Source organism: Pagrus pagrus (assembly GCF_965226575.1).
Source record: "Pagrus pagrus genome assembly, chromosome: 19".
Taxonomy (NCBI): domain Eukaryota; kingdom Metazoa; phylum Chordata; class Actinopteri; order Spariformes; family Sparidae; genus Pagrus; species Pagrus pagrus.
Window position 1 is genome coordinate 24,116,302 of NC_140203.1, and position 133,522 is coordinate 24,249,823.

The 133,522-nt window shown below is 41.5% G+C and overlaps 6 protein-coding genes across 12 annotated transcripts in view; 3 read left to right on the plus strand and 3 right to left on the minus strand.

Annotated features, from left to right (window-relative positions):
* Nucleotides 1-10,825, plus strand: part of taf1c (TATA-box binding protein associated factor, RNA polymerase I subunit C) — a 10,988-nt gene extending 163 nt beyond the window's left edge. Inside the window, exons 1-15 of one of the 3 annotated variants that reach the window (XM_084383561.1) lie at nt 1-293; nt 718-829; nt 3,323-3,372; nt 3,704-3,799; nt 4,302-4,369; nt 4,481-4,731; nt 5,057-5,188; nt 5,297-5,414; nt 5,500-5,571; nt 5,683-5,818; nt 5,951-6,079; nt 7,151-7,349; nt 7,519-7,656; nt 7,806-9,205; nt 9,476-10,825. The exon at nt 1-293 is cut by the window's left edge and continues 163 nt beyond it. In XM_084383561.1, the coding sequence (XP_084239687.1) occupies nt 177-293; nt 718-829; nt 3,323-3,372; nt 3,704-3,799; nt 4,302-4,369; nt 4,481-4,731; nt 5,057-5,188; nt 5,297-5,414; nt 5,500-5,571; nt 5,683-5,818; nt 5,951-6,079; nt 7,151-7,349; nt 7,519-7,656; nt 7,806-9,205; nt 9,476-9,724 (3,267 nt within the window). In that variant the 5' untranslated portion in view covers nt 1-176 and the 3' untranslated portion in view covers nt 9,725-10,825. The other 2 variants (XM_084383562.1, XM_084383563.1) reach the window with 2 other exon arrangements.
* A 336-nt stretch (nt 10,826-11,161) lies between these two features.
* On the minus strand, nt 11,162-19,036 carry ccng2 (cyclin G2). Its single transcript, XM_084383564.1, has 8 exons — nt 18,948-19,036; nt 17,256-17,410; nt 16,900-17,037; nt 16,332-16,582; nt 15,660-15,738; nt 15,378-15,476; nt 14,383-14,582; nt 11,162-12,416 (listed from the first exon to the last, which is right to left on the minus strand). The coding sequence occupies exons 2-8, from the start codon at nt 17,358-17,360 to the stop codon at nt 12,284-12,286; spliced, it is 1,005 nt and encodes a 334-aa protein (XP_084239690.1). The 5' UTR covers nt 17,361-17,410; nt 18,948-19,036; the 3' UTR covers nt 11,162-12,283.
* Nucleotides 19,037-20,953: 1,917 nt separating this feature from the next.
* ccni (cyclin I) lies at nt 20,954-43,916 on the plus strand. Its single transcript, XM_084383021.1, has 10 exons — nt 20,954-21,191; nt 22,725-22,884; nt 33,857-33,991; nt 36,258-36,332; nt 36,490-36,630; nt 37,990-38,118; nt 38,315-38,416; nt 40,923-41,079; nt 41,476-41,702; nt 42,013-43,916. The coding sequence occupies exons 2-10, from the start codon at nt 22,771-22,773 to the stop codon at nt 42,217-42,219; spliced, it is 1,287 nt and encodes a 428-aa protein (XP_084239147.1). The 5' UTR covers nt 20,954-21,191; nt 22,725-22,770; the 3' UTR covers nt 42,220-43,916.
* Nucleotides 43,917-47,418: 3,502 nt separating this feature from the next.
* Nucleotides 47,419-58,577, minus strand: ndor1 (NADPH dependent diflavin oxidoreductase 1). 3 transcript variants are annotated; one of them, XM_084382479.1, is made up of 15 exons: nt 58,355-58,577; nt 57,731-57,919; nt 57,571-57,648; nt 57,201-57,298; nt 57,010-57,108; nt 55,610-55,711; nt 55,273-55,476; nt 54,777-54,904; nt 54,309-54,520; nt 53,940-54,047; nt 53,704-53,818; nt 52,142-52,288; nt 51,927-52,045; nt 49,535-49,629; nt 47,419-49,204 (listed from the first exon to the last, which is right to left on the minus strand). In XM_084382479.1, the coding sequence occupies exons 2-15, from the start codon at nt 57,863-57,865 to the stop codon at nt 49,060-49,062; spliced, it is 1,785 nt and encodes a 594-aa protein (XP_084238605.1). In that variant the 5' UTR covers nt 57,866-57,919; nt 58,355-58,577; the 3' UTR covers nt 47,419-49,059. The 3 variants fall into 3 exon arrangements, with proteins under 3 accessions (XP_084238605.1, XP_084238604.1, XP_084238603.1); XM_084382478.1 differs by having other exon boundaries at nt 58,338-58,577; XM_084382477.1 differs by having other exon boundaries at nt 58,293-58,577.
* Nucleotides 58,578-62,858: 4,281 nt separating this feature from the next.
* lrsam1 (leucine rich repeat and sterile alpha motif containing 1) lies at nt 62,859-79,718 on the minus strand. Its single transcript, XM_084382342.1, has 25 exons — nt 79,612-79,718; nt 75,626-75,835; nt 75,339-75,395; nt 74,852-74,896; nt 74,532-74,609; nt 74,281-74,349; nt 74,102-74,186; nt 73,878-73,999; nt 73,697-73,787; nt 72,002-72,108; nt 71,848-71,877; nt 71,338-71,460; nt 70,714-70,853; nt 70,206-70,250; nt 69,582-69,652; nt 69,211-69,310; nt 69,019-69,106; nt 68,841-68,915; nt 67,810-67,890; nt 67,417-67,512; nt 66,789-66,887; nt 66,578-66,709; nt 66,095-66,161; nt 65,228-65,430; nt 62,859-63,902 (listed from the first exon to the last, which is right to left on the minus strand). Exons 2-25 carry the CDS (start codon nt 75,695-75,697, stop codon nt 63,780-63,782), a joined length of 2,199 nt encoding a protein of 732 aa, XP_084238468.1. The 5' UTR covers nt 75,698-75,835; nt 79,612-79,718; the 3' UTR covers nt 62,859-63,779.
* Nucleotides 79,612-108,311, plus strand: lmo4a (LIM domain only 4a). Of its 3 annotated transcripts, XM_084382343.1 has the most exons (6): nt 79,612-79,703; nt 84,409-84,588; nt 97,463-97,710; nt 103,725-103,821; nt 103,954-104,112; nt 105,417-108,311. In XM_084382343.1, the coding sequence occupies exons 3-6, from the start codon at nt 97,469-97,471 to the stop codon at nt 105,423-105,425; spliced, it is 507 nt and encodes a 168-aa protein (XP_084238469.1). In that variant the 5' UTR covers nt 79,612-79,703; nt 84,409-84,588; nt 97,463-97,468; the 3' UTR covers nt 105,426-108,311. The 3 variants fall into 3 exon arrangements, with proteins under 3 accessions (XP_084238469.1, XP_084238470.1, XP_084238471.1); XM_084382344.1 differs by lacking the exon at nt 84,409-84,588 and having other exon boundaries at nt 79,615-79,703; XM_084382345.1 differs by lacking the exons at nt 79,612-79,703; nt 84,409-84,588; nt 97,463-97,710 and adding an exon at nt 102,492-103,024.
* The last annotated feature ends 25,211 nt before the right edge of the window (nt 108,312-133,522 follow it).

Consider the following 133,522-nt stretch of genomic DNA (forward strand, 5'->3'; position numbering starts at 1 on the left):
AAGTAGAAACGTGTTCATTTGTTCCTGCTAACAGCGGCTGCTGGGGAGCTAAAGCTAGCTGAGCCGGAGAACAACATGTTCAGACTTGTCCCAGACAACTGAGAGAGTGCATGGACAACGACACATATACCAATAGAAAATAGGAGAGTTATTTTAATTTGTCAAAGACAGACAGAATGGATTACCAGTTTCCACGGCAGCTTTTCCCTTCGTTTTACAACTGCGGACCGCCGGACTCGGTCCTGAAACACTGCGCTGGAGACTGGGGCTGCTATGACCGAGTTAGACCTCAGGTGGGTGAGCTGGCACCGCAACACTACTGCCATATTGTAATCAATGAACAAACATGACTATCTATGTATATGCAAAAGATATGATAGATTATGAAAATACACATCGAAGGAAAATCTTATCGTCTTTCGTACAAGATTATTATTATTATTATTATTATTATTATTATTAGGACCATACTTCATTGGGTAAACAGAGGAACGTTAACAATTTATTTCTCATAACAAAGTTGGAAAATATCAGAAACCTAACATCAATCCTGCACACAGTAGTTGAGATTTTTTTTTTTTAAAAAGTGTATTGCTTTGACTGTAATCTTTTGGGTTTGTTAACTCTTAGCAGGACTGGATCAGCAGTTTAATCATGCCAGCTGTTCTGTGCCTGTGCTGTCAGACCCTTATTGTTTGGTTGTGTTTGTGGTTTCAGGGTGACTCTGGACCTCTCTCTAGATGGACATTTACATCCAGACATCAGGTCAGAGGAGAGAAGTGGCGTCACACTGAGCCAGTACCGGTTCCCCTCCTGTCCCCTAAAAACTGTGAGTCCCTGTCAGCTGGATTTACCTCACTGGAGGGTCATTCAGGTCTCAGACAACAGTCCCTGTTCACCCTTCAGTTCAGACCTGAGGTGCTGAGGCAAGTCTGACAATCTGTACCTAAAACCAGATATGTGTTGTGAAAATCAAACCAGCATATTAGAGGGTTTCTTTTCAGCAAATATTCTCACAGTTCGCAGTGTTAATAAATGCACAAAACTAGAATAGAATAGAAAAATAGAATCAGTCCCAATGAAAAAGTAGGCTGTTCTGTCAGGCTCAGCATATTTTAGTGTCTGGTCAAACCTTGATTTCCAAAATGGAGGTGGAAACAGTGCAAACTTTGAACTAGGTTATAGTATTGAAATGAAATTAGATATCACATAATTCTGTTGAATTTTTTATCAATTTTAACAAATCTTCTAGGAGCAATAGTAAAAAAAATGTAGATATGTGACATTTGTTATATTTTTGTTGAGTTGCAGACTTGTGTTATCCCAAATGTTTCTGACGTTGTTCAAACCTAGAAAAATCCCTAATTTTACTCAAGGTAACGCTGCATTTCCTTTGGCGGTCTGTTGCCATATGTTTTGGCAAAACAATAGATGAAAAGTTAGAGACTGAGAAAGGTAGTCAGCAAATTTGACAAAACATAATGTGAATGAAACTTTAAGACATTACCTCCTTCTTAAACTTTATGTGTGCCTGAGTGCCCTGGCACACCGGCCAGACTATGACAAGTGATTAGTGAGCATCTATGGCCCTAGTTTTTATACTGTGTACTAGTCGGGCCCTGCTGACTTATTCTTTTTTTTTTTTTGCCAATTGAGCATATTGAATCTCTGTGAGAGAAATCACTCTGATTGGCTTTGCAGCTAAACAAATTAGATACATTTCAACTACAACGCCCGTTACTCAACTACAACGCCCATTACCTGTGGTGTACCGCAAGGTTCTATCTTAGGTCCAATTTTATTTTCAATTTATATGCTCCCACTCGGCCAGATCATCGAACACCAAAATGTTTCGTTCCACCGCTATGCAGACGACACACAAATATACCTCCCGCTGAGGCACGGTGACCCAGGAAGCCTAGCTGCTGTCTTAGACTGTCTTACAGATATCAAACATTGGATGGCTCTAAATTTCTTACAACTCAATAGCTCAAAAACGGAAATCATACTGTTCAGCCCCCCAAACCTTACCAGCTTTCTTCAGCAAGCCCTTGGTCCCCTGTCCGCCAACATAAAACCCACTGCAAAAAAACTTGGTGTCCCATTTGATTAAGAGCTCACTTTCATCCGGCACGTATGCAAACTGGTCCAGTCCTGTTTTTACCAATTAAGATCCATTTCTAAAATCAAACATATGCTCTCACGCCCCGATCTGGAAAAAATCATTCATGCTTTCATCTTTTCCAGATTAGATTACTGTAACTCCCTTCCCTCCGGTATCAACCAAAAATCACTCTCTTGCCTCTAATTAGTACAGAATTCAGCAGCTAGGCTTCTAACTGGTTTTAACAGACGACACCACATTACCCCAGTCCTAGCTTCCCTTCATTGGCTCCCCGTCCGTTTTAGAATTGATTTTAAGATTTTACTGATCACTTTTAAAGCACTTGTGGGGCTGGCCCCAAGCTACATAACAGACATTTTAATTCCTTATGAGCCAGCGCACAGCCTTAGATCCTCAGGCGGGGCCCTTCTAACCGTTCCAAAGTCGAGGTTAAAAACCAAAGGTGATCGGGCCTTCGCCATCAGGGCCCCTCGGCTTTGGAACGCCCTGCCTGAGGAGATAAGGCTTGCAGGATCGGTAACTTCTTTTAAATCTCTTCTTAAAACCCATTTTTATAGACTTGCTTTTATGTGATGTCGTCCTTTTACTTTGCTCCTACCGTCTGAGTTGACTATTTTGATGTTTTTGTTTTGTTTATTTAACCCATTTCTTTTTCCTTCTTTTTCTTATTCTTTACTTATGTTCTTCTACTAATTCTCTCGAATCTGTTCTGTTTGTCGTCTACAATTTTGCTTCGTCTTTGTCAAAGCACTTTGTAAAACTCTGTTTTTAAAAAGTGCTATATAAATAAAGTTTATTATTATTATTATTATTATTATTATTATTATTATTATATATAAATATGAAAGGAGCCTCAGTGCCCCTTTTTTATGCCTCCGCTTCTTCATCAGTGCCATTTGCTACATGCTCTTGATTAGAAGCCTCTATATTAACAAGGGTGGTGTGAAAAATGCCTGATTGATCGTAACTCATTCACATGATGGGTCACATTGATAGATTTTCATCAGCAACAGTGGTTGCTTAATATGACCCCACCCTTTATGTCTTTTATGTTTTGTTGTTTCTCTTTATTTAGAGACCTAGCTGCAGAAATTACATGCTGCGCATTTAAGCCTGTTTAAGTGTCATGCAAATATTCTAAATTCAGTTCGACATTGTCTTACTTCATAATATATAATTTATAAACACCTTTTCCAGCTGTCCTGTGGCCTGCGACGCCTCCAGATCCACGAGACTTCACAGAACATGTGAGTGCAACAGTTCAACACATTAAAAACCCTCAAAATAATCTAACCAGTAGGACAGTAAAGTTCACATGTCTTATAACTTTTGCTTGCAGTCATACAAATGAAAGAAGTTTGATCTTAACTTGGAAAATAAGCAGTGTAATGTGTCATACATAATGTGCTTCATAATGAAATAAATGGAATGAATAGTAGTCCAAACCAATCAGATCGGATTCATAATAAACGTAATTGGTGTGAACAGAAACCAGGCTCTGCAGCTTTAGGTCCGTTGTTTGTCTCTTTGCCCTTTTTGTGTAGTGGTTCGAGGTCTATAAACAAGTTTTATATTTAGATGCAGAATTTCTTCATGGATAACTGCCAGGACTCCTTCGGGTGCATGAGTGAAATTCTGGGTGAAAACTTCAACTTCAACATTAGAGCGAGAGGGGTGAGGTTGTTTGAATTCTTATTTTATTTAAATGAATTACAGACATTAGTTTGGACACTGTTGGATTTATGACTTTTAAACTTTAGACTGAAATATGGAAAGATTATGCTTGACAGCCCTTTGATCTTATGTTTCTTTTCTTCTCTGGATCTGGTCTATGGATTTATATTTTATGCAGGTTACCTAATCAGTCATCCCATGTCATTAATCAATGATCATTGGATGCTTGTATAAAATACAGAGTTGACCTGGGCCATTGTAGCAGCACAAGCAAAGTACACAAGTGTAGCTGTTCCATCTGTTGTTATTTAACAAGTGGTGACGAATCACTTAATAATAAAGTAGCATTTTTTGTTAAATATTAAATGTAAATTGAAACAAAACACTTAATTGGAGGTTAAAGGGAGCCAGTGTTGGAGACGGTATACATTTAGATATATGAAAGATAAATAAAAGTGTTAATTTGTCATCAGAAAGTGCATAATTTTTTTTTGTATTGCAGAAATGTAAGAAGGATTCATTCCACCAGAAAGAGGTGAAAAAGTTCCTCGACATGCTGAAGTTCAAAATGTGAGTGGACCTGACTAATTGGTGTGTAAGTGTCTGTGGAACTTAAAATCAGTTAGTAGCTCCAGTTGTCTGATTGGTGTTTTATTTCATCAAGTTGTATCTTCTTTCCAGATGTCAGCAGTCATATACCTCCAAATCACTGAACGCGTACAGCACCCTGATGTCGGACGTGGTCCACGGCGTCCCTCCTGAGCTGCTGGGTTCCCTGCTGTACGAGGAGCTGACAGAGCAGAGGGACCGCATGCTGTTCTGTGAAGGAGCCACGGGGGGCGCTCTGGCCTTTATCCCATTCTCACAGAGCAACAGCAGCTCTCAGAGTGGCTGCCTCCTCTACCCTGGAAATCAGGGACTGGACAGCCTCAGTATCCTGAAGATCAGATGAAATGGAGAGACTGATAGTAGATTAATTATTTTCCTGTCAACAGACTAATAAATGAGTTGACTAATTGTTTCAGCTTCATATTACAGATGGTGCATCCCTGTTTCGTCACTCAAACAAAACAAAAGATCAGTCCCTTCTCAATAGTAGAGTTGATAATTTTTTTTAATTGAAGAATAGAAATGCATGTAGTGAAGTGGTACAAGTTTGTTTTTCTGATATAAAACAGTAACAGCTGAGGTAGAGGTGAAGAGGTGTGTTTCTGTACTGTGTTTCTGCTGGTTCTGGTACTTAATGCAGTTCCTCAGACTTCCACAGAGTGGAGCTGCAGCACCACAGAGGAGGTTCCTCCTGTGTGGACCCAGGCGGCAGTGACCCATTCCGCTTCCAGCTGAAAGGCCCCATCAGACAGATCAGCACTGCCTCCCTCTTCAATGATTGTAAGAACTAGAAAATGTTTAGAAATGTCATCAGGGGTGTGATGTGGTTTTATAGTTTCCTCAAGGATGTGCAGACATTCAAACCTGTGTGTTTGTTTGTTTTGATAGGTTGTGTTGGCGTGCGGTCGGATTACCTGTGTGGAGTCTGGAGGTTCAGTGAGAGAAACGAACCTCATCTGCTGCAAGTTGTCAACACCAGAGAGGTTGCAACCTGCATCAGCGTCAGGTAGGAGTCACCCTCGAGTAAAGTTCTGGAGTTCCAACTGACAAACAGTAGTTGAAGTACTGTCATTTCCAATGTGTGTTGTCAGTCCTCATGTTTTAGGTGAAGTTCTGGTGGTGAGTGAGAGTGGAGTAGCAAAGCTGTGGACTGTTGGCAGAGGGTGAGGATGTTTGTTGTTTAGAGGGAAAGCTGTCTACTGATTCCTCTAACAGATACTGGTATTATCTGTCAGAAGTCAAACTAAATGTAAAGTGACGCTCTCCCCCATCAGGATGCAGAAGGTTCGGGAAGAAGACCACAACATGTACTTCAATGCCAAGTCGTCATGGCGATGGTGCGAGTTCTCCGCCCACCCGAGGGTGATGCTGTACGCAGACAGAACGGGGGTGGAGCTCACAGACATCAGAGTGAGACACACTTGTAAAGTGTTGCACGTTGACTCTGACTTGGTGTTATGATAAAGTTCTTTTCCTTCCTGCATCTGTCCTTTACCCATCTGACACATCCTTTCTCTCCCCCCTCTCTCTCTCTCCATCCAGGTGAATCCTGCCCTCTGTCACACTCTGTTTCGTATCAGCAACACCTCAGGGTGTCGTAGTGGGGAGAGACTCCTTCTGTCCAAATATCTGGGAAATGTTCACTCCTTCCACCACCTCATCAGCACTCAGGTACAAGCAAACACACAGACAATCTACGGTTTGTCCAAACACACAAAAGCTTATTTTAAATTCTAGTACAGATCCTAAAGTTTCCAAAAATGGGAATGATGTCTAAATGATGCCTATGATAGGCAGAATATTTCCATTTGATGGACTGTTGCACTGCCTGCTACATAACATATTTCAGAGTGCTGGATTGGGAACTTGAAGGATATGGCGATGCTCTGTATCATAGTGCTGTCAATCTATATAACTGAAAGTGGTATCAGCCAATACTGATTACTGATCAAAAGGACGTTTCTTTAGTTTGTCATCATTAGTCGTCATTAGTGGAACAGTAATGCTAAATAGTGGGATGACCTCTGATTGGTCAGAGAGAATTTTGCCTAGAATTGTCACCTGTGTGACATGGACTTCACATTGATCGCAAATTGGGACATATTCTTATACGCTCAAGCCGCGACAACACGCTATGGCCAATTGAAGAACTGCACATGCTGTTTGTTTGCTGATGAAAGGACCTGCCTGCAGTACTTCACCTCTAATGCTGGAGGCTAAAAAGGTGCGCCGTCTGTTCATGGAGGAAACAAACAACGTGGAGTTTTCAGTGGCCGAGGGGAATGACTTGTTACCTTGCTCTTGAAAGAATCAGCTAATTTACGAAAAACAAAATTGCTAAGTTTTGGAGAATTTGTCTAAATGTCTTTTAGCAGTTCCTGTAACACAATGACATACAAAATGATATACCAAACGATGAACCGACCTAACCACTAATAGGGCTGCGACTTATTTATTATTATTTAATTTATTTCTCTTCCTTTTCTTTTCCTCTTTTTTCTCCCTTTTTTATTATGGGCATATGTATATATTTTGTTGTTGCTGTTTTCTTTGTGTGTTGATCACAATGCTGTGCATTGATTTTGTATTATTTACAATGTATTTTGTATAGGTGTATTAGGTTTTTCTTCCTTTAAAAAAGCCAAGAAAGTATTGAAGTGAAAAGAAAATGTGTATTTGACGACTTTTTAAATACTGAAGCTCACAACTCACAGCTATGACTTTGATCTTTCTCTTTGTCAGTACTCGGCCTACATCATGGACGAGCGTTTCCCCAGCGTGCCCATGCTCAAGTGCGATCACGTGATGCAGTCCCCACCCATGTTTTGTGACGTCATTCCTGGTTCTGTCTCTTCTGGCTCAGCAGAGTGCGGGGCTAAGACCACAAAGGTCTTGTTGGGCTCCCACAGTTCTCAGGAGATCACACTCCTGCAGTACTCCGGTAAGTTGATGGGGGAGGCGTGATGAGAGCACATCCAATGAAACCATGAGTTCATTTTGAATTAATTTATCGACCAATTACTGTTAAATCGCCAAAATATGTCAACGTATTGGTCTCTTTGCGATCTCAAGAGCAGTTGGGTTCTGTATTAAACTGCGTGTGTTTTCAGGAGGCAGAGCGGAGGCCTGTGTCAGTCGAGGTCCTCCTCAGGCTCTGCTCAGACCCAGAGACAGTCTGAAACACCTTCCTATCCAAATTCCTCACCGCCTGGACACTGCAACTAGCAGATTGTCCTCACCTGCCACAGGTATGGATAACATGTAACATTGTAACATTCAATGAGAAGTGGCTGCACGCACTATCTGAAAAGTCTGTCCTCATTGCGAGGTTTCCAGATTTGTTTGATTGTTTTTTTTTTTATGTGGCTGAACATTTTTTTTGTTTTGTTCTGACTAGGTCTGACTTCTATCCAGAAGGATAGAGAAGCAGGTGGAGAAGAGTGTATATGTATCCTGCAGCTGACAGAGGCAGGAGATATTTTCTATCAGATCCTTGAGCCTGAACAGTCAGACGTCTCTCGACCATCAGCTGTAGAGGACGAACCACTGCTTCAACAAGGAACCAAAAACCTGTCACAAACAACTGCAGAACGGCTTCAACCACAGCTTTTTGCATCGGACACATCAAGCGATGAAGACATAATCGGGCCAACTCAGGGTCTAACTGTGCAGAGACTTGTCCCTGAAACACAAGTGAAGGAAAGAGAGCTAAACGTTTTCTCTGACTCTTCCTCTGAGGATTCAGAGTCAGGGAGGAAGGGTCGAAACCTAAAGCGCATGTCGCTGCAGGTTGTCGTTAATGATCCCGAGCTGGATCCAGTGAGTGGACTAGACGTAGATACGAAAGATGAAAATGTGAGTAAAAATTACACTGATAATACAGAGGAACCCCGCAGTGTGGGGGAAATGAGCAGTGGCTCGAGTAGGAGCTTGAGTCACGTAGCTCAGGTAAAACTTAGCAACGGCACTCTTGTCACGTGGAAACATTGGCTTCAGAAATTGGTGCAGAGGAGTCGTGAGAAGGAGCCCTGTCCACACGGCCTGCAGCATTTCACGATCAATACTGGAGGTCTCCTCAACCTGTCTGATGATAAAGCAAGGGATTTTACAGAAGAGGAGCATGTACAGAGTCTGAGAAGTAATCTGAGGGCATGTATGTCCAAACGCTTGCTGCTGGTTCACAACAACATCTCAGCCTCCCTCGGAGCTCCAGATGTGGTACAGGTACCAAACCCAGTGGACACAGAAGCCTGGACAGACCAGCTCAGCCACCGCCTGACTGTCTCCTGGCAGGGGGAGGAGGTGTGGCGGGCATGGTGGGAGGACCAGCTGGGGCTGAACAGGGAGGTGAAGGTTGAAGCTCTGAGGAGGAGGAGGAGGAAGGAGAAAGAGGCGAAGAGAGCCACTGGCCGGCGCCTGGAGCTGTCCGGGAGCTTCACCTCGTCTGTCAGCTACCAGTCGGAGCTGAGTGATTTCTCTGATTCGACAGGCTGGTCCTCTGCAGCGAGCCAGGGGGCATTGTCAGAAAATGAATGTATGGGGTCCCAATCTGAGGGCCTTTGGGAGCGTGGCACACCAAGAGCTGCATCACCCTCCACAGTGCAAACAGACACTCCAGTTCCCACGCCGACCGCCACACCTCAACGTGTCAAAGAAAAGCAAGGTGACCAGCAGACTCGTAGCGGCTTCCACACCTTCTCCCTGTCCCAGACACCCAAACCTGACTCCACGCCGACCAGTCAGAGGAAGAACAAACGTCCAGCCAACAACTACCTCAGCTCTCTGTTTGCACCACAGGTAAGAGGAAGGTCATGCCTTCATTAAGAAGTAGTAGTAGTAGTAGTAGTAGTATGGCGCACTTTAAAACCCCTTTTTTGGGATCACTTTATTTTGACAATAGAGGTGGTTTGAATTGAGGGGAAGGAAAGTAGGGAGGACATGCAACATAGGTCTTCAGTAGGACTCAAACCGGTGATGTTGCGATTACATGGTCAGCTTTATAAAAAAATACATAAATTTCACCATTTGCCACTGTACTCACAGCAACTGTTTCCTTTCTGTTTCCAGGATGAACCCTCGCAGCATGACAGCTACTTCCTGGAAGAGGGGAGCACCATGCACCACCCACCTCCACTTGTGGCCTCCTCCTCATCTCAGCTCCGCAGCTCCCAGTCTGTCCCTCTGAGGTCCCAAAGGGTGGATCTGTCCCAGGACTCTTCCTTCTTGTCTAGTTTCTCCCAGTCGCTGTCCCAGAGTTCACAGGGTCGACTGGGGCTGTCGCAACCCAAGAAGAAGAAGTCTCGAATGGGATTTTAATTCATTGGCAGCTTGTCTGTCACGCTGAGGGGGGAGCGGTCATTTGGAGTGCCTGTTGTATTTGGTAACAACTCAGGAGAATGACACCATGGGGCTGGACGACCAGCCTTCAATTGAAAAGATGTTTTTTTTTTCTGGCTTCTTCAGTTGCCTCAGGATTTGTAAAATGGATCTATTTGGTATTATACACTGGGATTGTACTTTTGAAAAACATGCAAACTGGATCTAATCGAGGAGGATAAACTGACTGCATGTTAGGGAAGGAATCCATCACAGTTGTAGTGTTCCCCGAAGTTCTCTGGAGGCTGAAGAACAGACTGCACACTGCTTTGGTAGGACTGAGCTGCATTTATTATCTTCGTCTTTGTGTGTGTGTGTGTGTGTGAGTGAGAGAGCGTGCGCGCTTTTCATGACGCGTTCACACTGGAGGCGACAGCTGATGATTTCACAGACTTGTACTTTACTGGTTTGGTTTTTATTTCATAACAGTCATAGAGATGAGTTCTGCATGGACTCCAATGGAAGACAGAGTTGTTCTCCAGATGTTATTCGGACTTTTGTAACTGCACAGTCTAAGCCAAACCTGAGAAGAACTGAGGGGTTTACATAAATCTGAAGTGTAAGTATAGAGTAACACTTTTAAACAATGGATACATATTACATTATTACTAAACAAGCTGCTCTTATTTGTTTGAAATGAGAGGACTCTTTCATTCTGTTCCTGGCAGTGTGAAAACATCACTTAGTATTTTTCTGTGACTGTCTAAGTTGGTCAGGAGCCAAGTAGCCAAAACCAAAACTGAGAGAGGTCATGTTTTTCTATTATTATTAGTTATTATTATTATATTTCAACATTGATCTATCGTCTTGGAACAATTGTGACAGTGTGGGTAATATTTCTTTGTTGGTGAAACCAAAGTCTTATTTTTACAGAATATCTGGCTGTTATTTGATGTTTCTCTTTTCGGCTTATCAGTTGTTTCTTTACTGATAAATGAAAATGCACCATGCTCGCTGTGATTAATTATTTTTACAACTCATTTTTTACATCTGCTTTTCTAAACAAAACTGATTTTCTCAATAAAACCATGACTCAGAAGACTTGGGGCGCTCATTGAAAAACAACAAGAACATGTAAACCTTTACGTGCAGTATTCTCAGAGAACACTGGACTGGACACTGGAGAAATGCAGTTTACTGTACTGATCAGGACTGGGCATTAGTACTCAGTACTAAGTACCAAGTATAAAAACAACTCCAGCCCCAGTCCTTTCACTAATGAACTTAAAATCTCTCAGCTGTCAGAATCGTTAAGCAAAACGACTCTTCAGACTTTTGTAATAAATATGAATTGGTCGAAGAAGTTTCAGTTTCATATAGAAACTGAACCTAAGCAGCTCCTTGTTCTTTTCAGACAAGAAAAAGACAGACAATAGATAGAAAATAATATTTTTATAAGATTTTCTTTTTTCAGTACAGGTGACAAAAAGAGAATAAATAACTTAATATCTACAAAGAACTATTAACAGATTTTTTTTGTACATCATTTACAGTTTTACATGTTTTTGTATTAACATTTTTTTTACATTTTTGACATTTTTAGATGTTTTTTTTTGACACGGTCAGCATTATTTGTTCATACAACATCCTCTGAACTGTTTCAAAACACAAGACCTTTTTAAGCTACATCCTAAAATTGGCAACTTTGAATTCAAACCAGGGTCATACATACACACATCCACAAACACACACGCATTATGTCTTTATCCTAACACCCTTGACTCGAAAGGAAATGTCAGATTGTTTCAGAGCTGATTCAATCGTCTCTCCCTGCTGCTTTTGAGCAAGGCACTTCACCCCACTGTCCTGACATCAAGAGTGACTGAACATGAGCTTTGAACACTCGGCTAACCGTTTCCTTCCAGGCACAAACCTCCAGTCTGCCCATTAAATACTTGAAAAGAGATCAAAGAAAAATGTGCAAATGAAATTTCCACAGAAGGTGAGAGCAAACATGCTCGCTGTTGCAATGCAGTTATCTCAAGAAATTATTTTGCGTATTTATCTTGTAAGTCTCGATCACCCAGACAGCGAGCCCACAGCCACTCTCAGCTTTTGTACGTCAGGAAAACTCCTCCGTACTCTTAATAAAAACAGTCTTAGATTAATAACAGTCAATAAAACTTTCTATTAAATTAACATCACGTTAAGCACATTTTCTTCTTGTCAATAATGAGAACCTTTTCTGGTCTGAATTGATGTCTCAGCATTACATTTTTTTTTTATCCAACTGCAGTGTCGGCTAGCTCAGCACCATAATGACCAGACACTGCACATCACTTGTATATCCTTAAAATTTTTCATCCTGGAATGTGACATCTCTACATGCACCACCACATCTACAAACTAAAGTCTACCAAGTCTACCAGGAAGAGTACGGACTGCTCAGCTGCCAGTTATGCGATTCTCCACTAGCACCGGAGCTTATTAAACAATAAATTAAAGACGTCAGGTAAAGGGGTTGGGGGGGAGAAGATGAGGCACAAGGTGGCTGACGCATCAGGCATGGAGGTGTTGGCGGTGTTTTTGGCGGCGGAGGTGCAGAGGAAAGAAGGGCCCTTCAGCGTCACTGCCAAGAGAACTGCTGAGAGACTCTTCACCTGAACTCATCACGTCCTCACACGAGTCCTCACTGTGGAGACACACACAGGGATACACAGTTATAAAAACGTGAAAATGGCTGATTAAATCAGGTTCGGATGAAAGCAGGATTCTGTTTCGTAGCTTTTCTAATGCCTTTCTATTAATTTTTTCTGCATCTCTGATGAAAAACAACCACAAGAAAACTTCACGGATCCTTGACCCTTAATGTCCTCGTCTTGGTGACTTATTCTGAACTTTGAGCTCTGCAGTCAAGGAAAAATTATGTTTAAATAAGAGCAGGGTATGAGTTATAATCTTAGCAAACATGACTATTTAAACAGCTTTTTCATAATTACATACCAATACATACATATGTGCATATCAATACAGAAAAGTTCTGACAGTCAAATAATTGGTCAAAAAACAGAAAACTAATTGAACATTTTAATAATTGAATAGATGCATTTAAATGTAATAAATGTGCATTGAGTTATAAAGTTGTGGCAGTCATTGTTCATTATTATATAATAAAAGACTAAACAACAATAAGGATAGGACTAAATAAGAAGTAGGGATTAACATATTGCTCAGATGCCCTTTGAGGATTATATAATTCTGAGTTTCATAACATTTGTCACACTGGGAGAGAGGAAAGGGAGCTGACATGATTCAACTAGAAACCAGACGACAGAGTGGAACGAACTTCCATTTCAGACAGACTATCTGCTGCCATCTATCATCACCTGATACCATGTTCTGACTTGTGCTGGTTAAAGTGTGACCTCAGCTGACTGTCAGTGTGCTAACATCTGCTGATTATGAAATGTAAGCGCATTTTAAAAAATGTTAATAAAACAGATGTGTCTCAGCCTGACTGAGCTGCTCTCTGGGTTAAAGATCACCGTTTACAGCAGTCAGATGGAAAAGCCTTCGTCTTCAGTTCCTTCCTTATTTTGGTACACGCTGACTTAGAAAAAGTTCTCAAGTTCCGTGTTACATAAATGTGAGGCACTGTGGCCTTGCGTGACATCATGGAAACGTCTGTGTCAGTGGGACGTGACCAGTGGCACCCCTCCCACCATACAGTGCAGGAGATATGAGAGGCCCTGACAAGCTCAGACAGTAGGAGGGGCTGGGTTGTGTGACGTGTTGTTACAACACATCAGAAACTTGTGTGTTGCTGCACAGCTGGTTGCCTCAGGGGTGTTACTGTAGCCACTGTAAACAGTGTCCACCTCCAAACTCAAAGGCAATCATTTCATCTGCTAGTGACTCTTGCTAGAGTTCTCACCCTGCTGATACAAATCAACTACATTTTTTACAGTGTTTGTGTGTGTTACTATACAAACCGAAACATTTGGTGTGTGTGTGTGGTGACACACAGGGTGTGTCTGGTTCCTTTTAATGTTTAAAGCCGCTGTTGTTGTCCGTGGAGTTTGGTATTTTCCAGCAGATTATACCTGCTGAGGGCAGTCACATGATGTCACATGATGTCTGTCTAACATCGGCATCAGAATGAAAACTGAGCCTAACCCAACTCATTTTTTAAGTTAAGCAACTCTAAGTCTGATTTTTGAAGTTTGGTTTGAAATATAGTACTGTGAGTTCTGACTGAAGTGTATTTGTAGCACAAATTATCAATAAACTGTTAGCTTCTCAACAGTAGCAGTTTATTTGGGCTAAGTACTTTTAGTTTGATCAAGATTCTCAGTTGAAGTCTTTTTATTCTTAAATCCCCAGATCAACATTTGCATCTATTGTGTACACTTGCACTAAATCTTAGCGTTAGTATCTTGTTCAGGTGTGTTTTGGTATCTGACAGCGTTAGCATCTTGTTCAGGTGTGTTTTGGTATCTGACAGCGTTAGCATCTTGTTCAGGTGTGTTTTGGTATCTGACAGCGTTAGCATCTTGTCCAGGTGTGTTTTGATATCTGACAGCGTTAGTATCTTGTCCAGGTGTGTTTTGGTATCGGAAAGCGTTAGCATCTTATTCAGGTGTATTTGGGGCTCTGACCTCTCACTCTCATCCCAGCAGCCCTCAGGGATGGTGGGTAGCTCGGGGACACTGCGGTAGCTATGCAGGTTCTGGGCAGTCCGCCGCGACACAATCCACTGCAGCTTCCTGTGGTTGGGTTTGCTGCATTCAGGGGAGGCATAGTCGGACAGACACAGAGCGACACGCTCGCTCCATAGTAGGAGTTCACCATCTGCAATCTGAAACCAAGCAATACAGAAATTCAGTTTAGCCATTAGGCCCTCTGCCCTACTCACTGACTGACTGACATCAGTATATTTAACATTATCAAATTACTTGACACCTGACACTGTTGCTTTCAAACGGGTTCCTATGACCAGAAACCTGGCATCATTTTCCAGGTTAGGAGGTTAAGAGAAACCAGGTTAAAACACTTGTGTAGATTTGTGCTGAAACCTGATCAACTTTTCATGTAACACCTACATCTCAGGTGTCACGGTAGCACATTAATCCTAATATAAACCCAATTTAAGGTGAAAACACTGTTCTTTTTTCAGGTTTAAAATATAAAGTAAAATTGCAACAGTGAGACATTTTTTTTTTAAGTTTCTTAAATAACATACGGCAATGTATAACTATGACAGGGGAGGAAAAACAGGAATGTGACCCAAGGGCATGTGAACTGAAGGTCAATAGGTGAAGAAGAGTGGAAAAGCCCAAAAACATTATCAAACCTTTTTTCGTCATGCTAATGTTTGTAAAGTTAACATCTCTGTTACTCCCTAAAAGGTTTTCTGTTTGCATCTGATCCATGGAATTATGTACTGACAGCAACAGTTAATTTTATTTTTATGGTACCACTCAAATCCTGTGAGATTAAACCTTTAGACTCATTTACTCTGGAACTAATTTGCTCTGAGTTGCTGTTGTTAATGTTGTTGCCTGTTTGTTTTGCTTTCCACCTTACTGGTTTTGACAGGTGTTATTTTCCCCTCCCTGGGTGAGTTGTTGTTGACAAAAAAATTTGTGTTTACCTTCAAGTGTCTCTGGATGTGATAGGCTATCTCCAACATGTCGCCCGACTGAACGGCTTCAATCTCCTGCCTCAGGAGAGACAAGGCTAGGACTGATGGCTAGATGGACAGAAAGAGACATGAAGTGAATGAGAGACAAGGAATAACTGACAGAAACATGTCTAACATGTCACCTGAGTTTCAGTGTTGTCATCAAACTAACAGGGACAACAAAAAACTAATGAACATGTCCTTAGACTGCTGTAATCCAGTCTGACCATTGACCCTGCAGTGGATTCCTACCTTTGCTTTGGAGAAGGAGATCCTACACAGACAGGCTTTGAGCTGAGCCTCCAGCTTCTCCAGGTTTAGAGTCTCCTTCCTGTTTACACAGACACACACATAAAGCGGGGTTGAGGTGTGTTTTCAGGTCAGTAATGTTTCCCAGAGACGGAATCAACTTCCATCAACTCAATCAAAACATTTTACTACAAACAGAAAAAAGGCCAGAGATTTTGAGGTGACTAACACAGATCTCATGTAAAGTGTATGTTTTGGGCTTTGAACCAAGGCTGGGCATAATAAAAACAATACACTGTGCCAGAGTTATGCAAGTGTGAGGTGTTGGTGCCAACAAATCTTATCAGTGCACTCGGGTCAGACGTTGAAGTCGGCAGATAGCTGACTGCTGCCCTACTTCAGAAAGGAGCTGCTGTGACAAACAAGCAGTGGTGTGGAGAGGCTCCGCCAATCAAATCATAGCAAAGCTTGTGTGTTCACACGGATCATAGCTCTGTTATTTTCTGTTGACTGTCTGAGATGGGAAACTATTCCTGAATGTCTCAACAAACACTGCAAACATGTCATATTCAGAAGAAAAGTTGTGTTTGTAGCAGATGCAAAAGAAAAAATAAAGTTGACTAAGTGTTGACTGATTTCCTATCTGCAATAATTTCCTGTACATGATGGTCTCACCTGTCTGTGGAGTGTGAAAGTGCGATCTGGTGGTACAAATGCAGAAAAGTTAAGGCAGTGATGGCTTTGGACTTGAAGTTGAGCTTCTCAGCAACAATCTTCTCCATGCGCCCGAGGTCGGCCACGGAGAACCTGCACTGTCCGATGCGTATGAGCTCGTCGGTGGACGTCACGTTGCACTCCTCCTCAGTCACTTTGGCCGCCATGTGAAGGCAGCTGAGGCTGACGCAGGACAGGTGCTTCGGCTGGATCTGATGTGGACGACACGTGAGTAAGACACAGTTTGATTGATTTGTCAATAAAATCTTTACATTTGAAATGTTGCATTGATGAATCTTGTACTTGTTTTCTGTAAACATTTTAATGCACATAATGTATAATGTTCTATTTAAGATTAATCGTTTTAACAAATCAATTATTTGTTGTAACTTGTTTGCTTCTAAATCTGCTTTAGAATGACACTGAAGAGGCTTCAGGCTTTTACAAACCAATAAGCAGCCAAAATATTTCCCCAGGCGAAAGCTTAAGTGTCCTATGTGTACTCCTATCAAGTGTGAACGTCTCGTACCCTCATCATGGCCAGGAATCTGTCGAGCAGGTTAACAGCCAGGACAAAGGTCTGTGTGCTGTAACCAAAGAAGCTGGTCAGGCTCCACAGGTCCTCCACTTTGGCATCTCTGCACTTGGCTGAGATCCGGCTGTCATCCTGGAAAACACAGACATGCCGTTGATTAACCTGGTCTGTCAGTCACAACACTGATGATTAATTCAATTTTTGAAGAAAAGTCTTGAAGAGGCCTGTGAGTAATTCTTGCAAGGCAGGTCAGACCTGAAACTTACTTTTTCACTGTACACTTAATTAACAGGTCTATGCAAAGCGAAAATAAATGTGAGAAGATTTCCCATTGTATTATAGATTAATACCTGCATCGTTGATTCAATGAGGCTGAGCCCGGTCTCTTTAGGAAGATAATGAACCTCCTGCTCATAATTCATCCGCAGCTCCTTCATCAGCTTGAAGGCGTCCATGTCTCTGGCACTGGAGCAAGTGATCTCTTGTTTTCACCACAGTATTTTCACTGCAAAACATGAATACAACAAGATTCAGCTTCAAGTGTTATGTCAGAATTCTCTCTGACTCCTCACAATAATCACCACTGTAACCCCTCAATTCTTTAAGTAATTCATTTTTTAAGTACATGTTTGGTGTGTCTTGCATGTCCCTTCTTTGGCTTTGTTTGTGGTCAAGTGCTTATTTTCAGAGCTCTACACCAGTGTATTTCATCCAAACGAACAGAACAAAAGTACTTTTAAGTCATTTTTGTACTAAGAATATTTTTGGCTTTTCTCTGTTTTATAGTATGTCATGATAAGATTATTGTGTTTGGGATCTGGACTGTTCTGACAAAGCAAAACGCCAGAAGACATCACAGTGGTCTATAATGAAACTTATTTTTAGCCCACATCAAACACAACGACATTTTGTGTAAAGCATCTTAATATGATAGAAAATATGGAGCTATATCTTAAAAAAAAAAAAAAAACATACACACACACACTCTATATATATATATATATATATATATATATATATATATATATATATATATATATATATATATATATATATACATAGTGATATGTTTGTTGTATCAACACTACATACTGTAAATGACTGGCCTACATTTGCTCTGAGCCCTAACAGGGGTCACAACTCGAAGCCCAGCCCACTTCCCTCAGCTGGGCTTCGGTGTCAGATTTCCTGTGGTAGACGCCTTCTCTGTCCTCTCCACCGAAAAACAACTGCTTTTCCAAGGTTCTGTCTGTTAATTAACAACCTAAAATACACTAAAACATAACCCACAAGACTGAAAAGCCTGTTTATCGCTTTAGTTGATGGTAACTAGGAAAGCTAACGTTAACAGCAGCCAGCTAGCGTTTTAAATCCTCTCTGGTCAGAGCGGGGGAGGGGCTGATTTTTTTCATTCCTCAAGCGTTAAAAGGTCTATAATATTACACTGAACAACACGGTTTATCGATACAAAGACTATGGTTTTATAAATTACATCGTACTGAAGTGTACTAAACCTAGAAAATGTATTTTAAGGGGTTTCTTCTTATAATTTAACCGTGTTTTTTTTTTTTTTAAATAGCTCTGCTTTGAACAGGAGACGGATCCAGGGGATACCAATAACAACACACAAAAAACACATCTTTGCTGCACGAAGGAAATTGTACGTGCCAACTTATATAAAGCAGATATTTTGAATCTTAAACCACGACAAGATAAAGGAAACACTTGCTGTAAACGACACTATTTCCTTAACGTTACAGAAAATGAAACTACAAAATACCCAAACATTCCTGTCCGACTTCTGTCGAAATTGTGCGATTGAAAATTATTTAAAGAAGACAGACGGACACACTATTCATTTCGAGTAATCATTAGCTTTTGTTGATTGAGATTATAGCTAAATTAACGTCCCATTGTCGACCGTTCACTTTCATCAGCTTTTTTCCGTCTCTCCTCTTTCCGTGTTAAACGTAAGGCAATGGTTGTTCAGCAATACACGTAGTTTGAACACAAAGAGTATCATTTCTAAAGGTTTACTCTACCTGTTCCTTCAGATTAAATCCACATATCTGTTTCTCTTCTGCCGTAGCGTTTAGTCCTTCTCGTCTCCTCTCGTCTTTCTCCTTTCTCCTTCTCCTCTCTTTTGTTGATGTTCATAACGCTCACGCCCACATCGGACGTCACATGCCAGCAACCAATCAAAGGCCTACGTGCAAAGGCTAGAGAGAAATAGAAACCTTTACGTCCTAACTGTACCAGTTAAAGCCTTCACTTAATGTCTATTTCCACTAAATGTCTAACAAATGAACAAGATGTTTGTAATTGAGATCGATGATGAATGTTCAATCCACTTCTAAATACCACTGATGTTGCGACTGATGTCGACTGATGTTGACTGATGTCTCCATTAGCCAATCAGCGAGCCGCAGTTTGATATGTTCAAATAGTCCGCCCAAAATGGGATGCTTTGATTGGTTCATGGCTAAACAAAATCCTGACCGCAATCTTAGCATTACGTAGTGTCTTTTGACTGTTTTACTATTGTCTTTAACAATTTGTATGATAAATATCAGAAATAACGTCTGTGAATGTTGAAAGAGTTTCTTTATCGGACTGTGGGCTTGATTCATGCAAACATTATAGGGAAACACATACATAAATATAAATGCAAGGCTAATTGTCAAAGTGATTAGACAACACTTTGCATCCTGTATATGTTCGTTATATAAAATAAAACAGATGTTCTAAGAAAACCTTTTATGTAGATATTGTCATAATCCCGCAAAGTTAATTCTTCAAGCCTTAAAATCAGCAAATATGTCTTTAGTTGAGTTCAGCTTAATTGAGGAACCACCAGGGTTACATCATAGTCATAATTACAAAAAACTTCCCCATACATTTGACATTTTGGTAAACTAATTGTGACTCATCTGGTGACGCTGGCCTTACCAGGAAATACGCAAATATGTCTTCCTCCAACCATAAAATTGTCATTCCTTGAACACAAGCTTACATGCTCCCACAGCTTTGCCCACAGTAAGATCCAGAAGGATGTTTTTCGTTACACTGGTCCTGTTCTGTGGAACAAACTGCCTGATAACCCAATATCTGTCACAACAGTCAAAACTTTATTTTTTTATTTTCTCAGGCTTATAATTACTGTCTTTGTGTCAATGCAGTAATGTTTCATTTTGAATAATTAAATTAAATTTCAATTTTTTTAAAAAGTTCTCTTTAAAACAAGTAATGGCCAGTACTCTATTTACAAGCTTCAGATCAGTCATGCATTCAATGCCTTTCATACTCACTGTATTTGAAGGCTCTAGACATAGCTGCATCTGTCGTGTTGTTATTTACCTTCCTCCAAATGCCTCTTCTACCTGTAACACAATACAGTACAACACTGAGAACTACATGACTAAAAGGTGAGTAAAAGAGCTGGAATGAAAGCTACATGGAGGGAAATTCATAGGTGCCATCTGGTGACTGTGTCTATCCTTAAAGGATCAAATGAAAATTCAGTCATTATCCACTATGCAGATGCAGGTATACAGCCAGGTAGCGTACTGTAGGCCATAAAACATTTCTGGAGCTTCACAGCAAAACAGCGTTGCAGCATTCTCCTAAACAACTGAAGTAGATGGGGACTTGTAGACTACAAAACTTCACTCAACTTTACATCTGCATGGGAGTGAGCAGATAATGAATGCATTTTCATTTTAGGGTAAACTAATACTGTGAGGAAAATAGCTTGAATTCTCAATATAAATGTTAATATAACATATAAATTGAAATGATGTAATATTTAGCCTATCCTGCTTAGTTAACTAGGGAACTAGGAACTAAACCACAGCTTGTACCTGGTTAAATCTCATGTGTAATGATACAGTAAATATAAACTAATATGCTACACTGACCAAACCATTGACTACATAATACTGTCAATGCAGCCGGCTGAAACAAATAAATGTTGGCTGTGAATTGTCTGGAGTGTGGCCTGGCTCTTTGTTGGGCCTTCTGCTCTGGTCCTGCTGGAGGTGGGCGGAGCCTATGGCTCTTCTCTCTTCCCCCAGTCCCCTCCTCGGAAGTAGACGCACCAGTCTATATTCCGTTTTTATTTTTATACATTTTTTACAACAACCCCTTTTCCCCAACACTTAGCACCATGGACGCCAAGATGGACGACTAAACAGAAAAACGGGTCCCCGATTTCACCCCTTTATTTATCCTTGAACTGAGAGGACCGGATGAAATCCAACTGTGGTTTTCTCCGCTTCGCAGGGGAGGTAAGGCTTCGGGCTACGACTACTTACTGGACCTGAGTCACCCATTTAAATGTCCCTACTTCATGTTAGCGCAGGCTTCGCTGTAAACGCGCTCCAAATAATTTTACATGTCTGAGGGGAGCTTAGTGGCCAAGGTTTTCAACATTTATTTACAACCAAATACCAGTTTAAGCGTACTAGTTTGTGCGCGACGTCACGTCGGCTAGCCAGTTGCTAGCGACTGCAGCTTGTCAAATTAGCTCCGTTCACAGTAATAGTCGTATTCAGGATAATAATGGAAGGAAACGCTAGGCTATGCACCTGCTTCGGGAGGCCCGGTGGTTCCCAATGAGACCTCCCGAAGGAGGTTCAAGCTTGGTCCAAATAAATAAGAAGTAGTTGGATTTCATTCTGTCAGACTTCAGTGAGCTGGGCTATTATGTAACTTAATGCTGAATAAGGTTACAGCATGCACAAAGGTTATTCTCAAAGAAATGGGCAACGTTACATTACAACCTTGTGTTTAGGGTCTGTTTGAATCAAGTGCGAACTGTTAACATGACTGATGCAATCTCCAGCATCTTCAATGCCCTGAATAAATAAACATTACCTCAAACATTTCTCTGATAATGTCTTCAGTCAGCTTTACAGTCTGATCGATCATTAACAGAATAGGAGAGCAGAACAAATTATCTTTCAGCCACAAATTACTGTTTATTATTTTAATTTTTTGCTCTAGGGATGGAGGGTATCGATTTTATATTCAAGTATATGGAATTCCCAGTGTCCATAAATAATCCATATATATTCTGATATACACAATGTCTGTGAAATCTAATGAGAACTGTTAAAGGTTAAAACAAGAATGTCTGGTTTTGATTAAAATATCTGACAAATCAAAGAACTTCATCACATTACTGCAAAAATATTGTAAAATCCAACTTTGCTGTAAGGCAGAGCTTCTTAGTGGTTTGTGGCATAGTCCATAACGACCCAATATACCTAGAGATAGAAAAGGCAAAGTAACCGCAATACAAACAAAATAACTCACTGACAGTTGACAAATTTCTGTTGTCATGTTGTCATATATCTTCATACCGCTTATTACTACTTCTCTCATTTTTATTTTTATTTTTTTAAATAGTTAATGACTGAGATGAGGGCTGGCAAATACATACTGCCTCGTCATAAGCCAAAAAGGCCACCTCCATTAAATGTTGTCCATCCTGCACATCCTACAACATCCTACACTACACTCATGCACACCTCTGTATGTTCGCAACGCCCCGTGTTGTAATAGCATACAAACTTTGCTATATTGCAAAAAGTGAGAACATGCAACCCGTTTGTTCCCTTGGGCACCAAACTGTGAGCACAAAAGATTAAGATTTAAGAGAAAATGTCATTTATTCATCTTATGTAGTCATCAAGTTATGTCAACCTACACTGTCACATTACATTCATTTTGTGTAATATAAATCAAACCCGCCTATTTTTTGATGGATTACGTGAGTTGCAATATGCAATGTTCTGATGTGCTGTTTCCATGTGCAGGTAGCTGTATCCAGTGGGGAGGTAGGCTCAACCAGGGGAAGAAAGAATGAAGTTCTACGAACCCTGGGGAAGCCAGAGGCTGTCTTTTCTTCTAGAAAAGGCAGCTTCTAGGGAAGCCAAGATGTGGAGGAACTACGTGCCAAAGAAGCCCTCCTCACAGGTAAGAACTTAATTCTGGTGTCTTCATTTCATTGGAAAAATACATGTCAGCACTGAGAAAAAAAATGTTGAAGCGCTACAGTTTGGGGTGCTGAAGTCTAGGCTCAAATAATTGCATTCATACTGCAGCGGTCTCAGGTTTTTCAAAACTTTAACACTCAATAACTTGCTTCATTCAGAAGTTTGGTGTTGTTGCCCACAGTGTGATGTCACAGCCAGATGTTTCCAGCAGCTCTAACATCTGTAAAAGTTTCAGTGACATTTTATAGAAAACCATAGAGGACGAGTTAGTCTGTACAGAATTGTGTAACGATCATGACATAGCAGGCTTGTTTAATGATCACAAAGTAATTATTTCACTGTTAGGAGAAAACAAATTTCATCTTTCTTCCAACCAAGTGCAAGAATTCCACTAAGGCTGCTAGTTGAATATTTAATGATTTTTACTAATTGCAGGATGATTTTGTTTTATTTTGTCCATTAGCTGATAAAAAACTTTTTCTGTAACAAATAGAAAAGGGCAAATGTGCTTGCTGCTGAAAATTTGCAGTTGAAACAAGAGTTCCAGTCACTTTATAGGTCAAGTCTTTGTAGCGTTTGAAAAGTTTTTGTATGGCAAAAGCTGAAGTTGAAGCAGTGAAGATGTGGCTTTTGAAACAGAATTTCTAAAATAAGTTGCAATAGTACAGTATCCGCTGCCGTACGGAGTAGGTTAATTCATTCCCAGGTCCTCAATTCATCATCAGCACTCCATTTTCCAAATAATTTTTTTGTAATTCAAATTTTTATTTGTAAATATGACAAACAATGGCTCATATGGTACAGCTTACAGAAATCAAATAAGAAGCCAAATAAGAAGAGAAGGTCAGATCATAAAATGATTTCAGTTAAAGCATGGGTTGTCCTGGTCACAGGTCATGTGAAAATTGAAAAATGTACAAGCTGAGCAAAAAAAAAGTACAGTAGAAACAGTTAATTATAATAATTAAACAGATAAATAAAAGTAATAAACAAATATGGTATGAAAATCTGATTACAATGTCATAATAAGGCTACTAATTGGAAGTCAGATGGACCATAAAGTAATCCCAAATCCCCAGTGTCCCAGGTTCTTTGCCCCTTATCCTGGCCAACATGACCTCATATGATGTTGTCTCACTCATTAGAAGTTTCCACTCCTGCATTGTTGGGTGTATGGGTGATTTCCAGTGTCTTAATATAATTCTGGCAGCAGAGGCTATCCCAACCATTAGAACTGAATATGCACTCTTTGTCAGGTCTGGTGGTTCTGTTTTATCTCCCAAAAGACGTAGTCTTGGAGATATTGGCAGGGTTACTCCCGCCCATGTCCCTAAATATTCCAGTATGTTATTCCAAAATGGTTTGAACATAGAGCAATCCCATATTAGATGCAAAAAGGTGCCCATCTCTTTTTTACATTTCCAACATTGGTACTTATTATTGGTACTTATTAGTCCTGTCCTAAAAAGCCTAGTTGGTGTCCAATAGTAGCAGTGTAAAATTTTATACTGAATACATTTCCCTCTGGCTTCCTTGATATATTTACCATTATTTGCCATGATCTGTTTCCATGTTTCAATGTCAATTTCACAGTCAAGGTCTCTCTGCCAGATTATTCTCAAAGTGTCTCATTCACTACTAGTTAAATAAATTGAGTTGTTGTAAAATGTTGACGCCTTATGGTTAAGTGAATTGTTAATATATTCCACTATTGGGTTCGTTTTCCAAATTAGATGTAGCAGGACTCAAATATTGCTTTGTTTTTTAAGTCCTTATGATTTAAAAGATCACAATAAATCTACCTTTACCCTTACCAATAACAATTAAAATGGAATGAGCTACAGTTTTAGTCGAGTGTTAAATGAATTGATCAGTCTAAAGCCCCTTTCACATATGAACTCCGGACAATATCCACAGAGTCATATCAGGATATTGTCTACATTTGGTTGTTCAAAAATGCACTACACAACAGGAGATTACGTGTTTCACATGTGTTCACACATGTTAGAAATATTCCATACAGTTTGTGCAAGGGGTGACAACTTGGTAGGAGGCTACAGGCTACTCCGTATTGATGACTGTTTTTGCGTCATTATAAATACTTTGTGTATTTGGACTAGGGATGCAACGGTAGAGTTTTCCCACAGTTCGGTATGCATCACAGTTTTTGGGCTACGGTAACGGTACGGTTTCGCTATCTTAATATAAAACTACTCACACTAGCAAAGGCAATATTGCATGTAAAAATAATTAAAAGGAGATTTAGTCAAACCACAAACCTTATTATAAAAATTTAACACTTATCTTAATTGCCTTCCATAAAAAACATATGCAGTATCCAATCAAGAGCAAACATTATTGTGTATTGTGTAACAGGGTGTATTGAACGGTTCGATAAAATATTGAATATTGTTGCATCCCTAATTGGACTTATGCACAATATCATCAAAAGAATGGAAATTAATATACAATCAAGCAGAGGAGAGTACGAAGCAGCTTCTCTTCCTGTATGAAAATCCCACCGTACAAGGAAAGCTGCAGCATTCTGGATCTGTTTTCAACAGCAGTGTGAATGAGCCATATGGAAATGCTAGACACCCAGCAGAACAATTTTCTGGGCAGATGTTTTGTAGAATGATGAGCACTTTTAACGCCTTTTTCGCATGTCTTGCTGTGTGTTTGAGTAAGTGTTACAGCTAATTTGACCAGCACTAACATGGAAGATTACATGTCATCAACATGCTCATTGCTCACTGTGAATTCACTCTGGACAATTGTCTGCTCTATTCACACATGTGGCTCCCCTGGACTTAGGACTGTAGAGCTTGCAGGGTAAAGTCCAGAACAAGTAATGCAGACATTTGTATTCACAAAAACAGCTCTTTTGGGTAAACTTTGGATAAATCCAGAGTTACAATGCATGTGGGAAAGGGGCTTCAGTGTAACTGCTGGATGAAGTTGAAGCCTCTGTTTAAGTGTAAACCCTAACTTATTTTTTATATACATCCATTTATGCAGCTACCCTTTGTGTGGACAGAATTGCATCAGTTCTTGGACAATATCCACACTCTAGGTGCCAAATGATGTTCAAGAGTCAGTTTAAGTGTAAGTGATTAAAGGAGCTTGAAGTTTTAGGAATTAATACAAATTTTAGAAAATTAATGACACAAATTGACTTGTTCTTGGAAACAGGTGATGCAGTTTCACCAGCTTGCAGAGCTTCTTTTAAGATTTATTAAGAAAATATTATGAGACTCAACTTGTAATGTAGATTTTCTTTGCAGTAAGTAGTCTGTTCCCAGCTGTGATGCATCAGACACGACAGTAGATTGCATATCATCATGAAGGAGTGATGTGTTGGAAACATGTTGAGTCACTGAACAAAGACTCAGCTAACACAGGCGTTTTGTTTCGTCACATCACCAGACTCAGCTGGTCTCACCCAGTCTGCCCATCTCAGCTCACGTACTTGAATGATGTCACTAATGGTTAGTTTTATCACACCCTAAGCTGGTCTCACCCAGTTTGAGGGCGCGTCCTGACATGATGTCAGATACCTGTGAAGTTACTTCAAACCCTGAATCATTCAGCACTTCTTTAGCACATGAGTAATTTTAATCAGTTTGGTGTTGAAGAACTTGACTGACCTCAACCCCACACAACAGCTTTTGAAATTAACTGGGACCCCAGCTGTGTGCCAGACCTGAACACCTCAATAACATCAGTGGACCTCACTAATAGTGTTGTGGCTGAATTGGATTAAATCCTTGCAGCCAGGTATGAGCATCAAGTGGATAGTAAGAAATCAGAAGAGTGGAGGCTGTTTTAGCAACACATCAACTACCATGGTTTTTGAGTGTAATGTTCATGTACTCATACAGTTGGTTAGATGAAGTAACAGCAATCATGTGGCAAGGGATTATCATTAAACCTTAAAAACTCAACACACATTATATTCATAGTTTTACATGTACATCAACAGGGCTTTCATTCAGTTTAATAAAGGCAATAATAGTCAATCAAGTTAATTTGTCACATACAATCATATAATGTGTAATCACAGTAAAATGAAATCCTGCCATTTCCTTCAATGTAGGCTGTGACTTCAAGATCCTAGTGGCCTAAGAAGAAGTAAATAGAAGTTCTTCTTGTACAGTAAAGCCCTTCCCTATAGTGGACATCTAGATAGCTAAATCAAATCAAAATGCTACATCTTTACATATAAGCATATTATTACATTACTTTGTATTCAAACACTAATTTGTTAATTATCCCATTTGTCCTTCTTCAACATTATCATAAGTCTTTATTTATTGAGGAAAATTATAATACTTTTTGTAATAGTTTCCATTTTTTAAAAGTTACTTTTATTTGGTTTCTGTCTCAATTTTGCCATGGAACAAATATTTTTGTTACAATTTTAGAAGAAATATAATGTTATCTACCATCTTGCATTAGTGCTGTCAGTGGTTGACAATAATTAAGTTGTCCTCCATCCTGCATCTCCCCTCATTAGTACTGTAGTATTTACCTGCATATTTTTCTGCGGGGGACTTGCTGCAGTGGCCTCCGTAACGCCCCATGAAGTAGTGATTGTGGTCTCATCTAATCAAGCTAATCATGCCAATTGAGCTAATGGCATCTACAGTGTTGTATCCCTATCCGCTGATCTGTATATAGGAAGCCTGCAGTGCTGCAGTTACAACAATGGATAAACCGAAACGCATAGAATTTCAAGAAAAATAAACTGCAATAGTTTGTCACCCCAACATTGAATTATGGTCAAGAAATGTGTGTTAGATGTTACTGACTGTGGTTTGTGCTTGAATTCGTTTTTACTTTTTCAGTCATGTTATTTAACAAATCGGACATACAGCATGTGTCGAATTTGTGCTTTTTACTTTCTCCTCCTCTATTCTGTTTCTGTTGGTGCCACTGTTGCAGCTACCTGTACGTTATTTACAGATGAACAGGTGATCTAAATGTGTGCTATTCAAGTTAAATCGAATTAGCAGTGGGATAATCTCTGATTGCTAATCCAGATCTGTTGCTGCTGAGTCACTGCCACATGTTCATGTCTCTGCTAGTTAAATCTGACCATTGCATCGCAATCAGCCTCCTGTTGTCCATCTGTGGTTGTTTGGTTTTTCATCGTCTTCACATTAGCTAATCAGGGAAACCTCGGTTCTCCATCCAATAACTACTTTTTGTTATTTTTAAATGGTAATTCAATTCACTTCCTCATGAAATTAGCAGAGGGCTAATCTCTAGGAAAATATCTTCAAATTGAAACATATCATGGAGGAACAGTAGAGGAGTAAACTGAACAAACAGGTTGACGTGGCTTGGAAACCACCATCGATGTGGGAGAAAAAGCCTAATGAGACACTGGATATATTCTTCTCAAAATTACTAAGGGATATTGGGATATGGGCATGTGCATGAATAAGCAATGAAAGTCGATTGAACTGTGTCGCATTATTTTTGGGGACCAAAAATATTCACAAAGCACAAAATACAAATTCTCTGTTTTGTGAACAAATTAAACAATCAAGTGAAACACTAATATATCTCGATATCCCTAACCAATTCTGAGTAGTGTATATACAAATAAACCCAGCTTCTTTGTTAAAATAGCAAAAGTGATATTGTTCAGACCCTAACATTTGTTATTTGCATGCGCTTCACAACTATAGAGTGGTTGTACCATGTCAGTAACCTTTCTTTGTATGTTGTCTGACTTAGGAGTTATGAAAATCTACATTTTTTGCCACTCGCATCATTTCAAGATGGTAGCCAAATGAACCCCATGGCCCACTGTTGGCTGACATCAATATGAAGAATTCTTAACTAGACACCACAAGGGTCCTAAAACTAACAAAAATGTCATGTGGGTATATGGAAACCTATTCTTCCTGCTAGGTTATGTCTAGTCCCTGGATCTGCCTATTTACACCTTTTGTGCTGATAATGAAGAGGCCAATAAAAGGCTGTAAATGACGGCATTGAGACAGTTCTGACACTTATCAGTGCCTTTGGCCAAGTTAACAGCATGTAAACTATTGAGGTCAAGGAGGCAGTCGGTCCCCACAGAGACATATAAACAATGGTAGTGTTGCTGGGTAAAATACACTCCAGACAAATCGGAACTCAAAAATTTCCAACCTCTTATTCCTTTGGCTGATAGACCTAAACAACAGCATACCACTTTTTGACAGATATAACTTTATAAAAAAGTATCTGGATTACCTTCTTTGAGTTTCTTGGTGGCTGCATGTGGAGAATGTTGCATAAGGGACTCAATCTTTTTCCTGACAAACTTCCACAACAGAGACAGTCCTAGTTCTTCCAAAATAGCGTTTTGATATGTTCATCTGAAAAATTGTTTTATTTGCATGCCTCATGCATTCATACTGGGCATGAAAACATTTGGCCTAGCAGATGGTGCCCTGGACACATGGGCCATGTATTCACACCATTTGGCTAATCAAATGCAGCCCCAGGTAGCCATCAGCTACCATCAAATTACCATACCATCAGAAGTGTTGACTGTGGGGTTAGCAAACACAGTTATCAGTGAACCTATTAAAGCTGAAAGACATAGAAACTGTATAGCAAATATGCAGACTTCAATATTAGTTTATTTATCCCAAGTTCTATCGCCCTTGCAGTATCGAACAATGTTGTTACACATTGCAGCTTTTGCCTATATTGTGCAGGCCTTCTAGACTGTTATTGGCTTACACACCTCTCTTCTGTGTCGTGTGGAGGTCTGGGAAAGTGACGGTGGTTGTGCCCAAGGCAAGTGTTGTCTATGCTCCAATTACCCTTAACTGCCAGGACTAGATGTCTCTTTAGGATCCCCCCAAAATGAGCTGAAGGAAGTTTCTTAGGAATGTCTGGACTACTTTGCTTAGCCTCCTGTCGCTCTGACTTAGAGAAGCAGTAGAAAGTGGAAGTCACTGACAGATTTTGGCTTTTTTGTCCAGTAGTGGAAATGGGCTGGATGTAGGCCAGTTGTTTTTAGTTTGGCCAGCTAAGACCTGAGAGCCTGAACGGTGTCAAATTGCAGATTGGTTGGCTCACAGGGTCAGTTGCACTGTGACCTTTGACTCCTGCTGCTAGTCCAGTATTACGCATTCCACTCACTAAGCCAGGGGGCTTTAGCTCCAAGACAAATCAGAAATAGAAAAAAATAAGAATTTAAGTGTTGAAGTTGAAATTTCAAAAAATCATGATTTAACATGATCTTCCTGTATGGCCAGGAAACTGACACCATCATTGGTCAGTTTTACCAGTGGTTGTGAGTTTTCCTGTGTCAGCATAAATTCTGACATGTAACCAGCAATTATATGGAGGGTCTGTGGTTTAGTAAAGCTATAGTTGGTTGGCAGAATAGTAAAAGCATCTTGTAATTTGGTGTTACAGCTGTTTCGGGGAATACTAACTATCATCTATATGAAACCACTTTCACCCACAAATGAACGTATTCAAGCCATAGTTGACCCATTCATACCAGACTGCTAATCCGTTGACAGTGACTTGTGGGTATTACAACCCTTCTGGAAACGTGCTATTGTTGAGCTCTGCAAATGTCATTTGCTTTAAACACCACATATGAAATTCCCACTCACCTCAGTTATATTGAGAATGATGTCTTTGCACAGAGATTCCAAAACAAGATCTATCTGTGAGGCACGCAACGATTCATTGATTGATATTTTGACAGAAAATCAAAAACTATTTTGTAATCAGTTAATAATTTAAGTCAATTCAAAGCAAAAATGCCCAGCATTTGATGGTTCCAGCCCTTCAAAGGTGTGAACTTCCTGTTCTCTTTTTCTTGTCTTACATTGTAGTCGATTGAATATTTTGGGCTTTTTGGCCGTTATTGTAGAAAACAAGACGGCTGCTCACATCACCCTGGGCTTTAGGAATTTTTTTAGTTAATTAAATTAGATTTTTTTTTAATTAATGATTGATTTTTCTTTTTATTACTAATCAAGAAAATGTATGGTAGGTTAATCAATAATGAATAAGTCCTTGGTTGTAGCCCTACTACCTGCATGGCTAGATACCACAAAGAGGAGGCAGGAAAATATGTATTTTGTTGTCAGGGTGAACAGACGTTTAAAAAGTAGCCACCGTGTCAGTGTTTACTCTTAACAATAGCTATGAGTAATAAACTGAAACTGTACTAACATTAGGAGGCACCACCCAACCTCATGTGGGGAATGTAGGTAGTATTTGGTAACTTGTATGTCCAGATGCTTTTGAATATTGTCTTTCAAAGTAATTACAACACCCAGGCCTCTATCTTCTTTCAAAACCAACAAGCATGTACCATGAGTGCTACTGAGTGAGTGCTACTCATGTTAACAACTGAGTAGTTTTGCAGGACATAGATTTTCAACACATAATGTTTTTTTCTCAGGGAGCCCAGATTGGTAGTAATTTTCTAACTTTTCTAACTTTTCTTTGACCTTTTGAGGTGAATGAAATTATATTGGATGTGGTTGCATCATCCAGCCCTTGTGCCGATGGTCTGGTATAACCTCAGAGATTTTTTTTTAAAGTTTATTTGCTCTCCTTATCAAGGTTTATGCAACAGCTCACACTACAATCTGATTAGTCTCTGTTGATTGAGCAGACCACAGTTTATGACTGAAAAACTGCTACAATATATACCATAGGGTTATTTTACCGTAGTATTTCTAATGTAACTCTATATAAAGTCTGCATATCTTGTAGAAACCTGTGTTTAAACTTTCATCACAAAGCTGAATTGTATCTGTGGTATGTTAAACGCAGATCTGATTACACATGGTGCAGATGCAGGGTTTTCCCTGCTCCTGGCTGTAGTTTAAAAAATCAGCCCAACACACCGAGTATACAAACTAAAAGGTTGTGCATGTTATGAAACACCCTTCATACAGTATAACATGGATATTGAAAAGGTTACATCAGCAGGTGAATTATTTCCATGTTCAGATGGTAACAGATGGAATTCCTGTAATGTTTTTGGATCAGGTTTTGTCAAGTTGTCAGGCTGGTAGGGGTGTGACGATACTCTCGGCTCACGAGACGAGACGAGACACGATATTGTGTTCACGAGAACGAGACGAGACGAGATTTTAAGAAAACTACAATGACAAAATATATGACTGGACCAACAGACTTTTATTTAATCGAGTTGCACATGCATTTTGAAATGTTTTGGCCTGTTAGTGTTTTCTTTTAATTCTTAGTGTTTTCTTCACAGGTGCAGTTGTTGATTTGAGTACCGAGCTGTGGTGGTGCTGTATATGTCTCTGCATCGTGCAGTTAGCCTACTTGTAAAGGACACCAACATAGTGCATGTTGGTTTTTATTTACTGTGTATTATTTTAGATATTTTAGTTTGACACTTCCTGTTAAACGGATGTATTTTATTTTGAAAGGGTTTGGTAAACGGAAAAGGAGCGAATGGACAGTAAATTGATTGAGAAAGGTAAACAAGCATCACATGGATAACCGAATAAAGGAAAATAACTACGGTGTTGAACTAAACTACAAGAGTGATTTATTAGCCCAGCCCATACTTCAGACCACCTCCAGTAAAAGCTTCATTCATTTTAACTGGCGCTACACTACTATTTGCAACACACACACAGTAACTTTGACGAGTGGTTAACAACACCGTCGGGGAAACTCGCGATTAGCAGTGACAGCAAGCGGGCGAAGAGGGATCGGTTATCCGGCCACCCTGGCTTGCTTGAGGCACTGAATTAAATTGAACGTGTGACTCATTTGGCTCGGAGGGGCAGGTGGGCGAGGGTGTTAAAATGTAGCGCTCTGACTGGCCAAAAGCTTTTCACTCCACTTACACGCAGATTGTTGTGGCTCAGCGGCAGAATCAACTTCATATATTGAACTTGCATAGAAACTGAAACCGGCAAACTGCGAGATGCAACAAAATGCAGGTCAAAAATAGAAGTTTGGATAGCTCACAAATCTCGCGAGAAAGATTTTTAATGCGACGAGAAATATCGTCGAGTTTAATCTCGCGAGATCTCGTCACACCCCTACAGGCTGGTTTATGTAGATCCTGTTTGTGCTTTTAATGTAAGTATGTCAGTTACAAAGGCCTCCCCATGGTCCTCACTAAATATCTCAAACTAGGTGATTCAGTAGGATAAATAAATTGCATCAAAATGTTCAAATGTTGTTGGCCCTGTAGTGGAAACCAGGCCAAGTGTTGCCCCTAGATAACCTTGCTGTATTAAAGAGAGAAGAGAAACTCCTGAGGACTCCGGGCCTCTTTGTTTGTTTCCTCGTATGTTTGACTAGGAATAGTTCCCATTGTGTACATTGTAAACCTGAGTTTTTCTGTGGAATTGGCTTTTGGATCATTATGTATCAATAGAAATGGCAACAAGTAGTTTGAGACAGATTTTTTACATTTATTTATTGCAACTTTTATTTTTTATTTTCAGGCAAAAAATATGGGTTGACAGGCAAAAAGATCGATCGAAAGGACAAGAATTTCCAACTGTTTCATTAATTATTAATCATTTCATTTATTTTTCAAGCAAAAATAGTGGGGGGAAAAAGGCAAACATTCTTTGATTTTAGCTTTTCAAAATAGAGGACATGCTGCTTTTCTTGTCATATATCATAGGAAACTGCTGCAAAAAGATACATGCAAAAGATAAATATCTAATCAATACCTGGGATGTTTCTGGTTTAGGGATGAAATATCTTGAGATAACAAACATTTTGTCTTGATCATGAGAAAAGATTCTTTCCTCAACATAACAAATAACTACTCTGTGATCTTGCCACAGCTGGCCAGTTATCTTCCTCTTCAGGAAAACATGGACAAGATCAAATGTTTCAGTAGTCAGTACAAACAACCCCATTGCAGTTGACATTGTTGTTAACATTGTTGTTAACATTGTTGTTTGTTGTAGGATACAGACATCACCCCTGCCCAGCGGGACGAGGCTGTGCGCTGGTTGATGGAGCTCCATGGCAGACTGCAGCTGTACCCAGAGACCCTGGTGTTAGCTGTTAGTATCCTGGACCGCTTTCTCGCTCCCATCAAGGTAAAAATACGAGTACCACCAGTACTGCTTTAATACTGAGGTTTCTTTGAGCAGAATTACCAAATAGAGCTGCTTATACAGTATTCACTTTCAAAACAATAGAAAATAGTACCTCTGTCTCTGCTTTTAATTCAAATCAGAACCCCTCAGACTAGACTTTAGTTTGCTTTTGGTTTGTTGCAGGAGGTGATTGCTTGATAGCTTTGTCTTGATTTTCACTACTTCACAACAATGATGACAAGGCTTTTCCTACCAGGTGACGGTCTGCGTTTACACAGGAACGGGAAGTGTCAGTTGTCAATGTCCTGTAAGATTAGCACCCCACAGACAGGAAGTTAATGTTTTTAGCTAAGGAACAAAATCTTCCAGGACTCTGTGTATTTCTGATAAGTGTGTGTGTGTGTGTGTGTGTGTGTGTGTGTGTGTGTGTGTGTGTGTGTGTGTGTGTGAGCGGTTTCAAACCTAAGTTTTGTGATCTTTGCTACCTCATAAATTAACTGCCGATGTTGAAATAGAGAACAGACTGCTGACGCATGTTTTCTGCTTCCTTTTTTCCCCCTCCATCTATTACCACTGAAACGCTGATTCATGTTTTCAGTAGTCTGAAACAAATAGCGCTGTAGGCATTATTGATAACCAGTGCTGTTGAAGTGGATATTGATCAGTGCTGCTTGATACAAACAAAGCTCAAAGAACTAATTAGAACTACCTTTATGACTTTAATTAAGTTATCTTTATCTGAACCCATTAACTGTTCTTTCTCGTTTCTGCAACATGACCCAGTAACTTCCATAAGTATGTCTCAATTTAGTGTTCAACAGCAGGACAGATACCAAAAATCACATGTATGGATGCAAACCCTGCTTAGGTGTTTACTTGCATTGCACTGGATGTAGAGACTTGTCCAAATCTATACAAGTTCAGGTTCCCACATAATGGAGCCTTCACACTGCACCTTGCCCGGGGCTAAAAGCATTCTTAGAACCTTCTTAGCTGTTTGCCCCAAGAAGATAGCTAAGAAAGCATTCCCACTTGGACAATGCTGGCCCATTCCAAATTGGGCTAACCCCTACTTTAACCTAGGACTTGCTGGCCCTGCTGCAGAGTAGGGTTGGCCCTGAGTTTGTGGGGTTGTCCCTTAAAAATTGACTTGACACAGGGCTAAATGGTGCTAGTGTGAAACAGGGTTAAAGTAAACACAGTAATCACCCGGCATCTAGAATCTTGAGATCTGATTGTTCCATCGGACATTTAACCCAGGATGGCTAGTGTACATGCAGTGTGAACCATATAGCATTGAGCTTAAGTCAGCCCTGGGTTAACAATTTGTGTGTGAATAGGGGCTAAGTTATCCCAGAGAGTGAAAGAGTGTGAAAAGCCCTAATGAGTCCTCAGTTTCTGTTACCAATTTACGGCAAACACTGCATTCTGCTACAGGCTTCATGTGAAAATAATCTACTAATTAAAAGGTGGGAATTGTCTGTTTGCTAATCTCCACCCCCTTAGCTTATCACTAGCCCCATTCACATTGCCCTTTCAATGCGGGAATCATGCGGCGATACTCAGCCTCGCCATGTATGAAAGATGCGGACAGTTTGGCTGCTCTGATCCGCACCCGGAGGAGGTATCAGAGCTGCAGCAGAGGCAAGGCAGCGTCTATGTGAATGGAAAAGCCGGCAGCGTGGAACTGGAGTGTGTCGGTCTGATGGTGTTCACAGTCTGACAGCTAAACGGATCCTTCACTCATCAAATAAAAGTGTCCCACACTTCAACCCGCAAAGCAACATTACAGGTCCAAACAACAGTGATGTTGTAGCAGGTCGTGTCTTCAGCATCTTATATGCGAAAAAAAGAATACTGCATCCATACGTGGAAAAGTGTCTGTCATCCTGTCTGTCTTACCAACTCTTCATCACATTTAGGGTTTGTTGAATTGCGGTGATAATTTGCGGTGATACAGTTTGTAGAAGAAGAAGAATCTTTATCACATACATTCATACAATGTACAACATAGTGAAACTGGTGTACATGGCCAAAGCCCTGAGAAGAGCTCTAATCAGGTCACATAAGTAAACACACCTGTATGGGTGCACAGGGGCATTAAGGAGACAGAGTGGTCTGCCTTTTCATCTGCCAGCCATAGTGGAAATGTTCTACCCAAAACAATAACATAATACATATTTTGTCCACCAAACTGGAAGTACAGCACTCTGCTGTAAAGTAAATATTTATTGATTTACTGATTGATGGGCTTGTCTGTCTTCAGGCCCGTCCAAAGTACCTGCGCTGCATCGCCATTGCCTGCTTCTTCCTGGCTGCTAAGACCTGTGAGGAGGACGAGGTGAACACAAACAACACATCACACACATACCACTAATAAATATTAATCTGCAACAAAGAGTATTCAATGTTAAATCAGATATGTGGAGTTCACAGCACTGGGACAGCTCAGTTAAGTGTGTGTGTTAAGTGTCTCTCTCTCTCTCTCTCTCTATCAGCGTGTGCCCTCTCTGAAGGAGCTGGCTGTCTCCAGCAGCTGTGGCTGTTCTCCATCAGAGATCCTGAGGATGGAGAAGATCATCCTGGACAAACTGAACTGGGATCTGCACACCGCCACAGCACTGGACTTCCTGCACATCGTAAGTCCGTCTAATGTACACACACACCGTCAATGTGTCTGACAAGATCTACACTACATTTCAGGGCCCTGCAAAGTTTTAAGTTTGTTAAATGGCTTATTTGTTGAATACTCAAACAGTTTCCATGTTCTAAGGCCTGTCATCATTAAATTGCTGATACTGGAAATATGTATCCAAACAGTCTAGTGGCCTGTTTGAGTTTGTCGATCGCTAATCAGTGATACCTGGTGGCAATAAGCGTTACTGCCTGTCCTCCTACAGTTTGTTTTCTTTATGGGTCATTCTCACAGACAATGCTCAGTTCATATCATGGATTTTTATGGACCATGGATGGATAATTGAATCTTTTTTGCTGTATCATTTTATTTGTACTTGTGATAACAGCAGACCAGTAATAACCAAGGACTTTATCATCTCCTAGAAAAATAAAATGATAAGGAAAAAAACAATCTGCAGCTTCACAGCTTTGATCAGCTGCTTTCAGTCTGGTTTGTCTGGTTTGGTTCAGGATTTCATTCTGCTTTGATTCTGAAATTTAAAAAAAATGGAACAAAACATGTATTACTTTTAAATGTATAAATTTTACTTAAAGGATAACTACCGTTTTTTACAACCTGGACCTTATTTCTAGCATAAAATACGATCATTTACTCACCCAGATAACTTTGGTGTCATTTGGCGTCGTTCGGACGAAATTAGATCCAGTGGAGCGCCGATATATCCATATAATGCGAGTGATCCGGGCACCGAAGCGCAGCCTCTATGAGCATTATCTGCCACGAAACTAGTTCATTTCACCAATATTTTGTTACGATATGCTAGTGCTATTCCCCTCTGAGTCCGGGCTCGTCTATTGTCAACATCCGGGGTCTGTAGGTTGATCTACTACCTCTGACCTGGAAGATGTCATCTCTGAGCTGCGCGTGCACCTGCGACAGCCTGGCTTGTTTACCTGTAGCTGCTACTGCTAGTTTGACCCCGGATGTTGATAACAGACGAGCCCGGACTCAGAGGGGAATAGCACTAGCATATCGTAACAAAATATTGGTGAAATGAACTAGTTTCGTGGCAGATAATGCGTTATATAGAGGCTGTGTTTCAGTGCCCCGTCACTCGCATTATATGGATATACCTACATATATGCTACACTGGATCTAATTTCGTCCGAACGACTTCAAATGACACCAAAGTTATCTGGGTGAGTAAATGATCATATTTTATGCTAGAAATAAGGTCCAGGTTGTAAAAAACGGTAGTTATCCTTTAAGAATGTAATTCTTTACCAGCCATCTTAATGTTTGAATTGGTGACTCATAATGATTATTTTTCTCCCCTCTTCTTCTTCTCACTCTCCCATAGTTCCATGCGATGGTGTTGTCGTGTCGTTCTGGGTTTTTGGACTCCATGTTGGGACTGAACCGCTCTCAGCACCTTGCCCTGCTCACACGCCGACTCTACAACTGTCTGGCCGACCACACACTCATACAGGTAGAGAGACACACACATACACGATTTACTCTGCACCATAAATATCTCTGCTCTTTTGTGGTTATGTAACAGTGGTCAATTAAAGCATATTCTGTTTTTTTAACACCAAGGCAAGTCACCCTCTGAGTCGCAGATTTTATTTAATATATCTTGACTCGTCACATGTCTGAAGTTTGTTCTTTATGTGTCCCTGTAGCTCAGAGGATCCATGCTGGCCTTGGCCCTCATCACCCTGGAGCTGGAGACCTGCTGTCCTGACTGGCTGGCTCTTACCATCGACCTGCTTAGGAAGGCACAGGTACTAGATGGACCCTGTTTTATTATTAGTGGCAACTTGTGGCTGGTCAGAAGCTCTGAATGCTCAGTGTGGATGGTGTAACCAAAGCAAACAGAGGACAGTGTTGATGGAAGTGCAACAGAAAGCCCAGATTGAGCTTCTATGAAAACCAGAGCAAAGAGGAAACTCCAGACAAGTTTAACTTAGTTCCCCAAAATGGATCAACAGCTGTTACCTGTAGACACTTTTTTTTTTTTTTTTAAATGGAAGAACAACAACATATTGTACCAAATATTTCCTTAAGTTGAAGCTGACGGTCTGAGAAAACACACAACTTGAACAGGGTGAACAAGGATGTTGAGAAAGGACAAACAGAAAACAGAAGGCAAGGGAAGTAAAGCAGAAATTGCTAAACATGAGGTCTCAGTGCAGCAGAGGGGAAAGATGAGATTTGGAGAAATTGTCGGAGAGCACGAGGAGAAATTAATTCAACAATTTTTTTATTGGAGAGCAAAAATACAGAAACCTCAAGTTTCCCTTTTTGGTGTCTTACCCCGGACCTGAAGGCAACGGTTGATTCTCTCTGCAGCTGCTGCTCCCCCCCTCTCTGTCTGCTTTCACAGTTTTATGACATTGCCGAAAGACAATAACTTGTGCTTCCATGTTTGTCCTCAAGTTTATTGTCTCTCACTTTGGCTTTGAGCGAGACATTGAGTGTGTTGACCCTCAGGATGGCACTGCTGTGAAATAGTTTGGTTATGACCACACTGAGATATTATCAGTCATAGAGCATATTAGACTGCATGTAGACCAAACAATATGCTGTCAAACTCATTCAGACACCTTCTGCACATTAAACACAGCGACTTATGGGCTGCTTTTGTTTTATTTTGGAGGACATTTTAAAACACACTTTAATCATAAGGAAATACAAAGGGAAGGTTAAGTGGCTTTAGTTGCCTCTCATTATCATTTTCAATGTTTTCATTTTGTTCCATGTTACATAACTGTCATTGATTTGTTCTTTTCTGTAAATAACTTGATGAACAGCAATTTACAATTAATGCGATTATTTATCATTTTGACTATAAAAGGCCTACTATTGGTGGTGCCCATTTGTCTGTCCAAAGTAACACATATCAACAAATTGGAGGTAGCAGGTAAATTATGTCATTACAGGCAAAATATAGATTAAAAAGAAAAGAAAAAGAAAGCATGATTGTATAAGAATTCAGTTTGCTGCATATTTGTTAAACAATTGCTTTATTATAAATGTTGGTACGTTTCATTTTATCGGCCAGGTATGGGTGATATGGGTGGTTAAGGTTCATTATTCCTGTTGCCTTTAATTTAAAATAAGAGCACACCTGTTTTGGCTGGACTGAAACAGTGGAGCCGGCACCACTAACGCATTTGTCCATGACTGAGTGAGTGAGCAGGAAGTCGAGTCTTTGTGTTTCGTTGGCCAGTGCCTTTTCAAATAATCGGTGCAAATTGTAATTACATCACCAGGGGGCGTACCTGCCAACATTCCGCTTGCTCCTCTCTCTATTTGTAACTCTTTTTCCTGCTGTGCTCCCCTTTTATAATTTCTCCAGCTAACCTCCTGATTTCATAGTGATACAAATCAAATGGCTGTTTCTAAGTTTCTGTATGGGATATGTGTTGTGGTACCTGGCATCCCAAACCAGAGGGATAGTGGAGCATGCCAGACAACCCTGGCTGTCTGACGTTTGTCACTCACCCTTGCGTTCGCTCAGGCCCTCCGATCCCCTCAGTTTACCCCTGAAAATGGTATAAAGTGATGCCCAAAAAAAAAGAAATAAGGCTCCAAACTTTACTTAACTTGTTGTGAGACTTTCCCCTTTATTGACATTATTATTTGTCTCCTGTCTCACTTGCGTGGGACACACAGGAGGCGGTAGCTCCGGGGAGCACTGCCTGCTTCCTTTCGGTGCATAACCGGGCTGTCCAGACAGAGCGCCCCGCAGTGTGGTGCTCCGTACCTGGCTCATGATCAGTTTTACTGTTTTTGATTGAAGACTAATGTAACGTCTTTTTACTCACTCCGACATGTGCGTTAGTCCTTTTTGGACTAAATGCATTATAAATTGTGATCTGCTACTTCAGTGAACGTTGACACAAAATATTACTGTGACCACTACTGAAAATTGCACATGAGCATTATATATCCAGAAATTCAAATAATAAACTCTACCACTGACTACCTCACTAATGAATTGGCCACATCCACTCAATGATCAGACACAGTCTAGCCATATACTAGGTTTTAGCTTGATAACATAATGTTAGCCATGTTAAGTTAGATTAGGAGAATGGGGCACTGGTGAGGCTCAAAGAATAGTTAAATCATCTGTATGTTGTTTAGTCTTCCAGCATTTTCTTTCTGTGGCTGTAATGCTGTAGCTGCCAGACGATATATGTCTTGCTCACATGCTGTCTCCATCTTCTGTCTCCTGTGTTTTTCTCCCTCGTCCTTCTTTCCTCCTCTGCCTCTCTCTCTCAGATCGACAGCTCTGAGTTGATTCGGAGTCGAGAGCTAGTGGCTCGTAGTCTGTCCACACTGAGAGCTTCCCTGCCTCCAAACACTGTCTACATCTACCAACCCCTGCAGAGCCAAACCACTGTTCAGCAGGACCCCACGCTCCCTTCCTGCACACTGGGTATGTTCAAAGGGGAAGTCAGGGAGTTCTACTGCATCTGTGAAAATCATTGTATGAAGCCTTTTGTGGCTCCAGAGGGATGTGAAGTTCGAAAGAAGTGAGCTTACCAGACCCCTGTAGCCCCCTCCTCATCTCTTCTCGAGGCTACATTAACCGCTGCTAGCATAAAACACCAGAATCTCTGACCGAACTCTCAGCAGTCGAGCTGCATTGTGGGGAATGTAGGCATAAGGTTTTGTTGAAGAAGAAGAATGTATGGAATAAAAAAGACAATATCCCTGGTTCTGCTGCATCTGTATTGTTTGTTTACTGTTTGCATATTGACTTTTACTTGAGAACTTTCAGTAAGTAGTATTCGTGGTGGTAGTAAAGTTTCTGTAATTCCTTTCTTTCCAGGGATCATCACTTCTACCACCGAGTCTTCCAGGGACCACACCTTCGTCACCGCCAGCCCTGCCCAGCTACAGACAACTGCTGGAGGGGAGGAGGGGAGCCAACAGCCCTGGAGCTCCGTCTCTACCAACAGCAACATCCCAGCTCTACTCTCTCCACCAAGACACCTCCGCCATCTTAACCACCTGCAGAAGGTCACACTGCGTTGCAAGGCCTCCACCAAACGCAAGGTAACACTATCTCTCTCTTTAAAAAAAACGGCAAAAACTTTGTGTAGTAATCAATTAAATGATTAGTCAATCAACACAAAATTGATCTGCAACAATTTTGATTGATTTGATTTTGATTTAAGCAAAAACTTTCTGCTTTTGAAATGTAAATGTGTGCTGTTTTTTTCACTGTTTCTTGAGCTGTTATCGACCAAATGATTGACTGATTAGTCATGAAAGTATTCTGGAGACTGAGTGATAAAGAAAACAGTTGTTAGTTTCAGCTCTAGCCCGGAGTCACAATATACAGTAAGACTGCCTGTGTGTTCAGGTGGAGGAGATGGAGGTGGATGACTTCTATGATGACATCAAACGCCTCTACAATGAAGACGTCACCACCATCGCTGTCCAGGAGGGGGCAGCAGGTGGAGGAGGAGGAGGAGGAGTAGGAGGTCTGGGTGCCTGCAGTGTCCTGTTATCCCGGCAGGAAGGCAGCTCACCCCCCTGCCCGCCTCTGCAGCCAGTCAGTGCCTCCTAGAGACCAAACAGCAACCTGTTTACCAAAACCATCTTTACACTGACCCCATCTTCCTGTTTCACTGTCAAAATAAGCTCCTCAAATCAAAGTATTCAAACTACATTCAGTCTTTTTGATCAAATGGTGACATTTAGGCTGTTCTTTTGGTAAAAGTGATGGGCACCTCCCTCAGCAATAGGCAACAGAGTACGAGAAAGAGAGATTTAATTCAGTGTTCCCATCTGCATAAAGAAGCAATATAAAGGCAGCTCCTCAGGAAACGTTGCCCATCAGAGTTGCCAGAAAAAATTCTGTTACATCACTGATTTTGGTGAAAAACAAGAAAATATTGATGTAAGGAAACGGATAAAGCAGTGACACGGATGGTTTCAGTGGTTAAGATGGTTTTGGTTTCAGAACAAATGACCCCAGCGTGACCCTGAACTGTTCAGCTGGCCTGAGTCAGCTCCCATCATCCCCTGCAGCTGGAAAACAGAGCCCAAAAAAAATTAAAACATTCAAAAAATAAAAAACCTGCTGCTGCTACTACGATCTTATTAATTATTATATTTGTTGAACACAAATACAGTATTACAAAAGTAAAAAAAAAAATTATAAATAGAAAAGTTACCTTGAAAAAAAACCTAGAATTGACTTCTCTAGCCCTGTGTCTCGCTCTCTGTCCTGCTGTGGAAGAGTTTTGAAACTGTCATCGTTTGTCAACTTTTATTTGTTGTTCACATCTTTTACTCTTTTCTTTCATTTCATATATTTATGTTGTCATTCCGTCTGTTCCCTTTTCCTTCCTCACTCTGCATGTTTTCATCTCTATTTATAACATCTTCATGGAGTCTAAATCAAATGTATGAATGTTTCTGCATAGACGATTCTCTGTATTACTCGCCCAGATAGAAAAAAGTTGTTTTTTTTAGTGAAGTGCAATTTGATTGTTAATGAGATGCTGATTTAAAGATCCCTCCTATGAATCCCTGTTTCCCCTTTTTCCTCTCAGCTTGTTGTGATGGCTTGACTGAATGAAAGTTTCTCAGGTTGTTCTATTTGCCCACAAACTACAAGAGGTCTCTTTGATGCTACCAGAGACATCTGGTTTCCCTCTGCAGGCGTCTTGGCTGTCAAATGATCATTTTATTGATTGTTTTGGAGCTCAGGTCCTCTTGAGACAATAAATTATTGGTTACAAAAGCAGCTCTCAATGGGTGAAGTTAACCACAGTCTGTTACCGTAATCCCACCCACTCTCTGAAGGACCCACAGTAATTGTTGTCCAATCAGGGTGCTGCAATTCAACATGATGTAACTTGGTTCATTGAATGTAACTTATATGCCCTCATCTAAAACCTTGAAAAGTCTTGGTCATGAGGACTCTTTGCTATGACAACAGCTAGAGGGACCTAAAACTGTAGTTTACAGGCTCAAATCTAATAAAGCAAAACAACAACCTTGAGTTAATAAAAGCATTTTAATATAAAGCTAAGAGACAGAAATGTGGTTTTTGGCGTCTGAGCTTCCGAAGGAGACAAGTGACAATCTTCACTTTGAAATCTAAAACAACATGTTCTGTTTTTATCTCTTGAAGTTCTGTTTAATATGTTTTTATTCCTGCAAAAAGCTCTGTTATTCCAGCTGTGGGAGCTGCTGGTGACTGCTCCATGTCCCTGAACACACCGCGGCACCAATAAATAAAGAGTATGAAAACTGTGCAAGCTTATTGTCTTCATTTTATCATACAGAAACATTCATGTTATACATTTGAATCTTATCCAACAGAATACAATTTTTGTTTCTAGATAAAAGTTACAACTCAAGAGTGTTGAGGGGTGAAAGTCACAACATGAACGTAACACAATGGGACAAAACTTATCAAGTGGGAGTCCCTGGTCTAATTTGTTTAATTTGAGATCCTTAACATGGAAAAGCTTGAGAACCACTGACTTACAGAATAAAGATGTAACTAGGGTATAAAGGAGTGTGAATACTGAACTTGGACTCGTCAGGTGGACACAAACCTCTCCAAAGGGGTGCAGAAGCAGGCAGCTGTTCGCTTACATGTGAGCCAGAACATTATTGCAAGTCTATAACACTGGATGTCAGAAGTTGTGTTATTTAGGTTTAAGCCTGGGCTGAAACAGTCAGTCCATCCAAATTGCGAGAAAATGTTTTGGCTCTAGCATCCGTTCATGTGTGTTTCTGAGATTTCTGCCTCTATGGAGGTTAATAGATCTAAAAAAAATACATTTAGAAGTTCAACTGGAGAAACAGTATCCCCCTTAATCTGGACCTCACAGTTTAGTAATAAATGACTCTTTCCATCAATTTAGAAATTGTACTACCTTGTAAATAACGAAAAGTCTGCATTCCAATACCCATACTACCATATTATTAAGAGTGCTAGGGAATGATTTAGCTAGCCCCAATACATAGTATGTCAAATGTAGTCTGCCAAAAATACCAGGATGTCCGTCTGAAACCGGTCACATATTGTAGTATGCAAGACAGCATGCGTTTCTAGCTATTCTTCTATTCTGCCCTGATGAAAAGTCAAAGGATTATCGAGTCATTGCAGCTCATCCTGAGGGAAACGTGGCAATCGGTCCAATAGACACTCAAAACCACAAATGTGAACCTCATGATGGAGCAAGAAGAAAAGTCAGGGGATCACCAGAGTTGTCAGCATGCATGATCTGAGGAAAATGGATGTCTGCAAAATTCCACAAATACCATCCTATAGATTGTAAAATTTCAGTCTGGACCAAAGTGGTGGACTGACAGACTGATGAGTCCACCCCTCCTGCAAAGCCAAAAGTCATACACATTTCTTTGTCAATGGAATGATCTGTTTTGGAGCATGTACAAACATCAATCTCACTGACCACATATTGAGACTTTAGCTTTTCTGTGCAATAACAACTCACTGCAGCAGACCAAGGTCTTCTTCAAGTTGGTCATTTGACGGAGGACAAACACACCATGGCTCCTTTTAGTTCACTCTCAATGTGACAGAAAAACAGTGATCCCCAGGCTGAAGGTTCCTAAATACACACAATAGTATATGGAAAATATTATTGTCCCACACTGCAGTGGCTGTGAGTTTTACTTATCACTTCCAGTATGTCAACAGACAGGTGACCACAACCAGTGAACACTTCTTAGTTCGCTGCAGTGTCCCAACCAGAGGCTGGGCTTCGTCGTTGCATTCTACAGACTGGACGTTTGTCACATTAAAGGCTGGGGCAATGTGGTGGCCGACGCACTGTCTCAGGCCCCCTGTCTGCAGCGTCTCCTGTGTGTTATTTGTTTGCTGCTGCTTAGCTGCCATCTTACTGTTCTCTTTCTTTTTCTTAAATCAGCTTCCAGGATGTAGTTGCTAACGATAGAGGGGGTAGGACCCCAGCCCCCTTGGCTGCGTGGAGCTGAGGTGAAATTGTGTTACCTGGATCACCTGACCAGTGTTCCTGGAAGCAGTGTGCTAATCTGTTCGCCAGATCTGTACTTTAATGTCTGCTTAGTTTTTGTTTTCTTTTGAAAATGTAATATTCAACAATAAGTATTTACATTTTGAATAATGTAATATTTCATTCCAACATAGCTCATTATTTGATATGACAGAGAGACGTTAGAGTATTATGTAACTTGGAATACACCACAGGTCTAACCGGTGCTTCAGAATGTACACACTGGACCAGCTGAGCCTGTTCAATTCAATTCACTGAGAATTCAATAATACAATCCCTAATATACCTGATTCTAACCCTAACCTAAAACATAGTCTTACCCTCAAACAGCCAATGGAAGAAGAAATGAAGAACCACAGTTTCTTTACTCTCAAAGTCTAAAACTGTTGCTGGCAGTTACAATTACAAGGGCGCACACACACACACACACACGCACACAGAGAGTCATAAGCAAACATGTCCTTCAGCCTGCAGTGTTTCTCCACATAGACTGAACTTGCTGTTACGAGACTCAAAGCCACCGTTAACAAGACAGTGACATACAGTGACTGCTGGGTGGACCCACTGAATACAACACAACGTCCTACCCAGCCCCCAGGTTTCTGTGCATGGTCTACATTTTGACATGAAGCTGACGGCACTAGGAGTGAAGTATACTGATCAAAAGATGAATTTATTACCCATGTAACTGCAGACGTATCTGCATTGATCAAGTGTTTCCGTTCATCTGAAAAGCTCATGAAGCTTCTTTTGAGCGTCAGGGCTTCACATGACTGTTATCACTGGCATGGAAGAATCCAAGAGAGAAGTCCAAGACTTAAAAAAGGAAATCTCAGTACTGACAGACGATAACACAAGAATTCTGTAGAGGCCAAAAGCTGACAGTTCAGGTATCTAAGTGACTACATCGGTAGACATACCAGTTGATAAATAATTCAAGTTGAGAGCAAAACACCCTAACTTCCAATTAGCTGGCAGTAAACAACAGGAACACTAAGGAGTTGAAAAAATCTAATTATATAGCAAAGTGAAAGATAAATAGAAAAGCAAAAGTTGCTTTTACAACACTGGTATGTTACAGTTTGAGTAAGCCAATGACACATCACACAAATGCTCTTCTTATCAGCTCAGGCTAAACACAATATACAGTCCATTTAAAGTTATTTGTATGCAAATAAGTCTTCCCCAACTTTCTGCATGAACCCACCATCCAGTTAGAAATGTCTTCCTGAAGTGAAAACACATTTTGTGCAAGTTCAGCCATGGTATCATAAGCAGGCAAGCTAAAAAACCTAATTCTTATTTTAATCTTCAAAAGGTGAGACTGATGTAAAGATCTTTCCTCTGGCCGTCCATCATCAGGTCTCTTGACCTGAACTTCTACCAAAAGGTTCCTGATCAAAACAGAAAATGTATATTTTATTATTCATGGTAGCCCTTTATTTGTCTGAGCGGATGTTGAAAGGTGGGACGTCCTGCTCCACCTCAGGGGCCACTATCATACAAGTTACTGTCCTATATAACACTCCCACAGTAGAATAGTTTCACACCCACTTACAGTACATTTTTGCACATTATTAGAGCTACTCTGCAGCACACAACCAACTACACAGACTCACTTACAGTCTCTGCTGGCACTTAGAAACACCCCTTTGGTCACTTTCTACAATAGCATTATTAATATACGTCTCACTGTAACAGTCAACCCTCCACACAGCTCTTACATGAAACAAATGTGCTTCAGCGTATCATGTGAAAAGGTGTCTTTATTAGCAAAAAGACAGATTTCAGTTCTTCTTAAAACCACAACAATCAGTACAAATCAATGAGTCAATCTGAGTTGTGAGAAGAAGCGTGTTGCTTTGGCAGGCTGGGAGAGAACCATGTGAATATGTACGATACTGATCATCAGTCTGTTTATATAAGGCAGAATTTAAAGCTTTACTTTGTGCATGAACAAAACTCTGTTGATGTTTTTTGTAACAAAATCCTCCCAGCTCATGCGTCACTCCTGAGCTGGTAATGTGACAGCAGGAGGTCGAGGACAGAGAGGAGATGGTGCTTCGGTTTAAAGACGGTGTTGCTGTTGGATGGACCGGTTCTACTTAAAGCTGCTGTAGGCATTGTTGTCGTTTAAGTTAACTTCCTGTCTGTTTTTCAGTTAGCAGTCTCCTCCCTCCTCTCTACGTCACCACACTTGCACGACTCCGTCCTTTTTTTCGAGGCAGCTCTCTTTGCCTTTCTTCAAGTGTTTTTCATCGCTGGGCCTGTTTGCTGGTGTAAGCCATCACCACAGGAGGACAGGACTGCTCTCAGACAGGACCGCTTCTTTAGTTTGAGTTCTCTGTCCTGACCGGACAAAGTGGGCAGGGATACCAGAAATGTCTTTTGTCTTTTTCTGGTCGGTTGCTTAGTAACAGAAAATACAATGAACGAGGCAGAGAAACGTGACGACTCTTCACAGAATCGTTTATCTCTTTTTTCTGTCATGGTATTATCAGTGTCTGTATTTTCACAAATATGAACAATATAACATCCATTCTTTTAACTTAACAATAACACATACTCCAAGTTCACATTTGCCAACGATGCTACAAACGCTCATAAACTTGTGCGTCTGCATCATCGTTTACAAAAATCTCCATTTCTGCCTGTTCAGTGACATCAGAGGTCTGAACATCTTCACCCTGGAGGAAGTTTTCCAAAAGCTCTGTTTTCAATGAGCGTACAGAAGGCCAAAATGAAGAGAAAAGGCTTTGTTTTTTAAAATACATGTGCACGTGTGGAATATTGGACCAGGATTGGTTTAGAAACTATGTATGATGTCACAGATCATAGAAAGTGAGCTCTGAGAAACTGGCAGGCTGTTTTCACATTCATTGCTCAAACTCTGCGCACACAGCATCCTACACATTGTGCTTTAGGAACACGGCGGTGCAACATGTCGGACTCAGTGGAAGAGGAGCCGCTCATTCTAAGGTAATAAAAACACAACCATTCGTCGCCCCCTGGTTTGTACTGTTTCAAATAGCAGTGAGAAATGATATATGAGGTCCAGCTGGAGGAACAGATCCATGTGTTTAAAGGCTGATTAGACACCAGGCTGCGTTTATTAGGCAGGGCTGAAGTCAGTGTGAAGGTGGTGTAGAGGCTGTGATGTTAACTGCACCTCAGTACCACCAGCTGCTGATCTCAGTATGGAGCTTCAGTCATGTGATGACAGCTGAGCCTGATCCAGTAAGGTAGTGAGGGAGCTTTGAGCTCATTTTGTCACACTGATGTTGACTGATTGATGCTGACTGATCTCCCACAGCAGGGTCGTATCACAGTTAACATGACAGCAGCAGGTTCATGTAAACCGTGAGGAGGAGAGGGCTGGGGTCATGTGATCAGGACCAGGTCTCACTCTGGAATTGGCCCGTCCTCTCCATGGCTGTCAGCATCTGCTCAGCGTCCTCGGCGGAAACGCCCCCCTCCTGCTGGAACACCTCCTTCAGAGCGTCACACACGCTGGCTGGCATCTGTTTGGCGTTGCTGCACAGAGAGACACTCAGTGTTTGTACTGTCTGCTGTTTAACACAGCAAATACAAAACTTAAGTTACATGCCAACATGAAACACATCAATTGGTGGATTTATTTCAGTTTTGTTAAGTAAAATGTGAGCAGGCGTAGTGTCATCTTCCAAACGTGCAGCATTGGATTTGTGGTCTGTCTCTTCCATGGGAAGCTCTTCATGAAGGGATTCTTTGAGTCCAGTATGAAGACTTCACTGCACCACACTGTTGTTGAAGATGACTCAAAAATATGAACCTATCCTGAACACCCAGATGTAAACAAAGGAGAAGTTTTCTCCGTGGACTCACCCAGCGATGTAAAAGCAGGCACCTCGATTGGCTATCAGGTCCCACAGGAGCTCAGCGTTCTCTCTCACTCGCTGCTGCACATACACTTTCTCCTCCTGAGATACACACACATTAATGTCAAGATTAACACACACAGACACAGAGACACACATACACACAGACAGACACAGTGCACGTAGACACTGCAGGGAAGTTAAGAACAGTGTTGAGACTAACGCCGTTAGAATAAACGCGATTACGTAACGCCGTTACATTCCTCTGTAATTTGTAATCTAATTAATTACTTTATCCAGCGTTACTAACGCCGTTTCCGTTACTAACATGACTTGTGTTGCCGTTACTAAAATCGGGGCCCCAGCGCAATCATGGTAAAAAAAAAAAAGCCTGCAGCCAGCATGAGTTCTAGGCTATTGTTTTTTCTTTTCTTCCTTTCCTCCTCCTCACTTCATAAGCGGGCTGCAGAGTAGAGAGCACACTAGTACAACACGGTTTCGATAAATACCAAGGATAAGACAGGTCATGTTTTGCGGATATGGAACAAGGAAGTAACTGACTTGACGATGTATAGCTGCGTGACATCATTGACGAATCCTTGTAGGAGTTTATTTTACACACAAACCGACGTAGCTTCTGTGCGGCGCACACACACAACTTTCGACCGGTAAAACCAAAGTGATAGACAGAGAAGAAATGGCGAGTACAGAAAAGGAGGATAAAGTGGGAAAGTCGGCGTTTAGCAAGTGGAAATATAAACACTCTACTCTATGAAACTGGCGTGTGAAACATGCTTCTAAAAAGCCGAATTCTTTGACATATTACTTTGTTTTAGTAACGCAAAAATTACTTTTCCTAGTAATTAGTTACTTTTATAATAGAGTAATTGAGTTACTAACTCAATTACTTTTTTAAGAAGTAATTTGTAATTGTAATTAGTTACTTTTTCAAAGTAATTTGCCCATCACTGGTTAAGAAACAGTTAACTCTGAGCTGAAAAAGGTCTTTTTTCATTTTATTTCTAGGGCAGGAGTTTGCAAACTTTCTTTTTATACCTGGAGACATTTAAAGGGCCACACACACCGAACTGACATCAAAGAATTTGCGGCAATGAACGCAGTCTGTTGTGTCGCCTTACATCTGCTGTATCTCAGCCAAAGAGCTGCACTTGAACACACCACAGAGACGACAGCTGACGGCCAACTAGCTTGAACATTCTGCACCTGTGTGAGAGGAAATACCTCTCATTACCACCAGGTGGCAGTAGTCTGTATCTGTCATTCAAAATGGGAAACTGAAGACCGTGGATAATCACATTTTTGTTATGATATGATGAAATCATTGTTACTACAGTGACAGGCTCAGGAGTCTTCCCTTCTTTCCTTTCTTCTGTTTTAGTTCACAGATTTGCGTAGCTGAACAGCCAATCAGAGTGATTCCTCTCACCATCAGGCTCTGCGGCTGATTCTCCACCAACTAGTGCCAATGATGCAGGACACACCGCAACAACAAGGGCCACAGACGCTCAGCGATGGCTGCGACACTGGCTGACAGCCGGCTGTTGACCTCGTGTGTCAGGCCCTAACCCGGGAATTCCACTGGTTGCATGTACGTTGCAGCTCTGCTATGATTTTGCTCCGTCGTTCGTCATCCCCCACCAGTCTTGAGAGCATCACAGCACAGCACTGCCGGACAGCTGGAGTTGCGAGACCGAGGAGTTCCCGCAATAATTACAGAATCACACGCGACCGCAGAAGTGCTTGGATTTGTCTCTTTTTTGAGGTTTTTGTGCTGGCGTCAACACCGAGTGTTTTATTATGAAAATTAACCAGATGTTATGATGTTGTTTTGGTGTCTGACTTCCTGTCAGCTCTGTGCTGAATTTGGCTGAATTGATACGCCATGCTCCGGCATCCGGCAGAAGTAGAATAGAAGCCTGCTACGGAAGGGAACGGACTGCAGGAGCTATGGAGCAGATACGCAACGCAGTGGAGCCAGTGGAAGTGCACACATAGACTAGATTTAAACCTATCAGCTCTGCTGCTGTGGCTGAGCGGAGATGGACCGAACACGGATCTGGTGGAATTCAGGGGTAACAGTTATGATGAAACGGCACCATGTTGAGCTTGATAATGGCTGACTTTTGCACCAAAGTGTGGTGATATAAAAAAGACTGAGGAAGATACAGACAGTCTGAGGGCAGACATCATGCTAATGATGGGCTGATGACTATTTTCACCAGGACTGTTTCATTTTTCTACAAACTAATACTACAATCACATCATGTGTAGTTCTTTGGTATTCGTTGTGTTGCTATTAAGTTAACCTTGAGTGTGTGTGTGTGTGTGTGTGTGTGTGTGTGTGTGTGTGTGTGTGTGTGTGTGTGTGTGCGTGAGACCTGGTCTCGTGAGAAGGCAGTGAAGAGGCGCAGGTGTCCAGCCTTCATCATCTCCTCCCAATCTGACCTGAAGAAGAAGTCTTTGGACTCGGAGCGACAGCCGAAGAACAGGACATTGGCTGCAGAGCAGGAGGACGAGGAGGAGGACAGGTGTATTGTCAGAGCTGTGAGATGTGATGAAGTGAGCGAATACATCGGAGAGGTAAAGATCTCACCGTTTTTCCCCTCAGCGGTCCTCTCCTGTAGGGCCGACCTGAAGGGGGCCACTCCTGTTCCGGGTCCAACCATTATCACAGGGGTGTCCTTCTCTTTAGGGAACCTCATAGTTCCCTTCTTCACCCACAGAGGCACATACACGTCCCCTGCAACAGCGTCCAGTCCAACACAATAAATCATTTTTGCATCAGGAGTATTTTTCTTTCAGTTGTGTGTTTGTTTTTTATAAATGCAGGAGGATCACAGTATGTAATTTGTGAATATATGTGATCATATTTTGTGATATATTTCATGTTCAACTGTTGTCTTGTTTATTCAGTGTGATGTACATTTACAAAGCACTAATGTAATCAGAACCACAGTCATGTCAGCACCCTGCTGCTCTCTCTTTCTCTATTGAAGGACTAGTTTGGCAGTCACTTTTTCTGACTAAGCTATCAGCAATGTATCTCAACACTTACTGCGTAGATTTTTCAAATTAAAAGCCTTCCTGGTCAAACCCTCACTGTTCCTAACATGTTATAAATATGAAACATCTACAGGAAGTGTTGAGCCTCACTGACGGTCGAGGGTCACTTGGTGTTAATAAGTCAGTGACAGCAGTATTTGCTGGTGCCAGTTGAATGATTTGGTTTCTGCCCTGATGTGAACGTTGCGGTCTGAATGTGAATGAACTCCTGATGTGTTTTGATTTGGAATTGTTGCTGCAGTGTGTGGAGATGTTCCCACACCAGCTGCTGCCTGTGATGGCCACAGACTCTTGTTGCTCTTCGGCCTGGAGCTGCTTATTATTACTGATTTTGGAGACCGTTAGTTTGACTTCTCAGACTTCTGCACATATGCTTCTGCGGTTATAAAAATAGTTTGTGTTGTTTTTTGAAAGTCAAACAATCGATATTACCAATAAAACCTGATCAAATCAAATTGTTTGAATCTCACAAGGAAACTACCAGAGTGTTGTTGATTTGAGTGCACAAATAAGTGAGTGTGTGTTTTTGTGTTAAAGTGAGAAAGTGACAGCAGCAGAATGGCGGCGTGACTGTTGTTGTACTGTGGAAATGTAAATTTTCAGCAGTTGGCCTTCATGTGTTCGTTATTAATTAAAGGTCTGGTGTGTAGGATTTAGTGGCATCTCACGGTGAGGTTGCAGACTGCAACCAACTGAATACCCCACCTCTCCCTTTCCAAGCATGTAGAAGAGCCTATGGTCACCTTCAAGTTAGGTAAAAATGTGAACCCCCCCCCCCTCTATAGTCAGTGTTTGGTTTGTCCATTCTGGGCTACTGTAATAACAGTGGTAAAAACATGATTTCAGTCCCAAAATCCTCCAAATCCTACACACTGGAGCTTTTAAACTAAACAGTTATTGTTTAATAGTTATTATTTTATTTTTCAAACTCTAAATTCATTCAGATTAAGGTGATACTCATCCATCTGTGCACATGGAAACTTTGTTTGTGGCACAGAATGTTTGGGCCATTTCACAATGAACAGGCTCATACGAGTGGCTCCTGCATGAGGCCTAATGTGTGGACACCTCCTTTCTTGTGCGGTGACAGACCTTGTTCAGGGTTCAGGGAGGCTAACCAGGTGGAGCAGAGGCCTTGACGTGGTTTGAACATCTTGGTTTTATAACGAACCACAGCTACCAGGATTTGAAGCCTCTGTGGGTGAGCCTGTGTGAGGAGAGAACTTTTTTAGAAAAAGACAGATCAACAACAGAAAAACACATTTATGTGTCTCTAACACTCACTGATTGTCATAGCATTAAAATACTTGTGACACATAATGAGCTACCTGGAGAGAGGAGGCGATGGAGAATGAGCGAGGCTGGATCTCAGGGAACAGATCCAGGAGATAGTCTACTTTCAGTTCTGCTGTAGTGTGGGGGAAATCTGCCAAGACCTGCAGCAGCAAGAGCACAGTGAACTCAGTGAGCAGGTCAAAGAACAGGTTTGTATGATTCAAGCTTCTATGTGTAGGATTTGAACATCTTTGATCCCTACTTGTAGTGACAGAAAGAGACTGAGGCAGACAGCACTGATCTGACTGAGATTACTGTAAAAGTCATCAGTAAGAAGCTCATTCAAAGTGTCAGCTGAAATCATTGACGAGACCATGCTCTGAGCTCACAGCCAAGCACTGACTCTAACCCTGAGCCTTCACCTCCAGTGCTGTGCGTCTGGGCCGGTTGCAGTAGCTGTGCAGCTCCTCCTGGCCTGCTGCTGAGCTGAACTCCACCAGCTTCTCGAGCTCCAGCTCGTTGGTGGTGAATGTGGACAGCAGCTCAAAGAAGGAACGGCGAGGCACAGCGGCGATGTCCAGGTATCTCTCCACCAGGTGGCGCACAGTGCAGGGCTGAGGAAGCCTGGCTGGAACTGAGAGGTTCATTCAAGAAACGGTCATTTTGCCATCCATCGAGGCTACACAACTCTGCTTTAAAACTGCACTAATCAGCACATTTATTATGACAGTGGATCAAAACACTATGAGTAACATAAAACACACAGAGAATTATCACCCAGCTAGCAGTCCCGCTTTAGCCTCTTTCAGCTCATTGTTTTGGTTTTATCAAAATTCTTTACTATGAACTCAATGTCATTGATGGACACACACACACACACACACACCTACCAGCAGTGTTGTCTGTGGCCCTGAGAGTGAACCTGGCCTCAGGATCTAACCTCAGCAGCTGACAGAACTCCTGTACGTCCTCTGGTGCATTACAGGGAAACATCATCACAACGTCACCTGCAGCAAACCTACACAGCAACAAACACACAGCTAATGATGGGTCAAGTCCAACAAGGCACACCACGTTCATTTTAAATTCAAAAGCAGAAGAAAACAACTACATGCTTCAGGATATCCACAACATGAACACTGAGTTAATACATTTATTACACTGTTATTATATTACAGTGATCTCAGTACAGGTCACACAGCTGTCTCTCTCTTTCACTTTAGATTTGTGTTGTGTTGAAAGTGTTACAGAAACAAACAGGTTCGACCTCGTACGATTACTGTCATGACTTTCACATCGAAGTGACCAGGGTGCTTACTGAGACAAGAGACTGACATGTTAACTGTTGTCAGAATAGCATGTCTGAAGTGGGTCCACATTACTCACTCAATGTTGGATCCAGTGATGTCGAACTCAATGTGCCTGACGTCCTGAAAGTGTGACATGTCTGTCACTCTCCTATTAGACACCAGTCTGGAGGGGAAGGGATGGGACTGGGAGGGGACAGTTTGCTCTGTGGGAATCCTCAGCCTGTCCTCTGTCTCCTCTGTCACGTCATCCAGGAAGTGGCAAGTGTAGGTTGGAGGGAGCCTGCCCCGAGGAAACGAGCAAAAAACAATCCGACTGAGTGCGATTCAACTGAACACCCAAACACACAACCAGCTGTCAATCAAAATATGCAACAACAGAATGACATGCAGTGTCAGGTCAAGTGGATACTCACGCTTCATCTTCCCTCAGTGGAATCACATCAGCCAGAGACGGGTACAGAGCAAACACTTTCCCCCACAATGATGTGAGCCACGGGTCGATCACAGCGTCTGACCTGGTTCACATTCACACACACAAACACAAACACATGTTGAGCTGAGCAAACACACACTTCTGGCTAGAAACATCTGTTACATGTCATCTCTCTCTCCCCACATGTCCTGTCTCTCTCTGGTCTGATAAACTGATAAACTCCATCAGTGAAACATTCACAGTCATGTCAAACACCTCCCGCTAGGATTTTCAACATTAAAAGCCCTTGAGCAGCTAAAAGGTAATGGGTGTCCTTTACTTTGCAACATGTCCAGGAACTGTTAGATGTGATTGTTGCTGATTTATTGTCAAAGATGAAGCAATTGGAATTCATTAGTAAATAAAAACATGGTGTGACTGAGACGCTGAAGGCAGCCGAGTGGAGCGTCAGACATGACTTTGTGGTTCTTACAGTACCATATGGAAGACTGAATCTACCATATGGACTTTTTAAATCTGGCTCTGACTTTGTTCAAGCAGCTCTGGCCATTATGTTACTGTCGTAGCATTTATGTGCCACCAGATGACAGGCTCGCTCTGAGCTGACGTGTTTTGGAGCCACAGACTGTGAAGTAATGACTGGGCAGTGGAGCCACAGTATCAGCCTAGGTCCTACTCATATTTCCTCCTGTTAAATCCACCCCCTGTATTAGCATCAAATAACTAATTAAAACCAAACTTATTCCAAAAATGAAGGTTCCGAATGAATCATGGACAGGGCTGGGTCGAGATGTTTGGGCTTTACCTATTTATTGAAAACATCAACGACATGTGTTTTCATGTGGCTTCATCAGATTCTCTCTGTTCTTAACGGAATAAAAATAAACATTGGAGGTGTTATTGTCAATATATGCTTGTTTTGTCTTGTGATGTAAGTGAGATCACTATGAAAAAATAAAAAATATACAATGAGAGAAAGAAAGAAGTTTGCTTTCATGGTTCAAGAGTTATGAGCCACAGTTTAAAGTGCTTTATAACTGGCCACATGGTGGCAGTGTTGGGTCTGGATCTACACCAAAACCTCATCCCTTTGTAAACTGAGTGCATACTACTAAAATGTGTGATGTAGCTCTGAGACAGAGGTGAAACAAACAGAGAATCGCTAAGTACAGCTGTCAGTTATGAGACTGATACTGTGTGATATTGTTATTATTATTATGTCCAGTACTCAGTATTGCTTAGCACACAGTACAATTCCTGTAAAATGCAGCAGAAAAACAAAAATAAATGAAATAAAAATACAATCTGAGCTTCATTTTTCCTCCCAGTGAATCAAGTATCCCATGATCCACCACTTCCCTCAGACGTGGTGTTTCTTACCCCAGGTCGTGTTGGTCGTCTGCCAGCCCAACGGGCAGCAGCGTACTGGCACCCAGCTGCATGAGGCGCTTATGAAGCTTCTTAGCCACAAAATTAAACCTAAGGATGAAAGTGGTTGATGCTTTTATACAACAGACCATGAGTCACTCTGAATGTCTACTGTGACAAGTGAAAAGCTGAGAAGGACTGACTTTGGATAGGAGGAGTCCCCCAGGCCCAGAATGGCACAGTCCAGCCGACTCAGAGAGCCAACAGGCAGAGACTTCCTAAAGATAAACCTCCAGAAGTTCTTTGAAGGAAGCAGACAGAAAGACACACGTGAACAGGGTCCGACCTTTACTATTTACTCTATGTGATTAAAGAGGATTAGGGCCACTGTACAAATAATCTGAGTACTGACTTTAACTATTCCTGGATTTGTTTGATCAGTCATGGATGTAACATTTTACTGACTCAAGAAAAAAGCACACAGGAGCTCCAGAGGCCTTATTTAAAGGACAGGTCCAAACACTTAATCATTGTTCTTCTTACCATTTGTCTTTTTGTTATCGGTCTCATTACCTTCATGTTGTCTGGAGGGTCTCCTTGGCCAGTGGTGGCGCACACAAAAATAACCAGAGGCTCTGAGATCAAGTTGGCCTGTTGGATGAGAGGAAACACACATGAGGGCACAGAGCTGTCATGTGGCTCATGCAGGCTTTGTAACAACACCACTACTCACCACATTGTAAGTATCCAGAGGCAACACCTGAACCTGCAGCTGCCTCCTCCGGCCCTGCCGAGCTATCCTCTGGGCCGTGTCCTGGGCCGTGCCGGTCTGGCTCCCGTACAGGACCCGCAGGGTGGGCTCCGACATGACGACCGACAGACAACGTTACAAAAGTACTCCGTTACTTTAGAAGGACTTCGACTGGAAACAAACACATGAAGAGCAGCTTAAAGAAATGCTGCCAGTGTGTATGCGATGGTGGGTTAATAACAGCATTATGTCCGATTGGATTCTTTGTATTATTCTAACAGTTTCATCATATTATTGCCATGGCGTGTGTTCACTTCCTGATGTCTCAGAGAGCTGCCTGTCATATCGTCAGTGACGTCATCACGTATGGCGTCGTATTTGACCAAAGATTGTTGTTCTTACAGCGGAGAATACAAGTAACACTGACCTTGACATACAGTTAACATTACAACTACATTAGCAGTCAGCAGGCTAGTTAGCCGCTAATACAGTACAGTCAGATATCTAAATCCCACATGTCGCCTACACCGAGGAAACTTGCTACCTGCCGCTGCTACATGCCGCTGCTGCTACATGTCGCTGTTGCTACCTGGCTGCCGCTGCTACCTGCCGCTGTTGCCGCCGCCGCTGCCGTCAACAACACTTCGATAAAGCTGGCAGCTGATCTGGCTATTGAGACCCGACACCGGCAGCTTCTCATGTGCTGTGTCCGAAATCACTCACTCATTCACTACTCCCTTCTCCCTACATAGAGAGATAAGTGTAGTGGACTATATAGTGAGCTCTACAAGCTCAACTGAAAATCTTTCGGACACTTTCGGACACTACTCTTGGCGCTGTTAATTACGTCATCGCTGTCGCACAATTAAAACGTACCACATTAATGTCGTCTCACGCAATACTTTTCCGTTTACTACTGCATTTTGTTAAATTAGAGGCTTTTGATTACTGTCCTGTAATTTTTATTTTCGTATTTTGTTTTCTATTTAAGCATATTTTCATATTTTATTCTCTTGGCTCTTTAGTAACAGCACGTTACATTGTAACCTACTGGAATGTTTAATTATATGCTGTTCGTTTTACACTTAATTTTTTTTTTTTAAATGAATGTAGGAAGCCATTTAAATTACCTTGTTTATGTGTAATAAAATAAACAATGGAATAAACTTGCCTCGTGACTGTTGTACTGCTCCACAACTCATGAATTTGTCTCGCGCCTGTCATCCAACAGCTAACTACGAGCAATTCACCGGGAAAAAAACTTGCCGTTATTTAGAAAACAGCTCCCGTAGCTCTATCGATATGCCGTCTAATATCAATCTGGCCGTGTTTCTTTTAACAATAATTCAATAATTGATGATACGGAGGAGAATTAGAATTGCGAGAGAGAGAGAGAAAGGAGAAGACGTGCTGCTCTTGTAAGACTAGCAAGACGTCGTCAAATTGTAAGTGATAGCCTACTTTTTAGTGCCTTTTTATTTAAAATAGATATATTATTTTTGATTTCTCTGAACAATAAACTATCCTCCGTCAAACTACACCCCCTGCTGGCGAAAACTTTTACACACAGCATAATTGGTTTTCATAGCCTACCACAGTGCTTTTGTCAACAACAGCGGTATTGTCACTTTTCACTCAGCTTTTAGTCACACACTGTACTAGCCATCATTAATAAATGGCGAATTAAGCTTTACTTATTAAACGATCTATGTACATTTTCTAGGTAAAGCTGCAACCATCTCTATTACTTAAGTTTAAATATTAATTTACCATTTATCAATGATAGTTGCATCTTTCTACAAGCAGCCAAATAATGTTTATAGATGATTTACAAAACAATTATCATTGATAAACAGGAAAGCCTTTTGTCATCACTTTTATCAACATCATCATTATAGTCAGGTTCATTATATTTAGATTTTAACCTTTGTGGGACATTTTTGGGGATTTGCTAAACTATAGGCCTACATTTTTGGAAAGGTTATTGTATAAGGAGTCAGAAAATCAATGTTTGCATTTGCTCAGATGTCTATATCACGGCCATATTGAAGTTTAAAAAATGGCCACCGTAAAATTTAAAATCATATCCTATGCTTTATAAATATTTGAATGGAGCCTCTAGAATTGTGAAAGCCATACACTGAGTAGTGTGTTGAATATCCAGGTATGTGTTAAAAAAATGTACATTTTGTTACAGGTACAGACATCAGAGATTCATGCCCTACAATCAAACCAGGAGGAGACAGACACCCGTGTTGTCCTGTACCTCCACCAGGCTGTCGAGTGGGGGTGCAAGTCCAGCGTGGTGAGGACCCCTGACACCGACATACTACTAATCCTCCTCTACCATGCCAGCAGGATCAACCTCACCATATTTCTTGACCACGGCACTGGCCTGCATCGTAAGCTAGTGAATGTGTCTGAGCTAACTGAGTCTCTGGGATCTGAGTACTGCACCACTCTTCTGGGATACGATGTCTTTTCTGGGGAAGATTGCACCAGTGCTTTCAACGGCAAAGGAGAAGTAACTCCCTTGAAGAAGCTGCAGCAAAACCCACGATTCCAGAAGGCTTTCAGGCAGCTTGGCACATTGTGGCAGGTTGCCGATATGCTCCAACAGGAGATAGAGTCCTTCACCTGTGTCATGTATGGCCATGGTCAAAACAGAATTACCATACTGTTATCCACAGTGAACATCAGCAGCTCAGGTGATAAACAGAGATAAGAGGAGAGAAACATAAATCATAGCTTCTCATTTCTTTAACAATCATGTCTGAAGACATATCCTGTGGTCGTGGAAGAGATGTCACTCTGTTTCAGAAGGTCGAATTATTGGCCTGCATCAAGCAAAGAAAACAACTAAGGAGATGCTGAAACTACTAAAATTGGGTTAAGAACTGTCCAACGCATTAAAACCTCATCTTAAAATCAATTCAATTAAATTTTAAAAAATACACGTTTGGTAAAATCAAATAGTATACAATCTACAGTAGAACTCACGGCTAAGTTTAATAGTGAAAGTAAGAGCATTTCCACACACACAATGTGAAGAGAACTGAAGGGATTGGGACTAAACAGCTGTGTAGCCTTAAGAAAACCACTTATCAGTGAGGCTCATCTGAAAAAAGGCTTCAGTTTGCTAGGCAGCACAAAGATTGGATTCTGGATCAATGGAAAAAGGTCATTTGGTCTGATGAGTCCAGATTTACTCTGTTCCACAGTTATGGGCCCATCAGGGTAAGAAGAGAGGTGGATGAAGTAATGCTCCCATCATGCCAAGTACCTACCGTACAAGCCTGTGGGGGCAATGTTATGATCTGGGGTGGATTTAGTTGGTCAGGTCTAGGTTCAGCAATGTTATGTGCCCAAAAATGAGGTCAGCTGACGACCTGAATATATATTTTTCCTCCCTGATGGCACGGGCATATTCCAAGATGACAATGCAACGATTCATCGGGCTCAAACTGAAAGAGTGGTTCAGGGAGCATGAGACATCATTTCATACATTGATGGCCACCACATGGTCCAGACCCGAACCCCTCTGAGAATCTTTGGGATGTGCTGGAGAAGACTTAACGCAGTGGCTCGACTCTCCCGTCATCAGTACAAGATCTTGGTGAAAAATTAATGCAACTCTGGACGGAAATAAATGCTGTGACACTGCATAACCTTATCAAAACGATGCCACGATGAATGCTGCTGTAATCAAAGCTAAAGGCGGTCCAACAAAATATGAGGGTGCGGGACTTTTTTTTGGCCGGCAGTGTATTTTTGAAGCTTGTCAGACGTTTATGGAGGCCAGAAAAGGAAAATGAATAGATGTCAGTTGTCAGTGATGAAGTCACAATCCTATGAGGATTAAATCAAAATATGAAAAGAGTCATACATTATGTAACTGAAAAACACAGAATATGACTATGAAAATATTTATTTCAAAGGTTTAATGAATGGACACAAGATGTGCTCTACATCACTGTGAAGTCTTATGTGAGTGAATGAGACCTGGACGGTTCAAGTTTTAACATCACACAAGCTGCTACAGGGACCATGACTGGCTCCAAAGCTGGTCATGTCACAAAATCATGCTCGTACACACTTGTGTCAAACTCAGATTCACTGTGAAATCATCTTCTGCAGGTGAATGTGAAACAGCCTTCATGTGACAAACTCTACACATTCATCATTCTGCAGAGTGAAGCTCAAACATCAGTCATGAACAAGAAGAGAAACCCATGCTGCACACAGGAGCAGAGTGTAGTGGAGGGGGGGAGTCGTTCACAGTTATTCAACCACAGATGGTTTCACTGAAATAACTCAAATCTCTAATTTAAAGAAATATCTGAACCAAATATGTAAAGGCAAAGATGAAGTCTTTCGTCTTTTTCTTCTTTCCAGCCTTCAGGAATCATCTCACGACCCCTCAGATTTATCTTGTGACCCTTTGAAACGACCGGGCCTCAGCTGTATAAGTAATAGTTCAACTGGCTTCTTCATAACAGTAAAAAGCACCAGGGTCAACTATCTCATGATGTGGTATCTCTCAGAGGCAAGTTTTTATTTTTTTATTTTACTTTTTATACTACTTGTACTTTTAGTGAGTTGAATGTTTGACTTTTACTTGTAAAATAGTACTTTCAAGTGCAGTATTACTGCTTTTATACATAAAGGAGTACTTCTTTCACCAGTGTTTAAACTGCATCTTCCTCCTGACTAATTAGAAAAGATGCTACAGTGAGCCGTCACCAAGGTACATACGAATATTACACGTCTTCTTCTGTCAGTTCCTGTTCAGAGCTGAAAGGTGCATCGTACCACATTCAGCCTCATCAGGAAAACAACTGATTTCTATGTAAAGATGTAGCTGCATGACGTCACACTCCCTCCGTGTGTGTTCTCATCGGAGCCTCTCTGTTCTTTGTTTTGGTGGCTAAACATGGCTGCCTGGTCACAGACCTTCTCACATTACAGCTAAACGATACAGTAAAACATGAGTGTCATATGTACAAGACAACTTTTACAGGGACAGTTAAATAAAAACATGCTGGCTATATCTCTACCTACAGAAAGCATTTAAAACAGTTTTATACATTATGGAGACTCAACAACATCACTCGGCTTGTATACTGTATTTCAGTACATTTCCAGATGTGGCTGCTTGTGTAGTAACAGACACAAGGCTTTTACATTGAGCACGAGGTGGGTGCAGGAAAATGACACACACATATATATATATATTCTGTTGATTTGAAATATGTGATTGATATAGAACACACAACATTTAACAGACTCATACACAGTAAAGATATTTCTTGAAACATGCTGAGATGTCAAAGTTAAGAGCACTTGAAAGAGTACAGTAACATTAGTGATGGCTACCAACAGGTGATGCGTTGTGAGTTCATACATGTGCACCATATGTAGCAATAATAGACACGTGAGAGACAGGTGGAACGGAATGTCCAGTGAGGTCGAAGGCTGGATTAACATCCAGGTGAGCAGACAGCTGCAGACAGCGAGGGCAGGACAGGTTGTGTGATGGATGGAAGAATAACCAGCAATGATAGCAAAAAGCAACCATGATTTAACACTATGTTTTAGTTAACTTAAATAAATGTTGGACAGGTGTTACTTTGGTTGACAACACGAGTATTGCTTAAAAAAAAGAGAGATTTCCAGAAAAAGGCACACATCAATTGAGAAGATAATAAGGCAAAGAGTCAGTCTTCAACCAGTGAGTGGTGTAATCCACCTGGCCCCTAAAATACAGATTTTTAAAAAAAGAAAGAATTTAAAAGAACAAATTACAACATGCCTGGATGCCAGTGACAACCAAAAACACATTAAAAACAGTTCTATTTCAACTTGTTTCTGCATATACATTATAAAGTACTGTTTTGTTAATACAGGAAAGTGGCTCAGCTCGTTGAAACCCTTCTAAAAGCTTTTTATACATGACAAGGTCAGCATATGATCATGCAGAAATAAAGTACGCTGCAGTGAGTGAAGGAGTAGCACAGCAGCGCAGGTGGCTCTAGCTGTGGTAGAGACGTATCCGCTGGGATATGTTGCTACGACACAGAGGGCAGTTCTGCAGAGCCTCGCTGCAGACCTGACAACAGCATACATGACCGCAGGGCAGGAAGATGACCTGAGCCTGGAGACACAGAGACAAGACGTGGTCAGTCCTCTGGATGAGTGCGAGTATATGTGTGATATGTGAACAGTGTGTTAGTTTGCTAAAGTTTGTCTAAAGTCTGAGGCTCTGGCCACCCCCTCAGACAAAATCAAGACAAATGTGATTTGGGGGGATATAAACAGGAGGTACAATGGTGCCAAGGAGTCAGTGTCTGTGTCCTATTTTTACACACTTTTCTTTTTAGATTAATTAAATGGTACATGTTCTAATTTAGTTTTGAAGGATTTCCTAAAACCTCCCACAGTAACTGTTAGAATCTACGTCCACTCAGTTTCATTAGTGATACATTCGCTATGACGTATTAGTGAAGTGTTACATCTACAGTTATTAAAAAACATTTTGTTGTCTTGATTTGAAAGATTCAGTTTGAGGAGGATTGTTGTCAGTTCATGTCACGAGTAATGGTGAAAAGGCACATTTGCTGTGACCTTTGACTGGCAGCTGGAACAGACTGACGCTCTATGGTGAGGCGTAAATTGAGTTTCATTAAACTTGTTATTATTCACCAGCATCACTGATGTTATCACTGACAGGCATAGAGCCGCTGCACGGGAACTTTCTATCTGTACAATGTGAAGCATTGCATTGTGGGATTGTTGGCACATGCCATGAACACATTTTGTTCCATTGTTGAGTTTGAGTGCACGTAGTTATGGACAGATGTGCACACTCAGAATTTAGACACTCATATAAAAAGGTGGACAGTGAATATAAAGTGTAACTAGACTTCCTTTTTCTATCACCAACGTTTACCTTTTGGAAAATCGGCACCATTAAACAAACTGAATGAACTATTAGCAGTTCCTGTTTGCAGTGAACCTGTGGTCGTAGAAACAGTTTTCACTGGGTTACTTAGATAGTGACGAAAACTCAAAAAAATGAATGATAATACAATGAAAATGATGGTTCTCAACAAACAGTAAAGGACACTTGGCTGCTGTAGGCAGAGGAAATAAAATAAATGAATACTGCACTGAAAGACAACTGCTGTATTCCTTCTGTATAGTTTTAATGTTGCCTTCTTGAAAACTATTATTCCCACCGAACAGATGAGTTTAGGCTGCATTTGTGATATCAGTTCATTGCTGCTGCCATCTGTGCAGCTGAGATTTAATTTGGTTTTGACAAACAAAACAGGACCCAGGACAAAGCCTTGAATTTCGTTGTGTTATGTACCATTGATGTCACGCTGCTGGTGTGAAGTCCAGGTACCACATTCATGAAACAACAGTAACAAATGTTGTGTTGATTATATTCTCTATTATGGAGAGTGTTTTTCTTACCCCAGTCTCCATGCAGACCACACACTCGGAGCTTCCTGGTCCCTCCACAGGGCTGGGGGCTGACGGGGTGACGGGGGTCCCCGGGGTGGTTGGTGTGCTGGGCATCTGGAAGGCTGAGGTGTTGGAAAGAAATGGAGGGGAAGGGGACGGAGCTGTGGGGGCGGCTTCAGCCTCCTCGTCCTGCTGGGGAGCCTTACAAGCTCCTGGTAGAGGAGAAAATCAAACGGGTCGGCTTTTCATTGACTTAATGAGTTTCAATGCCTTAACCATCATCCTTCGTCCTTGAAATGGTGCATTGTTGCTATCTAAGCTTTAATCCATTTGTAAAATTTGCCACTATGTCAAAATGTTGGCCTTTTCATGACTTTATTGACAGGACTCACTTTTCCTACTAGACCGGAGGAAACATTGCACTCGCATGTTAAATATCCCTTTTGTTTTCATTTTTTTTTATTGTTCTACGGTCTGTATCAAGGATTAGTTCATCCATAAAGAAAATAAATTCATTAATTGACCTTGAAAATCACTGATCATTTTTTACCCTACTACTGGGTATTTTGGGGCCATAATTAAAACTTGAAAATAAAAATAATAAAGAATAAATCATGAATATTCAACCCGACCATATAATGTAGTTCGGGGACAACACCTGATTTAACTGTGACGTCAATAATAAACTTAGAATTGGATTTACACATGTTTGACAACAGAAACTAAACATTATGAGATGACAGATTGTTGAGACTTCACATATCACATGTTGTTTTGTGGCCACAGATCATTCACTCACACATCATACTCCATTTGGCAACTTGTTGTATGTAGTATTAATGTATAACAGAGAGATACTGGATGTGTGTGATGTACCTTCAGGATAGTAGTCCCGAGCCCATTTCAGAAGAGCTTTCTGGATTCCTACTTCATTGATGCCAAGCTGACAAAAGAGAAATGGACAATGCTGATTATTCTGCACATCAGGGACAGTTACACCTACATTCACATTCACAAACTGTAAACACCAGACTGACATCTTATCAACTTTTAAGCTGACATGGCAGAAATGTTAGCATTCATTAGTGTCCACTGGGAGAATTTACTAGATATTCCCTCTCTCTTCAGCTCTGCTTTTGGTCCTAACCCCAACAGTCGCCCAGAGATGCTAACGGCTGCCCAGAGATGCTAACGGACTGAAACATGAATTGAAACTAAAAATAGAAATTCAGTCTGACTTTTAGGCTGGTTAGGCACAGTTTCATGAAGGACATAAGATGGCATTTTTTTGTGCTAGTTACAGTATGTAGTCAGGTGCCAGCTGACAGAAACATGTTATTAATGATGCCGCAGACAGACCTTTTTGAGGTCGGAGGAGTTCATGTGGCGAAGGGCCTCAGTGGTCACTCGGTGATGAGCCAGGATGGGCAGGTAGTGCTGACCTGACAGTTTACACAACAGGTTGACCAACTCTTTCTCCACGCCGGCTTCCTGCAACCAGATTAGAGTTTAGGAGCAGCACAGTTTGGTTTCCACATGTTATGCCTGTCCTCCCTGCTCTTTACCGTACCTGCATGCGCAGTGACAGAGGCTTGGCATCCAACAGTCTCTGGTACTGGATCATCCAGTAGTTCTGCTGATTGGACTCAGACTTCCGCTCCATCTCCGCCTGGAAGACACACAGTGATTGTTGATCTCATTTAACCACTTGACCTCAGAATAAGAAAGACAACAGGGGAGAACAGACTGAATGTTTCAGTGCAAATGAGGACTAACTGATGCGTGTGAACGACTGAACAGAAGGCAAATGTCTGCAACCACTAGCAGCATTCTGATAAGCTGTAAAAGAGGACAGCATGAGATGCTAGCCCTTTTCACACAGAGACGCCGCATTATCTCCGCAACGAAGGCTCGCCATTTCTCTGCCTCTGAGTGAAGGATCTGTTTGGCTGTCAGACTGTGAACACCACCAGACCGACACACCCCTGATCCGCGTCTCCGGCTTTTCCCATTCACACAGACGCTGGCTCGCCTCTGCTGCAGCTCTGATACTCAGAGCCGCAGTGAAACTGTCCCCCCTCTCCGCATCTGTAACTTTCACCCAGCCGGCGAGGCGGAGTATCGGCACATGATTCCGGCGGTGAAAGGGCAGTGTGGATGGGGCTGCTGCTTGATACTGAAAAGAGAAGTTTCCTCACCAGAACCTGTCGCAGCTCCTGCTCTCTCTGGTCCCTCTGCTTGAGCAGCTGCTGCAACAAGTCACTGAGAGCTGTGCGCTGCTCCACCAGAACCTCCTGCACACACACACACACACGCACACACAGACACACCATCATCATGTAGAGTGACGATACACACTCATCAGTGAATACTGTTGAAAGACTACAAAATGAAGCAGGCTCTGACATAATTAATATGATGAGTATGAGTGTATCTAATACTCTTCACTCCTGATTATTTTCTTGAGCCTCATTGTGTAAACAGTTGTTGCCATGGAGCAATGACATGAAATGATATTGTAATCAACAGGAAGAAGAAAAAAAAAATCAGGTAAATGTGGGAGGGCAAAGAAAGAAGGCGGTGACACCTACCTGCAGGTTCTCAGCATCCAGATTGCGTCTTTTAATCTCCAATTTAGTCAGCTGCTTTAATTCACCCTCTATGAGCTTGATCTGGGGACAGTGGAGGAGCAAACATGAAGCTAGCAGGAGAAGGGACATGCTGCTGAACGCAAAAAGTGAAATCATTGATGAAATGATTTTCTGTCTGCGGGTTGTACTACACAGGTTTCCTTGGAACCTGACTGGTGACCAAAAAGTCAAAAACATTTACTTCAAGAGGATGAGTTAAAATGAATTAGTAATGGACGGGCTGCGAGTGAAAAAAGAACAAAACTAAAGAAGAAATGTCAATAATGCCCAGAGTCAGCAGCATTTAATTTCATCTTCATCTTTAACAGAGGAACTTTATCTCTTCTAACAGCCAGTGAAAAAAACAAACCTCTCACAGCTCTCCATTAATTGAGTTCTGGCCACTTGGAAGCAACATAACAAGCTGCAAACACAACACTGACTATATACATTTTAAGTTGATGTAGCAAACAGTGGCCTGTTCAAACATCCAGCAGACACAGAGCAGCATCAGGATTTGAATCCAGTCTTCATTATCTTGAAACAATGAAATTAAACAGGCTTTGACGTTCGGGAAAACTGAGGTTTCCCACACATTCTTTAACATCAAATTCAAGGACTTTTTAAGGACTTTCCAGGCCTAATTCAATTAGATTTGACACACAGATCCGGGTTATTTACAGCAGATATTGAAACTACGAGCTACAACAACTAGATTCAACTCTCAGTGTCACTGGCCTCTGTCACAATTTAAAAAGTAAGGCATAAAGAGCGACACAGAATGTGAACTTGAGGAATGAAATACAGAATCTATTCCTGTAAAGAGTGATAAGAGTGTGCTTCTTCACTGACTGAACAGAAACATGAATCCACACGCTCTACCATACAGTTTATCATGTTATGGTGAGCTCCATTCTATCAGTACCATAAAAAACAGACCCCACTGACAGGTTTGACTCTAACCCCACCCATCTCCACACGCCCACACAGACCTGGTTGCGGATGTAGCCGTGTACAGCGTCTTTCTGCAGCTGCAGAGCCTGGAACGCTGCTTTCTGTATCTCCTCCTGCAGTGAACAATCAGAGGACATGACAGTGCTGATTCACGCTGTCTCAACAAGCTCTAATGACCCTGGTGTTAACTACAGCAGGCACTCGGGCACCACATACCTCCTGTAAGATTTGGGCGATGGCTTTAGATTTGTCCAAAACCTGGAGGGACAGCATCTTATCAAACTTCCTGTCCAAAGTCTCCATACTGTTTGTAAGACAAGGGAAGAGAAACCACACTAATGTTAGTATAGATCTGCTCAGACCTGGTGTTTGTGTGGCTTTATGTTTATTTGTGTGTGCATGTTTGACCTTCTGCAGGCCTCAGACACCAGGCTCTGTCGGCGAACATCACTGGCCTCCTGCAGGAGGCCCATGGCACAGCTGTCCGACAGCATCTTCTGCATGGCCGCTACAACACAAAAAGAGGAAAAGAACATCTGTTGTGAGGCAGACTATACGATGTCTTGGATTCTGGTTGATCATTATACTGTAATATGTCATAAGTGTCGTCTTTTCCTGGTTTGAAAGACTTATTACATGTTATTGTGTTCATTTTTAGTCATATACAGTGCCTATGAGGAGATTTCAAAGTATTGAGAGATGTATTGTGTATCTGACAAAGTGTAAAATATCACAGTGTTATTTTGAGGCCATATTGCCGAGCCTTAATTACTGCTTACCTGCCACCTCCTTCTTCCTCAGTGAGTTTGCTTCTTCCTGCGTGATGGCAGCCAGATGCTCCATACGGATCCTGAGGAGGACGTCAACAACAATTTTACAGTAAAGGGGAAAGAGAGCAAAACCTGCCAGCTTCACAGCTCACCCAGCTACAAAAATGAAGCACACACCAAAGCCCTTTCTAAACTCTGTCAATCAGTAACATTCATTTGACAATTTCACCAACAGTTACGAGCTAAAGAAAGAAATATCTCCAGAAGGAGACTATGGGACAGACATGATGACGTTACATCAGCACCAATCAAGACACCACTACACTGACTGTGAACCAATCACATTACAGCCAGGCTAACTTTCACAGATTGGACTTTCTAACAACTAATTCATTTATTCATTCATTACATTTTTTGAAATTTATGTTTCCACTCCAGTATGCTGCTGTTCTTGAAGGCCTCTTGTGTCGTATAATCCTGCACTCTGTGCAATTTACTTGGAAAGTGCTCTATAAATAGGCTCAGCCTGGTAAGTGGAAAACAATTGGATGAGTGCTGCTGTGTGCTGGAGTGACTCATATACTCTGGCTGTAATAGATCTGGATGGTATGGATCAGTAGTCTGTCCACTCACCGATCTTCCTCCATGGCTTGAAGAAACTCTGCACTTTTCTTCTGCCTAGAGAGAGTGAAATAATAAAACTATAAATATAAATAAATAAAGCTATAATGTGACACAGAGCTGCAACTATTAATCTTTTAGTTCTCAACTATTAAATTCATTGCCAACTATTTTGATAATTAATTGGTTTGAGTCATTCTTTAAAGAAAAAAATCCTCAAAACTCTGTGTGTGAGTGAGTTTATATGTTGGTGTGTGCTGGACACACGCTGTTTTTTGAAATAACATTTCACCTTCTCCAGCTGTATTCATTTTCTGATTTCTTTCCTCCCCTATGACACTGAACTGAATATCTTTGGCTTGTGGACAAAACAAGACATTTGAGGACGTCATCGATGGCTCTGGAAACATTTTTCGCCATTTTATGACGGAACAACTAATCAATTACTCAAGAAAATAATCTCCTGCCTCACAGATACACCGACTCAACGCACTATGTAGCCACTTCCTTCAGGTCCTACCTGTTTTTGTCCATCAGCATGTTGCTGACGCGGCTGCTGATGCCGTCTTCAGCTTGTCGGACTTTCTCCAGCACCAGCAGCCTCTCGGCCTCCTGAGCCCTCTGCTGCTGGTTGACCCCCTGCTCCACACGCTCCTGCTCCTACACATCAGACAGATAAACACACTAAGGTTTAGTGTCAGCCAATAAATATCAGGTGAAGTTTAAACAGTACATGGCAGAATTTGTGTGAAAAACAAACAAACTAAAAACCTCTAAAAACTGTGCTGCTGGTGACAGAAGTCATTGTAGCATGTATGACAATATGTAGCCTACAATGTGCGTCTGATTTACAATTCGCTATGCAGACCAGTCTGAGGCTGGGTTTAAATTCTTACGGCCCACAGAATAATAAATAGACAGGATATAAGTGCCCCTCTCCCATAGATTCTTCCTTGGTGACCTGGTGACACTTGTTGTGGGGGTTGAGCGGAGAGGCGGTGGTATGCCAGCAGTTGATTAAAATCATTTGGCTAATAAACGTTGTCCGTCTTGGCTGGCTCACCTTTACCTTCTGCAGTTGGGGTAAATAAAGGCCCTGGACACTGTATGAGGACGTACGGTACCTAGTGAGCATGCTGTGTACCTGTCGGACCGAGTTGAGAATGTTCGCCTTGCGGGAGTTGTTCATGAGCATAAGCTGGGTGTGCTCCTTTTGCTTCTCCTCCAGGTGCCGCTCGAAGGCCAGCTTCTGCTGATTCTTCTCTTCCTGAAGGACAGAGAAACAAGTCCGATACTTAAACTATACGATATGTGTACATGGCATGTGCATGGCAACTTACACACTCTACTACAAACTTTTTTTTAAAAAAAAGGGTTTTGTTTATTTGAAAATATTGATTAGTGCAGCTTTAAGTACAGGCAGGGGTATTCTCTCAGCAGTTACTGAAGAAAAACAAGGTATTCCAAAATGTATCCCTGAAGACACTGTTGATGGAGGGACTGTGCAATCTAAAGTCCACGGGGTAGGCCAGGACCGAGGCTGCTGGTGGGCAGGAGATCAGGTGAAAGCCATGGATATCTAACGATGTCATGTGTGCAACATTGAAAGGGCAGTGTGAATGGGGTTAGTGTTTGTGTCGCTGGAGTCTCGCACCTTTCTCTTCTCGTAGTCGCTGAATTTGTTCTGCAACAGAAAGTGACGAAAGACTGAATGAGACTTCCAGGCAATTCAGTATAAACAACAATTAACAAGGTCCAAGTAAAGAGCACCACATTCTACTCCTGAGTGTAACTGTCACACATTGTACCTGCCAGGCCTCCTCCAAGCTGTCCAGACAGTCAGTCTGTTTGCCACAGTCAGTCTCCAGCACCGGCAGGAGATACTGGGATGGGGGGCAGTACTCCTCTCCCAGCTCTGAAAACAACACAGTCAAATACAGGTGCCCATGAATATTAAGACTTACATTTTATTAATCAAAGGGTAAATTCCTTTTCAGAGCACCGTACCCGCCACACAGACCAGTTTGATTTTAACCTTCATTTCCACGGATGGATTACCACTCTTTCCACAACTCCTCCAGTGTGCTGCACTAACGTGGATTAATGATCAAACTACCACACTATCAAAAGAACTAAAAGAAATACATAAGAGTTGTACCACTGTACTGGCTGACACTACCACTGTGTTGCTTCAATACAACTGAGGTATATGATTCTTTGTTTGCACAGCTGTGACTACGAAGGCAATGTATATGGGAACGGGCATGTCATCCAATGCAACAGTACGGCTGCTTCATGTGTTTTTATAGTTTTTGGATGAGATCAGCCTTATGCTTCAGTACTGCAGAGTTGTGTAGGATTTCAAATACACAAACATTTTATCATTTCAGTACACATTATTCATTATGATTACTTTAACGTTCATACTTTAATTTTGGATGTCTACTTGAAAATGTTGTCATGAATTAATGTTAACAAGACTAGGTCAAAACCTAGTACAAGGCTGGACCATGTCTGTCAAGGTGCCTTCAATGTGGACAGTTCGTTACCGGGGCAGTCAGCGGTAGAGTTTACAACATAAGTTCCTGGATGTGAGATACTCATGTGCGGAAAAACAGCAGAATATTCCTTTATCAGCATGCGGTAATTAAGAAATGAGTGGAGTTACATTACATTCACCAGTTATAATCATAGATTTCTTTTTTTATAAATATTTGACTAATTATTAAGCTGTAGCCTGAAATATATGTACTGCTGAGATCTACTGATTAAGAGAGATGAACGGCTGAAAAATGCTGAAAGGCCTCCTGTGTAGAGGTGCCTTCAGATTTATTAAATACAGTTCAATAGAGTGCTGCAAGAATGAGTCCTAAAACCCAGAAATCAGTTAGCATTTTTGCACTTAGTGTTCCCTCGTCTCAAAGTCTGTGAGTTTTTGAATGGGTTTTCAGTTAAATGACTGAAATAAGGTGTGCGGTTACCTCAGGCTTAGAAGATATTCTCGTTTTGTTCTACGACATAAAATACATGATTAAAATGTCCCACAGTTTAATTATAAAGCTCTTCCGTGTGTTAAAAACAGCGGTTGATAACAAGTGTCTAAATGAGACTACAGAGGTCGTCTTGGACATTAATCGTCATCACAGCAAACACAGAGACTCATCTACTCACTAGTCCGTCTTTACAGGCCGACTCTAGTTACAAACTATTCTAACTCTGACTTTACAACTGGTACATTGATCAGTTTATAGAAAACCTGCATAGTAATTGTGTAGTAAGACGCTTAGTGGTGGTGACGTTTAAGTCATGTGACCATGATGTCGTCTGTTTCTAACATTAGATTTTTACTGCTAGAGATTTCATTTAAGCTTCAAAAATCCCAAAGTGGAGTTCATCTGTCAAGATTATCTTGATGAACACAACCTGTAAGTATCAGAAACTTGTGTTTGACATTATTTTCTGCAATAATCAAAAATCCAATTTAATAATGGAGTTAACCTCACCAGAGCAAAGGAAGCGTTGGATGCTCTCTGTGCCCTCTGTACACACAGACACGGATGGGTAGGTCATCATGGCAGCATCAAGTGTAAAGCTCTGTCACAGCACACAAACACAGGGTTTATATACAACCATATCTTAGTGTTTAGCCTTCCTGTGTTCAAGTTTATTTCTCAAGACACACACCTCGAGGGTGCGGATGTAGGCCAGAGTTTTGGGCAGCTGGACGATGGTGTTGTCGCTCACGTCGAGGGTGCGCAGGCTGCTCAGAGAACCAACTACTGATGGCAGCTCACTGAGACAGTTACCTGTACAGACATACAGTGACGGGCAAAAAAATTAATCAGTGTCTTGTGACTTGTACATGTCATCTCACTCATGGAGTTAACAGGAAGCTGTTTGCATGATACCCTTCAAATTGAGCGTCTGCAGAAGCCGCAGATCCCCGATGGAGTCTGGAAGGCTCTTTAAACGGTTCTTCTCCACATTTAGAATCTGACAGACACACAACACACACATGGATGGTGAGTAGCTTTCATTCACTCCTTCATTTCCTCTGTATCATGACTCGAGGTCAGAATAGTATTACCTGCAGTGACGTCAGCTTCCCAATGTCCTCTGGAAGACAGCTGAGCTTGTTGTTGTGCAGATCCAAAACCTTTAAAGGCCAACAGATTCAGTCAAGCTTTTCTGTCTTAGTGATGCAGCAGGGCTCAGAGAGAGACCAAAGACAGCCACCATTATCTTTACAAAAGTCCAAAATGAATAAGTGGTTTGTAATGTTTACTGTAATAACAGCCACTTAAATGTCCCATTATGCTTGTGTCTAGCTTACATCACCTTTAAAGTGGAAAGAGTGCTGACGTCACATCCTTTGGGCAGCAATGACCTCAGCTCATTGTGATGGAGGATAAAGACCTGAAGGAGAGTAACAGAGGACACGTCTGACTGCTGACTGTACAACCAGTGACACACACTATCCTGTGTGTGTGTGTCTGTGTGTGTGTGTGTGTATTAATGTATAAGGTGATGTATCACCAGTAATTCTTGTATACAGTAATCACTGGTGATACAGTAACACTGAAGCTTAAAGCACATTGAAGTATGTAATAGACACAAACAGGTATGTTACTGGAGATGTCTCCATGTTACCCCCTTACCTTCTTCTGTAGCACCTTGCAAATGGAAAATGCACTTGAGGGAGCCTGTAACAGAACAAACCTTAGATTTAGATAAATAATATATAAGCATAGTGCCAAAGGAAAGGCCTACCAGACTGGAAGGTAAAGCAGTGGAAATATTCTTAATATAGTGAACACTCAAACTGCTATTTATTTCTTAGGTGGCCTAAATACTGCCGACCCCACGCACTGCACACGGCAGTACAACGCTAAGCTACCTACACCGGCACTGCTGTTACAAACTGAGGCCCAGCTACTGTTGGTACTACAGTGATAGTCACTACCTCGCACAACCCCACTTAAAAAACTCCCAACAAACCCTTTAACAGTGCCATTGGTTCAACTCAACTCGTTTTACAACAAAGTGGATTTGGTGTTTTTTAATCTATTTATTCACCTTCAAAGGTTTGACAAGAAACATTCGTTATACTAATAATATAATAATTGTTGCCAGTAACATACTCACCTCTGAGAGCTCACAGGCAGAGATGTCCAGGATGTCATCAGCACCTGCCTCCTTAGACTGAAGAATGAGGAACAGTTATTGAGATATTCCTTCTTTGAGATGGCGAGGAAACATAATGGTGTGCTCACAAACTTACACACCAAATACACATAAATACGGGGCGAGTCAGTATTATCGTACAGGTTGTTGACGCAGCCCTCAGCACTAGCACCAAGGTGTTCTAAAGCTGTGAGGTGGAGACTGGAGGTTAGCTGGGAAACACTGTGACATAAACACGCTCTTCTTACCCGGCACAGCTGATATTCCAGTCTCTTGTGGGACTCCTCGCTGGGCTTCCTCTTTTTGAAGAACAGAGGCATCCTCAGTCCTGCCTGTTTCCCTCTCTGTCTGTCTGTCTGTCCGTCTGCTGGGTTTCCCTCCTGTTCCTCCACTACAACAAGAGCTGCTCCAGAGGACTGATGGACCGGTTGGAAAACACCGACGACCCTGCCCGCACACTAAAAAATTAAGAACAGGGTGATATTATGGACTAATCAGATGAAGTAATATAACTTGAAGTCATACTGCAATAAAACTTTTGAACTTCCATAACATGCAATAACTATAAACTATAATCAAAGGTGGAAATTATGTAGGGGGTAGTTGGTTTAATGAATTATTTGGCGACTTGGGGCAGCAGAAATAGCTGAAAACACACAATGCACACAGACATAATATCACCTTAAAATGTTGACAAAGGGAAAGTGTTAGCCTCCAGTTGCCTATTTACACCATCAGCAAGGTGAGTGACATTAGCATTTGTTTGAAGTCATGTTTGTGTCCACATGATGAATGTCCAAGAAAGTCCAATATTCACTCTCCTTTTAGCTCTAGTTTTGGTCTCCACCAACTCCTGAGAAACATGTATGGCTCTTTAGCTGCTAAATGCTCCACTTTGTTCACCAGCTGCTTGTGTGCTGTGTGGTGGCTGTGTTGCTGAGCTGCTGCTGCTGCTGCTGCTGCTCTTTCCTGTGTGTGTGTGGCTCCTGCCTGCCCTGTCTGTGAGTTTGACTTTGATAATCATCAATAAATATGATGACGTGATTTTCCTTTACCCCACTGAAAGAACCAGAAAGTGGGAGGGGGAAAGAGAGGAAGAAGGAAGAAAAAAAACTGCCCTTCACCTGTGTGTATTCTCTTCCTGTCTGTGACATATCCTACACATACAGACGTTAAAACTATAGTGAAACACTGCTATGATGTCAATGTGACTGTCTACAGGACGTCTCCATGTCAATTTATGCTGAGAACTGCACTTGTTGGAGTAAAAAAAGGCGAGACTCCGAATCTCTAGAGTCTAGATGAAGCGATGCTGCTGCCTTGCTTGATATACGTGTGAGCAGCGCGACCCATGCAGCCACTGTGTCTGCTCTAACCTGTTAATATGGACGCAGTCATTAAAAGCAAGATGCCAGTCCACGCACTGCTCACACAGCCAGTGTGGCCAGCCTGTTAGAGAGGAGACAGTGCATAGCCTAACCACCCTGTTTTAGCAGAGCTCCGCGTCCTACATGTTCCAAATGAAGAAAACTATTGCCTTCAAAAGTGAGATCTGCAGCACAACAAAATAAACCATAGAGGATAAAATGAAACAATAGAAATGTTTCTATCATCACATGATATATAACTAAATATCACACAGCTCAGGCAGAGTCCCCTGATAATTTATGTGGGCTTCTTACTACAAGTCATGCCTTATTACAGTTTGCGCGGTCATTTGACCCCTTCTTAAAGTAATAATATTAATGAGTGCCGCTTTACATTATTCAAATGTGTCAAAGCTAGTTATTCCCATCCATTCCAAGGCAGGCTGAATACAGTACATTAAAGATGTTTTACTGTTTTTATGTTTCACTTCTTCCAGTTTCTCCATTCTATCATGTCACTGCTGTGTTATCTGGTTTCTTACAGTGTTTCATGGTGATAGTGAGGCGCCTCTGGTATCATCACAAACACAAACACACATACATCAGGGTTTTCTCTGCCATTATAAGGCTTCAGGTGCAGCACCCTTGCTGTTTTGGGCACCACTTAACTCAACTGGGTGTAAAATCGAGACAATTGTACAAATTGTCTTAGTGGAGGACCGCCAAACCATCTTACAAATGCATCAAATACATCCATCCACCTCAGTCTTACTCAAACCAGGGGAAAACACTGCATATTTTACATTAAATAAAATGTTAACACCTAGAAACAAAAGAGCAAAGGGGCTATTTCATGCAGCAAATGACATATACTGTACTTAATGAATGGTCAGAGGACTGATCAGACAAGATGTCACCACCATGTATCTGCACAGCTTTCCACTTCTTCATTTTTTCATCCTTCAGGAAGCTCTCTGCTTTCTGATCAACTCTCAACCTGTTCTAAAGAAGAAGAAAAAACCTAGAGTGGCAACAAATATACAGAACTACAGATAGTCCAGCTTTGTTGAGCAAAGAGTATAAATCAAGACTACCTGCAGTGGCTACATGGTAAAAACCCAGCAGCATGTTTCCATTTCATTGTGGTGTGCAGGGAGAGAAAGAGTGAGCTTCATCTCTACAGCAACAAACCTCCTAGACAGGGTCAGTAATACAACTGCTTCACTTCTCCACTCATTTAAAATATAAGGAGAGCAGACAAAACAAAAGGGACTGTCGCAGTGACACAAACTGTGTGGTGAGATAATCTACTAAACTGTTTTACCACCGATAGAGCCAATATATCTCAGACAGCAAGTGCAGCCAGTCAAACTGTTAGTGCTGGACTGCAGTGTAGCAACACACAATAGAGATGAAACATAAAAAGCTGTAGTGCCTTGAGGTTTGGCATTGTGAGACTACTAAGTGGATTGTTGATGCAGAACCGGTTGCTCCCCTGAGCTGCAGAAAACATGCTTCAGAAAGAGTTGGTTCCGTGTATTATCTTGACATCGACACAAGTAGAAATAGACATCCATTAAATCTCCCACGCAATCAGCAACCATCAACCCAATGTGTGTGTGTCTAATGTGTGGAGATATACAAGCTTCAAAATATGTAATCTGCCTTGATTGACAGCAGTCAGCCTCCCACTGTCATGAGCCATGTGTCTGTCCCATCTCAGCACCTGGATGTTATGTTGTGGCGATGGCAGCCAGCCGTAGACCATCAGCTTATGTGGATTTAGTGAAAGTGACTGTGTACATGTTACAAGGGTGAGGCCTGTATTTTAGACACTTTCCTCCCATTATCTTATTAAAGCAACATTATATAGAAATAGTCATTATGTGTGATCTGGTGCTCCCCACAGTTTCTGAGTTCAACACCTCTGTGGTAAATACAAATCCCAGGTGTGTAACAGCTTTCACAGACGTTATGTAGGTGCTAACTACAAACACAACTCATGACATCATAATGTGATGTGTTGAAAACTTGTATGTTGATGTTAACATGTATGTAACGCTGTGATCCAACCCTCTCACTGAAGTTACATAGAGCAGAAACAAGTGACAGAGACACCATTCACCCTGTTACAAGACACTGTACCATCAACGTGACTCTGAAGCTGATAGTTTAAGGTCAGAAAGTGACATAATGTTGCTTTAAAGATCAGAATACGTAGAAATATTGGGTAAGTGAAGTGGGACATAGACAAACTGTGACACATCTAGGAGCAGGAGATATGGAGTGGAAAGGTTTCTTCCAAAAGGTTGAGAGGAGAATCAAATATACACGAATATTAAACTCATTTCAGTTATTCATTCATCTTTTTCAGTGACATCAGCAGCTACTGTGACTCCCTCACAAAGTCTCATGAGTGACTAAACTGAACCACTCGGTTTGTTGATAGTTAGCTGCACTATGAGACCATTAACGGAGCTGCATCTCGCTGTGCAGTCCTGTATTGATGACAGTAAAGCGGAAGCTTGTGTTAACACGGGCCTGTGGGTGTGGATGTAGTAGAGAGGAGGGCTGGTTGTAGCTAACAGACAGACAAACAGCGGAGCTAGCACACATAATGCCCAACGGTTATCAACCTCGCACCAACTTTCACCTTATAACAACCACCACAAAGCTACCTACGCTAACCCCAGTAGCAACACTGTGAACATTAGCTCGCTGTATGTAGCAGTGTTTCCTAGCGACACTGTGAAGGCTTATGATGTTAAGCCTCCCTATCATAACTTGCCAGTCCAGCTAACAAAGCTAGCATGTAGACAGTTAACTAGAGCAACGCGGGGAAGATGACCGCTGGGTTTCATACTCACAGGCTGACAGGCTTCACTCGCGGCACTCTGCTGCTGTGGAGCTGGGAGATACAGAGGGCGACTTCCGATGCTGGCCGGGCATTTAACGTGAGGTAGGCTTAGTGATAGGCCAAGTCAGTCGACAACACTAGAACTGAAATCGAAATTATATTCTGTTATACTCCTCTGCTTCATACAACAGGATAAATGCGGCAATATTCTTGGTTTCCACTGTGTGAGTCCTGACCAGCTGATTCATCTTCCTCTACAACGCCTGCTTAATGAAATCATAACAAATAACTGTCTTCTTCCTTTAGTTAGAAGCAGAGTGCAACCTGACTGCAACTAATGCATATCGCCCCCTGCAGGATGGAGTGTGCAGTGTCATGCCCTACAGGCTTCAGTAGAGGTGAATCAGTGTAGGCTGGTCACATTCATACGGAGGGCTTCCGTACATTCACACATTGTTTGGTGTGTAAATAAAAAGTTAACTCTCTACAGCTACCATTCTCCTCTTCACGTAGCCTACCATATATTCTTGCAGGCTACGTAAATGTAAATGAGCAGGTAGAAAACACTATGTGATTTGATAGTGGTTATAAGGAATTCACCATGTAAAGGGCACATGAACATTGGGTTCATGATGAGTTCACCCAAAAATGAAAATTCAGTCATTATCTCCTCTCGCCCATGCTGATCGTTGTTTGTTTATTTGCTTTTTATTTGTTTATCTAGGTGCTGTATCGTAGGCAACTGTGCTTGTTTTAGTTTCGTGAAGACGTTTCACCTCTCATCCAAGAGGCTTCTTCAGTTCTAACTAACTGGAGGGGAGTTGCAGGCCTTAAACTCTGTGTGGGAGTGTCCTTACAGAGTCGTTAAGGACACGTGAGAGCTCTGAGTTTCAGAGTGTTAGGGCCACTTGTGGGTTGTTTGTCAAACCGGCCTTTATGTGGGTTGTTAGGGCTAGGTGAGCCCAGGTCTGAATGGTTGTTAAGCTGTCTGGGGAGAGAACTCAGTACTGCATTGTAGGTGGGTGATAAGTAATGTCTTAGGCCACCTCCTCTGTTCAAAGACGGTCGTTCCAGTTTGACATAGATGGTTTCCTTTAGTCCTCTTTCAAATATTCAGTTGTAAATGAGAATGTACTGTGAAGCTCCAGAAATGTTTTGTGGATTATGAAACTTCACCTCACTCTCCATCATGATGTTGAGTACACTGAATTTTTATTTTTGTGGTGAATTTATCCCTCATAATTCCAAGCAACATACTTTAACACATAAGACAATAGACCTACAAAAACAGACACATATGGACTTAACTTTGAGGGGGTTTAATCACTATATAACTATTTATTATTATTCCGATAGTCTCAACACACTCCTCTTATAATTTGTTCATAGACTGAAAGAAGATTTCCAACTCATTTTTACATGCCACAAAACTTTGGGCATGTTGACTTCCTGGTTCATTGTTGCTTCCTGGACAAAAACCCTTGTTCAGTGATGAGAACACTATATAAGGCATCAAGGTGAATGTGACACACATTTTCTGTTCCACTCACTTGATTTTGTATGACATTCAACCTCGTAATTTATCAGTTTATCCACCAGAGGTCACACTCCACATATTTTTGTTTAAAGACAGTGTAAGATAAGCTAAGATTTATTGCTCTATTGATCCCCCAGAGAGCTGGGTGCACTCAAATAATAACTTTGTCATTCTCTCTCCTGCAATAGATTACATGTTTACTTTATACACACTGACTCGTGACAGAAACACTATACATTAAATGTGACATTAAACTTATGTAATAAAATTAGATGGAAAATGACATGTTATTAAAGTCTATAAGTCACTTGTTTTGGCAATAATCTATATGTTGAGTGTATAACAGCAGGGCAAAGACAGAAATACACAGCAAAACTTACAAAAAGGGTAATTATAAGTATATAAAAATAACTCAAATGAAAGGCAATAGCAGTACAAAGGCAGGACACCTACACTATGGCTGGACGTGGGAATGATTATCATATCACTTTTCTTTTTTCTCAACTGACTGAGTTATAACATGTCAAATTAGGTTGAACTGTGTGTGTGTGTGTGTGTGTGTGTGTGTGTGTGTGTATGTGTGTGTAGCCTCCATGCTTGTAAATGAACTAATACAGGCAAATGTGTTTGTATGAGGTTTTAAGTCAGCTGTTTGCAGTCAGAGTAAATAACACAGTCAGTTTCACCTGTACTTTATCATTCTTGCCTATTTAGTAAACACATTGGTCTCCACTGGTTAATAAGACTATGAACACAACCAGATAACCTGTAAGACTCAGGATCCCTCAGCAGCACAATCCCACACACTCAAACTCTGCCGTGCTTATTACAGACCTCTGCAGGTGTGATGTGTGACTGTGGTTCAGGCTCTAGGCTTCGTTAGACCACAAAAGGGAACAGGGGGCAGACCACAAAAAACACATAATTAAAGGTGTTGAGAGGGCACTGACGCTGTGGTTAGAACGGTGTTCCCCTGAGCCCCGTCTGGTTAACAAAAGTCTCACAGCACTGCAACCCAGAGCCACGAGTGTATCCCCAGAATATGTGCATTTGTAGGCTTATCCATCTTAACTCTACTGTTAACAAGTTAGTGTTGCACTGAGTTTTATATAGAATAGAATAGAATAGAATAGAATAGAATAGAATAGAATAGAATAGATGTTTATTGTCATTGTTTCAAAAACAATGACAAAAAACAATATAGATAGCAGCTCTTAGTTTGACAAATAAATATCAAATATAAAAAAATAGATAAAATAGTAGAATATATACAACAAGATAAATAGACACAAGACACAATATTTGCTATGTTATATGTGTTAATGTGGTGGAAAGTGCTTACTCAAGTACTGTTCAGGTACATGTACTTTACTTGAGTGTTTCCACGTAATGCTACTTCTACTTCACTACATTTGAGATGTAAATAGTCACTGCATTTCTGTAACAGTTACTAGCTTTAATGAACATAATATATTGAACTAAAAAATATGACAAAGCCACACAGGTGTTTTCACTTGACGCTGATTAGACTCACTCAGGATATTTCTATTGAATGTATTTAAAACATGTATATAGTGACTTGGAGTATTTGATATGTTGCTGGACAGAAACAAATGTGACGTTATTTGTAATGAAACACTTTAAGAACCTGTATTTGTGTATTTGAAATACTTAAAATACATGATTTAATATGTCTTTTTATTCCCTAATAGGACATTTTTTACTCCCTGGTTTAAAAGTAAAAAACAAACAAAGTCAACAGCAATTAGTCTAATCACAGTCTTTCTATTTGGTTCTGTGTCATATACTGTCGTGCTACTGTTTTGTGTCTTTTGCTTCAGCTCAGTTACTGTTAAAGTTGGCGATCTTAGCATTGCTAAAAAATTTTTTTAAAAAAACCTAACAGCAGTCCTGAAAGTCCAAAAAAAAAAAGTTTTTTTTAATTTTAAAGAGATATTGTCATTATCTTTTGGGACCTTGGGGGCTCCAGATGTTTAATACAAAGGAGACATTCTGCATGATGTGTATTTTTACATTTCAAGTACAATTAATTAGGTAATACTTTTACTGAAGTAGAATTGGAGTATTTGCTAATTTTAATGAAAGCATCTGAATACGTCTTCCACCACCAGTCATAAGTAGGCTTTACTGATAAGAGTTCTCAAATTAAGAGTTAGGATTTGTTGCAGCTTCGGTACAAGGAGAGTGATTGTGGCTTATTTTGAACATCCTAAAGCTGGAAAAAAAAGGGTCTTGCAGCAGCAGCAGCAGCCCTGTGATATCTGGCAGGAGCAGTGATGTGTCAGTGGTGGACGAGTCAGTTGTATGAGCCTGCTCCTGCACTGAACCACAAGAGCCAGCTGCTGCCTGAGAGCCCACTTCTTTTATCTTTGTTTGCTTCTTATAAAGGAATAGAAGTCATAATAGAAGAATGATCATATAACAATGTGTTAAATATGATCCAGAAACATCTTCCTTTGGTAATAACATTGAGACCCATGCATGGTGAGACTTTGTTGCACCAGTCGGAAACATACAATCAATCACACATCTTTAAATAAAATGTTTAATACACATGTGTAAAAGTGTTTTTACATTTTTATACCAAACATAATGTCAAATATTGGCGTTGTGGAAATGATGAGGTCTAGTATAATTACATTCAATAATTAAAGCTATGCATGTGGACACACACCACTCAGAGGTCAAAACATTAAATAAATAGTCTAATGCACACGTAAATGGAGACCTCACTATACAGCCGTCTGAAGCTGCTGATTTGATGACTGGCAGTTTGACTCGACAGAAAATAAATGACTTGTTGAGACTTGACTTGGACGTTAAAGACTTGTGACTAGACCTAGCCTGAGACTTGATGACTTGAATGACTTGTCTGTGTTCGTTTGATGTTTTCTATACATCGTCATATTTTTTGAACAGGTAAGATAAATTGGCCAAATTTATCATAACTAGACAGGACAAGAACAGATGACTCTGGACTTTCTTGAGACTTGGACCAGGTGATTGAGTGACGTGTGCTTCTTGCTGAGCTGAGCTGAATACAATGAGTCAGTGAAGAGGGCGAACAGTCCCATATAGACAGGCGGCGGGAGCCACGCCCCCTCTACGTCATCAGAGGAGTGCCTTATAAACGTGTTAAACCGGAGCAACCGGCTCACCTCCTCTCAGGGACAGGGACGGGGACAAGGACAGGACGCTGGAGGGAACCGACCTGCTGTTACTGAGCTGTTGTTGTCTGTCCTCGGCCAGAAACCTTCGTATCGTGAGTGGGACCAGAGCAGAGGAGTTTGCCGACAGTGCCCGGGCAGCGAGCACGGGAGAGTAAGGAGAGTACAGCAGCTGAAAAGTTTCCACCCGGCTCGTTCCCGCTCGAGCTGAGGCTGCTGCTAACATCACCTCGTCAGCCCGACCGCCTCCAGCTGCAGCCAGGTGAGCAGGGGACCTTCTGTCCGACATGTTGCTGTAGCTTCACTCTCCTTCTGCAGCACTGGAAAATCACACATGGTCACTTCCTACCAGTACCGACTCCACGGGAACTGACGGCCGGATTTTTTTTGGTTATAGTACGACTAATAACTCGTGAGTGAGCAGGAACATGCCGCCAGAAGATCCGCCTTTTCAGGTTGGGTAGTCTGGAGTTTAAAGGAGCAGTCTGCAGTTTAAAGGAGCACTCGAGTTTAGGTGTTAATGATGAAATGTTAATGAGAAGAGAAAGATCTTCATTGGCTGATTTTTTTTCTTTCTGCCTAAACAAACTAAATAAGCAAACTCTCTTTGTTTTCATGAGTGAATAAACAAACTGACCTTAAAGGACAACACTATTTATACTGTTTTACTTTGTTTATATGTGGCGGACCCTGCCACCTTTCTAGCTTCAAACGGTGTTCTGGGACCTTATTTTCCTCTGAGAACAGCTTGTTTATTCACTTATGGAAAAATATGTATTTCTGAGATGTATCATTACCTCATCAATATTATGAATATTAAAATTCTGAGTTTAAAATTCATTGCTTATTGTAAAGTTGTAACTGATGATTTTAAGTCTTTACAATGACATGGTTAATAAAGCATTTCATTGTTTTTTTTTAACAGTGAATAACTATTAGATAAAGTGTACCATTTATTAATGATGGTTATTATTAAGTCTAACCCTGTACTGATGATGATAAAAATAATAATAAAAATTAGTAGGAGTAGTCATATTAGGAGGAGGGAAATTAGAAACTGAATCTGTCCCAGTCTGACCATGACTATGTGCTACTGGAGACTGTGGAGTTGTTGCTGCTGTCATGCTCACTTGGTAGCTTTCCCCTGATCTGCATTAGCTGATGTTATTTGGTAATGATATCTCAGATGCAGAGTGACTGTGTTTGGTGGTGGAGCCATGATTCAATGAGTGCATTTATACAAAAGAAGGAGGTAATAACTCCTGGATAAAATGACTGTCCCAATAAAGTGGTGGCATTTCACATCTCAGATCTATTGGGTTGTAAATTAGGTTGTAAAATGCCACCAAATCATGCCCAAATTCCAGCCTAAATGTCAGGAAAACAATGTGGACCCATGTCTGATGGCTAATCAGTCGAGCCTTTGAACAAAATTTGGAGCTTTTTTTCCTACCTCTTTGTCCATCTGAACACGGCAAGCAATTATAGTCAGAAAACAGTGAGAGTGAATGCCCATCACAATTTTCCAGAGACCAGGAGGAAGTCTTCAGTTTTTCAGTATAGCCCAAAATCACAAATCACATTGCTTCAGGGACTTTACAATCTGTACAGTGAACGACACCCTCTTGCATTAGTCCTTGATTGGAGTGAGGAAAAAAATCTTTCTATGAGGGAAAAAGGAAGAAAACTCAGAAAAAGTCACAGAGGAGGATCGCTCTCCCAGGACAGACAGACAGACAGAACAGAACAACAAAATCACAGAGTTGACAGACTACAAGGACAAAATGTCTGAAACATGTAGATTATAGATGGGCCGGGAGAGTAATGGCATACATGTAATGGGATTTGGTAATTAGGATACAAAAAAGGTAACTGTTTTCTGATAAAGTAACAGGGAAAAAAATTGAATTAGATTACAGGTACATTCTGTAAAAAGGGCATTACTAACAGGATTACAGTTTTTAAATTAAATAACAATGTACTCGTCTGTTACCATGCACACAAGTGCACACATGACACCATATGTTTGGTACTGAGGTAATTCAAATGTAACAGAATAATCAAGTTACAGAATAACAGAATAATCAAGTTACGTTATTTTTGATTTGATTATGTTACTGAATACATTTTTGAACATGTAATTAGTAACTATCAGAGCAGATTTTTAAAGTATCCCACCCCTGATTATAACACATGCGTGAAGAGTGTGGATCCAGGAGGACGGCTGAGCAGGCCGAGGTGTTGCTACGTGGTGCCCGAGCCACACGACCTCAACACTGTGGTGACCTGTAAGACGATACACAAGATAATAAGCAAAAATATATCAGAACAGGATTTTTGATGAAAAAAATCTAGATGCATGAAGTTTGTATGGCATTAATGAGCAATGATCCATTCATAAAAATGGACTTGTCCGGCCAGTAGTTCACACAGCAAACGATCTCACTGGAGTATGTGGAACCACAGAATGTTTTTAGCTTGATCAGTAACTTCAATATTTTATCAAAGTTGTGACACATTACATTACCCTTTATTTTACTCCTTTCTTATCCTAATACTTGTACAGAAACTCGGGGACCAGTCATCATCCTGGACATGAATAACAACCCCTGCACACCTAAAGGGTGATTATTATGAGTTATTAGAGCCGTTCTACAGGATCAGAGTGTTATCCAGCGCAGGGTGTGATAGCAGCTTTAATCCACGAGTCTTTCTCCAGACGTAGGCTTGTTAATGGAAGCAGATAACATATCATTATAACCTTAAACTCTTTATGCTAATTAAGATATTACTGTTGTCAAGGACTCCATGAAGACAAAAGTTAATCCTGTGTGAGGTCTTACAGCGTGAGAGGTATCAGCCTGTTGCATTTAGTTTGAGCAAAATGAGTCATTATTGGCTCTGTCAACCTGAAAACTGCATGTAATTCATCGGTGTCCAGACTGCAGTGCAGCTGTGTTTCTCTTCATTAGCTCCTGTTTTTATTGACTGCTTTATCAGTACAACTGTCAGAACAAGAGTAGCTGCTGATTTACTAGCCTTTGTGTTGCATGTAGAGGTTACAAGTGTCTGTTAGACTGAACAATGGGCATTAGGAAAGGTCAACTTGCTGGAGATGTGTATCTCAGGGGAGTGACTAAAGGCTACAGTCAAGTCAGGCAGCTTTATAACTAGGCTGTACTGAAGTGGCATCTGTATTTATTGTGTCCCCTGATTAACATGGTATTTATTCATTTATCCAGCTTTTACTTAGTAATCAGTAATTATTGCTCAAATCCTGACCTTGCCCTGAACAATTTTTGGTCTTCATAAACTGATATTGTAATGTAGCAGAGCAGAACCTTCCCGACCTGTCATCTTGTTTGACCGCGTTTGCAAACGTATCCTGTTGAACTCAAAGGTGGGCTGAATTGTACAAATAGGGGTTGCTCTTTCAGACTGCCTTTCCTTAAAAGTGTATGCAGTGTTGAGACTGTATGTACAGACGAGAAGTGACAGAAGAAGCTGTGTGAAGTAGGGACAGACGGATTCTCGGCCTGGATGATAATGACGTATCTGTGTTTTTTGAGTCCAGTTGCAGATGAAAATAAATTAATTTAAAAAATGTGCTACTTTGGCTCTGATGCAGTCAAAGCTCTGTGGTTACCAGTCTGTGATCAGATTGGTAACTAACTGAATAATATATTTCTGTAAAGTAGCTAGAAACCAGTAAATTAGTTGGATAAAATTTTGACACCATGTTTTAATTTTTACTGCAGATGTACATCGGTTATCGCTCTCCTTGACAACAAATAATCAGTGTCAGAATAAGTCCTGAAAAACCATATTGGGGGATTCCCTAGTGTGAAGAATGAAATAAAGAGCGCTTGGGAGAGAATCCTGCTCACTCAATCAGTCAAGACAGTGTTTCCCCTAGGATAAAGTTGTAGCAGTGGAGGTTTCACATACATTTTTTCTGTATGTTTGCAAAGTGCGCCTTCTGGAAGTTTCATTGTGTCTGCTGGGGGTTGTGCCCCACCTGTCCCCCCCCGGATTTACGCCTATGTGATTTGCCAAACAAGCTGTTATTTAGTGTGACCCCTATCACCCACTGGGTGACCGTTAACATCCACTCGGTGACTGTTAACATCTGATCGGTGACCGTTTACATCCACTGGGTGACCGTTTAAATCCACTGGGTGACTGGTTATTTTACAGATTAGTGTTTACTCAAGTATTACTAACGAATGACTGCGTTTGCTGTAACATTATGCACATATGTGATGCACACATAAGGCAACATTACAGGCCAGACACACTGGATGTGTGTGCAGCACTGCTGTGTGGCGTTACCTCTCGCTTTCCATTTCGGCATCCATGTTCACACGTTAGACCGTTCACACAGGATGCCTGAGATGGTTCTCAGCAAAAATAGACCTGAAAACGACCTGTAGACAGTCATATCAACATCATACCAGCATTTCACATGTCTCATTTTACAGTTTTAGTGTCTGTATGTGTAAAATATGTCACAGACATGAAGAGAATACACACAACTTCTTCTTCTTTAACTTTCACTTTTCTTTCATTTTCTCTTCCTCCCTCTCTTCCCCCTCCGTCTTTCTCGCTCTTTCTGCGGGGTAAAGGAAAACCACATCATCATATTTATTGATAATTATCAAAGTCAAACTACATGTAAACTGACACGGCAGGCAGGAGCCACACTGGCAGGTGTGGTAATTGACCTAGATATGAAGCGTCCATAGTGCAAAATAATGTAGCTTCAGAAATAAAACGTAGCCCCCTCCACACACCCCTCTCCTCACTACTCCTCCTTCTCCTTGTCCTTGTCCTTGTCCTTGTCCTTCTCCTCTCCTCTCCTCTCCTCTCCTCTCCTTAGCAGCGGTCAAATTTCATCAGCAACAGTGTATATAGGGGAAACACTGCAAGACAATCCCACAAACACTTTTATTGTCAGATGTGAGTAAATAAATGATGAAATAAAGACAGCAGGCAGTTTTATCAGCAAATCACAAAGGCCTAGACGGTCACAGGTCAAACATAATAATTCCTCTGTTTTTTTCCTGTGATAAAAAGTTCGATGTTATTAGTTTTCTTCAAATCACGAGTTATTTATGTCATCAAATCAATCAGAGGTAAAACATTAAAATGGCATGTTCATAAGAAGTTCATATGGTTTGCTTTGAATCTCTCCAAACCTTTCTTATTGTAGTTTTATTGTTAATGATGTCCTGATGTGTAAGCAGCATTTTAAAGTTGTCATGAAGTTAACTTGAAGTGCCGTATGAATTGTGAAAAGTGTTGGGCAAGTTACTTTTAAAATGCAATATATAACAATATTACTATCTGCGTAGCGTAATAAATTACTTTTATACTACTTTTTAGTTATTTTCAACAAAATGACCAAATAACCTATAGAGAACAATTAGATTTCCTAGATGTATTTAAATAAAGGAATGCTCTTGACACAGTGATGAACAGGCAGACAAAGGATCACAGTCTGATATTTTATGAGATAGGAATAAATATTTTTAATTATAGGCTCAGTCATATGAAACACAATAGAACTACACCTTCTATAATGTAGCCTATCTCTTTTTCTATGCCTTTTTATTTTAGTCCACAGAACTAGGAATGCATGTGTGGTTCAAGAATGTAAATTAAAGTGTGCTCGGAGGATTAGGCTTCATCATTAGGCTACGAAATATGGCTCAAGAACAAAGAACTTATGGGCTTGGCTGTATTAAACACACGCAGCCTATATTAATATGGTCATGTTGGTGTGGATAGATTCAACAATAAACACTTCACTTCGGTCGGTAACGCGGATTGTATCGTGTAGCGTGACATAACTGTAGTAATACATTACTGAAATATTATTAGGAACGCGTTATATTACTCCCTTATGCTAAAAGAAGTAAAGAACTGTAACATGTTACCCCCAACACTGATTGTAAATCATAAAAGAACAGTATTTGACTCTGAATGTAGTGGAGTAACTGTATGAAGTGGAAATACTCAAGTAAAGTACAAGTACCTAAAAAATCCACACCACTGTAAGATTGTTCTGGATGTGACAGAGTGGAAATCTGCTGTCGGTGTTTGTCCACCTTGTGCTTTAAGCTCCTGTGTCTTAAACACATCCGTCCTGACAGAAAAGGACTTTACAGCATTTCCGTCTAAAAGACAGCTATATTCAAAAAGGGGGAGGTTAAATTGCCCAGTGAGACATTTTGACTTGTCATTAAAGCACAGGTGTTACTAATAACATGAAGGATGGCTCTGTTTTATTCTTGTGTACCACTAAGTCATGACAGTGTGACAGAGAATCATTCATTTCATTATTTAAACCTGAGCTATTCTTACTGTCACATGTGTAAGGCTGTGTTTGGAATCACATACCCATGATGCCACATTGAGTATGTGGTGTGTTTGAACTGCAGTGTCCTCCTCAGCTCAGCAGCTGCTCCGCCGCTTCTTATTAAAGTATAGCGACAGCAGCTACTAACAGCGCTCCGTCCATCTTTAAACTTATTTTACCTTTCATTCTTTATTCTTTAAACCACATCTCTTACCCTTTTTCTTTACGTTGCCTGTGAAGTATTACATGGAGTAGTAGACATAATGATGGTTTACATTTGTGATGAGCAATTTTTTTTCAACAGTAGCCGGCACATGGATGTATGGAGGAGACGGTACAGTCACAGTGTGATGCAGAGGAGACGTATTGCTCCAGTTTACTTCAGTGTGAACAGTCTGCTGGTAATGACATACTGAAAGGTTTAATAAATAGGCCGATTGAGTAGTAAGTAGGCAGAAAAGGCCTGGAGCATTTTATCAATCAACAGATATTAAATCAAGTTTAAGTCACAAGTTAAATGAAGGTGTTGCTCAGCTACGTTATGTAAAGCTGCGTCAAAGGAAGGATCACAGAGAATGAATTCATCTCAGTGATTCTGACCATGATCGAGCCATATATGGAGGTTTTTTAACGTTTGTACGGAGGATGAAGAGGATGAATTCCACACTGTAGCGTTAGTACAAATCTGAGCATCAACCAGCTGCTTGGTTACAGATAACAGAGTGAACAATACTGTTAACAGACGGCTGTACACCTGTATGTATCTATATGCATAGTTTCCAGAATGTGACAGAAGTATACGATCTCTCTTCTCTCTAAATGGTCTTAACATAGTCTTTTTTTCATCAGCATTTCCAGGTGGAGTGCATGGAAGAGTGTAAGATAGAACTCAAATCATTTCTTCATATTCAGTGAACAAGACACATGGTTCATTTATCCATCATTATCTATCATTCTACAACAAAATGCAAACGTAGTCCTTATATGGGACTCACAAAACACAAATGATATGAATGAGCCAATAAATCATAAGTCATGAAAATAAACAGTTTGTTCTCAGCCACCACAGTCAGATTGAACAGAATAAGGCCACGGGTGACATATTTTTGAAACGTTCCGACCTGTGGACAGCCTGGATTTGCAGTCTTGGTTCACTCTGAAATATCACTATCACTGCGTCCACTCCCTGAGACTGACGGCACATATCAAGGCAATGTGATGCAGAAGATGATTAGATGCAGGATTTTCATTTTAGTTGGATAAGAACTGTATCAGAGAGATATTAGGCAGATTGAAACGTCCTGAATTAACACTGGTGTTTGTGTGATGATTACAGTGGCTGCTCCTCTGCAGTTAGTTCCACGTGTGGCCAGGAATACTGAACTTGTGCTCAGATTAAGGAAATGCTGCTGTGTTTACCTTTTGAAGGATTTAAGGACTCATTAGGTGAGGCCTTTGGGTTAAACTCACCTCATTTTGCGTTGAAGTACTGGACATCTGGACTGCTTCCAGTAGCTGCAAACTATCCAGAAGAGATTGTAGTGATAACTGCAAGTGAATAATAATAGCAGAGACAAAAGGTGGAAGAAGTTATCCCGTTGGTGCATGAGCTGTTTGATCCATCCACAAATTGCACTGACTTTATTTCACAGGGGTGGAAGCTGTTGTATTATGCAGACTCGGCCCGCTAATTGATTTCACGGCTGGTGATGTGCCGCCCAAAGGAATCTGGCACTGAAGACAGGAAATAGATGGGGGGAAAAACAGCAAGTCCATTGAAGCACAGGGTGACATAAGACATCCTGTGTTCTCACTGTAAATCTAGTTAAGTATTATATTCATGTGACGTAACAACCACTTTTATTGCTTATAATTCAGTTGTCACATGGCAGAGTGAAGTCAGAGGCGGAGCTTTATGATAAATTCAGAAATAATGATCAATTCACTCATTCAGATGCATTCAGCAGCTGTGACGCAGTGCTGTGGTCCTGCTATGTGTCGGTGCTAGCTCAGGCTGCAACTGACATTTCTTATTTTATTATTGATTAAAATGATGTTTATTTCCACGATTTATCAGTAATTCTGTAAAATGTCAGAACATTTTAAAAACGCTCATCAGTTTCCTCAGAGCCCAAAGTGACGTCTTCAAACAGCTTCTTTTGACCAACAAAGAAAAGCAGTAAATGTTCACGCTGAAGAAGATGGATGCTTAAAATAAAAAGTCTAAAAATTGAAATGTTTAATAGATTATCAAAAGAGTTAAATATATGACTAGCTTTAGAACTATGCATATCGGCCCGGCCTGCACTAATGTTAAGCTACGTTAGCCTAACTTTAGCTCACATAACAAACAGATGAGCATGACCGACACAACGAAGCACGCCATGACTCATGGACAAGTGGGTTGAATTGAAACAGGGAACTTATGGAGTAATTGTTTATTTCACAAGCTAGTTATAAACTTGCCGTGTAGGCAAACTCTGCCCTGCTCAGCCAATACCGTACTGGAGGAGACAGTGTGGTAAGTGTAACTGAGAGACTCTTCAGAGTAAGAATGGAGTCTGAGCGTGCTCTACTGGATAAATAGCTAAAGGACATAATTTCTAAATAAGCCCAAGTCATATCCCCTGCACTTTAGTAGGAAAAATAAAAGTGTTAACATCAGCGTCTAATTTTTGGATGATAACAATTATTCTCAGATAGGCTATGACCGGCCGATTAAACCGGCTGGCAGATTAATTGGTCTGGCCCTAGTGTTAAGTGCAGTGTGACAGACAAACTGATTTCACAGTTGATGGATTCATAAAATGCATTTTATCATATAATAATACAAACATAGTGTCTATATGTACTGAGGAAGAGTCTCAGTATACAGTATATAGAGTCTCTGCCCACTCTGCTGCTCTACTCGTAGATTACACAGCATATACTCTTCATAGGTACAGTATATACTGTATATATGTATAGAATATAACTGTTCCTGTACACATACTGAGAGATGATACTAACACTGATACTAAAGTATTGCTTGCTTTACTGGTTGTGAACATGTATAGTAAAGCACAGTTGATGCCAGCTGTAGAATGTTAAGATGGATGGTATGCATGGTGAAAGTCTGACCTGTCTTCTGTGTATTTGTTCATTGTAATGAGCAGGCTTGCATCTGTTGTGAAGGTCTCACGGACATGGGAGTGTTGGCCGTGGCTTGTAGTGTCTGAGCTTCCCTCCTGAAGGCTTTAGTTGTGATCCTCAGGAAGGCCTCGTGTCACAGCTCCTTCCTTTTCACATTGCAAGCCGTCATGGCCTCACACACACACAGACCAACAGTGGTTTAGATGAACACACTGCAGCATCTTGTCAAATACATTTCTGTGTTTGGTCATGGCAATAGTAAGGTGAAGATATGCATTTAGTATTTTTTTCTTTAATGTTTCAAACAACTCAGGATTATCCCCATGTTAGAAACCAAATACTGTAATCTGTAGAGAACTAAAAACCAGATACTATGGCTCGTCAATAGTTAGTCAGGACAACAAAAATATTATGACAGTGAATTTTTTTAATCTACCATCTGTGTGTGACAGCAGTAGAGCTGAGGATATATTGCACAGTTCAGACTCTTGTCTTCCATTACTGCTGAGCACATGACCAAGGCTAATCAAGTTCAACAGGAAATTCTTTAGTAAATGAACAAAGCTGGGTTCATCCTGAAAGGCTGAGGTAACTCTTCTCAGTTTATACAGTGATGCACCAGAGTCCTGGAGACTATCCTATGAATATGAATAACCAGATTTATGATGTTCTAAGTAAACATCATGTCCTGTCTTTAATCAAAGCCAAAAAAAGACCATAAGTATTTATTGACCTGATATATGCACTGTAAAAGTTGGGAAAGGGCGATATATAACAGCATGTGAGTAAGTGATTTCAGCCTGTAATCAGAGATCAGAGAATGTAATGCTAATAATGAGAACATCGAGATTCAAGTGGGTTAAATGTAAAGTTGAATTTGTGAATTAAATTGAAAGATTTCAGAAGATGAGCACATTAATGAACAAGCCTCCACTAATGGGAAGGTTTGGTCTGGGTGCATGAGGCTGTTTGTGGTTTGAATGCAGCCTTGGGCTTCTTAACATGATGTTCCTGTGGCTGATTAGAGCCAGGTGTCTACTCTAGGAAATGAGGGTATTGAGGGCAGCCTGCTTCACTGCACAGGACCAGCTGCTGCAATCTCAAATAATCTTGTGGGAAGGCTAGTCGTAAAGCTAAACATGCCCTTGCTGAAATTAGATGCTCAGAGGACAAATTGTGCTGCTGTTGCTCATTTGGAAAATGAAATCTAGCCCTGCAATTATTTTATGTTGTTGTTGGCGCTAATTATAAATCATGGAAGCGGCTGAAGAGGCAGTGTTGCTGAGTCATTGCTGGGTAGCACACTGCTATGGCTGTACTCGGTGTGGTTCAAAAGCAATATTATTCCCAGCTGTGCATGAAATCAGTTCAGGTTTGTAATGGAAAAATGAAGAAAGCAGAAATACAGTAAATGCTGCCTGACGGCATATGTCTAACACTGTCCACCAGCAGCTACAGCTCACTTTTTAATTATGAAATGGTTCTATAATAAGTTTGGCTTTTGTTGAAAGAGATGATGAAGAACTGAGCAGCTGAATCAAATGAAACTACATCTCCAGAAAGTGTGGGCCTCTGTCAGAGAGCAGCCATAACATCTGTTAGAGGAGCAAATGCTGCTCCGCTTCAAAGAGCGTCCTCACGGGGACGTGTTATCAAGTTAAAATAAGACTTATACTGATGTAGGTCCAGATCAGAATGTGTGTGTGCGCTTTTGTTTGAACTTTGAACACTTGTTCCTGTGTGTGTTTTCCTGTCTGGATTTCAATTCAGTGGCTTTATAGAGAGCATGACATATTTTTTTTTTTAACTAACCCTGAAATTAGCATCGCCCTGGTTCCCTCCACAAAAGCCTACTTTGAATTATTGCAGAAAATAATCTCTGTGTCAAACACAAGTTTCTGATACTTACAGGTTGTGTTCATCAAGATAATCTTCACAGATGAACACCACTTTGGGATTTTTGAAGCGTACATTAAATCTCTAGCAGTAAAAATCTAATGTTAGGCTATAAACAGACGACATGGTCACATGACTTAAACGTCACCACCACTAAGCGTCTTACTACACAATTACTATACAGGTTTTCTATAAACTGATCAATGTACCAGTTGTAAAGTCAGAGTTAGAATAGTTTGTAACTAGAGTCGGCCTGTAAAGACGGACTAGTGAGTAGATGAGTCTCCGTGTTCGCTGTGATGACGTTTAATGTCCCTGACAACCTCTGTAGTCTCATTTAGACACTTGTTAGCAACCGCTGTTTTTAAGACATGTATATAGTCCATGTGTAGGGTATTCACTGATACTTCATGTCGTTAAACAAAATGTGAGTACGTCTTCAGCCTGTGTTAAACACACGGTCATCTAAAGGCCTTGACACACTGAAGCTCTTTGTCAGGGCCGTTAGTGAGCGTCCGTGGCTCTAGTCGGTGTGGTTGGCGGCTTTTTTGCTGATTCAGCATGTAGAATCGACGGCAGCTCGTCGGTTAGAGAAATCACTCCGTGGCTGCTCAGGTAAGCGGATCAGTGCATGAAAAGAGAACGGGAAAAAGAACGGGGAAACCCCATGAGGCTGTCACTGTAGTATTGATGATTTCACCCATTTACTGCATTTTTTTCTTATATAACTCCCCCACCTCTACACCAGTGCCTTTTGCAACTTTTTATCAGACAAATTCTCATTTAGGAGCAGCTCTATTAGCAAGAGTGGTGTCAAAAATGATGCTTAACGGTTTGTATAACAGCAGAGAATTAATTCTTTTCACACAGGCACAGAATGTACGAGCTTGTTGGCCACCAGCTGTAGTCATTGATGTGTGTTCAAGTGCAGCATTTATGAATACGGTGCTGTGCTCCTGTCTCTTCTCTGTACATTCCCAGTACAGTAAATGTACAGTAAATGTACAGCATGGGATGGATTTACTGAAGATAAGATGTGATATGTTGAATGAACTGACACATTTGCACGAAATTCAAACAAAGCCATGTGTGAGGGTTGTGTATGTTGTTTCAGTTGTGGGCAGAGACATTGATTCAGAAAATGTTATGTCATAATGATGTACTATATATTTAAAGGAAATATTAAAATAGAAATTGGACTGAGAAGTGGTCTTTATTTAAAGTGAACAGCGTGCACACAGAAACAACCTTGGCTTGAGTTTACTGTTGATACACTCGAATGTGGATGTTGTATTGTTTTAAACATGTGGTATCAAACAAGTATTTAAAGGGTAACTCCACCAGTTTTACACACTAAACTGTGTGAACAGGTGTTGGGGAGTACTACTGTATATGTAAAAAAAGTAGTATCAAGTCTTTTGTGGCGCTTTTGTTCTAAACTCTTTTGTTCTAAACCTGGTGCCTACATTACCCACAATGCAACTTAGCCACTAAGTGACATCACTGGAGGCAGTCTATCAGATTACATGCATCTTCCTCTGGAGCCACAAAAGACTTTATACCACTTTTTTACATATACAGTAGTAGTCCCCGACACCTGTACACACAGTTTAGTGTGTAAAACTGGTGGAGTTACCCTTTAAATACTTGTTTGATTACTTTTGACAATCTTATACTATTGCCACAAAATGTTTCTTTACATTTCCACTGTCCTGCCTCAATTGTTTGTCCTCTGTCCTGTCTTCAGGTTGCTATGGTGAACAGCAGGGTGGAGACACCCACAGTGGCAGTGATGGGCGGTGGCGGGGGTGCACCGGGCAGGTCGTGTGCAGGATGTGGAGGTCGTATCGCAGACCGCTTCCTGCTCTTCTCCATGGAGCGGTACTGGCACACACGATGCCTCAAGTGCTCGTGCTGCCATGCTCAGCTGGGCGAGTACAGCAGCACCTGCTACAGTAAAGGAGGCATGATCCTCTGCAAGAACGACTACATCAGGTGAGGCATGACGTCACTGTCACAGGCAAAGAAAGGGAGCAGATCTTCACAGTTGAGCCGCTGTAACCTGGTCCTTTTAGCTCCTCTTGTTTTGAAAAAAATGACAAATGATGAATCATTTCTCAAATTAGTTGCAGGTTAATGTTTTCTGTCGATGGACTAATCAAATGATTGACTAATAGTCACTTTGATTTGAATTTGTTTTCTCAAATGCTAAAGAGAGAAAGACACACATACATGACTGTCTACTAATTTCAAAACATCCTGCAAGTCTTAATTCTCTCAGGTTACTCTCAAAAACATCACTGACAAAGAGGGTTGAGGTAATTAAACTTGTTATGTTAACTGATGTACTAAATAATACTACACATTTTATCAAAAGGTTTTAACATTTAGCTGAGGTGGAAAAGTTGGCATATGAAACCTATTTTGCAAACCAGTTAGTCGAAAAACATTATGACATATTGAGTCCTGTTAAAACTTTGTCGTCTTTTTTGTATTTAAAACAAAAAGTGAACCAGATGAACACCAAGTTATGGCCCACATTGTCTGTTAGCATGCGTAGCCAGTTACATTCGTCGCCTGCAACTCAGTTTGATTTGTCTTTTGTCAAATAATGAGCTGCAGCTTCATCGTTGCAATGCCATTTCTCAGCAGGCTGATTACCCCGAAACCCCATTAGTTTGAAAAATGTCCCATTGGACCAAAGGCCCGTTTCTCCTACAGCCTAGTCTTTGAAAAAGCTTGTTCCTCTGAAGGCTCTGACAATACACTCTAATATCACTAAATTACACACTGTAAATAAGCAGGCATGGGGAGTAACAGAATAATTGGAACAGTGTCACTTAATTAGGATACAAAAACTGTACTATATTCCTTTAAAGTTACAGAAGAAAGTAGAAAAGATGTAATCAGATTAGCAACACATTTTCTAACAATGTGGATTATTATCAGCATTACACTTTTCAAGAGGGCTGCCAGCTGTCACGCACTGCCTGTGAGACTCACCCAGTGAACACTTCTCACATGCTCCCACGCCAAGCCGTATAACTGATATAATCGCTGACGGCAGTAGAGTCAGCAGCTTCACTCCGTCTCCTCTGCTCCACACTGTAGGCAGGCAGGAGTGACAGTGGGTTACTATGGATACGGGGACACTGTCTGTTCATCTCTGAAACTTTCTTGCAATTTCGAATAAGTGGTTATTAAGATCGCATGCCTATACAAAATCATAAATGCATCACATCCCTCCCCAGACACCCTTAGGTTTGTGGTTCGGTTCAAGCTGTGATGGAGGTCGGTAGGTCTGCTGATCAACCAACCTCACTCATCATCATCGATTATATGCACTGAATAGTGTCAGGATGCATATGCACAAAATAAACCTCACAGTTTCAGCACATGGAGTCTACATCATGGCTGCCGGTGAAAACGTGCTTTACTGGGAGAGAATGTCACAGTTCTCTTGTCTTTATTTGATTGTTTGGTATTGAAGCAAACCAAAAGTAACAAAGTAATCAAGTTACATTCCAACATTGCGATACATTGACAACCAAAGTAATCAGTAACCGTATTGGAATACACCATTAAAGTAATCCAACCATGTGCATTACTTAACTGACTTAACTAACTAACTTATTTTGACTAACTTACTTTTAACTAACTTTTCCTAAACCTAACCAAACCGTGACAGTTTGACGTTACACATGTGTATTGTTACCATAACGACAAAGATCTCCTGGCTAAGGTCATCTGACTTCCTCCTTTCCTGCACAACCAGACACACTGAGATGTTACAGGCAAAAAACTGCAGGGAGAGCGTGTTTTTTCAGAGCAGTGGGTTTTGTTTTTGGGATAACGGCCTGTCAGACAAATGGTCAGCTTGCTTCATCAAGGCTTGAGAGAGAAGCTAGTGCTGATAAAGAGAAGAAGGCAGGTGAAAGGGCAGACCTAAGGGAAGAGGGCGCTACAGCATGAGCAGGATGGGCAGCACACAATGAAGTACATGTTAAACTGGTGATGGTAAACAGGAGAGAGCCAGCTTGTGTCTGTGTTGTGTTCTCTGTAGACAGTGAGCCATTTAGTGTCTGCGAGGCAGCCTGATGTAACACAGACGGGGATTCTGTGGGTGTCCACGTCTCTGGGGCAAACACAGGCTGGATGTGGAAAGCCGCAGCTCAAGGCCTGCTGAGGTGGAGCTGAGACACAGCACACTTTGTATATCAGGCCAGTAATAATACAGTGGCTTTTCAGGACCTCTCCTGAAATAAATAAAGCTCATACTGTACACTCAAATTACACCACCATGTCCAAGAAGATACACTGCATAGTCATGAGCGGTCTCTGTGTGCTGAAGACGTTCCACATTTAGTCCACATCTGAGACGTGTCAAATATACACGTTTATTCAGGTGCATATCAAACAGCTGATTGATATTCATGTGAATGTACTGACAGTTCACTGTCAGAATGTTAGTAGAATAAAGATGTAAACGTTATATTGTGTCTGTCATTCCTATTATTATTATTATTATTATTATTATTATTATTATTATTAGTAGTAGTAGTAGTAGTAGTATTATTAGGCTGCAGAGTTACTGATTGTGGGCTGTAAAGAAGGTTTCAGAATGACAGAGTCAGTACATTCAAAGGTACATGCACAGTTAGCTACACGCCGTCTGGACGATATAACCCACATGTGCAAAATGAACTGAAGAAACACAGACACTGAGCTGCATTCAGACTTAATTCTAGTCAACTGTCAGCCTGCCTTTCTTTTTTTCCAATTTTTTTCACTTTTTCATGACTTTATTATCAGACTCCTCTCTAATATAAGCTTGGAGAGATGAGAGGAAACGGGATGTGAGAGAGGGGGGTGACAGGTCAGATTGAAACCCAGGGCCACTGCAGTGAGGACACAGTCTCTGTACATGCAGCGCACGCTCCACCAGCTGAGCTGCTGTGGCGCCTCAGCCTGCCTCTGTTCATGGTGTTTCACCGTTGGCAGTTTGTTTAAAGTGTGTTCGGTTACAGTTAGTTTGGTAGACCCTAAGACGTAGACACCATAGTGGTGTAATTTCAGTGTATTTCACGCAAGCTTGATGAATATCATGTTAATAGTATTTAGCGTTTGTTTGTTGGTTTTTTGGCCATAATAATTGCAACATGAAAAGGTGTATAGTATACGCTGCAGCTGTTTAGAAAATATAGATAGAAAATTGAGTGAAGTACAGCCACATAGTATCTGTTACCACATCGATCATAGAGGAGCTGCAAAAAATGTGGACATCAGGGTAACATGGCTCCAACTCACCTGAAGCCCACATGCAGGCTTTGTATTTGTTCCTTAAACAGCCCCAAACCAGCGAGGAAAACCTCTGACTTAAAGGGTAACATTAAAGTGTGTTTACAGGTGTTGAGGAGTACTGCTGCATATGTGAACAAAGTAGTATAAATTGTTTTGTGGCTCCAGAGGAAAACATGTGATATCTCTGTTCTGCTGTATTGATTTTGATAATTTGTTTTTAAACTGTACATAATGAGTCCAACAGTGTTAGTGGAGTGCCCACAGTGCAACTTAGCCACTGAGTGACATCACTGGAGGTATATTAGGTAGGTCTATTAGGTTGCATGCAACTTCCTCTGTAGTCACAAAAAGCTTTATACTACGTAATTACACATACAGTAGTACTCCCCAACGCCTGTAAATACACAACACAACGTGTTACACCAACATGTAAAATTGGTGGTTACTTCTTAAATAAAATGAGCTCCAAACAGGTTCATGGTCGGCTCACGGCCCACTCATCAAGGTGCATGTCGGGGTCCATTGTGTGAATTGCTGTCCTGTGTTGACCTGTAGCATGACTGTGATTCATTTGGTTGTTTATTTGTTGTGGCCATTTCTTCTTGTGTACTATTAGTCAGCTGTGCTAGGACTTCATACTGTCTGCCTGCGGTTGGCAGTTATTTATTCAGTTTTGTTGCTCATGTTAGCAGACTTCTCTCCGGCTCTGTGGATCGAGACCCAGAGCTAAGTTAGAGAGCTGAGGTGCACCAGGAAGTGCTGACCTGAGGCCTGGTTCAGGTCGGGTCCTCAGATCCTCGCCCTGCATGCCAGCGAAGCAGGATGAGCTGTAACTGAGCCTGGAGAGGTGTGTGTGTGTGTGTGTGTGTGTGTCTGTGTGTGTGTGTGTGTGTCTGTGTGTCTGTGTGTGCGTGTGTGTGGGTGTGTTTGTGTGTGTGGGTTAATTAAGAAGAACAGGAATCCTCTCAGGCGTTCTCATTAAATGACTGTTTGGATTAAGATAAAAAATTCATTACTCTGTGCAGTCGCTGAAGGAGAGAGAGAGAGAGAGAGAGAGAGAGAGAGAGCACCCAAAGTGGTCAAGTAGGTGTCACAGGGCGTCGCTCTCACAAGAGCTTGTAATGATGACAGAGACCTGAACCTGCTGCAGCTCAGTAGCTGACATGCCTCCAGCCTCAGAGAGCACAGAGCTGACTGCTTCTCTTCTTCTTCTCTTCTTTATGTGTGTGAGCATTTGTTGAATGTGCTCTTTTTGTCAGGGATGTTACTTAAAGGAAAAGTTCACCAACAACATAAACTTCAGGCATTACTCATTTACTCCCGCCCCCGTGCTGATGGAAAGTCAGGTGAAGTTTCGTAGTCCACAAAACATTTCTGGAGCTTCACAGCAAAACAGTGTTGCAGCATTCTGCTAAACAACTGAAGTAGCTGGAGACTTGTTTTAAAATGCCCCGAGATCCCAAACTGATTTAAAAAGATGTTATTTACACTCTCAACATGCGTTCAAGCTCGTGCAAACGCTTTTAGCTTAGCACAACAGTGAACATTTGGGCCACTTTAGGTTCTTTTTTTACCTTTTAAAACAAGTCCCGACTTTCTGTCAGCATCGGGGTGAGTAGATAATCACTTGAAAAGTTCACCCAAAATTTAAAGCTGTTTTGATTCAGAATTGTGCTTTTTCCAAATGTGCTGATGCTGCAGATCTTATATTTGATGCAGTTCACAGAAAAACTCCTCAAGTCAGAGTGAGTTTAGTCTATTCTCACCAGAGGCCAGTGTGGTCGAGGTGTTTCTGTCAGATGCAAATGAAATATAGATGGCCTGTAAATAATGCACATGACCTGGAGGTGCCACACAACAGCAAATCCACATGGCTGTGGTTGCTATGGCAACACATGAACATAGCATTCAGCAGTGCAGGTATGAGACAAATCTCAGACTGTGAGGATCTTTTCCGACACTCGATACAACCAAGCAGCCTCGCCACACTCGACCCAACAAGGCAGCAGTGAGTTTGTGCTGCAGGCTGAGTATCAGTAGAGCTGAGTCATGAGATGGATTTATGTTACTGCACCGATGTAATCACAAGCCTGGGAATGTCAAAACAAGCTGTGTTTCATTCAAAAGCAGCACAAAGCAGGTATGTGTTGGAGCACTGTTTCAGGTTCAGGTGAGACAATGACAGATCCAGAAAAGCTGGTTTGTGTCATGGATCCATCCATCCATTCAACACGACAGACCTCTGTGAAGGTATGATGGCATCAGCCTCACGGCCTACAGGATGAAGGCTATCTGCACAATTTACAAGTTAAAAAGAAGCTAAAAAAAAACTGAAATGTGAGTGGTAGATCTCCCACCAATCATCATTGCAAACTGCATACAGTATGTGTTGTTGTGAGTTTGACAGGCATAGCAAGATAAGACATTCATGAGGGTGGGGCTCAGTGAACAATCGAATGGGGTATGTGTCCATTTAAAAACGTCCAAGATGGTGGCAGTAAGGATGGACAGAGTGAAGATGAGGTGAAAAACTTAAGATGGTGACGCACATGGACAGACATCCTCACACAAATAAATCAGAACGTCTTGAAGTGATCAGTTCCTTGTCAAAAACATTGGACATCAGAGTTGTGCATTTGGAAACAAACTATGTGAGTTGTACGTCATGTCCAGTAGCTGTTGATAGTGACAGATGGTTTCATCTGCAGGCTGTTTGGACACAGTGGAGCCTGCAGTGCGTGTGGACAGTCTATACCTGCTAGTGAGATGGTGATGAGAGCACAAGGCAACGTTTACCACCTCAAGGTAAGCGGCATTATGTAATCGGTCAAACATTTACATTAGCACATCATCTTGCTGATATCAGTGTGATCATCGTGGTTATGAGATGGTACAAGAGAGTCACTGTGGCATCTATTCCTTCATATTTCTTCCCAGTGTTTCACCTGTGCGACCTGCAGGAACCGCCTGGTCCCTGGTGACCGCTTTCACTACATCAACGGGACTATCTTCTGTGAACATGACCGGCCGGGAGCAGGTCTGCTCAGCGGACATCCAACCTCACTGCAGACCAACAGCATGATGTCTGACCAGAAGGTGAGTCGGATCATTATATAGACTTCAGAATAAATTATTCAATATCACTGATACTGAAGTGAAAACATTGACCCTTATCATCATCTTTAAGATACACCTTTAATCTGAAATTTGTTTTGTCTCCTTGGCAGTCGTGATACACGATATTGACCTGATATTTTGAAATCTCCTCTAAAGCACTTCATAAATGTTGGCTATAATGACTAAGTGTGTACAGATAAGCATTAGAACAAGTAGAACAGTCTGTAAGTTCATAAAATTATATCATTTTACTGTAATGAGCCTTTAAAACTAGGAAAAGACAACACTTATGTCATATCACAATGAAACATATCCAAAATCTAAGACCACAGATAGTCTCATGTTATGTTAACGATGTAGTAACGATATAGTATTGTGTATATATCGGCCAGCTGTTATTACAAGTGTTATAAACCAGAAGCACTATCTATAACTCAGGAGAAAATTAGAAAGCTAAATCAAGTCATCATTACATCAATTAATGGATCCATCTTGTAATTTACATCACAAGAGTTTACAAAACAGAGAGCTTATATAATTTAATAGCCCATGTTGTGATGAGATCACACCAGCAACATGTTGGCATTCGGACCCAAGACTACTCAGTAGTCTTTACTACAATATTACATAAGTACTCAGTACTTATGAGTAGGACCACACCCATCTTCTAACTCAGGCTTCAGTTTGATCTCAGCTACACACCTGTAGGTAGTTTAGTGACTGCAAATCTGTGTCGAAAACGTGATGGAGACATGACAACATGACTGTTGCAGTGTACCAGTGACAGGCACACCAGACCTGTAGACTCCCAGTTTCATTAGGTTTAGGAAAACATAATGGTTTAGCTTAAAATAACTACATTACTTATGTAAAGTTAAAAATGTCGCTACATTATGTGCGTGACTTCAGGTACATAATGTACTTGACATAACTTCGTTAGTCAGGTGGGGTTGACTTCTGGTTTACACTGGTCATGAACAACAGTCTCCTGAATGAAAGGCCTGTGCTTGTTTGACCCATCCATCCGTCTCTGACCTCCTCCGTATGCAGACACTTGGCCCTTTATACTACTACTACTACCTCACTTCCTCCTTTGTTACTGTAGTAATTACTACAGGTGCTAGAGGTTGTTGCCTAACACACAGAATAAGCTGCAGTCAAAGGTGACCTGTATGGTGTTTTTTCTGATGAGGAAGGGCTGGAATATAATGGAAATGCATTTATGGTGTGAAAGCACAGGTGTTACTGGTGCCATTTACAACCTCTTGTCTCTGCTGTTACAGGTCTGCTGAGGAGGAAGAAGATGGAAAACCAGATGTGTGCCTTCTCCCCCACTTTTCTCCTCTGTCCCTCCTTCACCCTCCTCCTCTACCTGTAAATCCTGCCATTGGCTGACTTCATTCTGATGGACTGTCACTCCACAGTCTGGATGTAGTCATACTGCTACAGCTCCAGTGTTTTGTTGGAGGCTCAAGAATGCTGAGGATGTTTGGAAAGTGTTGATTCAGTAGAATCTTGTCTGCTGTGAACTGTGGCAATATTACTGATAAGAACTGACATGGATGGAAGACTGTCATGGAAGTATCACGTCTGTGTGGTTTCACCGGTATCATCTGTAGTCACAGTCAGTCACAGTTGGTGTTTAATTAACAGGCAACACTGACAGCAATGTGATTCCTGCTGAAGATGAAGTATATTTCCAAAACAATGAGTCAGACCACACGTGTAGAGTGACCATATGTTGGTTTGAGGAAACATGTATGGATTTCCTGAGTCGTGATGTCAGCTGCTGGACGTTTCCTTCCACACTCCGAGAGACAGCTGAACAACAAAACATCTATATTGATACTTTTTCTCTGTGTGATGCTCTATGAAATATTCAACAAACATGTTAGTGTCTGGGTTGTTTTTTGTTTTTTTTACAGTGTGTTGGGGGAAGTGATAGTCGCCCTCTGGTGATGGCATTCCTACCAAAGACAGAAGAGCTTGAATTCTCCAACCTTTGTACTAAACTGGTATCTTAGGCTTAAATGCACTTATAAAGGACCAAACCAGGTTTTTTTCATGTTTTAGCCCATGAACTACAAATTGTGTACACCAGAAATTCTCAAATTGTGGCTAGGGCCTTTATTTACCTTAATGAGAGAGAGCCAATGAGAGCTAATGAACCCTGTTATCCAGTTCAAGCTAGGCCCTAGATTTACATGTTCCGGTGTGTAAATGATTCATGCTTTCCAAATGTTTTGTGTCGGGTCAGCTCCGCTGGTGTTATAGCTTCCAGAATAAACAAAAACTTCACCACCTCACATGTTATATAAGGATTATATTCCTTATTAGCCTCATTCTCACTACCCAGCAGGCCACTAATGTTACAGCTTGGTAATGGTCTTTGTATGGTGTTGGCAAGCTAACTGCTGGGTGCTAAACAAACTTACACAGTCGCCAAGCAAATGAATTCCTGCAGTGTGAACATTTGTTTTTTAAACCGAGCCATATTGTTTTTTAGGGCTATCAAGTAACTTGAGTTTCACCTAGGGTTGAGTTGTAGCAGCGGAGGTGTCACACAAGCACAGATATGTTTTTGCATGTTGTCAAAGTCTCAAAGGTTGTGTCCCCCCTGTGATTTACAGCTATGTGATTTGACAAACAAGCTATTCATTTATGTGACTCATATCACCCACTGGGTCTAAAATGTGCTGGTCTGTGCAGCTGACAACAGAGCTGCTGTGCTTAACTCTTTCATTCGACATAATGCTAATCCTGCAGTCCGACACTTACCGGAAGAACAATGTTGGACCTTTGCAGAAGTAGTTCTAAAGTCGTGCTGGGGGTACTCAGATTGGGGCGCAAATATTCAAATGACCTTTCTGACCTCTCTCTTACATCACATTTTGTAGGTAGGCACTCCAGATGCTGAAACATATCAGCACAAGTACTGAAAAAGTTAGTTTTTAATAATATGTCCCCTCTAACATCATCAGGTAAAAGAAAACTATGGTTTATTACAGATGAATCTTATTTCTGTAGCTTTGGCCATTGATTCCATCAGTGATGATAACATAACATGATAACAAAATACAACCTGCACAGTCCTTTAAAGCAGCAATGCCACTGATTCAGCCTTTGTTATATTGTTACATATGAAGGAAGAGAAGTTTGTAGAGTTTCTAACAGGGGGGCTTCTTCTCTGTATTTCACTTTATATTCCCCAAAGGCCTAAAACTGATTCCAGTAACTAAGCTGTTCTGGGTTTCTGATCATTTCTACAGCATTACGGAGATTTACACAATGATTCCTGACTTTGGTAGGAATGCAACAACAGCACTACAGATCACAGCTCTCCCTCCGTATAAATGGCCTTTCTTTAAGCTTTCTCATGATGTACCTTCTCTTCAGTCGTTGATGGTCATCAGACATCATGGACACTTTTAGGGTCCATACAGTGTTTGTAATTGTGTTTGGAAAGAATATTCTACAAGCCATTTAGCAGCAGTGACATATACTGTACGTTCTAAATGTTTATTGCAGTAATGGTCAAGTTTTTACAGTGTAAACTCATCTGTTCATAGTTTATGAACAAGTGTCGGAGGATCGGGAAGAAGTTCAAAGTGCACTAATATCCTGTTGTGTTGTGTGCTACAGTGTATGAGTCATGTTTTCTGTGTTGCACTTTGTGTGTTTTTTTTCAGTCAAGTCTTCGAGTTTTGTTGCTCTAAACTGTGTATGGAAAGAAATGATGTCCTCTCAGAAGAACTAATAATAATTTAGCCTTTGAGCAGCTACAGCTGCAGTAAGTGTGTAGCAGTGAGTTCCAGTTAGCTGCTTCAGACTGACGAAGTAGTAAGAAACGCTGGCGGTTCTCAGACAAACATGGCTGATTACCCCCAGGAATGGGATTTCAAAGGCCCGAGCTGAGGCCATTACAGAAGCAATTAAAGTGGGATGCGCTGGAGGCCTGCATGGGCTTTAGCTGCGCTCCAGTGTTGCAGCCTAATGAGGCCTAATCTGGTGAGCTGGTCTAATTAAAAGGGAGGGAGCTTTTTCCTGTGGGCACCAGGCAGCCAGCAGTTTGTGCTCTCTGTAACTGTCTGAGGAGTCAGAATATACATTGTTTTAAACCATAGAAAGTTTCATATTGCTCCATTCTCTGTCTGTTCAAATTAAAACCTTTAACTTGACATTTTTAACATGTTGGCTGGTCTCTGATCTTTCCAGGGTTTCTCCTCTGGTTTGTCATGATTGCTTTTTGGCACGTCAGGCACGTTTAAATTAGCCTTTTTATATGTACATTTGGCACGGAAACTACAAGGTCATCTTGTCCACACTAATTTTAGGACTGTTCCTTTTCCATATTGTTTGTGTGGCTTTCTGCAGAGCAGAATTAAAGGCTATAGTGAAGCACGCAGGACTGGTGCAGGCACACATGAGTAGCCAGCTGTGACTCTTCAAATTAACGGGCCCACAGAACTCAGCAGCTCCTCTCACAGGGTTAGTCCAATTAGCTTCACATTCACGGTAACAATGGGGCTTTTAATGCTAGTGTTTCAAAGTGCTCTTTCATAATGACAGAGGGCGAACACATTCCTCTGGTTTTTCAGTCATGACTCCAAGTGTGAGTCACACCGAGTTTCCTCTGAATCGACTGCAGAGCTTGTGTTCGTCTGTCCCACTGTGGCTTCAAATCCCATTGAAGAGCTTGTGCAGTAAATAATTGATACGATTAAAAACAGCTCCTACCAACACAGATAGCTTCGTGTTCATCACAATTAAAGGGTCAATTCAATCAACTCACTTACCTCTAGTGGTATGTAGCCATACAGCCATTGAAAGGGCTGTGAGAGGCTTTCATTGTTGCACATTTCTACTGAAGAAATAGATTCTTTAAAAAACGGAATATTCTTACATTATATTAAACCAGGGCCTGCTATTCAGCTGAGGAAAAGTTGCATTATTCAGCTCTACTAATGGAAATGTCAGCACTTTGCATGACAAATGAATTGTCATGCAATCTTGTGCAGATATTCCTGGTTGGTAATCCCTTCACTTCTCAGGGAGCGCCATCATCTGGGTCAATATTTCTGTCCGCACTACTTTAGTGACTTTATGACCAACAGCTGCCAAACTAATGACATTCCATGTTTTGTGATCATTTCAATTAAAGATTCATGAAAGCTGGTTAAAACTCTGTATGGTGCCTTCAAGTGCCCCTTCCTGGGAAGAACAGAGTTGTCCCCCTCAATAGTCTATATCATTGTGAACAAATATTTTTAAATCATATGATAATATGCATTGGAGACTGGGTCACCCCTCCATGTGCCTCACAGTGGTTTGGTCCACTGTACCAACCTGCACCTCCACAATCAGCAGTCTGTCAGCGTGTGTGTGGACAGTCTCTGGAGTGTGTTACTGGAGGCTGACCTTCAGCAGTCACTTTGCAAAAGTGCAGACAAAAGATGTGTCTGACGTTTTTATTTACTTCTACCACTCTATAGAACACAACACATGTACATTTATAACCAGACTGCATTTTGTTCCATTCATTACCTCACAGTTGAATGTTGTGTGACAGCGCAGCCACGATGTTGGTACTCAGCGGCTGCATCTGTTAACATGCTCGTTCAGCCCTGAGGTTATTTACCTTTCAGTTGTCCTGTATAGTTTAATAGTGGTTATCAGTGTTTCCTCTATACAGCCTACATTTAGTATACAGTACAGTACAAAATGGTGGCACCATTTCTTACTGTTTTCACTAATGGGCAGTGTTTTTGTCATCCTCGTCAGTTTCAGATTGACTTCATTGCATGTTATCAAATGTCAGTGTGCTAACACACAAACAAAGATGAAGACCATGATAAACAACTGCCAAACATCAACACATCAGCATTTTCATAGTGTCCAAGTTAGCATGTTAGCATTCAGCTCAGAGCTCCTGTGTGCCTCAGTACAGCTGAGGGAAGGGGTCGCCAGGTTTGATCCGTCCAGATGTTGTTCATTAGAGCCTGTATGGCTGTAAGATGTGTTTATTACATGTTCCAACAAATCTTATACAATGAGTCTTTAAATTGAACTGCATATATTTCATCAGTAGTTAGCAGTGGAACTCCTCACTGGAGACTAATGGCATTTTTGTCAACTGTATGTTAGTTCCTGGTCCAAAGCTCAATCCTAATGTGACCCTCTGTCCTAAATAAGAGGCTGCTGGGCTAATAACCTGTAAAGCACTTGGGTTGGCCAGTTTCATGCTGAACTGAATGTGATAGTCGGAGCAGCAACAGACTGAACTTACTGCTGAGGTGAAGATTGTCTGAATCATTGAGCCATGTGAGTGGTGGTGTGTTCGCTTGCTGTTGTACATACTGAGGGGCCTTTGAACCATGATGCAGCCACTGAGTGAACAATTACAAATCTTTAAACAGCTCTGAACGAAGTGATTCAAATCATGCAAAGTGATTTCCACCTTTAGTGGCGGAAAACTCTTCTTACATAACTCGCACGGATACTTAAATATTTACTTCCTGTGTTGTACTGAACCTAAATGACCATTACCTCCTAAATCTCCCACAGTCAAAGTACTTTAAACCTGCATTAATAAATGGCCGCATGATGGCAGTGCAACAAGCTGGCTGTATCTAAACTGAGCGGCATCTGCATCAGCTGGCTGCAGACACCTCAACGCTTAAGATAAATTAAATAAAAAGAACAATCTGAATATCTTATTTACGACAACAAGTGCAGTCGTTCAGTGCATCATCCTCTGAACACCACAGGATAGCGCTGTAACAGACACGCTGCAACAAGAAGCCTCCACTCAGGGCCGTTGTAATAATAAAGTGGGTAACCTGAGTGTCCACTGGCTGAACTGTCCATAACAAGTAATAGATTACTCATAAAAAATTGAGAGAGTAAATAGGTTTGATTTAATAAGCTGGTAAACTGACTGATACTGTGTTCACACTCATTTGTTCTGAACGTTCTGACTGATTTGTGGACATTGACATGACATGACTGTTATCCAGCCTGTCTTGTTGTTTAACACTCTGTGAAATTATATGTACTGTTTGTCGACAGTAATGCTATTTATTATGTTATTATAGTTTATCTCTCATCGCTAAGTCGTATCTAAGGTCCGTCCTATTTAGTGGCGCAGTGAACAACGTTTCTACAACATAAGAACCTGATGGGACTGTAATGACGGTTTCAGCTATTAGTCAAACTCTAAGGAGTTGCCAGTGAAACGGAGTTACTGCCTGTGAAAAACTTTTGAACGCATAAACGCAAACAATTTTGAACGCAGAACACACGTAAATATACACAAATGGTCTCAATGTTTTTTTCTTTGGCAAGTGACCAGGGTATAGGCAGGATAATGCCCTTCGAGGTGTCCGTAATCAGGAATTAATGGATGCTGTGCATTGGACGGTTCAGGCCTTCACGTCCTCCATTAGTTCCTGATAATGGACGCCTCGTCGGGCATTATCCCTTACGTAAAATTGTTGGGATGAACATATTAGCAGCAAACAGATTAACAACAGTTTCCTATTGACACAACCAGCAGACACCGAGACACATGAGCTCCCTGACAAAGCGAAGTCTAATATCCAGTCCACCTTTAGCTCCGGCTATAGAAGGACATATCTGACTTCCTTCTGCTGCTTTAAAGCAGCTACAGGCAAGAATTTTAGTTTAAAACTATTAAACATGAACTAAAACTATTGACAGAATGTGAAGAAATAACAGTTTGGATGTTTTGTCAAAGACAACTACTGTATGCACTGAGTTTCAGAGATATCTACTGAAGTTAGCATGCTAACCAGCTAGCTCCAGCGGAGACGTTGGAAGAGAAGGGACATTTTGAATACAACAGTAACACGGATGGTGGTTGTATATAATCAAGCCAATCGCTTCTTTATGTCTGAACCAGGAAACCTTTGAGCCAGTTGTGTTGCCCTAATGTGAGCACAGGGTTGAGAGTCACCATAGTTTCAGCTGATTTGGTGCAGCTGCAGACACTTGTAATACTCATGGAAGAGGTGGAAATGTCACAAATACACAGGATTACCAAGTTAAGCTCAAGTTCTTCAGACAGACATTAAACTCTTGAATTTGCTCAAGTGCTCTGATGGGATGACCTAGCGACGTATATAATGTGCGAAAAAAGAAAGAAAACAGCGTTTAATGCTAACATCGGCTGTTTAGCTTGTAAAGGTAGCCTATAGTTCAGAGTTAACGAGTTTGCTAAGTTAGATTATAAATTCAACAGTTGGCCAATTCTTACATATAGCACCTTTCGATGCCACACAGAGACTCAGCACTATTGCTGGCTCTGCTGCCGGGGACAGACGCTGTTTTTTGGGCAGAAATGTGACGGAGAGTCGGTAGGACAGACGGGAGGACAGACACTTTTCCACGTATGGATGCAGTATTTTTTTCCTCATCTAAGATGCTGAAGACATGACCTGCACAACTCCATTACTGTTGTTTGGTTCTGGTAACGTTTCTCTTTTATTTGATGAGTGAAGGATCTGTTTAGCTGTCAGACTGTGAACACCATCAGACCGACACACTCCTGTCCCGCACTGTTGGCATTTCAATTCAGAGAGACGTCGTCTGGCCTCTGCTGCAGCTTTGAGACTGGCTCCACTGGCGGATCAGAGCCACAGTGAAACTGTCCCCCCTCTCCACATCTGTAACAAACACAGATGGCGAGGCGGAGTATAGGTGCATGATTCCCACATTGAAAGGGCAGTGTGAATGGGGCTAGTGTCACCATGTTCACAAGCTAGTTGCTGACTTTGTCTTTCTGCTGTTTAGTGTTAGTCAGAGCTGAAAACAAAATTGACACGAGCAGTGAGACCTGATACTCTCTGTGGGTTTGTTGAATAGTCATTGAACCCAATGTTAATGGAAACCTATTGATTATTGCAGCTTTACTCATTCATTCTCATGATATTTTCATCTGTTCAACAACTGTCCACAAAGTTCAGATCAAATTGAAGCAGTTGCCAAAACGGGAAAGCAAGAAAGCCTGACTTTATGATATACAATATTGTTTCTATACTGTATATTATTCAGCATTCAAGTGAAACAGTTATCAAAACTAGTGCATGTCTTGTTGATGAAGGTTCTCAGTCTTCCAGGTCATGGTAATTCTAAGTGCTATATCGTAGGCTACTGGACGTGTTTCAGTTTCTTGAAGACATTTCACCTAGCCCTAGCAACCCACAGGCCGGTTGAGTCAACGGACAACAAGTCGCCCTAACGACTCCGAAGCTCAGAGCTCACACGTGTCCTTAACGACTCTGTAAGGACACTCCCACACAGAGTTTAAAAGCCTGCAACTCCTCTCCAGCTAGTTAGAACTGAAGAAGCCTCTTGGATGAGAAGTGAAACGTCTTCAAAAAACTGAAACAAGTCCAGTTGCCTATGATACAGCACTTAGAATTAGTGTATGTCTTGATTAATGTCCTGATACCTAAGGGTTTCTTTGTTCAAACAAAGCATTCATTAATTTGTAGCCATGAAATGATGAAATGACACCGTGGAAACCTGAAATTGTTGTGTAAAACTGAGAAAACTTAATAATTATAACTCCAGAATTAAACTTGAACAATTTGCTCACAAATATTGTCATAAACATCATGGTGTTGTGTATGAATGTACATATGAGGCCAGTTGTAAGTCATACCCTCTGAAAACTTATTCTCCTCATCTTGTGTCTTTGCAGTCTTGCTAATTGGTTCTTGAATTCGTCAGGCTAATTAATGATATGCAGATGAGGCTTGATTGGTTTTGAGTGTGGCATGGAACTCACACCATGGAGGGAGATTGGGAGACCCCCCTCTTTGCTTATCAAGATATGGAGATAATTGCAATTAAAGTCATTTGCATGCGTTAATGAATTTGTCTTATGCTTGTCATGATCACAGACATGCAGTAAATAATTGATTTCCTATCAGCACTGAGCATGTCAAACTGCCTTTGTCACGACTGTGTGAAGTCGACAGACTGAAAGCTACCTGTATTATTTCACTACTAGAGAGAGACATTATGCTGCTTCTACTTTAGAAGTGTATATGAATGTGATTAATATGTAGAGGTGTGTCCTGACCCTGAGCCCTGCTCATCCTGTAGCTTCACTTCTTCTCTCCGTCTTTCATTACCTGAAGGTTTGGCCGTGCTCATAGGTTAGCTTTACATGAAATGTATACATATACATACAAGTTGTTATAGATGTGAACACTGGTACATACCTGTGGCCAAACCACAATGGTTTGGACCATCCGATGAGGAGCTGCAGGCAGCTACAGCGTGGTTTATGTGATGGTGAGCGTAGATATCCTCACTGAAAGAAGAGCAAAGAACGGCCCTGAAGGATTTTCTTTTCTCACCACTCAATTTTCCTGACTGTTTCCCTTAAGGCTCATTTATGCCCCCTGTACCTGAGTGAAAAACAAATACCTCTGCTTTAAACGAGCTAACCGTCACTGCCCACACACTTCCAAGTAATACAACCACTAGAGGGCGCCGCTCAGAGTCAAATCATACTCACACGAACCTCCACTTTTCCTTGCCCACCGTCCAACTCACATTTCATTCCCGTCCAGTCTCCTCACAGCTGTTCTGTAGTAAATGTTTGTCTCTGTGCCTGGCCATAGTGACATCATACAGATGTTTAACAACTAGTATAACCTCTCCTCAAAAAGTTCCGCCATTTTTAAAATGTTTTCCTCTTATGTTGTGGTTGTGTCTCTCTTTACCTATCGGCTACACTGCCCCACTGGACTACCGGAGGTACTGATCTTCCGTGAGCTTTCAGAAAACATGCAGAAATATAAACAAAATGAACGGACAGAAGGCTTTGTCCATATCTACGTGTTGAGCGTAAATGAGCCTTTAGCAGTGACCCAAATACCAAACACTCCCATTATGTATTAACATGGACAACACAGATCAACCGCACACATACTGTAATGAGCAAGAGCAGCAGCGCGTGTGATTGGTTAAATAAATTCAAAGAAACAGCCACGATCGTGATATTTTTGGTGAGACAGAGAGCTCACCATGAGGCTGCTCATCTGGTCAGTTCAGCATGAAAGATCAACTTTTCTCTCAGCTACAGTGTTGAACACAGAGCACATTGTGGATGTGAGTTAAACACATTCAGTTGTAAATCTTTAAGCTAAGTGTCGCCCAGTCTACAACAGACTTGTGAAGTGATTTGAAGTGATAAAGTTTCTACATCAGCACCAGTGACTTGAACTCTAATGCCGTTTTTCCATTACATTTGCCGGCCTGGCTCTAAATTCCAGTTTAGCGCCCGGCTAACTTGAATGGAGATAAAAGAATTTAAGTCTGTGGCTCTTCTAGACTTTCCAAATGTTATTAGACCGAAAGGCTCAAATTATGATAGTGAAACTAATCATTTGGCGGGGGTTATGAAGAATTTATCAACCGTTTTTCAGATGCTTCTTTCACAATGGGTATATTGTTGTTTTCTCTTCTGTCACAAACTGTTTCTGGCACATTCGTGATGTCAAACGTACAACGTGACACTTCAGATAAAAATCACAGACGAGCTGTCTTGCCTGCGTGAAGTGGGAATGGGGTCAATATGCGATTTTTAGTTGGTTGATCTGCGTTTAAAAAACCTGTGTGGTGCTGTGACCTGAGGGTCCACAACGGGAGAAGGTGGAAGGCCTCATCATGTTTTATAAAGTAACATAAATACAATATCAAGGAGACAAGTTTCTAAATGCAGAGAAGTCAGAGATCAGGAGAACTAGAGGCCATCTACCATGAGATCACACCTGTCAACATGCTCCTGTTCTGACTACTCCGTATTACATTGTCACGTGAGAACATGACACTTGGCCTTCATTTTAATCTCAACTGCACACCTATGAAGTTTTGATTGCATCTGGCATGGTTTGATGCTGTTGCCGAAGACCAAAATAGAATCACCTGGCAAAATACTACTAATAAGATTAAATAATCTGCCTCTGTGTTAGTGCCTGCTACACAAGGTGGCTCCAGGAGCACATTATGGCATGATGATACATACACACAGAGACTCACGAGGTGAAAAAATTACCAGCAGATGCTGTTGCAGCTGGTATTTAAATGAAAGACGCAAAGATAAAAAGCCTTAAAATACGTAGAGAAGTTCAGTCTGTTGGGTATGACTTCCATCACTCCTGACCAGCTCAATCCCTTTATGGCCACATTATCAGGATCATGTTCTTGAACAATAATAAATCATTCTCTTTGCGTTTCAAGACACTCACACTGGAGGAATAAACACCCAGAGTCACTTCAGACTCTGCTCTGATCTGGAGCTGTTCACCGACAGGAGGACTTTTTAACTTTTGGGAATAAAAAGTGGATTTATCTTCACTCCTGTTTATCAACCTGACTGCAGCAGTGATCCGCTGAATGACCTCCGTTGTCGGGTGTTTATGTTCTGTAATGTTGACTGCTGACTGGAGCTGGAGGGGAAATGTAGTTTACTTCATGAACGTAACGTTACAGAGAGGAGAGGGGAGAAAGAAGAGAGAACCAGTCTTTGATGAGTGCTGACTTCACTCAGAGGTTGACCACACCCTCTGTGGGTGCAGTTGCTCACTAGTTTACAGCTAATGTACAGTGATCAGACTGTTTGGGGCAAATAAACACTTGTGTGAATAATGTGAATTAACCCAGGTGATCCTACGGTCATTCGCTTGAGTAATGAGGCAAAATTTTGCTTTACTGGTGGTGAACACACCATCAAACAACCGCTGGTGAAAATCTATGAGGCAGAAATGTATATGGACGAGGTAATGTTTCAAAGGTTTCTCACATTAAATGTAGTCTCATTCGCTGACTTCCTTCCTCACTCTGTGACTCTCTCCTGGAAGATATACCAACAGAAACAGGACTATGACTGAGGTTGTTGTCGTATCAGTGTTAGAACTGATCCTCCATGATTCTCCTGTGTTATAAAAGTCCTAGAAACCGGTCAGTTCAGGCATACATGGCACACATGATGGACAACTATCAACAACACACCAGGTTCATCATAAATTCTGTAAAAACTTGTTGCATCTGAATTACATAGTTCACATCCTGCAGTGGCTTTTTCACTGGTCCTCTTCATGTGATGTATTTAGCACTGATTACCTGACGACCTGGTGAAAATGGGTCAGCCACCTGATAACTCTGAGCTTTCCAGTAGGAACACCTGAAGCTAAACCAACTCATGCAATGCATTGTGGGATACAGCAAAAACATAAAAAACACAATTCTCAACTAGAAAGGAGGAGCATTTGGAATGGGATGAACATTCATCCCTCGATGGAAGCAGAGCTCGACGTGGAGAAGGGTCCAACAGCAAATGTCACATCAGGGCACCGCAGTTGTGCGAGCCAACATGAAGACCGTAGTGTCCTGAGGTGTGAGCTGTAACATGTCTTTAAGGTCATCAGAAGTGAATTGTCATTTACTTTACCGCCACGGTAGAATAAAAACAAACAGGTTTACTTTCACTGTGCTTTGAGCTTGTTTTCAGTCAGGATGAGAAGGTCAGTAAGGAAATTTCTGCATCTATTTGCGTAATTATGTGACTTTACTGTCCTTTACTAACAAATACTAGTTCACCAGGCTAACTAGGATTGGCCCATGGCTGCTGCCTGACAAACAGCATTGCGTACAGTACCGTACTGAAAGTCCTGTGAGGTAAAGTCTGTAAACATTCAATACATTTCTTAGAGGGAAAAGGAGTGATGCATCTCTGGCTCTCACACTGTAGTTGGGCCTTCCTGCTGTAATGGGACACATATAACTACTAATGTCGCCTTCTCACTCACCTTCCCTCCTGAAGGTTAAAGGATAATGAGTGTCAGAGTCCATATAAGCTTTGAAGGAGACTCTTCCCCTTTTTGGGGGACTCAGGGTTTGAGGAACACAGATATTGCTGATGATTTGATTAAAGATTGGAGCCACACCAGCCATCAGCTACTACGATACGACATGGACATGCTGCGAACTTGAGTGTGAGTCTGAAGCAGGGATTTTTTTGTGAGACGGGGGGATGGGGTAGTAATTTCATCCAATCAGAATACTTTGAATAATTAAACTGATCATCTTAATTAGCTCAATTAAGTTGATTTGACCACGGAACATTGCCATATGGCGCAAGGAAACAAAAGAGGGGGGAACTAATTAAAAGTAAAATAATGAGGATTTTAATTAACTGGTTCCCCAGACGTCAGCAAGCGGGGATGTGGAGTTGTAATTAAAAAGTCCTGTAGTGCTGGCAACATTCTCTCCCTCTCTGTTTTAATAACGGCAAGGGCTCCATCCATCTAATTAAATCTGTAAATGAATTAGCAACATTGAGGGTCCCTGCTTGAGTTTTACACCCCACCTCCCACAGCAAAGCTTCAAGATAGTTCTCATAATTCTGTAATAATAGGGAGGGATGGAAAACGAGGCAGACGATGAATAGTGAAGGAGTTGTTTGTTTTAACAAGAGCAGAAATCTTGTACTGCTGAATCAGTGATGCGCTCCAAACGTTTCCACCATACTGAACATCGCTTATTGCATCTGTGGGAATACAAAATTGTACAAGTTCAAATGCTTAAATAATTCTATAGACAAGCAGCAATCATGTGAACAGCATTGTTCACACACACACACACACACACTTTATGTGTCTGGGATGGGAAAAATCAAGTCACAGAAGAGTTGTTAGTTTAGGAATAACAGTGGTCTCTCCGTGTTATGTGTATTAATGTTACATAAGAGGCACAGTGATCACAGGTGTTACCCTCGAGGAGACCTCTGCAGTTACCTGGGGGTGTGTGGAGAGAGCAGCTCAGCTAACAAAGCAAATATGATTTGATTAGAAAATATACAGCATATCCACAAACAGTATTGAGTCCACTGTCACATCTGAACCACATGTAGTAAGGGGTGTGTGAACTATATCACAGACTACTACTAAACTATAGCAAGTGAGCAGAAAGTCTAACCAGTTACCTAAAGGTAATGGATACATGGCGGAAACAAACTCATATAGTGTTACCCACAGAGTTTTGTGAGACTATGGGGTGTGGACCTCAGACCCTCTGGGGGAGTCTGTGGCCAAAGTCCCACGGAAAAAAAGTTTGCACATTTTAAAGTTTAAATGCATCAATCTGATGCACTCTGAGAGAAAAATGAAGAGGCAGTATCATTAATAACACGACCATAAGAGATGAGGAATTGTAGAAAATAATAAATATAACACTAGGCTGTGGCTCTGCTGCCTGGTGAGCTAACATGAGGACAGACCAGAGAGATTCATACTGAAGCAATATTCTCCTTTGAGCAATTTAAGAACACAACAAAACTGAGCTGAGTAGATGTCCAACTTCCAAGTGTACGTCGCACAGACTGTGATGTCAGTTGACTGTGTTGAACAGTATTTCTGTTGAGCTCTTTGGACAATGTGCTGAAGAATGAGAAAATGTGTGTGTGAAATATTTTAATTAAAAGCCTTGCATGAGAAGATGAGGATTTTACTGCAAGGAGCATAAAATGACCCAATTCCTGTGCTCAGTGTATCCTGGTGGAATTACTACCTTTGTGACCTGTGTGACCTTTGTGAGATCTTGACTTGAACATACAGAGAATATGATTACACCAATGAATGACCTGAATGACTTGGAAGAGAAAAAACATGTGGACACACTGTATTTATCTTTATCTAACAAAAATGGGAGGAACTTGTATCTTTTACAGTCTTCAGTATCCCAGATTCCACTGTACCACAGTTAGTTTTGGAGTGGGCATCATGGTGAGTCCTCTGTAGCGTCTCATTTCAGGAGTTCAGCCTACTAATCTTCAATACTCTGAAGGACCAACAAGTCCTCACTCCTCTGACGACATACAGTGCAAAGATGATCTTCATGGTTAGAATAAACTAATGCTGAATGTCAGTAGGGGACATAAGACCCAAGCCTTTTGACGGTCAGCCCTCCTGACTGTGTGTTCAGTTTGGTTTCGCAACACCTGCATGCCTTATGAAATGACACACTAGAGCGGCTCAATGTTGCCGCTGCTTGGCTCAGTGTGAACAAACAAAGGCGGTGTAGAGGTGAGCCTTCGTTGCGGCGATATTATGGAATCTCTTGTGTGAAAAGGGTCTCCAAGGTCACAGCAAGAGAGTTTGAATGTTCACTACGTCACAGTTTATTCGGCAAATCTGTTTCCATCAAACATTTTGCGCATTAACTCTGAAAGAAAAAAACACCTCAAGCGCACCACAATGTTGTCTGCAGTGTTGTGCTCTCAGTGAACATGCTTGTGTTTTTGGTGAACAGTGAACCAAACACTTCCGTTTGCAACTAATGAACATGAATGTGAGGGATGTTAACTACTGTGATGGTTAACAAAGCTTCACTCCCTTCACACACTGTTTTACAGCAATGACTTGGAGTGGAATAGAATAATGTTTCGTAGCGCTGTTATCATCAATTCCACCCAAATCTGGCTCTGATTGGCCAACGAGCCATGAACACAGCCTCTGATTTGTAAACACTTATTTTACAAAGGCTGCAAAAAGACACTGCAGTTCAAGGCTGGATTACAAAGCTGCTCAAAGGGATATGAAGGTTGTTCTCCTGGCATAGAGACGCAGGTACTTTCACTATAAGCAAGAAGAAAAGACCATCTTGTGTTGGGATCACAGCAGCCACAACACCCATCAACTCAGTAATCAGTACTATATCATTACACGAGACTACACCCATCTTCAAACTCAGCCTTTATTTTGATCTTAACTACACACCTGTAAAGTTTAGTGACTGCATCTTGCAGGTTTGTGACACACACACACACACACATACACACACACACAAACACACAGACTCCCACAAGGTGAAAACAATACAAGCCAACGCTATAGTGGTTAAAATTCCCAGACAGCCTGAACTACATATGGCTGTTGTCAACTGCACCGTGAAGACTGATCTATTTTGGAGTTATAGAGGAGACCTGCCCGCAGCCTGCGATGATGAAGACAGGCTGTGTAATGACAGCCAGAGGTCTGCAGTGTACTTCAGCAGCTGTCCATCCATGATCTCATGATCAGCTGCTGCCCATCACCTCTCTGCCTCCATCAGCCTTCAGAGTGTGCTGTGTTTTGTTTATGACTCTGTGCGTGTCGTCACTCTCTTCCCTCCTCTGAGTGGCACAGGCGAGGTGCCAAGCCGGTCCTCAGTAGGCCCACCAGGAGTACAGGCTTTCATTAGCACTCTGTAATTAGGAACAGATGCAATTTGCAACACGGCACTCAGCTCACACAGTGGCTCACACACAAAAAGCTACACACCTCCAGTTCCTACTGACACATGCTGTACTTCAATCACTGACACAGACCTGTGCCCTGTCTCACCTCACAGGCATACAGAAGGTGTCATTCACATTTACAGTCCTCTGTGCTTTCAGAGCATCTTGTAATATGAATTTCTTCTTCTTCAAGAACTATGTATTAAAAAAATGACTTCAAACTACATTAATCCATATTTCTGATTACACTAAAGGAAGCCACTTGGGGAAGTGGTTCACTTGTACTAATGAAATCATGGAGTTTATTACCCACGTCTGCCTCTCTATTGAGCTATTCAGCCTCTTAAGCTCTTAAGTTTTTTTATTTAATGGCCATTTTCTGTACAGTTCAGTCTCATACCTCTCATCTTCAGCAAAGGAGAAATAAATAGATAAATAACAATAAAAAACAGAGCTAAAGCAAGAGTGAATATTGGTTCTAAATCCGGGTAAGAAAGTGAATCAGTGAATTTCCCAAAATGGAAAAACTTTACTACTATAACTAATTTAATCTTTGAAATCTTACTTTTTTTTAGTTACTGCACTTTTCACATCTTTGTCCTTGGAAGCGAGACAGGCTGGTGTTTCGCTTTTAAAAAATTAGAATTCACATTATTTGCTTTTCTATTTTACAGCTGGTCATTCCTGGAGCCTGAACAAACATGTCTGCAACCCTACACCCCTGTCCTCCCTCTGCCCTCACCGCCTGCACTACACTTCCCAGTTCCCCTCAAATCTCCTGATAGTCCAGATACAATATCACTAATATCCCTAATTGCCTCATTAAATTGACACACAAGCCAGGACCAAGGCTGAGGCAAGGACCCTAATTAGACACCTAAACATGAAGCCAAGGGCGTTTTATGGAGGGGCACTTTGGGGAATGTTTTAATGAGGACATGGTGCTGAGAATAGCTTTAGAGTCATTTGTTGACGCAGGAGCTGCACCCGGTGGCCAGCACTCCCTAACCTTATTCACACACACACACTGACACACACACACGTGGAGAGGCCACACATCGACTGTTAAAAAAGTCCAGAACCTTAAGTGCTGGAGTGCTGGATAGAGTAAACTACATACTGAGAAGTTTTTCTTTTTTTTTTTTTTGTATTTCGAGGGAGTAAAATTGTAATTGTTATGAGAGTGGCATAGGAGAAAAGGTTCATCCTCTGAGGACCATGGATGTTTAAATGGCTATTACATTTTATTATTATTATTATTATTATTATTATCATTATTATTAGTAGTAGTAGTACTACAAGTAGTAGTAGTATTAGTAGTAGTAGTAGTAGTAGTGTATACACATTGCATTTCCATAAAGTTGGGGATCTTATCCAAAACAGATGTGCAGCAGCAGAGGCTGAGATACTGTGTAATGACTTTAGTCCCTAGTATGTGTCAATTTCCAGAACCACCATATCCTACATTTCCCACAATGCAACACGATAGGGTCTGTAATTCAAACTCTACGCTCCCACTTAGTGCCACAGGCTTCCTGTTGTAAAATTGTAGTCTCAAAGCAGATAGAGCAAAAAGAAAAATAACCGGCAGCACTCATTAAACTGTTTATTCTATTATTCTTGCCACACGGACGTTTCTTCAGCATGTGTTTCTGGCAAATTCACAGTCAAACTGAAGAGGTGTGCTAATTATAGGTTAGCCTACCCTATACTGCACAACAGATATATCCTGCTGTATTCTATTCAAGAAGAGCCCAGGGTCACGCAGGGTCTCATAAAAGATGCCATGGTTTGAGTTTTGGTTTTGTTATTTGCTGTTTTATTTTGAAGTTCTGTCCTCATGTGTCATGTTTTGCTTTCCATTTCCTCCCTATGTTTGTCTTCCCGCCCTTTTTCTGTGTTCACCTGTGTCCCATCAGTTAATCACCCGTTGTGCATTTCGATCCTTGTCTTCCCCTCTCTCTTTGTCAGTTCTTCTGTTCTGTTTTGCCCTTGTGTTCCTGTGTCTCCCTGTCCTGTCTTCCTGTCATGTTTTTCCGGTTTTTGGTTCCTTATTCTTCATGTTGTTTCTGGTTTGTACTTTGTTGTTGTTGGCCTTTGTTGCTACTGTAGCGTTCCGAAGTGTAAGGCGTTTAAAGTCACTCTTTCTTTGCTGACAAAAACTCAAGAACAGGTACTCTTTGGAGCTAATCACACACTCCGTTTATTTTCTCTTCTCCAACTCAGTAACCACAACACTGTCGCCTCTTAACTACGTCACACCCGTGCGCCCCACTCCTACATGCGTCCCCCCTTACAGAAAGAAATGACCTGATTTCACAATACACAATGAAACAGAATACACAGGGGAAAAAACTTGCATGTCAAACACAACACATATAGCCTAAACAGGCCATGAACAATCATCCAATGAACACAACTGTAAAACACAGCTTAGGTAACCCACAACAACAGAAGCACAAACACATAATAAAAAAACAAACAATACACGCAACCCCCCCTTAAAACACAGGGAGTCAGTAAACACGAGCATGTATAAAACAGTCACTCCATCACATAGTCCCCAAAGCGGGCAGGGGGTCGTGATGATCTACCCACCCGGGAGAACCTTGGCAGGACAACCGCCTGTTCAGGCGAATTGCCAGCACCTGAACCAGGACCAATATCACAGTCCACGACCTTGCCAAAGAGGAAAACGCCCGCAGGGCTACTGGGTGTGGCAGCATCCCCCTGCAGAGCATCAGGTGGGGAAGGGGAAAGGAGGTGTCTAGATGGGCCCTCCAAAGGAAAAGCCACAGGCAGATTGTAGCGCCGCAGCCTGTCATAGTGGACGGTCTGAAGGGGGGATTCCTCCCCAAATGGGCTACTAATCTGATACGTGACTCCCACCTCATCATCCCTGTCCATTCGCCATTGCACCAAGTAAGGTCCCTTCCAGTGGGGAGCCAGTTTACGGCGGCTCTCTGTGGGGTCATTCAACCACACAAGGTCTCCGACCTTGTAAGGTTCGTGCCTCAACTTGGTATCATAGAAAGTCTTTTGTTTTCTACTTGCCACAACGTTGTTGTCCTTTGTCTGACTAAAAGCAGTGTCCAAGCGCCTGAGGAGAGAACTAGCAAAGTCCTCCGGGGACCCATCCATTAGCCTGCCCTGCACCAGTGGCCCCAGCATCACATCCACCGGTGTCCGGGCCTCCCTGCCGTGCGTGAGGAAGTATGGCGTGAACCCGGTGCTGGAGTGTACACTGGTATTGTATGCGAAAGCAACCTGCAACAGGAAAGAATCCCACTCCCCCTCATATGACAAGAGTGTTTTAGCCAACTGGTCGATAAGTGTTCTATTAAATCTTTCCACCATACCATCAGACTTTGGGTTATATGGAGTGGTATGAGTTTTCTTCACACCCAGCATCCTGCACAAATGTTTTACCATATCTGATTCAAACTGTCTCCCCATATCTGTGTGCAGCGTTTCAATCACTCCATGTTCCAAAATGTAATTCTGAAAGAGACACTCAGCAACTGTGGTGGCTTTTTGGTCAGTGACGGCATACAGGTTAACAAACTTAGTGAAATAGTCTTTCACAACCAAAACATACCGGTTGCCTTTGGTGGTAACCGGCAACTCAAGTATGTCGGCTGCGACACGTTGGAAAGGCCTCTCCGCCTGCGAAGTTATCATAGGGGCATGATGTCGGGGTACTGGGGACTTCCTCCTTTCGACAGGCATAACACTGATCACACCAAGCTGTAACATCACTGTACATAGTGGGCCAATAACATACGCCTCTGGCAATCTGCAGTCCACTGAAACGGGACATCTTTCCCAGTGAGGTGACTGAGGGGGGCGGCTCGCTGGGCAAAGCTCCTTACAAATCTTCTGTAGTACGAACAGAGCCCAAGGAAGGCACGCACCTCTGTGGCAGACCTTGGCACAGGCCATGACTTCACCTTCTCTGTGTTTCTGGGGTCAGGGCGAAGCCCCTCAGCAGAGATGACGTGCCCAAGGAAGACTACATGGTCCCGGGCCAGGTGGCACTTCCTGGCGTTCAGCCGTAGCCCAGCTGCTCCAATCCGGGTGAAGACCTCCCCTAGAGCAGAGAGGTGGTCCTCGAATGACCTGCTGTATATCAATATGTCATCGAGATACACCATGCAGATGTGCCACGGCAGCCCCCCTTTAACACCAGCTCCATAACCCGCTGGAATGTTGCCGGTGCATTTGTGAGCTCAATGGGCATGGATCTGAACTGGTAGAGGCCCTGGCTGGTGGTGAAGGCGGTCTTTTCCCTGTCCTCCTGCGCCACCTCCACTTGCCAATAGCCGTCCAAAAAGTCCAAGGTGCTGAACCAGGTGGCCCCTGCTAGAGTGTCAAGTGTATCATTGACCCGCGGCAGTGGATGAGAGTCTTTTATTGTCACAGCATTGAGACCTCTATAATCCACACAGAATCTCCATGTATTATTCTTCTTCCTGATGAGAACCACAGGAGAGGACCAAGGGCTGCAGCTCTCCTCGATGATGCCATCCTCCAAAAGGCGCTGGACCTGTCTGTTCATTTCCCTCCGCTTGTCGGGGGAAGTGCGGTAGGCCCGTTGCTTTATTGGGGGGTGGTTACCTGTTTGAATGTGGTGTTTAATCAGGTTGGGGTTGCCTGTTCCTCCCCGCGCAGGGTTGAACACTCCCTGATGTTTCCCCAGCAAGGCCTGCAGCTGCTGCCTCTGATCGATGGACAGCGGACAATCAGCTACATCAGGTAGGGGGGCATCCACCTGTTGAGAATCAAAAACCTCTGCAGGGGTGAGTATGTCACATTCATTAACATGGTGAAATACCCCCAGGTGAGAGCCAGGGCGCAGTTTCAGTTCCTGGTCGGTCGGATTGAGTAGCCGTGCCACAGTGTATCCGTCCTTCACTGGCGCTACTGTGCGTTCGACCACCAGTCCCATGTTGTCACGCACCTCAGGCTCTAAATAACCCAGGTAAGAGTCAATAGTTGGCCCAGCAATACGGGGGGCGCCACCTGAACAGGGACAATCATTTCACTGAAAGGTGGAACAGTAGCATCAGTAGACATAGAGATGCTACAACATTTTGGAATAAAGTCTGTAGCCTGCAAGAGAGGAATGTTAATGTCTCCCATGCTGAGAAGCCCACGACCCACATCCATAACTGCATGAGTCTGCCGCATGAAATCAAAACCCAGCAAAATAGCCTGTGTAGCCCCCCGCACAACATGCACAGTTTGTTTATAAGACCTGCCCCCCAACTTTAATGGAAGGGCCACAGTACCTAAAGTGTCCAATAACTGTCCATTTACTGCACGTGCATACATATACTGTGTATTCAACACACGTTTACGTAAAGTTGGGATGGGCATTCTGAACTTCTCAGAAATTAAAGAAACATTAGAGCCAGAGTCAATTAATACAGTCACATCAACACACTCTACCAGTCCTTTAACGTAGGCCGTAGGGGTCTGGAGCCGCTACTGCAGAGTTGTCCTTGTCCACGACAGCAGGGTGCGGGCTCGAGTAGGGCAATCCAGGTGTGCTTGCCCTCAGAGCCTGCCTGGCCCGTTCACAACGGCCTGCTATAGTCAATACTTCCTCCACATCCGTCGCTCCCTGTTCGTGGCACTTAGCCTGGAGGGCAGGGTCGAGCCCAGCAAGAAAACGTCTAAAGGTCTCACCATTCCTGGCAGCCCTGTCATAGTCGGGGAAAGCCTCAGCCACGAGCCTGGAGACGTCGGCTGCGTAGACCTCCAAACTCTCGTTCAGCTGACGGGGCTGTGCAGAGATGCACGTCTGGAAGTACAGGAGGAACTGTTTTTGTCTAAAAGCCTCCTGTAATCTCTCCTTCACTCGCGTACAGTATAGTCGCACTGAACATTTGGTGATAGACTGTCCCACAACATGAAAGCCGCGCCGTCCAGCCTCGTAGGGAGGAGATTCACCAAAGTGCCGGTGTAGCTCCGGCTTCTGGCCCCCCTCGTCTGTGCGCGGACCGCGGCTTCAAACTGCTTCACCCATGTAGCAAACGGTTTCTCGCCGTCGCCACGAAACGGCGGCGGGAGCTCCACTCTCACGCCACTCACGCCACCAGTCCATATAGCAGTACCTCCGAAACAATCCTCGTCCATATCACCGTCCATAACATTGCGTTTCACTCCTCCAAACATGCTGCTCCAAAGCAACCACACGAGTACAGCTAGCTGGTCAGCAGGACCGACTAGAAAGTCCAGTAATTGTCGAAAGAGAAAACTGCTCCAAAAGCCAGGACTCACTCCAACTACCGCTGCCACCAATGTAGCGTTCCGAAGTGTAAGGCGTTTAAAGTCACTCTTTCTTTGCTGACAAAAACTCAAGAACAGGTACTCTTTGGAGCTAATCACACACTCCGTTTATTTTCTCTTCTCCAACTCAGTAACCACAACACTGTTGCCTCTTAACTATGTCACACCCGTGTGCCCCACTCCTACACTACATTTTTGGATTCTGGATTTGCATTTTCAGCTTTATGTTATCAAAGCTAGCTTTTCATTCTATCCACTTGCCGGCCTGTGTGTCTGCGACCGGGTCCCTGTTGTTTAACCTCGTCAGCGGAGATATCGCTGATGACATTAGTATTTTTTCAGTAAAACTGTTAAATTGTCAACTTGATCACACAAAACTCAGATTTCTTCTGTTGTGTTTTCAAGCACTTGACAGTTGGGAGATAAAATAATACAGTGTGTGATAAAAGATTAATCAGATTAATCTGAAGTCTTCAAACCTCTAATCAGGTGTATGCTGGGTGGAGCTATGCTGAGAATTATGTGACGTCAACAACTCCTATACATAAATAGCAAATGTAATTTTTCACCTTGTGATATATTTTACACACAAGACCTGTAGACACGCAGTAGTTGTGATGAGGTCTAATTATATGATCATACACCACGTAAGCAAGCTAGCCAACTAACATATCCAGTCAGATAGAATTTTTCCAATAATAACGTTTGTGAGCAAGCAAGCTGTAACTCAGTGAGGCCACATGGATCTCTGGTCGTAATGTTAGCTGGTAAACATAAAAGGGAAGCTGGTTGTTAGCTAGCTTATCTAAGTTAGCTAGCAATTCATTAGTGTTAGCAACAAATCTAATGTTATCTGATATCAGCCAGCCAAAACCACAATATCACAAAACATATACCTCATACACACAAACCTGCCATAATGTTAACTTTGAACTTTGTGGTCACATCCTTTCTATTTTCCTGGAAAAACCACCCCAAGACAATACATATCTGTATCTATGCAAGGCTCCTTCCATGTGTTTGATTAGCCCTCATGTGGCAGAGGTGGTAATTATAGAGACTTCAACTAAAGTACGTACTATAAATACTAAACTATAGAAGTAACTTCACCCAAACAAAAGAGAGAGAGTCATATTCTATTTTTTAGGTTTTTGCCTTGACTTTTGTGTTATGAAGTATTTTTGTTCATGTAAAAGCTCTGCAAAGTGAAAAAGCCCAAAGTCCTAGCCAAAGGGAGTTACTCCCTCCCACAGAAAACACTGCTCTTGCACTGCCTGAAACGCCTGGTTTGGAGTCGAGCCTTTACTTCCGTAACTTATGTTCATCACTATGTAAAAGGTGTTATATAAATATATATTTTTATATATTTATTATAAAATATATACACTCCAGTCAGTCAGCATAGTTGCTACTGCTGTAGCAGCGTTATTTTAAATCACACTACCTTGCTCTGCATGACCCGCCCTACTCTGCCTCTGATTGGCTACATCCTGCCCGTTAAGTAATGCACATGTACAACTCTAATCAAAGATCGAACAGAGATATCTCACTCTGTAGCTAAAATGGAGCATTCACGACACAGTGTGAAAAGGGGTGCTGCAGCAATATTCCATTCTACTAGGACCCATAAACAAAAGTATGAACCTGAAAATTAGCATAATATGGCCTCTTTAAGTTACGTTATAATCCATTCACACATTGGCGATACAAAGTGATAAAAGGTGGGGTTGGCTGGCCTCTTCAGAGCCACTCCTTCATAAGACACAAAACACATTGCCTGACTACACGGACTGCCCTGTAGCACTTGTTGGCCAGCTGGGGGAAGTGTAAGTGGCAAATTCATTCTCCTTTTTAGACCAACAAATACATAAACAAACACCGAAATGCCACAATCATGTAAACACAAGCACAATAGCTATCACAAACATACCCCGGCCTGAAAAGGCTACCCAGCACAATAGGGCCCGTGTCCACATAGCAGGATTTTTTGGCCAGAAAAGTGCTGAGAGAAAAAACGCTGCACATGCGTCTTGTCTCTATGACAACAATATCTTGACAGCAGCTGCTGTATGATCCACACTGCCCCTTTGTAGTTTACTATCTGTTTGTTTGTTTTTCAGAGCGAGGAGGTTTTTCTGAGTTTTTCTGAGTTTTTAAACTCTAAGCACTCGGAGCGGCCGCACCAAAAAGGCGGAGCGCTTGGAAAAAAAAGACACTGGGCTGCACCTTCTCTCTGGGCGGCTGCCTGCTGCTGCAGATGCTCGCTCCCCATTGGAAACAGTTGGAAAGGCCTAAAGGGCCTAACACTAACATTAGCTGCTGAAGGAGGCTGTTGCTGCTGCTGCAGCTCTGTTCAGCTCAGGGGCTCTGTGCTTCATGCTAACATTAGCTGCTACGGGAGCATGCTGCTGTCGCAGAGGCTCTTTTATTGGGCTCAGGGGCTGTGTGCTTTGTGGTTGTCGGTTAGCAGCTGAACGACAGTCTATCACTGTCGCTGCTGCTTACTCGTTTGGCTGAGGGGTGGTGTGCTTTGTACTACTGAGTTATCAAGCTTCAACAGACAAGTTTCGACACATCATATTATGATGTCATGAGTTTTGTTTGTAGTTAGCACCTACATTACATCTGACAAACTATTACACACCTGGGATTTGTATTTACCACAGAGGTGTTGCACTCAGAAACTGTGGGGAGCACCAGATCACACAAACTACATAATGTTTCTTTAAAACACAAAACATCATCATAATGAACATACCTATTGTTAGTACTCAAAGCTGTCAGGCTAGTATAGCATTGGGACATTGTAGCTGCACTTTCTTTGCCATTCTTGTACTATTAGCTCCTTAATAGCTTTAGCAATACATATACATAGCTCTGGACAAAGACTCAGGTCATGCACAATGAGTGCAAAAAAGTGTGATGGGTAGATTGCATACAGGCCGGCAGGTATGTACAGTTGTGGTCAAAAGTTTACATCCATAACCCTAACCCTAAGATAATCCTTTATTAGTCCCACAATGGGGACATTTGCATTATTACAGCAGCAAAGCTGATAACAAAAATAGAAAGCGTCATGAAGAAAACACAATCTATCACCTGCTGCTGAGAGAAAACTGGTCAGGATGGTCAAGAGTCATCCAAAAACTACCAAAAAGCAAGTCTGCAATGAATTAGAAGCTGCTGGAAGACAGGTGTCAGAGTCAGCAGTCCAGTGTGTTTTACATCAACATGAGCTGAGAGGCTGCCGTGTTAGAAAGAAGCCCTTGATCCAGATGCAGCACCTTAAAGCTCCACTGAAGTTTGCTGCTGATCACATGGACAAAGGAAAACCTTCTGGAGGAAAACTCTGTGGTCACATGGAACAAAAACTGAGTTGTTTGGCCACAATGAGCAGCAATATGTTGGAGTAGAGAAGGTGAGGCCTTTAACCCCAACAACACCAGACCTACTGTCCAGCATGGTGCTGGTAGTATTATGCTGTGGGGCTGTGTTGCTGCCAGTGGATCTGCTGCTCTAAAGAAAGTAAATGGAATAATGAAGAAGGAGGATTATCTCCAAATTCTTCAGGAAGACCTCAAATCATCAGCAGAAGATTGGCTCTTGGGTGCAGCTGGGTGTTCCAACAGGACAATGATCCAAACACACATCAGAAGTGGTAAAGAAACGGATCAATCAGGCTAGAATTGAGCTTTTGGAGTGGCCTTCACAAAGTCCTGACTTGAACCCCATCAGAACATGTGGACTGTGCTGAAGAAACAAGTCTGTGTCAGGAAGCCAACAAATTCAGTTAAACTTAACTGATTCTGTCAAGAGGAGTGGTTAAAATTCAGCCAGAGGACGACCAGAAGCTTGTGGATGGATATCAAAAGCACCGAAGTGAGGTGAAAATGGCCGAGAGACATTTAACCAAATATTAGAATTACTGTATGTATATTTTTGATCCAGCAGATTTGGTCACATTTTCAGAAGACCTATAATAAATTCATTATTGAACCAAACTTCATGAATGTTTTTGTGACAAAGTAGTTTGTGTTCCACTCGTTCATCACAGAAAAATGAGAGCTGTAGAAATCACTGGAACTGAAGACTGCCATGATATACAAATATATATAAAAAACAAAAAAAACAAGAAGAGGGAGAACAAGAAGAGAAAACACACCCGCAACACTAGGGCTGTAACACTTGTATTCAGTCTTAAGGAAACAGTTGTCATGTATCATCACTGTGGCTCTTCCTGCTCAGCACAACTGTTCCATTCATCTCTGATGTGACTAATGACGGAGTCAAAGAGTTAAAGGCCAAATGATAAGGTGATATCTCTGCCAAACAGAGGTCATTATTTCCATTCCCGTCTTCAACACTGACCACCTCTGTCTTTATCTGCTCCACTGTCAGCAGAATCTCAGACACAGTCCAGGACTCGGCTCAGGATACTTCAGAGACATGTTCAGGGCAACTGCAGCAGAGCCGAGGGCACAAAGAGCCCATTCACAAGAGCAAAACAGGAAGCAGCCATACATCATGCTTCCTCATGGAAGCCCGGGGATGAATGACTGAACCTTGTTTTTCTCATGCAAACAGATCACTTTTGGGTAACTAATGTCAGGTTCATTCTATCTATTCAATCTCTCCAAATTATTATTCAAAGATGGTTATTAGCTGTACTTCCAAAGGCATTAACTCAAAATGAATACTTGTGATTTATTAGATTCAGTGGGTGTGCTGACACAGCCCATTCCAGACAGTAATAACCTTATATCACATAGCATCACAGCTGTTTTCTTCTCAATAAACCCCCTACAATGCCTCATTTCTTACAACAATATACAATTTCCATTGCTTAACCTTCAGACTCAAATTCTGTGTTAACAGAGAGCTATGTGACCTGACCTGACTCTATAAAACAATTCAAAATGAGCAAACCTGCAGGATCCAAAGAGGCACGTTTCATATTTCCCCAGGATGAGGCCGCCATCTGTTGAGTAAATAAACCTCTTCATTGGGTGTGAGGTAATGCAGTTTAATTTGATGTAATGTGATAGTCATCTGTAGGAAATTGCTTGTGAGCATCAAAAGCCACTGAAGCATTATGAGAGAAAGCAGCTGGGTGACCAGATGAGTCTGCCGCTCAGGAAGAGCGTTCAGTTTCTATCATATTTCCTGTCCTGGATCTTTACTGATCAGCAGGGTGTGAAATAATCATGGCGACAAAATACTGAGGTGGAACTTAACTTACAGATATAGTCGCGGTCAGAAGTTTCCATCCACTCATAAAGAACATATTTATCATGGCAGTCTTCAGTTCCAGTGATTTCTACAGCTCTCAGTTTTCTGTGATGAATGAGTGGAATACAAACTACTTTGTCACAAAACATTAATGAAGTTTGGTTCAGTAATTAATTCATTATAGGTCTTCTGAAAATGTGACCAAGTCTGCTGGATCAAATATATACATACAGTAACTTGACCGATCAGTTTTGGTGATTATAGAAAGTTGTGTGGATCAAATGTTCTTTGTAGCGTGGCCTCACTTCTTCTGACTGATTCTGATTGATAACAGCTGCTGACTTTTCTGGGCCCATTTTAATAGGGCTTGTTTGTCACAGCCATTAGACTCAGCCATGAACACTACAATGGGAAAGTCTAAGGAGCTCAGCATCCTGGTCTTCTTCCTCTAAAAGGGGGAGATGGAAGTTAGTGAGGTTGTTCTCGTTGCTGTCCTCCAGAGAAGAAGAAGGAGAATCTTTATTTGATCACACACAATGTACACCGTGGTTCTCT

Excerpts from the sequence above, each read along its gene's own strand:
- lmo4a (XM_084382343.1), top strand. The coding sequence starts at position 97,469 with ATGGTGAACAGCAGGGTGGAGACACCCACAGTGGCAGTGATGGGCGGT. Across the intron at positions 97,711-103,724 it reads TGCAAGAACGACTACATCAG|GCTGTTTGGACACAGTGGAG; the intron begins GTGAGGCATGAC and ends TTTCATCTGCAG. Across the intron at positions 103,822-103,953 it reads GCAACGTTTACCACCTCAAG|TGTTTCACCTGTGCGACCTG; the intron begins GTAAGCGGCATT and ends ATTTCTTCCCAG.
- ccng2 (XM_084383564.1), bottom strand. The coding sequence starts at position 17,360 with ATGGACGCCTTCAAGCTGATGAAGGAGCTGCGGATGAATTATGAGCAG. Across the intron at positions 17,038-17,255 it reads TCATTGAATCAACGATGCAG|GATGACAGCCGGATCTCAGC; the intron begins GTATTAATCTAT and ends TGTGTTTTCCAG. Across the intron at positions 12,417-14,382 it reads TGCTGGGATGAGAGTGAGAG|TGAGGACTCGTGTGAGGACG; the intron begins GTCAGAGCCCCA and ends GTGTCTCCACAG.
- ccni (XM_084383021.1), top strand. The coding sequence starts at position 22,771 with ATGAAGTTCTACGAACCCTGGGGAAGCCAGAGGCTGTCTTTTCTTCTA. Across the intron at positions 36,631-37,989 it reads CACTGGACTTCCTGCACATC|TTCCATGCGATGGTGTTGTC; the intron begins GTAAGTCCGTCT and ends ACTCTCCCATAG. Across the intron at positions 41,080-41,475 it reads GCTCCCTTCCTGCACACTGG|GGATCATCACTTCTACCACC; the intron begins GTATGTTCAAAG and ends CTTTCTTTCCAG.
- ndor1 (XM_084382479.1), bottom strand. The coding sequence starts at position 57,865 with ATGTCGGAGCCCACCCTGCGGGTCCTGTACGGGAGCCAGACCGGCACG. Across the intron at positions 54,521-54,776 it reads GGCCACAGACAACACTGCTG|TTCCAGCCAGGCTTCCTCAG; the intron begins GTAGGTGTGTGT and ends TGAACCTCTCAG. Across the intron at positions 49,205-49,534 it reads GCCTGCTTTTACATCGCTGG|CAACGCCAAACAGATGCCAG; the intron begins GTGAGTCCACGG and ends CTCTCTGTGCAG.
- lrsam1 (XM_084382342.1), bottom strand. The coding sequence starts at position 75,697 with ATGCCTCTGTTCTTCAAAAAGAGGAAGCCCAGCGAGGAGTCCCACAAG. Across the intron at positions 74,610-74,851 it reads GCAAGGTGCTACAGAAGAAG|GTCTTTATCCTCCATCACAA; the intron begins GTAAGGGGGTAA and ends ACTCTCCTTCAG. Across the intron at positions 68,916-69,018 it reads TCGCCCAAATCTTACAGGAG|GAGGAGATACAGAAAGCAGC; the intron begins GTATGTGGTGCC and ends TGTTCACTGCAG.